The sequence below is a fragment of the Clytia hemisphaerica genome, unplaced genomic scaffold (genome assembly GCF_902728285.1).
Source record: "Clytia hemisphaerica strain Z4C2 unplaced genomic scaffold, Clytia hemisphaerica genome assembly, whole genome shotgun sequence".
Taxonomy (NCBI): domain Eukaryota; kingdom Metazoa; phylum Cnidaria; class Hydrozoa; order Leptothecata; family Clytiidae; genus Clytia; species Clytia hemisphaerica.
The window spans coordinates 305,637-449,815 of NW_027103726.1; the positions used below are offsets into that span (position 1 = coordinate 305,637).

At 35.6% G+C, this 144,179-nt stretch overlaps 8 protein-coding genes and 1 long non-coding RNA gene across 9 annotated transcripts in view; 5 read left to right on the forward strand and 4 right to left on the reverse strand.

Annotated features, from left to right (window-relative positions):
• LOC136804651 (TNF receptor-associated factor 4-like) overlaps positions 1–5,419 on the forward strand; it is an 8,195-nt gene extending 2,776 nt beyond the window's left edge. The window contains exons 2-6 of the mRNA XM_067061255.1: positions 879–1,020; positions 1,626–1,700; positions 2,837–2,911; positions 3,715–5,093; positions 5,266–5,419. Of these exons, the coding sequence (XP_066917356.1) occupies positions 879–1,020; positions 1,626–1,700; positions 2,837–2,911; positions 3,715–4,659 (1,237 nt within the window). The 3' untranslated portion in view covers positions 4,660–5,093; positions 5,266–5,419. The remainder of the gene's footprint in view (positions 1–878; positions 1,021–1,625; positions 1,701–2,836; positions 2,912–3,714; positions 5,094–5,265) is intronic.
• The window catches only part of LOC136804650 (uncharacterized), a 37,750-nt gene extending 23,186 nt beyond the window's left edge, over positions 1–14,564 (reverse strand). The window contains exons 1-17 of the mRNA XM_067061254.1: positions 14,408–14,564; positions 14,100–14,136; positions 12,885–12,982; positions 12,673–12,753; positions 12,340–12,379; positions 12,036–12,101; positions 11,802–11,846; positions 11,463–11,481; positions 10,987–11,140; positions 10,610–10,711; positions 10,287–10,363; positions 9,634–9,754; positions 8,380–8,421; positions 7,222–7,396; positions 6,500–6,564; positions 6,070–6,159; positions 5,401–5,501 (exon numbers count right to left, since the gene is read on the reverse strand). Of these exons, the coding sequence (XP_066917355.1) occupies positions 5,401–5,501; positions 6,070–6,159; positions 6,500–6,564; positions 7,222–7,396; positions 8,380–8,421; positions 9,634–9,754; positions 10,287–10,363; positions 10,610–10,711; positions 10,987–11,140; positions 11,463–11,481; positions 11,802–11,846; positions 12,036–12,101; positions 12,340–12,379; positions 12,673–12,753; positions 12,885–12,982; positions 14,100–14,136; positions 14,408–14,447 (1,353 nt within the window). The 5' untranslated portion in view covers positions 14,448–14,564. The remainder of the gene's footprint in view (positions 1–5,400; positions 5,502–6,069; positions 6,160–6,499; positions 6,565–7,221; positions 7,397–8,379; positions 8,422–9,633; positions 9,755–10,286; positions 10,364–10,609; positions 10,712–10,986; positions 11,141–11,462; positions 11,482–11,801; positions 11,847–12,035; positions 12,102–12,339; positions 12,380–12,672; positions 12,754–12,884; positions 12,983–14,099; positions 14,137–14,407) is intronic.
• Positions 14,565–19,350: 4,786 nt separating this feature from the next.
• On the forward strand, positions 19,351–23,513 carry LOC136804653 (uncharacterized). Its single transcript, XM_067061257.1, has 7 exons — positions 19,351–19,393; positions 19,696–19,799; positions 20,188–20,287; positions 20,733–20,909; positions 21,142–21,213; positions 21,478–21,546; positions 22,436–23,513. The coding sequence occupies exons 3-7, from the start codon at positions 20,189–20,191 to the stop codon at positions 23,378–23,380; spliced, it is 1,362 nt and encodes a 453-aa protein (XP_066917358.1). The 5' UTR covers positions 19,351–19,393; positions 19,696–19,799; position 20,188; the 3' UTR covers positions 23,381–23,513.
• Positions 23,514–29,040: 5,527 nt separating this feature from the next.
• Positions 29,041–30,858, forward strand: LOC136804658 (sodium/potassium/calcium exchanger 5-like). The gene has a single exon (XM_067061262.1). The coding sequence runs from the start codon at positions 29,159–29,161 to the stop codon at positions 30,707–30,709; it is 1,551 nt and encodes a 516-aa protein (XP_066917363.1). The 5' UTR covers positions 29,041–29,158; the 3' UTR covers positions 30,710–30,858.
• On the reverse strand, positions 30,857–66,164 carry LOC136804657 (polycystin-1-like protein 2). The gene is made up of 22 exons (XM_067061261.1): positions 63,073–66,164; positions 62,687–62,837; positions 61,727–61,849; positions 60,954–61,278; positions 58,904–60,013; positions 57,953–58,217; positions 57,217–57,415; positions 55,890–56,016; positions 55,137–55,262; positions 53,886–54,050; positions 52,843–53,077; positions 52,113–52,296; positions 51,359–51,619; positions 50,851–50,941; positions 50,444–50,565; positions 49,237–49,445; positions 40,299–40,381; positions 37,353–37,607; positions 36,118–36,937; positions 33,864–33,998; positions 32,868–33,170; positions 30,857–31,420 (listed from the first exon to the last, which is right to left on the reverse strand). Exons 1-22 carry the CDS (start codon positions 65,974–65,976, stop codon positions 31,142–31,144), a joined length of 8,472 nt encoding a protein of 2,823 aa, XP_066917362.1. The 5' UTR covers positions 65,977–66,164; the 3' UTR covers positions 30,857–31,141.
• Positions 66,165–67,755: 1,591 nt separating this feature from the next.
• Positions 67,756–71,074, forward strand: LOC136804751 (uncharacterized). The gene is made up of 3 exons (XR_010846301.1): positions 67,756–67,871; positions 68,678–68,858; positions 70,895–71,074. It is a non-coding gene; the product is annotated as an uncharacterized lncRNA (long non-coding RNA).
• Positions 71,075–75,330: 4,256 nt separating this feature from the next.
• On the forward strand, positions 75,331–99,603 carry LOC136804659 (myosin heavy chain, striated muscle-like). Its single transcript, XM_067061263.1, has 25 exons — positions 75,331–75,703; positions 76,142–76,285; positions 80,064–80,248; positions 80,741–80,825; positions 81,601–81,726; positions 82,308–82,371; positions 83,407–83,612; positions 84,198–84,336; positions 84,993–85,261; positions 86,596–86,766; positions 87,112–87,215; positions 87,768–87,970; positions 88,711–88,972; positions 89,760–90,017; positions 90,668–90,852; positions 91,470–91,750; positions 92,258–92,467; positions 92,786–92,931; positions 93,669–94,070; positions 94,480–94,804; positions 95,281–95,827; positions 96,457–96,658; positions 97,154–98,087; positions 98,672–98,821; positions 99,157–99,603. The coding sequence occupies exons 1-25, from the start codon at positions 75,497–75,499 to the stop codon at positions 99,214–99,216; spliced, it is 5,865 nt and encodes a 1,954-aa protein (XP_066917364.1). The 5' UTR covers positions 75,331–75,496; the 3' UTR covers positions 99,217–99,603.
• Positions 99,604–102,935: 3,332 nt separating this feature from the next.
• Positions 102,936–117,283, reverse strand: LOC136804661 (N-acetylated-alpha-linked acidic dipeptidase 2-like). Its single transcript, XM_067061264.1, has 19 exons — positions 116,976–117,283; positions 116,404–116,583; positions 115,679–115,892; positions 115,127–115,272; positions 114,801–114,943; positions 114,107–114,229; positions 113,494–113,671; positions 112,930–113,023; positions 111,902–111,982; positions 111,165–111,250; positions 110,388–110,507; positions 109,214–109,360; positions 108,078–108,145; positions 107,512–107,600; positions 106,857–106,947; positions 105,388–105,643; positions 105,047–105,128; positions 104,521–104,613; positions 102,936–103,583 (listed from the first exon to the last, which is right to left on the reverse strand). Exons 1-19 carry the CDS (start codon positions 117,229–117,231, stop codon positions 103,394–103,396), a joined length of 2,637 nt encoding a protein of 878 aa, XP_066917365.1. The 5' UTR covers positions 117,232–117,283; the 3' UTR covers positions 102,936–103,393.
• A 3,082-nt stretch (positions 117,284–120,365) lies between these two features.
• Positions 120,366–144,179, reverse strand: part of LOC136804735 (transmembrane channel-like protein 7) — a 33,149-nt gene continuing 9,335 nt past the window's right edge. The window contains exons 5-11 of the mRNA XM_067061339.1: positions 132,479–132,592; positions 131,762–131,837; positions 124,120–124,250; positions 123,435–123,464; positions 122,305–122,442; positions 121,480–121,558; positions 120,366–120,713 (exon numbers count right to left, since the gene is read on the reverse strand). Coding sequence (XP_066917440.1) covers positions 120,636–120,713; positions 121,480–121,558; positions 122,305–122,442; positions 123,435–123,464; positions 124,120–124,250; positions 131,762–131,837; positions 132,479–132,592 — 646 coding nt within the window. The 3' untranslated portion in view covers positions 120,366–120,635. The remainder of the gene's footprint in view (positions 120,714–121,479; positions 121,559–122,304; positions 122,443–123,434; positions 123,465–124,119; positions 124,251–131,761; positions 131,838–132,478; positions 132,593–144,179) is intronic.

Sequence of the window (144,179 nt, forward strand, 5' to 3'; positions counted from 1 at the left end):
ATGTGGGCGCTCTAAAACGTTGTCATTCATCAGCTTGTCTTAACGAAAAAAGTTCAAAATCTGTTAAAATTAGTGATTTCTTAGTAATAAATGGACCTTAAGGCTCAGATTGTTCTTAATTTGTTCTTAGGTTTTAGTTAATTTTCAGCCTCGTGTTCTTATACAGAATTGTTCTTTTAAAAAGAAAGTGTGTATTGTGTGATATGAAAATGTCTTTTAATATAAGAGCAAAATATAAGAGCCCCCGGGGGAATACTAGGGTTGCTAGCTGACGGGGGGGGGGGGGGTGCTACCCGACTTTCGACCTTCGGACCCTTACCGGGACTAAAAAGGAGAAAACAAAGGAAAATATTGGGAATTTTACGACCCTTAGCGGGACAAATTTGACCAATTTTGACCAAATTTCCATCTTTCCGGGGGTAAAAAGTTGAAGTTTTCCTTTTTCTTCTACCCTTAGTGGGACTGAAATTTGATGTTCTGATTTTTCCGACCCTTAGCGGGACTTTAGAAATCCAAAAAAGCTACCCTTAATGGCGGCACATACCTTACACTCCATTTGCCTAAGTACCTCCTAAGTAGACCTTTAGAGCATGCAATTTCTGAAAAATATACTGAAAATACTGAGAAAAAAAAAACATTTAAAATAAAGAACATTTTTGGGCCGAAATTCAGACGAAATTTTGACGTGCAACTTTTTCGTGTCAATGTCCCGTATATTTATAATTGCAGAAATTTCTTGACAGTCCCATGGCATGTATATTTGGCATTTCAAAAACGTCCATAACAATTAAATTGGCTCAAAAATTTATTTTTTCCCGTTTTTCTTTTCCTACGGAAAGTGTTAATAAAACTTATATACTTTTTCGATCGTCTTTTAGCCCAAAGAAATGTCCGCAAGATTGGCAAGACAACGAGTGGTTTAAAGACTTGGGAAAGGAACGAGAGATTCTTGATTTGAAGATTCGATGTCAAAATCATCGCGATGGATGCACCTGGCAAAATGAACTTCGAGATCAAGAGGTTTGATTCTTTCCGTAATGTGACATTCACAACTAGAATTTAGGTTAAAAAACTTTAAAGGAGGAAGAGGAAGCTTGATTTAAAACTACTTTTTGAAAACAAGATTAGGATTTCGAAATTGCAGAAATGGTCAGACCTTCTAAAATTTCTCCAAAAAAGCTTTTTTTCTCGCTTTTTACATCCTTACGGCCTAACGGCCTTACGGCACATTCTCTCTCAAATCAAGCCCTACTGTACACTTTGGAAAGCCTAAAAATAGGGCTGCAGTTTTAGGCACTAGCCCTCCCCCGTAGTTGTACGTTGTACACTGACAGGAAAAATAATTTATCTCCCGTACAATTGAATACGGTTCAGGCTACGCCATTCTTAATTTTTTAAATTTCAGGCTTAATGTTCTTATTAGGATGTTCTTAATATGCTTAGTTTCTTTACTTAACTTAAAATCTGTAAAAATTTATTAAAATCAATACTGTCTTAGTAATTTCTGAATTCTGAGGCTCAGATTTGTTCATTTTGGACTATTTTCAGTCTTATGTTCTTATACCAAAATTGTTCTTATAAAAAAAGCGAGCACTATGATTTTACAACATTTTGTTCTTTTATAGGAGCATTTGAAGACATGTGATTTCGAAACTATTCAATGTAATCTACGATGTGGAGAAGCTGTGTTACGCAAAAACGTAAGAAAGAGAGCCGTCTTTATAGGCAGAATTTTAATTCATCTTTTATGGAATTTCTAAGGTACACATGTAATATTCCTATAGACAGGCAGCTGACGACATCTAAAATCTGGACGACTTTGGGACAAACGTCGAGTTGATTTTTCTTGTTCCCATATATGTACTGATCCTAAAAATTTTACTCGGCGTCCAAAAATTTATTTAACGGACATGTCCGGTAGTAATTTGTCAAATGATGACGTCACCACCAAAAGTGAAAATTTGATTTCAGCATATAATAATGATATCTATACCATTCGACGCATTTTTCGATCTAGATTCTAAATCACATCAGTCTCAATAGGTAAAAATTTAGATTTCAAAAGTTATGACTTAAATTTGACATGTGATTTTGGTCAATCATGACCCTCTCACCCCCTAAAAATGTCAAATTTCAACGTCATCAAATCGAAAAATAATTCACACCATTCGAAAGCTCGTCAAAAACTATATAGAAGATAATTAAACGGGTATATTCGATTTCTCAGCCTAACTCGAGAAAATTGAGATCGTAATTCCTAATAAAATGAGGCATTTTTTCAAAAATGACGTCATAGAAGAGCTAGGGACCTCAATAACTTTTTATATTCAAATTTTTACTTATTAAGATTGATGTGATTTGAAATCTACATCAAAAAATGCTTTGAATGGTATGTAAAACTTTGAAATTTTGCAACATCAATTTTTCACTTTTGCTATTGACGTCATTAATTAATAAATTATTCTCGGACACGTCCGGTAAAGATTTTTAAACACGCCGAGTAAATTTTTCTGACTCTCTAAACTATAAAGATTTCTAAATAAGTACTCAATATTTGTCCCTCGAATTTTCACTGATTCAATTTTTTTGATGTCATCAGCTGCCTGTCTACTATGTCTTATCTGAATTTTTAACCTCGGGATGTTCTCAATTTCTTCTTAAATTTGATAAAGAACTTTCCTTTTGACACAAACAAAAATTATTTATTGATTCTACTGATTACCAGGTACATCTCTAACTTTTGTGCACTAATAAATGTCATTCACATTGGAACCAATAAACTGAAGAAGCGAACTTTAAATGGATGTAAATTTTGAACGTTATATTTAAATTTTAGCTTATAAATCACTTGGACAAAGACTGCCCATTTATCTCAACGTGCGAGTACAGCGATTTTGGGTGTCTTTTCAAGGTAATTTTCTAAAATCAAATACTCGAGTCAAGCCCTTAGAAGTGAAGACTTCCACAAACCCTTACACATAGTCCCGGGGGGGGGGTACTAGGGTTGGCGAATGAGGGGTATGTGCAGACGGGACCTCCGAAAACCGACCCTTGAAAAGACTGATTTTTGCTGAGAAGGTGACCTTAGAGAGACTTTTTGAATTTTTTTTTTCGATTTTTGAAAAAAGTCATACCCTTAGAGAGAGTTTATTACAATTTTTTCTCTGGAAATCAAAAAATTTCCTAAAAATCCTGAATTTTCCGACCCTTAGAGAGACTAATTTAAAACTTTCAGATTCTGACCCTTAGAGAGACATTGAAAGGTGAAAAAACCGACCCTTACCGTCCGCACATACCCATCATCCATTTTTACCTAAGTACCCCCCCCCCCCCGGGCACATAGTTCTAGAAGGGTAAATACCTCTAAGATAAGAGGTAAGAAGATTCTATTTCACCCCTATTTGAGGAACACTGCCCCCTTACGTAGCAAATGCCTCCCTTAAAAGACCCTCTTACAAAACAGGAAACCAAATGAACCCTTTAAAAGATTTTTGAAAATCTCATAACAAAACACCCCATGCTCCCCAGGCTAGTGGAGGTGATAAAAATTATGTTACAGAGTCTATTTGTCGAAAAATGGAGCCAATTTTTGTATTATTATAATTATGTGTTATCTTAAAGAAGAACAATTTTTTTCAAATGCGTTTTGGTTTCTGTAAAATCATCAAATCACGATGATGTATTAACTGTTTAAAATCGTTTCAAATTTTTCAGGGTACAAGAGACCAATTGTACAATCACATGTCACAAGCGATCAATCAACATTTCTCCCTCGAAGTGAAGCATGAAATTCGAAACTTCAAAAAAGAATTCAGTGACAAATTACAAGAAAAAGATCTCAGAATTCAAAAGATAACAAAGGAGTTTGATGCCCAACTGAAAGAAAAAGATGACGAAATCAAACAACTGAGAGAAGATGTCGATTGCGCTAAAAAGGATCTCCAACGTACTTCAAATGAAAACAAGGAGAATCACAAAGCTATCGAAGAAACCAAGAGGGATTTCAACCGAGTTATCGATGAAACCAAAATTGAGCAACAGAAAGCTCTAAACAAATCAATGGAAATTATGTCTATGATGTTTGATATTATGGATAAAAACACGCATGAATTTACAAACGGATCACTGAGGGAAAGGAGTGATCATGTTCATAATTTGAACAAAAAACTAGCAAAAGAAAACAAACTGACGTTGCAGATTTTAAGATTACCACAATGCCCTTATTATTCCTTCACCATCGAAAATTTCAAAACCCAATTCGAGGAGGCTAAAAAAACGAATAAAAGAATTTCCTCTCCAAACTTCCTCACGATAAATGGGTACTTAGGACGACTAAATATCTATTTAAATGGAGGTGGAAATGGTAAAGACAGTCACGTGACAGTGTTCTTTCGGAATCTAAAAGGACCATATGATAATTCTTTGAAATGGCCAATACCTTGGAAATCATTATCATTGACACTTTTTGTTAACAGCAAAGAAATCGGAAAGGAGTCAGACCAAAGTTCAGATGGTGGAGGTAAATGGAAAGATCATTTCATACGACCGATTGGTGATAAAGGTAAAGGTTTTGGATTTGATAAACCTTTTAATCATAAATTGATAGACAATCTTACTGATGAAGACGTAGTAGTTATTAAGTATGATATGGATTGTTAAGTTCAAGAGCATTGAATCCCGAAGAGCTACAAAGGAATCTAGATTTCGAAAAAAGTAACGTGCTAAAACAAAAAGAAATTATTAGATTCAATCAATCGTCCGATATGTAACGCAAATGTCAATCATAAACATGATCATATAAGATCCCAGTCGTTTTCGTTTTTAAACAATGTAGTAGTAGTGATGCGGTAATGCGGTTAGGGTAATAGGGTAATGCGGTTTGGAATGTTTTGGCTGAATAGCCAGATATGAGCGTGGTATGCGCAGAATTGATGACTATTTCGTGTACCATTTATATGTTCGCACTGACAATCTTTATAGTAAAATTTATGTAGTTTTCGTAAATTTACTCATTTGATTTTATTCATTTTTTTTTTGTTCTTGCAATACCTTATCGACCTTATCGGCCCTTTTTACCATTATTTTTAGTGTATGTAATCACACGATAACGAGTGCTATTCAAGAATTATTTGCACAATTGTTTTTTTTTGTTATTAATTAACGAGTGCAATTTTCGAATTATATGAGGTATCATGTGATTACAAGCTACTCGCACAATGGGTTTCACTACTTTTTCCCCGTTTGAAAAGTAAATTACACTGAAAGTTTTATATTTTTCTGTTCTCCTGATGTTTTTCTTTTATTGCTGTTTATAGATTTTATTTTCATCAAATTGAATTTGCTTTTGTAGGTACAAAAGCATGTAAAGATAGATTTTAAGCGAGAAAAAAATGTTTATACCTGATGCCAGACAGCCAAATCCTTTGCTTTATCTTTTTCGTCCGGTAAAACATCCATCACGAGCGCGAAATCGACCGCTGAGTAAGCACCAAAACCAATTCCTGTAACAAGATAAACGTATTTCTTATAAATATCAACAAGAGCTGTATATCTGTAGATTATTGGTCATCATTACCGAGTTTAAAGCTCTGGAATAGGCTAAGGAGGAAACTTTTGGATGGGAAATGAAGCCACTTATTCCCCATCCAAAATGCGTGGATTTCACACAGACGCCGGCGAAAAAAAATCTCGCCAAGTTTCGAAAAATGTACCACATGAAAACATAGAAAGCGCTAATCCCATTATACCATAAGCGGTGCCAATCTTAAAGGCTCTATATAGTCGGAATTGCAGGCCTCTAGAAAAACCGAAGAGTAAATATTCTCTATACCATTAGTGAATGCCAGCAGCCTAATCATCCACTATTTGCTTGCACGACATTTTTAAAGAAAAGAAAGAAAAACAACTATCCCCCTTCCACACCGCGCGAGAAAAAGTATTGAGAATTTCTTTTTTTGATTCTGCTTCGTCAGTATAGAGGCGCGTCTCTTTTCCATATCATTGAAAAATTGTCTTTAAAGAAACTTTTTCTTGTTTATCTAAGCATTTTACGGAGATAGACAAACTTACCAAATGTCAGAGAGACAGGGATGACAGCATAGAACGCATAAGTTCCTTGAAGACCAGATAGAATAAATGAACAAACTGCCATCAATATCGCTGAAAAAGATCGAATTCGGTTAAGCTGGAACATTTTGAAAAGTTAAATAATTTCATTAAGTTCACTTTTATACTGTACCTATCTGACACTCTTATTGTGATCAATTTGCCTAGAAGTTGAGCGAAAACGCTTCATTAATCACCATTGATTTGATTTACAGGCCCGGTAGGATATGCACATGCTTTAAAACATAATAAGGATGTTTGAAGCCTGTGGGCTTAGTAGCTGACAAAACTTTTGTCCGTTTTATACACACAATTTTCATTTCATTCTGGCCATATTTAAAGCAAACGACTAAGGATGAAAAATGAAACTGAAGAAAAATTGACTGGTATATACCTGAGCCCACAACCAGTGGTTTTCTTCTTCTCATTTTATCTGATAAAAATCCCCCAACAACAGAACTGAAAAAAAAAACAAGGAATAGAAATTCTTTTAAGTCTGACAAGTGTGATAATGTAGAGATCTGTACTCTCGATCGAAATTGAACCATTCCAGAGGCTAAACATGGTGGAATAGCGGCTAGACGAAAAAAAAAAGGTGAAAAAGAACTGAATTTCATTTTTTGGGCCCGCATATTATTGTAAATTTTGTAAATTTTGCTTACGCGCATGCGTTTGCCCAAAGAGTCGCACACAAAATAGAGCCTTCATTTCGTGCTGGTAGAAAGATCTCTAGCCAGTTTGTTATGCCACACTACAACAAATGATTCTCTCTAGTTTGATCTTTAAGGGACCAAATATTCTTTCTAAATTATAGAAATTTGGATTTCTCCTTCGGAGTATTTTTACACGACTTTCCAGAAAAGGTGGGGAATGGTTTGAATTACAGAAAGTTTCGAATAATAGAGGTTCGAATTAGAGAGAGTTGATTGTATTACGTTAATAAGAAACCCAATTCAAATCCTACATCTACCCATCTATAGGAAATCAAATAGTGCCTACACAAAGCAGTATTATGAAAATAGGCCGATTTACTTTTAACCTTCTCCAAAACTAATCATTATATTATGTATCAGTAGTAGCAAAAAACGAAGCATCAAAAAATTGGTTCAAACTTACAACACAGCTGCTGATAATAACAAAGGCAGTAAAATAATCGCAACAGCTTTTTCAGGGGCCCAACATCCGGGAAGTTTGACCATGTCACCTAACCAATACTCCAAGAAACCAACTACCGTGGCCACACCTTGTTGCATTAAAAAACGCGTAAAGAATACCCAACGGAAATCGTGTTCTGAAAATGAAAAATGTAAAATCTGATTTTATTGGTTTTAAAATACACAACCCCAGTTTTCGGCTCAGGCCTGGAGTTGCTAAGGATTTTCCGGATTTCAGTGCTTATGGGTTTTGAGCCGAAGATGCCTTGCAACATTTTATGTCTAAAATACCTCAAATAGACCTTTCCTGAAACCTATCACGTGATTAATTTCATGACGTCATCTCAAAATTTAAACTATTACTTTTTCTTTGTAATTGAGTGTAATTTGCGTGCAAGCATAATTAACGCAAAGGTTGACGGGATTGAATTTCGGTCAAACAGAAAAATCAATGTCTATTTTTAGATTCGCTACACGGTATGCGGTATTTTAAAAAGATTTTTTGTTGTAACAGGTAGTTCATACAAAAGTGAGTATCTTGTACAAATGATCGTAAGCTCGCAAAATAACAGGAATTTTGCAGAAAACGAAAGGGAAATATCTTTTGATCTAGTAGACCAAATGGAACAAAAATTTCAGGAATTATTCATTAGACCAAAACAAATTGAACTGTGATATTATATTAATCAAAATTTACATTTTATAGAAGTTAATGTTTAAGTGTGGGTTTCGGGAAAGGTCTATTAGGTCATCAAATACCACCAGTGAACATTTTAATGCCAAAAATGCCTCTTTTTAAGGTATTTTTGGTTGCTTTCCCGATTCATGCTCAGCTTCAGGGCTAGGTTGCTAAGGCCTAGTTGCTTAATTTTTTTGCCATTCTCAGGACTGGACACTTAGCAACTCGGCTGCTGCCAAAACTTCAAAAACTGTTTCCAGAGTGCTAAAAAAATGTGTAGATAAAGATAGGGAATAATTTTTGCATTCCTCCTAGGTAAAATTATTGTCCAAAGTTTTCGAAAACGTCTACATCTAGATAGATATCATAATTTCTAGTGGAACCCACTACACTATAAAATCGCATTAAGGTGCACTTTAGATTTGGTAAAACATCAAATACCTTTCAAGGGTTCCCAATATGATGTGAAGATATCTCTATAGCCTGAAAGAAGAAAGGGTTATCAAAAGGTTAAAATGCAATAATCTGAATTGCAGACCTCTATACTCGACCGATATACTTCCCAGAAACTCTTTTCGCTAGAGGATGAAAAGTAGCCTAAGAATACAATAACTATATTATTAATCAAATATTATTCACCGAAGGAAAAAAACAACAAATTTCTCAAACAGATTTGTACATATCATATACAAAAAACAAGCTAGATGCTGAATGGACCTACCTGATGATGAAAGTTAGATAGCAATGCGAGGAGAAAAATGAAAAAAATCAGTCAGAAAATATAGCGTTTAGCGAAAATGCATAACGCAATAAATTCATCATTGATTGTTGATGGGGGGAGGGAAGGGTTGTAGGAAAAAAATAAATAGAAAGTTCTGGTCGCAAAAATCAGTTTTATTGACAATTGAATCATGCTTGATGGTGTGAGCATTGTTATCAATAATGTTTTTGTGTGAAAAAAATCCAATGAAAATCTGCAAAATCTGCAAAAACGGCGATTTCCGGCATTTTCGAAAATTGGGCTCCGTCACATTTTAGGTATTGTCATTTTGCATCAGTGTGCAAAATTTCATAAAAAAAATATAAAGTACAGCTCGAGAGATTCAAGAAATACTTTCTTCTTTCGTCTTTCCGGCGAAAATAGTTTGTTCCGGCGATTTTTAAATAATTCCGGCTTCAAAAATCAATTTTAATAAAAATTGAAACATGCTTGATGGTGGGCATTGCTATTAATAATGTTTTTGAATGAAAAAACAACCAATTATAAGGAAAAAGTCCAATGAAAATCCAGAAAAACGGCGATTTCCGGCATATAGGAATCATCATTTTGCATCATTGTGTCAAAAACAGAAAAAAGTAATGAGTCAATCCCGAGAAAAGCTGGTAGCAGACGAACGAACGAACGAACGAACGGACGGGCGGACGAACATGGGTTAATTTAAAGGACCTCTACCCGAAGGTAGGTCCAATAAACCATGGACTAAGCTTTATCCGCTGATCGGGTTTTTGAAAGTGGTATCCACATCAGTAAGGTATCCGCAAAGAAGCCTTTACAGGGTTACACTTTGGCTAAAGTCCGTGCATTGACACCCACTAAGTTAGTGGTACTACGCTTAACACTTTTCAAAAAAACACCGATCAAAGATTTAGGTTAGCCGGGATTAAGTTCACTTCACAGAAGGAATAAAACCATACTTAGAGCTTTATTGGTTGGTTGATGGTGAGTGGCTTTCTCTGGACATGAGAGGACGGTCAACATAACACAAATAAAGAACATCAGCGACATTATGGTATAAGTCAACACAACACCCATTCTCTGAAATTCAATAAAAAGTACAATGGACTTCTATTATTCAAATTTTTCTATAATTCAAACTAATTCTCAGTCCCCGTCAAGGAGGATCCTTCATAAAATGCGTTCTATAATTCTTTGTAATTCTAATAAATTGAATTCCCCGTTCGAGTTCGAATTAGCGGTTGTCAACTGTAGACAAATTTTATGAACAAATATTTGGTCCTCCTCTTACATTTATCTTAGATTTTAGTAAAACTACAATCTTAGACAAAAAATAAGATCACAAAACACAAACTTCGTCTCATTCGATACCACTTTGAACAAAGAATTAGGATAAAAATATATGGAAACTCAACTGCAGAGTCTCTATGAGTCATATTAAGATAAACCTGTAAACGTGCCTCTTGAAGTTGGATTTCTTACAGCTTATTAGATTAAATTTATAAAATTATTTGAAGTCCTCTGCTTAAACTCCCCCCCCCGTAATTTCATCAGATTCAATGTTTCAGTCAGAGGAAATATCTTGAAATAAGATAAATTTTATAAAACTTACCGGGAAGAAGAAGCCAATGATAGCACCAGCAATGTTCCCTGATAACGTCATCGCACCCATCACTCCTGAACTGAAACCTGAAAGAAAAAAAGTCCAGGTTTGGTGAAGCATTCTGATATGCTCTACGCACCTGAATTTGTGCCAAATACAAAAACATGTAGAGACTACAACAGTAAATCGTCATATTTCAAGATCCTAAACTAAACTAAAACCTAAGATCTGTATACTTCAAGAAATTTACAACTTTTAGACGTCTTAAGATAGTACAGATCTTTAGTTAGGATTTTTCGACTGGCAAAAAAGAATGGATAAAGATACTACACCTCTTTGAGCAGGAGGGGTTTGGTCGGCAATCAAGCCATTATAAGGAACAGCCATCATTGCATAACATGCCATCACACACAAATAGAAACAGAAATAAGTCCCTGAAAATGGAATGGAATAGAAAGGCGTTGTGGCGTTATGGTGATACTAAAATAGACAAATCTCACAAAATTTGATGTTGATAAGAAGTTCATACAACCTTTGGGTTTCATCAAATTAAGGGTTGAAAAATAGATCATTAGAACAAAAATAGCACGATTAAAGTGGAATTCAATCAAATACAACACTTCATTTTTACACAGTCCAAGAGTTTATAGAACTTAGACAACATTATCAAACCACTCTTTTTAGATAAATAGCTTTCTTAATAACTCACCTATGCTTCCATTTTTAATGGTGGGTTCAGTCATCAGGGCAATCAACATTTTCGGATCATTTATGCCCGTCATATTCACGTCAAGTGTTCTCAGCGCTGTCAAATTGTTGACGTAATAACTTGCGCAACGACGTAACTCCAAATCAATGTTGCACTAAAATCAGAAAAGGAAGGAATATTGAATCACGTTATGAAATAAAGAGTAGCAAAACATACAACTCATTTTCAACTCTTTAATTTCTCAAAAAAACAGTGTTTTTTTATTTAACATTTCACATTGTCCTTTTTTAACAAACACTTTGCCTATTAAAATTTTAAACCCCTACCCCAGCTGGCACAAAAGGTTTTTCAACATTCATCTAACGTTAGAAGGACGTTGTGAACATTAGATAAACGTTGTTTGCCAGCTGGGACTTTTGGTATCTGAGAATGACTGCCAGTCATTTTAGATGCCAATGTAGAAAAGAAATACTTACAGTTTCATTGGCTTTTATCCTAGAAAAGAAAAGAAAAAATTGAAACAGAATTAAGTCTCAAAAGAATTACTTAGAGGTATAAAAACAACAACGAAATTTGCTTATCTTCAACGAAATAGCATTGATAGTCTAGCATTCTAGACGATTTAAATTTAAGAAAATGTAAAGGCAGAGTAAGAAATCTGAAGGACATTACTATTTATAGTTTGTTCCAAACTAAAATTATCGCGTAACTGTCACGTAAAATCTACTTTCCTGCATGTATAACAAACGTTATAAACGATTCCTGTCAATTTAAGAGACTGTGAAAAAACTGATCATTTAACTCATTTAAGTTACCTTATACTTTCTGGTGCACTGAAAGCCATCCCAAACAAACTGAGTCTGAATAAAATAAATAAAATATAATGATGTCATCTTTGTTTGCGGCTTTGCAGATTCATTATAAAAGAACCATTCCCATTCTGGAATCAATGCTTATTATCCAATCACATGCAGAAACTAAAAAATAAATCTATAGTGAAGAAATTCTAATTTAACGTTGAGGAAAATATAACAAGCACAACAGCTTACATCAATAGGATAGTGCCCGCCACCATCAAAGGTCTTCTTCTACCATACGGGGATTGTAAACGATCACTATAAAAGAAAACAATGAAATTCATATTGTTACTTAATGTCACGAATGGTGAAGCCTTTTTTTTATTACACCTCATTGATTTCAAGTTATTGTTTATCTTAACATTATCTTAACACCAAATGATATATTTTTTCTGCAGAAAATGTCTGTGACTTAGAACCTCTAAATAATAAAGTTGAGATTTCACATAATACATTTTCAAATTATTTTGACGTATTGTTTATGAAATATAAATACCTTTTAATTCCAATAAGGGGACTTATAATAAACGTCACAACTACAAAATAGATAAAGCAAGCTTTTTATAAAGAATCGAAACTCAATTATTCACTAATCACAAGAATGCAACAATGAAACAATGAAACAGAAAAAACCTATAAACTTTAATTGACAATAAGGAAATAATTTTAAGATGTTAAGAGGTCTAAAGATGTTCTCATATCAAAACCAGATTTTGTTATGCACAAACAATTTTTTTCTACTTGGAAGTAGTCTAAAAGAGTACTTTTTTACAAGACACCCTGTAGTCAATTCATTAGCTTATATTCTCAAAAAGAAAAATCAGTTTACTTGCTCCACTTGCCACCATGGCACCAAACATTTGTCCTTTCATTTCTGAGCCCACCAATGCATGTACTTGTGAGGGCACCACTAATAATAAATAAAAAAACGAATAAATGACAATTAATGCGTTGTGAAAATAAGACTCCAAAGTGAATAAAATCATAAAATATATCATAAATAACAATACACAATGTACTAAAACATTTTTCAGTGCATACCTTCGACTGACAGAATCAGATACATAACATTCATTCCAAACCATGACAAGTTAAGAAAGAACACTCTGGTCTTGGAAAGTTGTTCAGATTTACAATTTCTAAATGTAAACAGAATATTTTTTTAATGAAATTTATCAACGGACCTCCTTTATACTTATACAATTCAACATTCATTGAGACTAAAATCGTAGAGTTAAATAGACTTTTGCAAGTCAGGATGTCAGGATGAATAATTAAAAACTCAAGCATCAAAACAATGAAAGGAAATAAATTATCAATAAAATTGGACCAGCAATTTCATTTTATTTAAAAAAAAATAATTAGTGGACGCAAAAGTAATTATGCATTAATGTGTCATTGTTTTAATATTGGACTTTTTAATTATTCAACATGACATCCTGACTAGCAAAAAATCTATTAATTACTCAGTAACTACCAAGTTAGGAATAATTATGTAGAGTTAATAAGAAATTAACTTTAATAGTCACAGGATTTTCTCCATTGCAGTATATGGAAATTAAGGCACAGTTTTCATAACTGAAAAAATCTTATCTACAAAAAATATTTCACCTGTGTGCGAGTTAAAAAGATGTCACTAGTTTTGTACAAAAATTGCCTTGTGTTTGATTTAATCATGAATTCTACAATTACAGTTTAAGAAAAATGTAAAATCTACGTTTTTACAGCAATTGTGGTAAAAAAGGTATTCCTTCATCTAGTAGGATGTCAAGAAAAATTATTTATAAGCATTTAAAAGCGGAGACCATCTTACTACCAGAGCATTTGATTATAGAAGAACACGACAGTTTATCAAATATAGCGTAAATTAGTTTAATGTCCAGATCCCTCTTCTAATTTTGCCATCCTCTTTTAGGGTGACTTTCTTCTTTGCTTAGCAATGAGAACGTAAAAAATCTTTAATCTATCAGTGATCTTGACCTTCCTATCATTCCTAATCTCTAAAACTGGGTGTTGAAATTAAAAGAAGGATGTCGACATTAGACCAACTTACTGTAATTACTCCAGCATGGTTTTATAGTCATGTCATCTAATTGATTGTATTCTACAAGACAGCTGTTGCCCAGAAACAAAATAATTGATCCCATTTTTACTGCTTAAAGTAGATAATCTATGCTGTAGTAATTAATTATTCAACAAACCGTTGGGTTCTCCTAAAACCACTTTTGGCTTTTATTTATAAGTGAATCTACTAACTCTTGTTGGAACTCCTTAATAGATGGTCCAATCCTTCCTAAAAAGAAGACAAAGAACATTTTGTAATTTCTTTGTTAATATTCAATATCAAAGCACACAAAACAATGAGTATGTTCCCTCGATTTATCAAAAAAATTGAACACTATCGATCATTCACTTGAGAACTGATACAACCAAATCTCCCAGTAGAAGTTAGAAAACTTTGATGAGAGAGGGTGCTGGATAATGAAGGTCATTCACCTAGATACAGTACATAGAATGATGAAGCACAAATGAAAAACTTTATACAAAAAACCCAACAAACCTACCTTTGTCATTGCTTTCAAAAGCAGTCGTTCTCTTCTTCATTTTGGTTGATGTTTTTGAAGTGAAAAATCTTGAGTGATATTTATTCCAGTTTCTTATTGCTTATAATACGTTTCCAAAAACATATCAGGCATCATGCTGTAAAATATGTCAAAACGATAATAATAATAAAACCATCACATCAGGAAACCATCAGAAACATACTAATAGCAAATACCACCACAAAGTAAATTTTTTTTTTGAAATCGAAAGTGAAATCTCACATCATCAGGTCGGAGTTTGTCTCGCTTATCTTTTTCTTTTCTTATAGTTGTTGAAAATATAATCGAGATAAGCGAGATGAGCATAACAAATGACGTAATAGAGAATGGCGGGAAAAAAATTTTGAGCCTCGGGTTTCCAAGTTCAAGATGACATGTGAGCAGTGAAGTTGTGGTTAAGCATTAAGAAATAAAACAGGAAATGTTGAGTGGAAATTGGAGAAACCAGACCAAAATGAAGAATTTTTCACCCTTCTGATAAATCTGTATACAAGTCTAGTGTTCCCAGTCATGTTTAATTTTTTTAAATTGATTGAATTTTTCCTAATTGTTTTCTTTGTGGTTTGAAAAATAGTTTTAAATCAAAATTACATGCCCATTTAGACAGTTAGCTAGGGCGGCAATCACAAATATCTTCGTTTCGCGTCGCCCAACCGACTCTCAAAAATTGAGTAGAATTGAGTCGGTGAGTCGGTAAATTTGTCGGAGACTTTTTATTCTTCTGTCAATGACCTTTCCTTCGTTCAAAAATTTTATTATTGCCGATTTTTTGCGATTTCTAGCGCGCATTCACAGCATTTTGACTTTGTTTATCATTACATGCGCCATTTTGGGGTCGGAGGTCACAGTGTTCAAAGTTCATAATTTTAAACCACACACGGTTGTTTTGGCTGCTGGCTGGCGGCTGGCAGTTTCCTCCGTCTCCGAGAATGCACTCCAAAAATCAGCAAAAATGGATGGAAAAATGGAAACCTGAAAATTTTTACGACCGACCGACCGACTCACTTTTTAGGCCAAACGAGGACGCGAAATGAAGATATTTGTGATTGCCGCCTAGCTAAAAAATTGTTAAAGTGGTTCTGGCTTCTTACATTAATGAAACACAAACATACCTTAAGGGAAAAAATTTCAAAGGAGCTGACTTTTGTGAAACTGATTTGGCAGCCATCGAAAAATTGTTCTATTCGCGTCACCCGCCCGCATCATATTTTCCGCTGATTTTGCGGTGCGGAGATGCGGAAAAAAATCCGGGAAAAGTAATTTGTTCTTTTAAAGTATAGCTTTTTTCTCAATTGCTCTGACGGCCTTCCAAAAATTGTTTTGCTCGCGTGGCCACCCGCCCCTGAATTACTGGTGTGATGAAAAAAAACTAGGAATTTTTTCGACCGCCCGTCTGCCCGCATGCATTTTTAACACCCGTTGCAACGCGAACAAAGCATTTTTTCGCTGACCGCCTTTTCGCGGTGCAAGGCTACTGCGGTTAACGTTGGACAGCCACTTTCATTGCATTGGGCGGTTCATTCAGTTAGGGAAACCATCCTGGATCCTGCCATTCTATAAGCCAGCAAAAACTAAATGACACTTGTAAACTTAAGTTTCTTACCATTTCCCATCGAAAACAACCAAAAACATTGCTACTTCCCAAAGCCGGAGACCAAAACAAATCATCTTCCAAGATTATGGCGCCCTTTTGGATCTATTGTTAAGACCATCTAAAATGGTGGAAAGAGTTGCGGAAAGACAGTGGCGCCCGCTGCTTCAAGGGTGGTAACGTCAAAACCCCCAATATTATCTTCCAACAGAAGGCGAGTTAGTTGCCGCGCGAGTTACGTCACACACTCCACCTCAGCGCACAACGAAAGGTGTTTCAGTAATTATCAATAATTATAAGAATATCTTATGTGCTTAACTTCAGTAAACTTCGAGTGCTTCAATGAAGATGAAGAAGGTAAGAAGATAAAAAATGCGCTGGATAATTTTCATTGTAACAGTTTGGTCAATCATTGCTGAAAGTTTGAAAAAGTTTTTCCGACGCGAAAAAAAATTTCAGCCAATTAAAAGCACAGTGTGCTTATACTTACTTTGTTTGCTACATCGTCTAGGCTAAAAAAAGTGAGAAAAGACACAAACGCCTTATTTTAATGAGTGTTGTTATGATTTTTTTGATTGCGGCCGCGTACAGGAACTCGCCAAATGTTCCTAACTGTCATTCAAGTTATAGTCCGCTATTACCCCCCTGTGGACGACATGGATTTTCCGTAACAATTTACTTTTGAAAAACTTCATGATTTCCGTAACATTCAAGATTTTTTATGGGAAAATCTTGGATTTTCCAATGCTTGGCAAGAAAATGAGCAAATTTTATGGATTTTCCGATACATATGACTAAATAATGAGGAAAGATCCTGGATTTTCCGAAACTTTTTTCAAATTTCTCAGGATTTCCAAGTGAAAAAAAATCCAAAAAACCCTGTCGTCCACACAGGGGGTATATATATATGTTGACGGTGAAAAAGAATGCGGCTATTATATTTTGATTTTTCCCGACATGTTTTCGGACTCCGCCCGTTCTCAAGGGAGGTATATATATAATGTTTTTTTTCTGGAACTGCCCATTTTTGCTGAAATTCTTTCTCTAGGGGTTTTAGGATATTAAGTTAAAATTGCATTTCACAGATGGTCAGGCAAATCCTGTGCATTTGCTTGTACTGTAACAGATTTTCCTGACCCTGTGCAAAAAATGAGCTAGAACGCGTCAGGCAAATACGCCAATTCAACTTTAAAGTGAAAACGGGGTACAATGAAGATGACTGGGGCTTTCATTTTTCTTTATGAAATTCTTAATTCATTTAATTAAGGATTGTGTCCGTTAAAAATAATTCCACCCATTCAATCTTTTTTAATCAAGCAAAATGGGAAATACTTTTCCAAATCGCCGTGTCAATTCAAGACAGACTTAAGTCCATTTTTTCGAAAATTGACTTGAGACCATAACCCCCTATTTCAGCATGCACGCTTTCCAAAAACGGCCTTAATAAGTCCACAGAATTCTAATGGGAAAGAGGTGTACTACTTTGCAATTCAAAAAAAATAAGAATTTAGAATGTTCCATAATATATCAACCATAAACAGCCTTAAGTCCTAAATTTTAGTGCAAATTTTATTCTCTATGAAGCATTGACATGAAATGTGTAGCCTTAAGTCCAACACATCTCAACCTTTAAAGTCAATTATCTCAAAATGGAAAAAATGGACTTAAGGCTGTCTTGAATTGACATGGCGAAATATCAAATCAGGGAAATATTTTGTTTTGAAAATTAAATTGGGGAAGTTTTCTAGGAAAATCAGAAAAATGAATGGGGAAACTACCGTTAAGATGGTATCAGTAAAAGTTTCCTGATTAGGGAATTATTTCCTAAAAAGGAAATTCTATATGTGATTCTATGCAAATTGTAAGGTTGAAAATTTCCTATTTTGGAAATTTGACCTCTGAAATATTTCTTATATAGGAAATTTTGTAGTTTTTTGCAAAAACGAGCTGATTGGCTAATTTCCGACTGATTTCGTCTAGATATTCAGAATCCTTGCAAAATTTTGAAGAAATTAGCCTCGTGAGCAAAAACACTGTCTCGTATTGCTTGAGATATAGCCAAAAATCTCTAAAAATTACCTAAATAGGCAATTAAGAAAATGTCAACATCCCTCTCCTAATTCTGACACTTTTCTTTAGAGATAGGAATAATAGGAAGGTTGGAATCACTGATAGGCATAAGATATTTTCCTCTTTGATCGCTAAACAAAGAAATATTGTAAGCGATTTTGACCATCCTATTTTTCCCAACAATGTGATAATCCTTTGTCACTTTACAGGAGTTATCCTTACTTTAAACCTACCTTTACCAATAATATGGGGAGTTTTATGCGGAAGCAATACTCTCGACTATTGGGAACTGTCTACTGTGTGCTATTAAAGTCCATATTAGCTTTAAGTGTACACTAAAGTTTGTTTTCCTTGCCGTTTTCTAACCAATGCTTCAAATAACAAATTATATATATACAGTTGAAAAGATAATTCAGAGAATATAATTTCTAAAAATGGACTTTGGCTTCCAGCTCTACTTCAATTTCATTTTCTCCAAAACAAAATTTTTCTTCTTTAATGGTTTATTGATAATGACTTTTTAATTTTTAGATTATATAATTATCATGTCAAAAAGAAAATATAAAATAGCTCAGCTAAGCGATGAAGAAGAAGAAAAAAGTGAGAACCTTGGAGGTTTAAATTTATTCAGGAAACTGAAGGCTGCTGAGACAGAAAATAGTAAACCTGGTATATCTAAGAATATTTCAGAGGGTTCTGAAATTGCTACTACTGCTACTAAGATCCAAAATGCAACAACCCCAAAAGCTGAAGAACATAAGTCAAAGTAATTTTTTTCTTTATGCTATATTGTTATAATCTTAGTTATCTTGACTTTGTATTATGACCGATTATGATGAAGTTTAATAGTATTTTATTTTTTACACATTTTTGGTAGTTTAATGCATTTTTGAATATACTACAATTTCAGGGAGGAGACACTGTCTCTTACAAAACAAGGTGAAATGTCAAAGACAAACCCATCATGCAAGAATTTCCGAGAAACCTTTGCTGTCAATTCAAATAAAAAGGATGTCTTCGATCTGCCACCTATGCCGGAACCTAAAGAGTAAGTTTCATTCAATTCAGTTTCAAAATTACAAAGATTCCAATCAATGTTTTTTGGGGACTAGCAACAAATATCTTTTACAAGAAAGGCATATTTTGAGGTTCATTTTAAATGTAAATATACTGGTTGTGGTTATATTTAATTACAATTCTACCAGTCATATTAACCACGCACCCTTTTGCTTTACAGGAAAGTTGTGCCAAAGAATAAAAATAATATTATCGTCAACTCTCGACAGGTATGCATTTCTGTTGAAACTCAATTTTTTGTAAAGTTATAGGGTGGGTAGATCATGTCTTGAAAACTAATACCAGGCTTTTGAAAAAAAGTTTCCAAATAATTTAATTAGCAGCTCTCTTTACATGATAAAGTGTTATTCTGTTGATTTATTACTGCAAGTTTCTAAAGGCCAGTCTCCACTTGCGCGCGCTACAATCGCACTCTTTGGCTTCAATCCTTTTTGCTTGGAAAAAAGATTACGTCATAAAAGTGTAGCGCTTATTACTGCAAGTTTCTTATAGATTAAAATATATTTTTTAGCGTGGCAATCCAATCCTGAAACAAATCAGAAACATTCCATGGGAGTACGGTGATATCATACCTGACTATGAAATTGGAGAAAGGGCTTGTGCATTGTATTTGAGGTTAGTTGTACAAATACTTTTTTTTCTGAGTTGGTTTTCTTTAGCTTGATTGTGTGAATATGGTAATTGATTTTACATTGGAATAAATAGAATTACAGGGTGCTCGGGAGAAATATCAAGCAATAAAGAATTATTACAATCGCTGCACAGTGTTTTGTCCTAGTGCAATCTTTAGGCTAAGCAATGAATTATTAAAGATTCTATTTTGATATAAATTCTAGAAAAATTTGGACTTGCAAATGATTTCAGCATAATTTGAAACTGGTAACCAAAGATCTACTTTGATATACTCTAGAAAAATCTAGAAATTATTTCACCTATATCATTTTAAGAGGTTGTTGTTTTTTTTAATAGATTTGATATCTTTTTCTTTTTCTTTGTGATTTAGTATGCGATATCATAGCTTGAATCCAGATTACATTCATGAACGTTTAAAAAAACTTGGCAATATGTATGATTTGAGGGTGCTCCTTGTTCAAGTGGACGTGGTAAGACATTCTCTATTACTATCAGGACATAAAAGTCTTATGAACTTTCAGGCTTATTAACCAATTATTTAGTTTGATCTGTTGTGAGAGTACAACGTTTTTGTCAATTTCCTGATAATTATCTCAATCCTTTGAATTACCAAAGGGCTCTTTACATGTACCAATTTTAAGTGCCAAAACTTATTTTCAATAAATTCCAAGCAATAATTTGCATAATATTCTGGGAAATTTACAAATTCTTTGAAAATTGGTGTCATCACCAACAAGTTGTTTTATCGTCTGTTATCGTCTAAATTTTGCCTGTCATTTGTTTGAAAGTCCTTCAAAATAATTTATGTCAAATTTAAAAAAACATTTAAATTTTATTTGCTGACTTGGTGATGCATGCATGTTTGTTTTTAAAATATTCACGATTTTTCTGTAATATCTAATAATTTCTGTTCAGGTCAATTCTAAACCAGGTCTGAAAGAGCTTGGACGTATCGCTATGTATTCAAATTTGACTATGATATTAGCATGGACATTTGAAGAAGCTGGTCGTTACTTGGAAACTTACAAATCCTATGAATTTAAACCTCCTGATATTATACAACAACGGACCGAAACTGATCATTTGTCAAAGGTATGAAATCCTATCCTTGATTTTACCATACGACATAAACAAATTCTTTGTAAATTTTGGGTGAAACATTTTCATGATTTTTTAAAAATTTCATTCTGAAATTAATTTTCATTTCATCCTGTTGCCAATAACAGTGTGACTTTTCAAAAAAAATTTGCAATGTCATGAACAATTAGCATTTATTTTATTGGCTTTATTGGTTACTGACATCTTTTTGACATTTTTGTTTAAGGTGCAAGATTTCCTTACAACCGTAAAGTCGGTGAATAAAACTGACGTTTTGACTCTTTTATCAACATTTGGTGTAAGTATAATTCTTAACCGTCATGGTTTCTGCAGTTATTGAGATAAAAACATTTAATCCTTTTCATTGAAGACTTTTTTAGGGTTGTTGAAGTTATTTTAAGAAATTGATTTTACTTTTAGCCTGTTAATTTACTAATGCATCGTCCCAAATTCAGCATTTTGTGAATCAAAAAAGTTTCAAAAGTTTCAACATACTGATAATTTTGTGCAAATGACTTGTTATTCTCTCAAACGTAATTTATTCATCTTTTCATTTTTCTAGTCTGTACTTAATATAGTAAATGCTACAAAGCAAGAACTTGGTGACTGCCCTGGGTTCGGATCACAAAAGGTAATGATGTGTTTTCTTTTCCTGATTTATTTTTATTTTAATGAAAGAAAAAGAAAGGAAAAGACTAGGGTACCCTCCCCAACCAAAGGTCAATTCTTATACACACTTTTCTTTTCATAAAAATATCTTCTATAAGAATTTATCAGGGTGAAAATTAGCCGAAGCGTAAGAATACCCTAAGAATACCCTCTAGGGTGAGTTTCACAGATTCTCATAATGATAAAGTCATTTTGTATTTGGTTAACAGAGAAAAAAAATTGGATTTTTTGTTAGACAGGATTTGAAACTTTGAGGCAGAAATACAGTTTTAGCTCCCGATGTGCACTCAAAAGTCTCAAATTCTCCAGAAATTGATCATTTCTCGTGTTCGTATAAAAGTCAAGTCTAAATTAAGAATATGCTCCGAATATTTCACTCACAATTTTGGCAATTTCTTAAGAATTCTTGACACTCATCCAAAGTACACTATTCTTATAATGAAAAGCGTGACAAGCTGGAGTTTTTACAAGCTCTTATGTAATTTGGTTGGTCATTAAATTAATTTCATTACTTTTTCTAAAGAACGCGTCATCTCTATTACTTCAATTGACCAATTAGTGAAGTATCTTATAAAAACTCCAGCTCATCCCAAACCCACAGTATCAACTCTTAATGCAAACAAATTGATTTTTGGTGTTTGTGTAAGTCGTGTTTGCCTTTAATATTTTATGTTTTTTCACCACTTCACAACAGGCAAAATTCCTGTATGGTAGAAGTAGTAAGGTCTTTTTGATAGGGCAGATTTCTTATTTTGATACACTACAATTTAGCACACTTGGCAGAATTTCATAATAAGTTGAATTATTGTTTGAATTGATGTACATCTACTTCTTTCTCTTTTTTTTTCTAGGCAACACGGTTGTATCAGGCCTTCAATGAGCCATTCAAGAGTGCACATAGCAAACAAGATGAATCAACAGAATTAAGACAAACAAAACTAACAAGCTATTCATCAAAACTACCTAAAGACTGTAAATTGAGAAGGCCTTCAGATGTTTTAAGTAATAGCCAAATAGCCGTTGGGGAGGATAATGAAGCTGAAAAATATGATCCTTTAATAGAAAAGAAAACTACTGTTAAAGATATTTCAAAGAAAAAGGCTAAATCTTCACAATCAGATAAACCAAAGGAGAAGCAGGCAGAAAACCAACAAAGAACAGACGACACTTCAACAGAAGATTCGAAGACTGCAAAGAGTAAATCACCTTACAAAACAAGAGAATCACGACAAACCCTTATGAGCAAAAGCGAGGCTATTCATTCATTCATGAAAAACAAAGACAAACCACCTAGCACTTTCGAGACTCCCACACTTTCAGTCAATGTATCACCAGTAAAGTTAAATCAGCAACCTTCGAAAAACAAAACTGTAAATACGACAAAGAGAAGACTTCCAAGTGATGACAAAATATCAACAAACTCCCCAGACCCAGTGTACAAAACCAGCTTAAAGTCTGGTAAATCAGACAATTTTGCAAAGCCTCTACAATTAAACTCTACAAAAACTTCAACTAAAGCATCAAAACTTTCAATTACTAGCAGTAAGTCTGCAACAAACAGTACAACTAAGTTTCCAGAAAAGCTGGAAAAAACATTGGTCGATACTAGTCAACCGGTAACAAGCATTACCGAAAAATTGGGTATGCCTCTCGTCAATACTAGCATACAATCTTCAATATCAATAACCAATACCACTGGTAAAACAAATACGAATCAAACAACTTTAACTCAAGAAGAGTATGACGATCTCTTAGCTGATGAAAACGATAGTGATGATAGTCTAATGGATTATTAGATTGTGATATAGTTTTCTATATGTGTTTGGTTTTGTGGATTGTTAGCCTGGTTGTTGTTATAGAGGGGTAGCATGGTGGATTGTCACCCAGTGATATTATTTGAATATGTTTATTTCCTGTGTCCTCGTCATTAAAAAAACCGAGAACATGTTGGCACTTGAATTGTTCGAAAGCTGAAAAATGTTTGGCAACATTTTATAGTATAGTGGTAGCTAGGCATTATGAAGCAACACTTACAAAATGGAAAAAACTACCGGGAAATGACTAGTAAAGAAATGGGCATAATAAATTAAAACCAAAGAAATCTCTGGGAAATTATTTATATTTATATCTTTTTTACAACAATTTTCAGTATATTATCAATGTAAATGTTATAAAAATCTTTTACTAAAGCTGTTTTTGTTTTTGGATTAGTCAAAAGGCTCCCCTCTTGCTACAAATGGTTTGGAATTCCCATTAGAATTCTCCTAGAATAGTAATATACCTAGCAATGTTTGGCACCAAAGAAGCGCCACTTTTTCTCTCAGGATTGGTCCACCTACCTGTTCTCTTTCACTTTCAAAGCACTAAAAAAGGAAGGCATCAAATGGGATTTTCCAGAAAAATATTAAAGGCGGTATTGGACATTTCTGGGGTTAATAAAGATCAAAAGGCGTTGGATATCCATGGGGTCGTGTCGTTCGTCAAATACTTGTGGATATCCAGGGTGGGGGAGGGTGTCGCTCATTTTCACTCATTTCGAAAATTCAAAAATGAAGATATCCAATATAAAATATTTTCAAGTTGTAAATATTCTAGTTTGAGTCAAAATTCCTACCAAATAACACAATTCCGAAAATTGCCCATAAATTGATATCCCAACAGATTCTTTTCTGGGAAAGCTTAATAAATCTTAATCAAATCCATGACAGAGGATTTAATCCACTATCCTGGAACCTTATATACCTTACATGTAACACAGACCTATGATACAATAATACAACCATTTAACAAGTTCATCATAGTAGCATAGCGTCACGTCTGAATCTTAATTCTCCTTCCCATGTGACATGATAAATGATTGGAACGTATTTTTAAGTCGGCGCTTCGCCAAATATTAAAGTTTACTCTATATTTAATTTTGAAGACATAAAACATATCTCAAACTGTTAAGTGATGATAAGTTAATTGATATTTTGTTGTTCTTCTTTTTCAGAATGAAAATTGACTAATTACTATACTAAATAAACAGAATGTAGCTAAAAGCTATTCGAAGGGATCTTATTTTACAAGGGCTGAAGGATAATGAATCTTGGGTCAGAAATGAGTAAGTATTTTCATGCATTTTTACTGAATTTGTATTAGCCTTTTACTTTAACAAATCCGAGAGAAATATTATGTGCTCCACTGTCATGGATATTTTGTTGCTAGAATTCTCAATCAGTGTCATAGAGAGATGCCTCATCTTGCTGACCGTAGAAATGATTTCATTTTTTGAATTGGTGGCTGTTTTTTAAACAGCTATCATGGACTAAGAACATCACAGTCCTATGTCAACTGTATGTGATACATTATCACTTCTAGACATTATCATTTAACATAAAGATGAAAATTCTTGAAATGTAAAATTACTTAAAATATTCTTTTAATAAGATTGATTCATTTCACTTTTCAGACAAATTGATATTTGGAGCAGAAGATTGGATGCATTTGATTAGCCTACTATGGCGCTACCTTCAACACCTACTGGAACCCTGTTTTTGTATCAATTCATTCTAAGGTTCAATGCTGTTATACCACAGTGGTAAGCTTATTGGGGATTAAATCCATTGACCTTTATAAACCCTGCACCAAACTGTACCCGCCATATTTGATCGGAGTTTCTTTGAAAGTAGTACCCACAAAGAAGTCATTTGTAGTGTGACAATTCTGCTTAACGACAAACGGCGCTACATCACTTGTGTCCAAGCGAAGTAGATCTAGTGCTCTCGATGCGGAAACCTCTTTCAAAAAAACTCCGATTAAAATATTTTGCTTGATCGGGATTGAGAAACTTCCTCTCCAGTAGGGTTTATATAAAGCTCAGAGTGGTTCAAATATCATTTCCCTATTATTCACAAACATTTTGGCACTAACAACTCTTTCTAAAACATTTTATCAAAGCTGCAGACTCGCTATAGCGAATTGAAAATTGACTAAACATTTTGTTTGAGATCTAAAAAGGGAGATTTTGCATAGAATACACGTTTTTATAAGAACATCCAGAATTTTTGAAGCCTTCGGATGTTCTAAATTTTATGAGTTTTAAGCCTAGAATTGTTCTTAAAATGTTCTTATTTTCACCATTTTTGGAGCATTTTTGCCCATTTTTAATCAGAAACCGGCTGTTTTCGAGTCAGCAAAGCCTTACAAAGTTCTTAACTTGTTCTTAACTTGTTCGGCCATCGAAGCCTTATGTTCTTACACAGGAAAAAATACTTTAGGCGTACAAACTTTCGCGAGCAGAAACTTTCGCGAGGACGAAAATTCGCGAAATTCACGACATTTACTTTCGCGAATTTAACGGAAGAATATTTTTCGCGAGCATTAACTTTCGCGAATCAAGACGTAAAATTGAGAATTTTCACATGAAAAAATGGCTTAGAGGGACGAATACTTCTTGGATTGGCTTGAAACATTTGTCCTTTGACTCATTAGTCCTTTGACTCATTAGTTTTTTAGCAGGCTAAAAAGTGCCATAAAAGTTACATTTTATTCAAAGTTTGAAGTTTTACAGATTTTCTATTTTGTCAAGAATTTTTCGTGAGCATAAACTTTCGCGAATGGCCCTTCCTAGAATTTTTAAAGACATTTACTTTCGCGAAAAGGGCCAAAATTCGCGAAAATCGCGAAAGTTTTTGCTCGCGAAAGTTTGTACGCCTAAAGTAATCAAATACCAAGGTTCGGGAAATATATGAATACATATGTGGAAAATGCTATATTTACCTAACTGATCACTAACTAGGGATCGTGCTAACTGTCCCTAGGTTGGGATTCGGGATATCACTAACACATTATCCGGATGCAGATTAATGGTAAACATGATCTGGATGTTTGTTTTAACTAACTGGAAAAGAAAACTCAAGAAAATGCTATTCCCGAATTCTCAACTTCAGTTGAGCTAGAATCTGAGAATGTCTGTGTGTCTGTCTGTGTGTCTGTGTGTCACTACTCTGTACCAGAGTGTATTTCACGATTATCGTAGCGTAGTTAATCTACGGTAATGAATTTTGAAATTAGCCGTAGATATTGGGTTTGTGTACAGACAAGTGTGTCACCAAAACTTTGGGGCAGGCTGGAGACTTCAAAAATGGTCCGATTGGGCTGAAATTTTGCACACTTAATCCTTAGGCAAATCCCTGGGGGTGTTTTTTTCATTTTTTCAAAATTTTAATTTTCGGGGCCTGGGGACGAGTTTTTCGCCAAAACGAGGCTAAAACTTTGGGGCAGGCTGGAGACTTCAAAAATGGTCCGATTGGGCTGAAACTTTGCACACTTGATCCTTGGGCAAATCCCTGGGGGCGTTTTTTTCATTTTTTCAAAATTTCGATTTTTGGGGCCTGGGGACGAGTTTTTCGCCAAAACGAGGCTAAAACTTTTGGGCCGGTTGGAGACTTCAAAATTGCTCCGATTGGGTTGAAATTTTGCACACTTGATCCTTGGGCAAATCCCTGGGGGTGCTTTTTTTCATTTTTTCAAAATTTCGATTTTTGGGGCCTGGGGACGAGGCTAAAATCCAAAATGCTATAATTTTTCTTAAGCCATTAAGTTTACAATTGGGCCTACGAATGATTTCAAAGATACTGAAGTTGAGCCAGTGCGGTTAGCACGTTCGACAGTTTTCAAAATAAAGATCAGTTTGTGTTTCTGCTGAAAACATCATTCACGAATTAAATCCTGATTTATAGAAAGCTGTAGTCTAGCAAGCTAGACGACTAATTTATACATAGTAGAAATAAAGCAAAAAGTAATGAATGGAACAATTTTAGTCGTCTAGAAACCTTTGTGCACTAACTCCAAACAAAAGAAAAGTGTCAATATTGCAATTATAAATTTCTCCTGCTCAAAATAATTCTTGAGAAAAAAAAATCTGTGTGGATTTGTGTATTGAAAGTTTTTCATTTGAGTTGATTTCGTTTTGAGAGTTTGTTGTTGCTTGATAAATTGTTTTCTCGCTACGCAAGTTTCTGCGTAGCTAGCCCCTGTATCTATAAGACTGGAACACCGGATTCTTCCAGTCGTTTCTACAAACTAAATCCCGTATTATTATTATTATATTGGTATTATTAGTATTACACGCATTATAAACGACTCCAGTCTAAGAAAGCTGGTAAAATAATTAAATGTATTCGATCATTCTGTGAGCATTGGTTCGATAGCTCTCATTCGTTCTGACATGTACTTGCGCTACTTTGAGAATCCCGGCACTTTTGTCACAACAGTGGAGCTGCAATAGAGAGCCAACTTAAACCTCAAATCCGTCTCACCGATCCACTGAGCCCTTGCGACGCAAGTCCATTGCGAACGAATGAGGCCGCCCTGGCGGGACGCCTCACCTTTAGCGTTGTGTTACACACTGATCGAATACACCCTTATAATGGTTTGCTTTACATACGACTCGAACACTTTTGAGTGAAAAATCACTTGTGGTTTTTTCTCACGCATGCGTAATACAAGTTAGGGAAATCAATTTTCCCTAACCTGAAAATAATTTTCCCGAACTTAGGCTCTAATTTGTGACAGTTTAAAATTTTTGATTGAATTGTCTTATTTGAAGGTTTGAAAAATAAGTTCTGATTTAATTAATTGTTTAAAGGATACACTCAAATTAAAGAGTTCGGGAAATCGAATTTCCCAATCTGGGAAATTTTATTTCCCTAATTCGAGAAATCACATTTCCCGATCCAGAGAAAGAATAGAATAAAGCAAGCAAGTTCACAATTTGTGATATTTCCTTTCCCTAACTAAATTACCAAATTACTAAACTTGTAAATTTGTGTTTTCGGATAGGTTTCCATTTCCGATGTAATCTATTTTTCACGATGTGATTTCTAATTTTTCCTAGTTTCTTTATGAATTAGATTACCAAACTTGTGAATTTGTATTTTCGGATAGGTTTCTTTTTTCATTTAGAAAGAATTTTAGCGGTTGGTGTTATTTTGTTTCCCTACCTTGGTCACAACTTTTACCTATTTCAAAAATTTTAAGTTTATGATTTAGGTTTTGCCATAGAGGATTTTATTGATCCCGAATATGCCAAACAGATTTGGGAAATTATTTCCAGAATGGTAAAAACAAATACCCAATGCTCCAAAGAATCCCAAGTTAACATTCCCTAATCCTAAAAGAAATGGGTTGAAATTCCCAAATCTGTTTTTCAATTTTCACTAGTTTGGGATTTAAAGATTTTTTCCTGTGTAAGTTTATTCTTATAAAAAACGTGTACTGGATATCAAGGCATGGTTCAAATAAACAAATATTTTTCGATTCAGTTTTGATTTTTTTGAAAATGAAGAAATCAAATGTGTATTGAAGCGTGCACAAAAAATGCCATTTCATGCTCAAAGTGAGCTCTGCAAGAAATTCTTATGGAGGTAATCAAAATTCTACAAGACAAAACAAAAAATATTAAAATAAAGATTTTTATGAAGATTTAATAAGTATAAGCTGACAATTGGAAATTTGTCATTCTATTACTCTCTGATAGTCATATTTGGGAAAACATTCATTAAAGATGTCTCGTTAGATTGAAACACAAAATGAAGCAACGCCGATCACTCAGCACTTTCTTCAAAGTTTTTGTTTTGGTAATAACCGTCTTCGCCCTCCGTAAATCATGGATTGTGAACTCAGAGGATGGCTTAAAGACACTCAGAAGGCAAAGTCGACATTTAATGACCAATGCTAATGACGATCGTTGTACACATTCGAAAGGAGCCATTGAGGAATTTCCGAAAGATTTTTTAACTCAGGAACAAAGGGAGGAGGGTGGTATCATAATCCATATCCTCATCACGTGTTATATGTTTGGACTTCTGGCTGTTGTTTGCGACGATTATTTCGTGTTATCCTTATATCATATCTGCTCACGTCTCAAAATGTCCAAAGACGTAGCCGGGGCAACATTTATGGCCATCGGCTCCTCAGCGCCGACCCTTTTTATCGCTGTTGTCTCAATCTTCTTCACAGAGAATGCAGGAGACGTTGGCCTCGGCACCGTAGTTGGATCTACTATTTTTAACACGCTTTTTATCGTTGCTATATGTTCACTGGCTGCTTCGGCTCCCGTAAGAGTTTCCACGTGGCCGCTGATTCGAGATGCGTTTGTTTACACGCTTGGAACTTTTACACTCGTTTTCACTGTTCGTGATCGACAAGTGTTCTGGTGGGAAGCTCTCATCTTTGTATACATTTACATCCTGTATATCATCATCATGTATTTCAATAGACCACTATCCAGGCATTTTAACAAACTTTTAGACTCAATGTGTGGGCAATGCGAAACAATACAAGATGAGTTGGAAATGTCGTCTGCAGATTTTCTGGCATCCCCGAAACCTGAACCACGACAAAAAGCTAAAGAACAAGAACAGAAAAAGTTGGATCGCGAGAGAGCTCAAGAAGACCTTTCCGTTGATGATTCTTATACAGCGGAATTAGAACAATTTGAGAATAAGCAGCAATCACCGTTACGTATTCCAGATGGGTGTGCTAACAAGATAACCTGGATTCTCGGCTTCCCTGTTATCTTTCTCTTTTATTTCACCATTCCACCTTGCTGTAAAAAGAAGTGGTCAGAGTGGTATCTAGTGACTTTTTCCATGTCTGTGTTATGGATGGGGCTACTATCATATATCCTAGTATGGATGGTTTGCGTTATCGGTTTCACTTTCGATATCCCTGATTGTATTATGGGTATGACTTTCCTGGCCGCTGGGTCCAGTATCCCCGACGTTATGGCGTCAGTGATCGTGATACGGCAAGGATCGGCCGATATGGCTCTATCCAATGCGATCGGGAGTAATGTCTTTGATATGTTATGCCTTGGTGTCCCTTGGTTTATGAAGTCTGCCTTTATGGAGCCAGGGACGCCGGTCCAGATACAGAGCCAGTCGATTATGATTTCAGCCTTGCTTTTGATTGGATCAATTGTGTTTACTGTGATTGCAATACATTTAAACGATTGGAAATTAGACTTTAAATTGGGCATCATTTTTCTTTTGGTCTACATGGTTTTCATTGCTTTGGCAACTTTGTTGGAGTTCCTTGCTTGCCCTTGTGTTTTGGACGACTTTCTGCCAGCAACGTAAAGTATTACACAAGTTTTTGAAAGACCAAAATGGACTAAAATGCAACTAAAAAGTACTTTTTAAAATTAATTTATATTTCTTTTTTCGAAATGGTAATCTTTATACATTTTTAATTTACATTTTTTGTAGAAAATAATTTACATAAGTGCTTAAATCATTAAGTTTTATATTTGTCTGACAAAACCCTCTCCGTTTTCACATTACGTTTCATTGAAATGTTTTTGCACTTTCAAGGATTGGAACTTTTTATCCGAAACCGCTCAGTCGCCCTATCTCGAACTTTGTAATCTTTGTTATAATCAACATTGTAATCGTTTCCAAAAGTTATAGAAAGTTCGAAATTATTTGCGACACAGACTCGGACCAATGCAGTTTTCATTTCAGAGTTATTTGACTTGTCATCGATACACAAAAGTTCTTCCGAATGCATATTCAGAAAGTGTAAGTTCTCCTCTTAAGCGGTCGATTCTTAGTGTCACTACGAAACCGCTTCTCGAAGTGATTCAAAAATTCTAACTCCCATTGATCAGAAGCTAGTATGTGGTCCAGATCATCAATAGCTGTATGTAAATGCTCTTCCAGTGAGCGGTCAGAGAAAGGGAGAGGAGGTAACAGTCTAGCTGGTATGACATCGATTGTGGTGATGGTGGATAGAGAACGATTGCTTTTTGTGTCAATCTCTTCCACTTTGAAATGCACATGTTTGTTGATCTAGGGAATAAAAAACGTTAAAAAATTTTATTTAAATTTAATGATAGCGACTGTATTTACTTGATTGTAATACAAAGGGCAAAATTCATGTTAAATTTCATATATTATACGGCGAAGTTCTCAAAACTGAAACCTCTATAACTCGAATGTCTCCTTCACTCAAACAGGATTTCTGGTCCTTTCAGTTAACAATGCCTTTTAAACCCAATCTCCATAACTCTAAATTTCCACAAATTTATGTTCGCCGTCCGTGTTCGAGTTATAGAGACCCAACTGTGTTTCTTCAAGTTTTGTATATAGCTCTATTGGTCTTATAGAAAAAATAAACTTCAGTCGATGGCAAGGTTTCGACATCTATAAACGAATCTCACAGCTTCGAATTCATCTTTCTTTTAGTAGGTGGCCGTAGCATCTCTCGTGTCAATTTTTTGCCTATTTTGGGGTTTAGGAGTTTTGTCTACAACGTCGGTTTTTTGGCCATAAAAAAAACGCGGGGCCCCTCTCAAAAAAGTTTCAAAACCCTATCTACTTTCGAACCAATCACAGTGGTTGAGGCCCGCGAAAGATGCTACGGATCAGAAGGATTGACCCCCTACTATTTCTTTAATGGGATAAACTTTCGCGGGGGTTAAATTTCGTGGTTAGGCCTATCCGCGAAATTCAAAAACTCACCACCACCCACTCTCGCGGGTGGCACTATTATGTGGCAATACTTTCACGATTTTGTGACGTTTACTGTCAAATCATGCATGTTGGTTGTTGAAATACACATTATTTGCGCCTCTTTGATGCCAGTCAACATTCAAATAGTATTTATTTGACATATTTTGAGTTTTGTTTAGAAATATTTCGCCGATCAGGCCCTTCCAAATTTCCATTGGGACTTAATTTCGCGGATGACACCCAAAATCCGCGAAATCCGCGAAATTTAATCCCCGTGAAAGTTTATCCCATTAAAGTAGATAAAGGTCTGTAATCCAGGCTAGTTGACATTTCAACATGATTTCTATAACGTTACGTGAGTGTAAGTTTTGAGGTATTAGAAAATTGAATGTCTTGATTTTTCCACCAAACAGACTAGGTATATATTCTTCTTGATAATGCCCCCTAACCGATTCATTAAACATAGTCTCAAAAGGGAAGAATTTTTAAGAGGCTACGACAATGACTTAGAGCCTAGTGGCCTTGTACTTATATGAAGTAAAAACGGCCTTATTCAAGCCAATTCTTGAACAAGAGAGGACACAGTAGGCTTATTCAAACCTCTATTATTCGAATTTTTCCATGACTGGAACTAAATCCCATCCCAAGACTTTCTATAAATCGAATCTTTCTCTGTAATTCGAACGAACAAGATTCCTTGTTCGAATTAACCCGAGTCAACAGTATTCCTATTTGAGGCCAACTACTAATGTCAATGTTTTTAAAATTGGAAAAGTCTTCTCACCTTAGGGTGTGTTTTATTCTTAACTCGTTTTAAGATCACTTGAAACATTTTCCACAATAAATTCGAATCCTCGTTCTTTTTATCCTTCAGCCTCACATCACGCAAATAGACTGACAAGACGAGTGGTTTGAAAACAAGCAATGCAAGCACGCATGCGTAGGAGAGATGCAAAAATCGAAGTAGACTGGTAGCCGGTTTCTGTTCTCTTTCTCCGTCAATGATGGGTGTGGACCATGGGAAAAGTAGGAGTGTAACGTAAGTGTCTTTAAGCGTTGAATAATCTTTGTGTAACTCGTGGCACAGCTAAAGAAAAAGAAAAAACTTAGGGTTTTTGATAGGGGAAGGTTTGGTTTACACAGCAAGATCAACCATGCCCTCTGGCGAATGTCATGGTCATACATCTATCAATGATTGACTGCGTGGTCGGTTTCTGAGAGAACTGGTAACGAATTTATAAGGGTATTCATGATATGCACCATTGCAATGTCTTCTAAAATTACATCACGGACCCAATAGCTGATTGGGTGCAAGTGACGTAAAATCAATCAATACGTCACTTGCAACCAATCAGCTGTTGGGCCCGTGGAAGACATTGCAATGGTGCATATCATGAATAACGTCAAAGTTCGTTGTCTCTGAGATATTAAAGCAACGACTTCAGACTTTTTGTTCCTTCCTGGTAAATTCGAACCCAGTCTGTTCACGATATAAAGGTTAATAGGGTGTGTCTGAACCCGTTTAAGTTAACCATATAACCAGATAATCAGATTTCGGCTGCCTGAATTTATTGGTGGTTTTATGATTATAGAAGATCTACTGTTGCAAGTACTTGCAAATTTCTGGAAACACGTGTTTCATCGATATTTAATGTGAAACGAGCTCTGTTTTTGTCATTCGAAGTAGTGTCGTGTTGGTTCTATGGTAAATTTTAACCACCAGGGGGGAGGTATTAATAACAAGCCCCTCAACCTAAAAGCCATTGGGTTATCGACTTACCAGATATAAAGGATGGGCGAAAATCAGTGTGATGAACAAATGAACAATGACCAAACCAATCATTGGACATATTGTCTGGAACACCATTTCACGGACAATGCGATAAGCGGAACTCCATCGAAGGATTCGAATCCACTAAGAAAGATAGAAAAATAAAAATGTGTTGATGAATAGATTTTTGTTAAGGAACACTGTTTTAATTAATACACCTATCAACCCTTAACAGTGCGTTCAGCTTTTGTAGGTGTCTGGTAATGAATTAACAAGAAAATGACGTCACAATTCTTTGCCTATGAGAATGTTCAGGCAACTTTCCCTTAAGGCCGATCTCCAACCTTTTAACGTTCTTGTAAGTTTATTGGCCGGTTGAAAAATGAAGCAATTCCATTGGGCAAATTTGACGTAACGGAATTTCTTCATTTTTCAACCGACCAATGACCTTACAAGAACGTTAAAAAGTTTTCGCTCTTTTCGCGCGACAGTGGAGACCGGCCTTTACTTAGGAAACTCGAACCCAGTTTCCTCACGCTTTAAGGGTTTATAGGTGTTTTGCATTTAATTTAGAATACTTGTCTATGATTTACCAGATATATAAGATAATGTCCTAAAAGTAATTAGAAATTCAGCATTAAGCTCTCAGCGAGTAACTTTGTCCTGCGCGAGCTTATCTGATATTCCGATGGCGTATTGGCGGCCGCCCACGCTAAAGCTCTGAAGGAGCGGGCCAATATACCATCGGAGAGAAATAGTAGTCATCCATTGATGTGCCGACATAAGTTTAGCCCTCATTTTCGGGGCCGTGCTGAACGCTCAAAAATTGTTTTTTTGAGATCTGGCGCCTCAAAAAGACCGTCAAATCACTGTCGTTAGTTACCACGTCATGAGTATGTCGGCAAAAATTACAAACAACATGGCTGATGTAATTTTCAAAAAATGTGTGCTGCATGGTTGTTTTTGGTTTATTTTGATGGATTTTTTATAGTTTAACTGTACTTATCACTCCCTGAATATTAGTTTTAGTATCCAGTGTAATTTCTGTATGTGCACCAACCCAAAAAATGTGTTTCTACCACAGAAAAGTTGATAATCATAACTTTTGTTTTTGTTTGTTTTGATGGCTGATTTTTTCTGCACTTTCTCAAATTAAATACCATTCAAAGACCAAAGAAACTAAAGCAGGTATGTTCCTATGGGCTTAGGCTTTTAACAGTAACTTCCATGTTGTTATCTATCTTAGACCGTCCTCCAAATATAACTGTTGTCCACCGGCCGACAACCGACAAACCGACTTCAGTGGTCCAAAACTGAAGTTTTTTGGATAAAATCTTTATCAAACTTCACAAAAGTGTTCATTGAGGGTTAGTATTCATTTTCTATAGCTTTAGTTTTTCTTTTAGTGTTATTATAGATGATGATTATGACTTTTCTCTTCTTTCAGGCTTTTTTGTGTACAATGTTATTTCTATTTTGTTTTTGCTTCTGTGATCAGTTTAAAGAAGGAAAAATACTTATTTGAGTATTTCTACATGCCCTCCTTGTGAAAAGAATGGTAATATTTTGCATGATTCCTTCTCCAAAAAGTTTTGTATTTGAATTTATTTCGTGAAACCTTTTGAAGTTTTTTCTGACCCAAATTTTGTCGGCCATGACACCTTCCCTGTCCAAATTGCACTCGGGCCCATTTTTCTAAAAAATTACGCGGTCAGGCGAAATTCCGTAATATATTTCTTCCAGATGTTGAAAATTTTCCCGACCTTCAGAGCTTTAGCGTGTCGGAAGAAAATTTCTACATCGGGTGCCAGATAATGCGCGAGCGTATTTTCATAATTTTACAGGACGTTACTCATAACAAAGTAAAAGCGATCGTAGTGCAGTGGTAGAGCATCCGGCTACGGTGTGCAAGGTTGTGGGTTCAACCCCCAGCCGGGTCATACCAAAGATTATCAAAATGGTACTTGATGCCTCTATGCTTGATGCTCAGCAATTAAGAGAAGTGTCAAGGGTAAGTGGAGCAATCCAGGGAGAAAGAGTGGCGCCCTCCCTTACCTTCGGGTAGATAGATAGCTATCGAAAGAGAAGCCTTCGGGTCGCCTCCGACTGCGGTCGCAGACTTACTTATTCATAACCTGAATTTTCAGCACGTGCTGAGTAAAAGCGTCTTTCAAATAGAAAACCGTAGTATTTTCTCGAATAAATTCAGTGAAAGCAATGCTATAAATATTTTTTTATATGAATGAACTATGGTCAAACTTACCCTGATCATTATCAGAAACAAAAGTGTTGTTATTAAGTTGCGCGTGTGGTCATAGTCAGCAACAAGAGATTTCAAAAGTTCGAAACTCTTCGTTTGGGAAGCGTTGAATTCGTGTACAATCGACACGTAAGATAAATATTTAATGAAAGTCAGCAATGCAACCACAAGCCAGCACAAAGTATGGTAAAACCAAAATCGTCGTGTAAATTGGGCCGAAGGGATACTTCGTATTAAACGCCTTAAAGCTATGTATACACTGCAGAGTAAAATCACGAATAATGATAACAGTACAAAAAAGTCGTTGATGTTTATATCGGCATCTGTGTTAAAATAAACTATGTTCGATTCAATCTTTTTGTGACCACCATCCAAGACGTTTGCTTTGTTTTCGTAGTAAGCATACAACTGAATGTCGGTGTTAAAATAAAGCATTCTGTGAATTAAACCTCTGGTCTTTGCGCTAACCCAAGGAGATTTTTTCACTGTTTGGACATCAGTGGAAAGAATTGCTAAAGCACCAGTATCATTTAAAGTAGGGAAATCCCATTCATAATTTCCGCTTTTTGCAGATTTGGAAATGCTGCTTGAGAAGAAATATTCTTCAAATGATGATGTTTTGATTGAGTGTGATGGTTTGTAGCATTTTTCTATTTTAGCATATTTTTGGTACTCTTGGTCTAAACATTTGATTGGCACGAAACGGTTTTGTTGTACTGAAGGTGGAAGTACGTGCTGCCATGTTTGTTGTTCGTTGTCTTGTTGATATGGTGATGTTGCTAGGGTGGTTTCAAACCATGACCAATAACTGAATAAGTTAATGCTGAAAATATGAAATGAGATGTTCGTTGTAATTTATTTAGTTGGAAATCTATTTAAAGGGTGATTAAAAATTGCGAGAAAGCTCCCTAACAGCACGAGAAAGGACAACACATTTTTATGTCATTCTCTACCTTCACTTGAATCTTCCTTGTTTAATCAACTAAAATTTTACGATCCTTAAGAACCCTACAGATAGTTTTATTAAAATTCTTTGGATATACCGTATACATGGTTAACCTCGATTTCTCCTCTTACTTTCAATATACATGTTTTAAAATTCCATTTTCAAGGGGAATCGGATTTTCATCGAATAAAGGAGCGTATCGAATATCTTTTTAACGGTGACTCTCAATACTATCGAATACTGGAGTGACGAATTAAAGAGCGCCAACTATTGTAGTATAGTAAGGTCTTACTCGGTTCCAGACGACAAATATTCTCCACCGAAGCTTTGTAACTGTTGATGAAAACTTTCGTTGTATACGTTAAAAATGACATCATTATTGGTAGCAGCAATCAATGCAAGCCATGTCATTAAAATTTGTAAAACCAGGTCGTGCGTTCTTTTTCGTCGCTTGTGTTGTGCGCGTGAGGATTTTGCGATAACTGGAAGGATATCTGTGTTAGGTGGGTAGACGTTTGTAAGACTCTTTTGAGCTGGTGATGATGCGCTGTTATGACAGGAAAGATAGCATTATTATTCGAAATTGATCTTACATTTGACGTTTAGAAAAACTACACCTACTGTATTTATAATGCTGACAAAATTATACACCCACTTCTCACAGACCCGTTAAGACTTTTTCAGCCAGTTGGGATAAAAATAACGGATCAAAACTCGATGGGGATTGATATTCCCATATTTTTTATGACTGGGGATTTAAATTCCATTGTATCAAGCCAATAAATTTAGTTGGGATTGAAAAAGATAGCTAAATATTTTGCAGTGAGGATTTTCTTATCTGAATTTTCAGCGGGGACAAAACCCGTATATATTTCCACTGGGGACGATATTCTGGCCAATTTTTCCAGTAAGAAGGGGTTCTTGTGAGTCTGAGAGAAGGGGTGTAATTGACAAACTCAGATTTCTCTTGCTAAAACTCATTCACTATAAAGCTGTATTTATTAATTTCGCATAGCGAAAGTATTACGATAGTCTTTCTATGTATGTATGTATCGAGAAATTTTTTGGGGCGCAAATTATGGCGTGGGCGTTTGGCTGCGGGCGTACTACAGCCAATATTCTAAAGGTGGACTCACTCACAAAGATAAAAAAGTGATAAAAAACAGGGCTTTTCTAAATAAATAAAATACGCTAGTGCAAGAAGTGTAACCAAGCCTTTGTAAACATTCATCGTGAATACTTTTTAATGGCTGCTTGATTGCACAGTTGCACATACTTTTGAAACTTGGAAACTTGCTGCTGCTGTATAAATTTTTATCATGTTTTCTGGTCTTTTGTAGAGTGTTTACTACTAAATATTTTATGTTTGTGTAGTTAGTGAATGCACCAATAAATTGATCATGCTCAGTAAGTAGTACAAAAAGAGTTAATTTTCCACAACAACAACATCATTATACCCTCTCCTTTCTTCCCTTCTTCACCAAAACTACAAACAGCACAGGTATGATCTTTTTTTCCTTTTTTCAACAGATAGTTATGTGTTAATAGTGAAAACAGTTGTGACAAACAGTCAGTTTTAGCAAGTATTTCTTAGAGATCATGTCAATTGAAATTCAGCAATCATTTTTGTATTATCGAAACGACCCTGCCTAACTGCCGTACATTATTGTACGGTGGGTACAGTGGGTGTACAGCAGATTTAAAATTAACCTATTTCCACCGCCGTACAAAGGACATTTAGATCCAGCCCCACCGTACACCACAGCACAATGTACAGCGGTCGTCAGCGGTCCCTCGTTAATGATGACAGTTTTCTATCCGATGAGGTTTGATTGGTGTTCGAGGAGTTTGGTTAGTAAAAGTTCCAGCTTTTCCTCCCCGATGGGATGATAGATATTGGCTCTTTAAGCTTTAGCGTGGGCGTCTGCTAATAAGCCGTTGGAATGTAAAAAGAATGGACAACAAGGTAATAAATCAAACTAATCGAGCTTCAATCAAACTTCACCGATCTTGATACACCTTTTGCTAATTAGGAATTTCATTTTGAATCATTGTACCATTGTTTGTATAAGATTCCCATTTCCGCACTAAGATTCTTGCTACTTTTCTGAAATCTTTCCCCTATATTTTTCACGGGATGAACGGCAAGAGATTTGGGAGGGTTTGTTTAATGAGATGCAGTTTAAAGCAGTTATAAAGGAGTCAAAGTTTAATCTCAAGGAGTATCATTTCTTTTGGCTTGGCTAGTTGGCTAGTTTTTACCCTGCCATTTTCTAGTCCAGAAGCTGGAGCTCAACTACTCAACTGCTTTTTGCGTTTAATGGGCTCTTCCAGAAAATGTCCGTACATGGGGGTGGAGGATATAGTGTCCGGAGGGGGGGGGTAGTGAACAATCTCCCACAATCTACAAAATTTGCCTTGTCCTGGGGGGGGGGGTAAACTTGCTCTCGATGGGGTCAACTGATGCTTGTCCGGGGCGGGGGTTTAGACCTGCTGTCCGGGGGATCAAAAGTCACATGTGTCCAAGGGGGGGGGGGGGTAAAATTTCCAAAAAATGTTGTATCCTTCACCCCCCCCCCGATATTCAATTTTTTTTCTGGAAAAGTCCAATGATTTTGATGGTGGTGGGCCATCATTCATATCAGAAAGCGAAGATAGTATACAACAGATTTTTCTGACTAGCCATTTTTCTCAATTTTAGATAAGTTTATATAAACTTTGCGCAAGTGAAAGAAGTCTTTATCACAAGTTCCTTCAAAACACAAAATGAGGTTTCTGGCATCAAAGAATGAAAAGTTCATTTTTTCTTCTTCATTTTCAAAAAAATTTAAAATTATTTTTCTTAAGTATATTGCAGTTCTCTGAATTATTCTGAATTGAAAGATTTTGTTTACGCTTTATAGAATAGAATTCTTTAGTCGCATTTTTTAAGGTATCTTCTTTTTAATGGATTGAGATTTTTCATAAAAAAACAGGGTATCTATGACCTGTGTGTACAATACATTCTCTATATTTTGTGTAACTCTTCATTCAAAATGCATGATGCTGCAGGAGTCACGTTTCACGCTTCTTCGTCGTTGATGTTCAAGTATTATGCGAAATTTTCGACTTTAAGTCGTCTTGTTCTAGTTACGGTGAGCTGAAATATTTTAAAGGTCGTCTGAAGTAGGCTGAGTGATTTGCAAAGGCTATCAACCACCTTATGCCTGCTTTTAAATATGACATCTCCACTTCTTACCATATTTTGAAGTCTAGGTGATCGATTACATCCAAGTCCAAGGGTTTGATGAACAAAGCTGTCACTGCTGATACCAATATCATCTACAAGACAAGTTTAAATATTCGTAGTTGAAATATTCATGAACGGGAATTTCAATGTCATGACCAGGACAGAGTCTTGACAAAAATCAACACTGACGCGTTTTGATTCGGGCAGTCTCCTCATGTTTCAGAGGTTGGTGCCCGAACCAAAACGCGTCAAATGTCCTTACATTGACTCTCATAGACAAAGAGTCAATTTAAACTCGAACCCAGTCTCATTACGATTTAAAGGTTGATAGGTGTATTATCAGGTGCTAAAATTGGAAACTCTGCCCTGGTCATGATATTGCATAGTACAGGGGGGGGGTACAGCCGCAGGGTACTAACCCATAGCCGGGTGGTGGTGTCTAATTTGAAAATTCAAAAAAGTTAGTACCCGGTACTAATTTTGGGGTGGGGGTGGGTATATCTCCAATTTTAAGTTAGTACCCGGTACCAATTTTAGGGTGGGGTGGGTATCATTTAAATTTTTCTTCAAGTACTCAGGCCCTGAATATGGTACATTTGTTTATTTTTTTGCCTTCAACTTTCAGGATTTTAATGAGAAATAAACCAGCCAAGGCTGGAAGGTCAGCCAATAGAGCTTAGCTAGATAGCTTTAATAAGTGGGTTAACAGATGTAAGAAATGCACTGAAACAGAGTAGACTAAATATGTTGAATAATGTACAAAATGTGAAACATTTCATAACTTGATTTAAAATTATGTAAAACAAGTCTGAGAGCTCCTCCAACCCCCCCCCCCCCCACGAGAAGCTCAAAGTATACTTCTCTTTAGCATTGTCAGTATAGTACGTACGCAAAGATTTTCCAAAATATTTGACACTCACTCCCCCCTTGTACGCAGAGAACAATAGAAATGACTTTGTTTAAACAATAGGGGCCCCCACAATACACGTTTTTTTTTTTATAAGGAACACGTTTATAAGGAACTTGAGGCTGAAAATGGTTCAAAAATTAAGGAATTGTTAAGGAACTGCTCAGGCTGAGAATAAGTGGATTTGAAAATAATGTACCTTATTGGGACTAATTTGACCAAATTTTGATCTTTCAAGGGGCAAAAAGTTCAAAATTTCCTATGTAGTAAGGAACTCGATAAGGAACTTTGAGACTGAAATTCTCCGGCTAGTTCGAAACGCAGGTCACAGGTCACAGGTCAACAGGTCACAGGTCACAGGTCAACAAAGTGCAGACCGGAAAAAAGATAATAAGATCATAACATATACATAACATAACATCAATACATAACGCATTAAATTACAAAAAAGTAATACATGTTATTTAAATATTATAAAATGACAATTGAATAAAATAACAACCTAGTGACACTTACTTACAAAAATAATGACAAAATCATAAAATATGATGCCTAACAAGACAAAAGCACGAAAAATATTTATCATACAAAATGTGATGTGGATGGTGTGAATGGATAAAAAATGGCACCAAACAGAAGCTTGCAAGGTCCCTAAGAGAGTGGTTTTAGAAGGATGGAACTAATTAATTATTCAGTTATTATTTTAATGACTTAATGACAATTTTTGACAAAAATGTTGACAGAATCACAAAGTATCATGTCTTACAAGAGAAAAACACCAAAAATATTTAGCATACCGAATGTGATGATAACAATATGGCTGGATATAAAATTACACCAATCAGAAGCTCGTGAGTTCTCTGAGAAGGTAGTTTTAGAGCGATGCGTTTTATTATATGTAACCATCATATAACATTACAAACATTACAATATGTAATATACCTGTTACACGTATAATATGGTTTTAAATTTTCTGGTCTGTGTTATACACGGCGCAAACTGCGAAAGATCGATAAAAGCACATGGTTAAATTTTGATGTTTGAAATGGTTTTATATGGATGAAATTGCTTGAGAATTATGTTTTTGATAATTCTTTGTGTTTTCCAAACATTTTCCTCTGCAATGACATTGATTAGAGTCAACCTGTCATCACTGACCTGTGACCTGTGACCTGCGACCTGTGACCTGTGACCTGCGTTTCGAACTAGCCGGAAATTCTCTGTAAAAATAAGGAACTCCAGGCTCAGAGCAAAGTTAAGGTTCCTTATAAAAAAAAAAACGTGTAGATGTACGCTTTTGCTGAACCCCCTCTCCCCCCTGTACGTACTATATGGATGGCCCCTCCAGTCTGGGTAAATAAATTTTGTAGTTTAGTAACTGTTAAGTTACACAACATGCACACAACCATCTTGAAGACTTTGCTGGTCGCAAATGATAATCGAAAGCAAAACTTAAAATTCATAACTACGCGGAAGATTATTTTCCCCCTGTTTTGCTTTAACCTCGCTTTTGATTGGTCTATGAATTTGGGCGATTGATTTACCGCCTTGGCGGAATAAACACACAACCATAATAAATAAATTCAACAGGGCAGCGGTTTTTAAACTTCAAAACAATGTTAAATGAAGACCAGATGGATCTGTTTGTTATGACTGTGCAAGTTGTGACGAGAGTGTGCATGTTGTGTAACTTGACGGTATAATTCATTAAATTCTAGAAACCATTTTTTTAATAACTTTCTGCAGTCTGCTTTCTGCAAGTCTGATAAGAGATATGTATAAACCCCAAACTGTTATCGCCATTCATTCCATTCCATCATTCAGTCAAAACGTGCGCCAAGGTTAGAAAAGGTTAGAAAAACACAATCTGCGTCCGGAACTGCGTGAAAAATAGTTTGATCAAATTCAACAAGAACTGTATATATTAATATTAATATAATTGATCAAATTCCAAAGATCATTTGTCATAATTTTGCAAGTCCAATAATAGGAGATGTGATGTCATCATTTGGTTCTCGTCATCTGACCGACCCTGATTTACGGTCAGCATGTAGAGTTGGAGAGTCGGAAAGTTTTTCCGCTGCTTTGCTGGATTTCCACTGTCGAGCTCTGCACGCTCTGTGTTTAAAAGTTTTCAAATCGAAGTAGAGAGCCGCATGCTAATGGAGAGTAAACCCGGGGGGGGGGGTACTAGGATTGATGGGTGTCGGGTATGTGCGTGCCAGACCTCTGGACCCTTACCCTTAGAGAGACTGAATTTTGGTGAAAAGGTGACCCTTAGAGAGACTCAGTGTAGAAAAACCCAACCCTTAGAGAGACTTTTTCACAAAAAAATTCTATAATGGGCCAAAGAAATTCGATTTTTAAAAGAATTTCTCCAATTTTCGAAAAATTTCTCTAATTTTTGAAAAATTTTCTCACTTTTTTTAAAAATGTTCTCACTTTTTTGACTTTTCACTTTTCTTTGACCCGAGTTTGTGAAAAAACCGACCCTTAGAGAGACTGATTTTGACTTTTGTTGTTTTGGTAACCCTTAGAGAGACTTTGGGAGGGTGAAAAACCCTACCCTTAAGGCACGCACATACCCAGCACCCATTTTTGCCTAAGTACCCCCCCCCCGGGGAGTAAACCAAAAACACCAGTTTATCCCACTGTTTCTTAATTTTAAAATTGGGATCAGTCCACACGAATTCCCTTTCAACAAGATGTATAGCTGCTTCTTAACAGAAAAATATTTTCGACTGACCGGCTGAACGACTCCCACTTTTTAAAGTAGAAATGATGGGAACCAAACAGTTTTTTGCGATTCGCCTTTATCACAAACACGTCCAAGTCCAAAAAAGCACGATTGCATCCAGTCTTTATATCAAATTTATACAGTATCTGTACTTTTGTAAACTTTATCAAATCCCAATAACATTATAACACAATCAATTCCCCTAGAGGCAAACAAGAAAAATATGTTTTTATTGCAAAAACTATTAAAAAGCAGCAATAAAAAGTATATATCAGAAAATTCAACATAAACAAAAACTTGAGCAAACGGCTTTAAACCTTCAAAGGATGTAGAAAAAGAATCCCCTTGATGAAAATCATGTGTTTGATTTGCCGAGTTAAAAAAATAAATGACAGAAATTGAAGCTTGCAACAGGTTTACACTGGAAACACTTTGGTACAACACTGACTTATCACATCTGACTATCGCTTGGTCGCCATCTTGAAACTACATTATGATCTGTAAAAACAACACACGCTAAAAGTACCCAAAAAGTTAACCCGATCGGAAGAAAGTTTAGAAATCAAAGTGAGATCGGAAAATCGGATTTTTTTTTTGCCGTCTTATGGAAAATTTTACCTATTTGAATGCTCAGCTTCGGCTGACCAAAAATTTCCTTGTTAAGGCTTACAGTATCTGACAGTATTGAAAAGTTTCCTCCTTCCAATTGAAGGTACTTTCCCTGCTTATCAAGTATGTAGGGAAGTTTGGAGGTTGTTAGTTTCAATAGTTTTCAGAAAAAAAGAACTGTTATGTTTCTAATGGTTTCTATCAATAAAGAATTATTTTATTGAATATTTCCCCGCTATAAGGGGAAATATTAGTTAAAAAGGCATTTCTCCGATCCTTGGCTACTTACGCCCTTTTTGCGCCCTTAAAGGGGGCGGCAATCCGCCACCACATTGCGAAGTTTGTTTTTGTTTTCATTTGCCTTAGTTATTCAGACAAAATCGCACGGATTTACCTTGATGTTACGCGCATGTTTTTGAGTAATCAAGACACGAATAATTCAGATCAAAATACAAGATGGACGAAAATTCACTCTTGGCTTTTTAAAATTTATAACCCTTTTCTGACGAACAAAAAACATACAATTTTCATCTAATTGGCGATCAAAAATTACATGAAATGTGAGGCTAACACTTCAACTGTAATCATCAGTAATTTCAAGAGTTTTTCATCATTGATTACAAAGATATCCATGGATTACCTCTTCCGAATACCAAACCAACCAACTTAAAGATTTCAGAGACATTTGCTTGACATGAAGAAAACGCTACATCCCCATAACTTTGGACATTAAATGATTGGCAAAATGGTATTAACATTCTATTGAGATGTGAAACTGGTTCAAGTTGAAGAATTGATGAGAAAAATGGGCAGTACGAGAAATATTTTTGCTTTGAAATACAAACTCTTATATGGACAATGTCTCTGGAACAAGTTATATGAGATTTGTTTACCGAGTGGCCCCAAAACAAAGTCTTTAATTCTTGGTTCTTACATTCATGAGGTCAGAGGTTTTGTGGATTTTCTAAACTTTTGAAACTTGTGTGATTGTTTTGGTACGTGTTTTGTTTGTTTTCCTGACTAAAGACACTTTTGAATGTGTGATTGTTTTCTCTGACTAGAGATACTGTGAGCGTGTATTTAATAAACATATTGCATCTTGGCTTTTAATGCAGGAATTGTCAGTCGAACCCACTGGGTGAAAACATACGATCTGTAAGGACTGGGGATGACAACAAAGTTGCGTGATTGTGTTTATGAATAGGGCGCCAAATCAGTTTTTGACTTTCTGGCGCACAACAAGATTCTTGTTGTGAAATTTTCCGCGGGAGGACTATTTTCCTCAGATGTATAATTTTCAAGTGCCTTCAGAGGTTTACCGTGCACATAAGAAAATTATGAACAGCTGTTATCAGGTTACCTTCAGCTGAAACAAAATGATAGCTTTTTTCTGAGAAAGGAAGATAATTTTTTGTGCCTTCCACCACATAAGTTTGTTTTGATTTTTTTCCCGTCAAAAGTCACGTGATATTTTTATCTCGATCACTCCGCCTCAACTGGAAATTCCCCTATGCACCCTAAAAGTAATCGAGTTTTAGAAAAACAAAAACAAACCGTGTTATGTGGTGGCGGATTGCCCCTTTAATAACGCCCACACCTCTCCCGATCGATTTGTGCAGTGAGGCGGAACTCTTGTCTATAGTGTAAAACCTTTAGTCAGGATTAATCAATGTGCGATTTTTATTGAGGAAATTTAACTCACCATGTGGTGCATGTTCTGGACTGTTTTGGTTGTCAACTCGACGGAATTGGAAACTTTCTCTCTGGTTATTTTTCAGACAGTCAGACAGCTTTAAAAGTGACTTTTAGGGATCTTTTTCCTAAGGATTTTTGAAATTTTTGGATGCAATATATATATATTTTTTTTCTCCTAAAAGTGCCATACAATGTGCTGGTGATTAAGGAAGCATCGATCACCAACAGTGTGAGTAAACAACAGTGCTTGATCACTAAAGAGGTACACGGCAAAAATATAAACCTTGTCTGCTTGAGCAGATTGATTTACATTCTCGACAAAGAGGTCGATAAAACAAACCTTGTCTGCTTGTTGAGCAGATTGATTATTTACACTCTCGACAAAGAAGTCGATAGAAAAACTATTGTCCGATATTTCGTACACGGCAAAAATATAAACCTTGTCTTCTTGAGCAGATTGATTTACATTCTCGACAAATAAAAGAAGTCGATAGAAAAACTATTGTCCGATATTTCAGGTTGACATATATTCTTGACAAAGAGGTCGATAGAATAAAGCATCTCTTCTTAAAGAAGTCATTGCCAAAAAATGACAAAACGGTCACAATGCAATTGTTTGACCTTTGCCTTTATGATCCCAATAAAAACTGCTGATTTGGCATATCCCATTTGTGCTGGTTTCCTTGATTTTTAACAAACTTAGCTTTACTGTTCTTTTGTTATACATTTTTTAATATACATTATATACATATATATATATATATTAATATACATTTTGTGCTTAATCTGAGGTTTACATTCAGTGTAATTTTTAAAACACATGACTACAATAATATGCAACGTTCCTCACTTTGACATTTTCTTGTTATGAACCCTCGTTACGCTCTTTCTTTATAATAACCATGAAATTTGAGTTAAGCCTAAGCTTGTTCTTATTTTTCTATTGTCTAGAATAATAGACCTATTGTTTCAGTCTAAGCCTGATTGTTCTTATAAAAAAAGAGTGTATGCTGTTAACCCTTTCAGTACCGAGCCCTTTTTTCTATTTTTTTAGCCTACACTCTTTTATAAGCGTATCGTAATGCCCGAAGTTTTTATCATCTTATCCTGGAGATGAGCTTACTTTTTTAAATACAGTAGAGTCTCCATAACTCGAACCTCTATTACTCGAACGTCTCCTTAACTCGAACAAATTCGTTGGCAGCATGAAAATCTCCTAATAAACTCATATAAAAAAACCTCCATATATCGAATGTTCCCCTTTTTTGGCTCCATAACACCAATTTTGTTTTCCTTTCCTGAACTTGAAAAATATAAGCAATCTGATTGGCTAAGAGACAAACCATACTTTATTTTTGAAAATTTTGATTTTTGGGCCTGGGGTCGAGTTTTCATTTTTTTCAAAATCTTAAACTGCTACAATCAGACCTTTAAATGATAAATAATTCGAAAGTTACTGAAGTACGGCGCATTTTTAAGGCTTCACTTTTTCTTGCCTGAGAAAGGTTAGAGATTGAACTCTAGCCCTTCGGGCTTTAAACTCAATGAGTCCATCTGCAAGTGTAAGGGGGAAATATTTAGTCGCATTTAAGTGCGAATCTTGTTCAAATTCATATGGGTACTTTCCCTACTTTCTAAGAGGAGAATTTTATGACCACTAAGTTATACAAATATTGAAATAGCTAATGTAAAGAAAGCTATTGTTCAAAATCAGTATTGTTTTAATTAGTGAGAAGGATAGTTCGTCTTTGATATCTCAAGTTAGAACGAGGTATATGTTTGTCATTGCCTTCTGATGAAAAGAATTACAAGCTGTTGCATCCAAAGTGATACAATCTGTCTTTTAAACAATAAAGCTCTTATCCAAACTGATGATTCTTACAGCCTGGTTTTTGTTAGAGGAATTAGTTAATTTTAGTTTATTGCAGTTTATATTATACCCTATAGCTTATTTTTGTTTATTTTTATTTGTTTGTTTGTTTGTCTGTTTATGGCAATTAAGACGGAGGCAGGTCAACTAAGCAAAGCCAACCAGAGCCAACAATGCAACTTTTTTCTATTTCAACTTCTTTCATAAAATTGACACAGCTTTGAACAATTTGAATAAATCACCCTTCTATTGAAGAAAAACATAAGGAAATCCATCCAATCCAAGCTTTCATACTATTCTTCAATTTTTATCAACTTGATTTTTACTTCTTCTGATAGATATATACTTTTATTGCCGTTATTACAGCTATATAATATTTTACTTTTGCCAAGGAATTTCCTTGTTTTACCTTTTGTAATTAAAAGTTGTGTTTGATTTAAAGAACTCTTAAGCGGATCTGAGTTAAAAACAAAGTATATACAAGTCATAATAACAACAAAGAGCTGCTTTTGCTAGCTTTTGAAAGATTGGGACCATGCTTGGCAAGTTTTAAGGGTGGTGTCTCCTATTTTCCTTGGTAATTTTAAAGCCGGTACCCGGTACTAAAAAGGGGTGGGGGTCCCTTTTTCCTTAAAAAAAAAGTAAGTACCCGGTACTAAAAGGGGGGGTGGGGGTCCCTTTTTCCTTAAGAAAAAGTAAGTACCCGGTACTAAAAAGAGGGTGGTGGTACCTAAGACAATTTTTCTTAAAAATCAGGTTAGTACCCTATGGGTTAGTACCCTGCGGCTGTACCCCCCCCCCTGCATAGTAATATTGCTATCTTGCAATCGAATCAAAGTACTGATGCAATGTAAAGTTCTACCAAAGTTTTGTTGGTAAAAGGCTTCTAGTTAAGTTTTGAGAGATCTTTAAATTTCATTCAATGTGACCTTGAATACTTAAAATTGCTAGAGTGCTACAATCTGCTACAAACTGCTACAATCATTGGATTTCTAAACCTTTGTAAGAAAATTGAAACAGGCTACCCCAAATTTGGGGTAACTCTCGGACGGGGATTTTACATATGATTAGCATCCCCTATACCAAAACATATCGGATGGAACGGGATGTGTGTAGCCTAGTTACTCACCAATAAAGGATAAACAAAGAAGATATCTTCCACAAAACCAAACAGTAATGATTTCAACCATTTCAACGCCTTCTCCCGCCCAAACTGTTGGCCATAGGTCAAAACCACAATGATACAGAAAGTTGAGAGGGAAAAACAACACAGGTAGCCAATGTAAACACACCAGTGAGGAAGTGTCCAATAAACGATAGGGTCGTATTCCATTATATCTGAAAGTTGAGAAAGGAATGGGATCAGTGGTGTTACAAATTAATTAGCATATGGGAGTCAGTCTGATAATGTATATTCATTAGCGAGTTTGTGTATCGGAGGATATCGAGGGCGACGCAAAACAGTCGATAGTTTATGTAAGCCTCTATATCGCCTTTGCTTACCTAAACAAGCAACGGTCGAGCAAAGTGGACGGCAGTTTTGACATGTCAACTTTGCTTTATACCGTCTCCTTCGACTTATTACCGAGTTTATGTATATGTGTTTTTCAGCGACGGAGATGGTAAGGTTCTAATTTGGCTAGATCCCGACCAGCTGAGGACGACGGTAAAATTCCAAATCGCTTCAGTCACTCTACCGTCCTCAAAAATGCAAATACATAAACTCGCTATTAAACTCCGGTTAAAGAGTTTCTAAAAATGTTTTAAAATGTGTTTTTCATTTGTAATTTTGCGTAACACCGATCAATCGCGATAGTCGGGTTTGACTTCCCTATTTGGTTTGCGTTTGCACTTACTAGGATATACTCTTTTAGATTTTATGTTAGATACATTAAGGGAGGCTGACCACGATAAAGATGTTTGCATAATGGTTCGCTATTCAAAAATGACAATTACCGGAGTTTGATTACGGCTGTTTTATTTATTCTATAAACGCTATTGATTCTAACGTCACCTGGAGGTTTGGGTTTAATCTTGCTTGGCTTGGATGACATGAAAATTAGTTTAATTTATCTACTAAATTTGAACAATGTCCTCCGTTCACTCAGGTTTAATGGTTGATAAGCGAGCACCTCACAAAGAAACGGGATTTTTATATTCCGTTTCTTGGTGAGTTCCGCTTTGATGAATTTCGAAAAATAGAAGCCTTTCAAGTGAATTGACGCATATTCAAAAAAGTCGCAAAGTTGAATAGCCGTTATTTCGTTATTCCGTTTGTATTTCTTGGCTTGATGGATGATAGAATCAGGAAATAAAACAAAAAATCATATACATACCTGGTATCGCTAACTCCTTTGCGAGTTGTTCATTTCGTTGAATTTGTTGCGCATGTTTGTTGAAATGGAACACTGTGAAATCTTCCTGACCAATCGTACTGTAATGTGCGCTATGTACTCGCCTGAAATATACAGGAAGAATAGTTTATAAATCTGGTTTGGCAAGTAAAATGTTGAACGGGGCATTTGGTTCGCAGGAGTTTGAACTCTCGTCATTGACATCTGCCAAAAGAGATCAATTAGTTATTGATTGTACTTCTTGTTGACAGTGGTGTGTTGGATGGGGTGTTAGACTGGCATTTTGACTCGCGACATTGACATCGGGCAAAAAAATAATAAAGAGATTTAATCAAACCATTACTGTTCATAGACTACAATCAACTTCCCCACCCAACAATCCAACTTACTCTCTGATGTTCGTGAATCTTGCGTCTTCTAACAAATCGACTGAACTTCCACCTGCTGAATGGGTTCGACGAATCTTCGGTATTGTCTCACCTAGAAAAAAAGAATAAAAAACAATTCATTCCGTCCTGGCAAGAAATTCGGGCTTTGAGATCAATGATCTGGCATCTTCGGGGCTTTAGGATCAATGATCTAGAATTTTCGGGGCTTTGTGATCAATGATCTGGCATCTTCGGGGCTTTGGGATCAATGATCTAGAATTTTCGGGGCTTTGGGATCAATGATCTAGAATTTTCGGGGCTTTGTGATCAATGATCTGGCATCTTCGGGGCTTTGAGATCAATGATCTGGCATCTCCTGGGCTTTGGGATCAATGATCTAGCACTTTCGGGGCTTTGTGATCAACGATCTAGCATCTTCGGGGCTTTGGGATCAATGATTTAGAATTTTCGGGCTTTGGGATCAATGATCTAGCACCTTCGGGGCTTTAAATTCATTACTTGTTCTTACCTCTCAAAGTACAGCAACTGACTGAATGTTTTTCACTCTCATGTTTCGAATAACTCGATTTGGAAGGAGTCATTGGCAATTGTGTGCTTCCGAAATTCTCCACTTTCCATTTCTCAAAGAACTCGTATGTACTTTCCTCCATTCCTTCTTCATTTTGTCCGCTCAAACCGCCAAACGTGCGTGGAAGGAGAAGTGGTGTCTTTGAAGAGGTAGTCGTTGAAGAGAGAGAGAGGTTGCAAGTGTCTACTCCAACATCTTCAGCTGAACGAAAGAAATTATGAAATTATATCCATGGCAAATAGAAAATGACCTAAGATCTTTGGAGGAGCAGTGAGGACTCGATGGGAAGTTTTGAAAGATAAAGAAATGAAAACCGCGTTATGTTGTACTCTGTACCAGAGTGTATCTCACGTTTATCGCTTCGTAGTACACTTTGTGCGCATTGTCTGTTTGATAAAAAAATTCCCGTACGGAGACCTCTGCGATGAAGTTTGATTTATAAATAGTAACACTTCTCTCATCATCTACCCTCTCTCACCAACACTTCATCGCAGCGGTCGGTTTGAAAAATCTCAAATGTGAAAAGACAATGACAATAGACCCTCTAAGGCAATGAATTTTGAAATAAGCCGTAGATACTGGGTTTATGTAGAGACAGCGTCGATTGGAGCTTTATGATAAATTGCCCAAATGTAACTAACAACATCCGGAGATGAATTTGCAATTTCTAGGAAGGGATACCATAACTACTTACCATTAAGGCTGTCTTCCAACAAGTCGTGAATATCACGGCATTTCTTCTTTCGACGAATGAGAGATTGTGTTTCCAGGTTCTCGTCATCATCGCTGTTGTCACGATAAGTCGCATCCATGATATTGATGAAATCGGTGTGTACACGTCGTGGTTTCTTCCACACTTTTAAAAGCTTGTTTGGGATCTAAAATACATAAATTATCGATACATAAATTATACAAGTTTTTTGATTTGAACATTCAAAATGTTTGAAGACTTTAAAGTTTTAAGCCTTAAAATGTTCTTTAAATGTTCTCAGCATTCTCAAAATCATATAATTCATCATACAATCTCATCAATACAAAATATTCTTTGTCTACGAGTTATGATTGCAGACTAGGTTTCACCATAAATATCTACAATCAGCACCGAAATATATTGGCAATTTTGGGTATTTTAACGTTTTTCAGAATTTAAAGGTCGAAACGAGTATTGCAGTTTCAGTATTTCCACTTTGCTTCATTCGATTTTTCGATTTGGGAGGGGTTAAGTGGCTTCCAACATTTTTCAGCTTTTAGATCATGAGATCCTAATGTCTTAAGTCTAATGTTAAAACTCAGAGTTGAAACTCTACTTCCGAACTATACTTCAAAGCACTTAAAAGTCACTTGCGGTTTTAAAGTTTTGAGGGAATTCCCCTTTTTTGCCAAATATTTCGGCGCCGATTGTAGATACAAAGAAAGCTCCATACCTCTTTCTGTCGGCTTTTTCGGAACAGCAACCAAAATAAGAAATTTAGGGGGAAAACCATTAATACAGTTATCAACCCAATGATAATCTCTTGTAATGAAAACCCTTTTATTTGATACGAATAAGAAGAGGAATTAATGTAGGTCTGTTGACCATCATCGAACCACATGGCGTTGACCGCCATCCATGTGAAGAGAAATGTGAACAAGCACGAAAGTCGTTGCTTGCGGTTGAACCTGGATAAAATAGAAACATTTGATTTTCATCTCAGTAAAAAGCGATTATTATAGAAGCTTAAAATCCAAATTTCATTCATTACCATAAGACAGTGACTCCCGCAATCATATTTTCTCAACTTTTAATTATCCGGTGTGCAGAGGGTTGTATAGGCAGTATAATACAGTTGAATCTAGATAAGTAGTTTTCTGAGTAGATAAGTAGAGGTGCCAGTTCCTTTTTTCTTCGGTCTCTTGAACTTCTTTTCCTTTTGAGGAAATTCGGTTAAATAGTAGGCGACTAAGTAGTACCATAGTCATTATAAAAACCCCGGTCTGGAAATGTATTGTTTTAGCTTTTTGTTACAAACAAAACATGAATTGCGATTTGCATACTTTTTGATCACGTTACCAAATCTCCTCTTGGGATTGGTCTATTTTCTAATCACATGATCAAAAAAAGTTTGCAAAATATATCGATTTAGGTACGTACGCTCCATCTTTTAACAATAAAAAGAGACAAACGCTTTCCAGACCAGTGTTTTTATAATGACTATGGTAGTACCATTTTGACCGGTCCCTTGAGAGGACTGCCTGTTGGGATTCAACCGAAAAACTCATTCTTTGTCATGGAAAGTCATGTGACATCTTTTTTCAACCAATAAGATTTAATAATTTCGAGGGTAAAACAAACACTATGGTTTAACTCAATAAAAGATTAAGTTTACTGAAAACACATAATTAATCTTTAGTAAGTGTTCTGTTGTACCCCAGTTCTGACGTTATGCCGTGGCGAAGAATTTTTCATTTGATTTTAATGGAATCTTACCTGCTATACTTCGGTCTTTCGAACAAGGAAAACCACATGTGAAGGTCATTTAAACATCGACCAATCATATCATAGAAAATCACTGAGAATTTATTCAATTCGTGTTTATCAGCAACGTGGAATTTATGCACTGCGTTTCCGTTGTCATGTCTCGGTCCAATCCACCTGTTAAATAAAGATCAGTACAACGAAGTTTCTTTAACTCGAACCTCTATAACTCGAATGTCTTCTTAACTCCAACAAGTTTTCTCGTCCCTTCAGTTATATCCCTTACCCCATATCTCGAAATTTCCTTAACTCGAACAAATCTGTCTTCCCCCGTGAGTGTTCGAGTTATAGAGACTCCACAATAATAAAGATACATTTATCTATTATTAAAGTACAGGGGCTAATATTCAGTGTGCTAATTATCATATACATCTTTCATTAAAAACACTAGATAAGGCTCTTCTGTCTTTCTCAATTTACGGCAAACGAATGAAAAATAATCCGCCATCTATGTAGACCACAGTAGTAGACCACAGTTTGGTACCGGTAATTTGTTTAATCAAATCAGACAAAGGACATTCTTACTCGACATTTTCATTAAATTTGAAAGACCTTGTGAACTTAATTTACTATTTTAGGGGGGGGGGCTAACAGGGATTCTGAAGTTTTAGAAGTATAAGAGCTGTGAAAGGGACTGTGAAGGATGGCCCGTTTATTATGCAGCTCAGAGTAACTCACGAAACGAACGAACGACACGAAAAATTATCTAATTATAGAATATCCCATAAACATTGATCATTCTTTTAACTTTCCAGGATGTTTACAAAGTGTTCGCATATGAATTGAAGTAAAAGTTGCATGGGTCATGAAGCAGACATACTTTCAAGAAATTCAAATTAACCGGTAAGTGCTTTGTCTTTTATTTTTGTCACTAGCCGCTTGTTTATGTGTGTGTGTTTTCTTCGACTGAGACGGTTAGCTTTTGATTTGTCTAGATCCTCACTAACTGAGGTCAATAACGATAAATCAGCAAAATTGTAGATAATGTCGGGGTGGGTCAGCATTCCTCTACAATTAACAGATAGACACCTCCCTGTTCGAGAAACGCCTGTCCAATAGAATTGAATGAATTTGCCCCATCCATATTCATTTAATATTCAAGTTGAGGGGCTATTATTTCAAATAAAACCGAAATTTTGAAAATTCTTAAATATCGAACCTCAGAATTTTCTTACATTAAAAGCAAAAGATTAACACACTCACTCGTTGCAAAAGAAGAAGAATTTTTCACCATCCACCAGATTCTTGATAACCACACGTTCTAAAAACCATTCTGTTGCATTTCCACTGTAATCGTGCCATATCTCGATCTTGTGCAGTTTACCGATACTATGGTCGAAATTTGAATAATGTAAGAATCTCATACACACAATTTTTTACAAGCAACCAGGTTGCCAAGGCTCGATAACTTAAATTAGCCTTTTTGTTTACTATTTCGTAAAGTAAAAGCTTTTTAGATAATCTAATCTATCGCTTACCATTGATAGCCCTTAACCCAATAAGCATAAGTATCGTATATCAGGGGTTGTCAAAGAAAATATTTCAGAAAATGAACTAAAATGCTAAGCAACCGCAGCCCTAACCCAAAAATAGAAGTGCTTATAACAAAATGTGTAACTGTAAATTCATACTTGTGTGGTTTTTGAATACTTTTGAATTATAGGGTCTTAAGAAATGCTTATGTTGCTGCTTGACCATGAGTGAAAAATTCAGTTTTGTATAGTTTTTCAATAATTATTATGGGTGTATGAAAAGCGGTAGGGGTTTGGATAATGCCTAGGTATAGACTGCGAAGACAAAAATTTAAGTTGTTATTTCAGTCTCAGAGTTTGTTGTTCATGTAAGGGGTGGAATTCCCTAGTTAAAACAAAACGTTGTTTCAACGTACATCTAACATCCACAACGTCCAAGTAGAGTTATAGACGTTTGTTTATGTTGCTAACTAGGACGCCTTACCTTTGATCTAGCGATATTCTGAAGATATCCAGAGAATTTCGTTGAAAGCTTTGCGGTGTTTTTAAGACTCGTGTTTTGGTCACACAACTCGTGCCAAACATTTGAATTCCAACTCGAGAAGATGTTCCTATGAGAGGTCAGAAACCAAAAGTTATTTTTTGTTTAAAATATACTTTGCGCTATTTGTTCCCTAAGTTGATTAGGGTTTTGGATTTCCGAAGGACTATTAATCTAGTTCAAAAAGTATATATTCTTATCATTGAGTTTGAAGCCCCAAAGGAGTTAGATAGGAATCTTCAAACTTTCCCCGCTAGAAAAAGTGAAGCCTTAAGCAGAGGAATGTAAAGAGATGGAAAAACAGCTTTTCTGATTACTCAAAGTTTAACGATTACTTCTATTGAAAATTCTATTGTAAAAACGTTGATTAGGTCATTAAATGAAAGTCCAGAAAAGACGGCTCGCCATACAAATTGGACGGTTTCTACATGTTTTTACGATAAAAATGAAAATTTGTTTTTCCTTTTTCGCCGATTACTAGTTCAATTTTTAAGAATAAGGAGCAATATTTTTACCAACGTATAGCAAAAGAAATTCTTAACGCAATGATATTAAATTGATTCTTGTAAAACTGTCAGAAATCGAGTAAAATCAAGATAAAGTTATAATTTTCTCGAGCTCTAGCTCTCCTTATAATGGTGCGGTCATGATGCGGTTATATCAGTAGAATCGCTAGGAAATTTTGAGCAAGAAGAGATAGGCACCTTTTTGTATAAGAGAGGTGTACCCAAAATATAAGCCCTAAAAGTTTGCGCATAATTAGGCTTGAAACAAAAGAATTTTGTCACAACACGCTAATTATGCAGATTTTTTAAAGCGACAACAAAAGAAACCTATTAACTCGACATAAACTCCCTTAAGGGCAAGAGACCTGGTATATGACGAGCCGTTTTTCCATTGTTTTCAAGAAGCTGTTTTTCCATCTCTTTACATTCCTCTGCCTTAAGTTTGCCCGCATTTATAAATTTTGTTTTAAAAACACACAAGGATCACCTGATTAGGATGGGAAATAAGTGGCTTCATTTCCCATCCAAAAGTTTCAGATCTAGCCCCTTCAGGGCTTTGAAATCAATGTTTCTTAGAAAACGAGAATATTCCAATCACAGTTGTTTCAATCGAATTGAATCATAGTTTTCTAATTGTTGGCTTTATTATTCAGTCGAACTAAAGTTTTTAAACCTCTTTCAATGCTAAGTTGCTCTGTTAAGTTGTTTTTTTCAGTTGTCACCCACACTCAGATTTTGAATTAAACTATCTATCAAACGCTAACCTGAATATGGGTACATTCCAGTTTTGATTCGAATCTCATAATGGTAAAAACTTTCTTCGGAGCCAATGAACGTTATCACGTGATCTTTCTGCGATTCTTGATTGTCTTTACGGCGCGCCATAAACAACAAAATCAAATAAAGCGCCAAAGCTACCAGAATTGTTACCAATGCTATTGGGTTTTCTTCGAAATCGATTTCCTGAAATAATAAAGTATGTAAGAAGAAATGTTTTTCATTTCATAAAAAGTGTTCCACAAGCCAACCCATAAATTTGTTAGCAAAGATTAGAGTAAGGTCACGGTGCACCAATTAGAACGCCAATAGACTGAAGTCGTTTATAATTTGTGTAATACAGTAATAAGGGTATTATATTATGATAATACAATAACTTTTACGGGAAAATATCAATTAGACTACAACGCCTTTTTCACCAACGACGCCAATGAAATAACTGCCCAGATCTAAGCTACAGGCTTTTTTATAAGCATATATTTTTTTTGGAAATAGGCTCAGTTATGCTTAAGCTATACTTTGGAATTATGATCAAATTATGCTTTTGATATGCTATAAGAAAAGTGAACTTTCCAAAATACACGACCCCTTACTAATGACCAATAAGCAAAGCTCACTTATATGCTAATGATATACTTATTTTTTCACCAAATCATTGTCTTATTATACTTATAAACATTATGCTTATAAAAAGAAAACCTGTAATGACTAACATAATCTTACCCTGAGTACAGTGAAGTCTAGTTCATTTGGTACGACCCTTAAGCCTGCCCCGAATGACGTCAAATGATTACATAAACAAATGACGTCACCAGTTATGACGTCATTTGATGACATGTTTGCAACCCGACATCCGGTACCGTCCCATTTCAATGACGTCACGTTCCAGAAATGACATTTTGTGATGACGAAATTAAACTCCACTTCGATTTCCGATGCTGAGTCATGGTGCACACCGAAATAAAAATTCTCGTAGTTCGAAAAATCACTAAAAAAGATATTAAATATCTTTACTCAGGGAAATTTTATACCAAGTTGCATTGTCCTGATTAAGGTTGAAATTCTTTCTTTAGCCTTAAAAGTCTAACAAAACAGTCTCTTATTTCGAAGAAAATGATAGATATCTTTTGAAGTTCGAATTAGAGAGAGAGTAAACTGTATTCATGATATTCATAATGTAATGTTTTATACGGAATTACCTTAAATCCCGGGGGGGGGGGGGTACTTAGGCAAAAATAGGTGCTGGGTATGTGCGGACGGTAAGGGTCGGGTTTTTCACCTTTCAAAGTCTCTAAGGGTTACAAAAATCAGGAAATTTCAAAGTAGTCTCTCTAAGGGTGGGAAAAATTACGATTTTTAGAAAAAAATTTTGATTTTGAGAGAAAAAATTACAAAAAAGTCTCACTAAGGGTAGGAAATTTTTGAAAATCAGGGAAAATTTTTCGAAAAAGTCTCTCTAAGGGTCACTTTTTCACTAAAATTTGGTCTCTCTAAGGGTCGGTTTTCGGAGGTCCCGTCCGCACATACCCCTCATTCACCAACCCTAGTACCCCCCGGGCCTTAAATAGCTCGGGCGTTTTCTATTATTTTTATTGTTTCAATGGCAATCACTTGATCATTTGGGTGCTTGCGTATAAAACATCACGTCATGAATATCACGTATTCAAATCTTACCTTCCCGTAATGACCAACGTTCTGTTTGCTTGTTCGTTAAATTTCTGTTTAAAGACCACAGTCGTCATATTCTTTTTCTGTGGTTCTATCATCTCTGATCGGTGAATGTATAACAATCCATCATTTTGAACGCCTTGCGTGACATTGACGGATACAGTGAGAGCTGTGTTTAGGTCACCTGAGTAAATGTGGGCCAATGCTTTCCGAATGTTGATATAGGCAAGTTCGTTTTTTTTCAGCGTGAAAACGTTTCGAGGTTCGGCAGTTTCTGGCGTAGTAGGAATTGACAGTTTCACGCTCTCATTACGAGATAAGTCCTTGATCGCAACTTCGTTTAAGCTATCGTCTTTAAAAGTCAAAGAAGCTATTGATGAGTTACTATCCGTCCGCGCGTATGGGTTGTGCCGCGAGCATTCGCGTATCTCATTTGCCATTTGTTGTTTCGACATGATCTGATAATCGAACTTGCACTCTCCCACGAATACATTTTGTTCGAGATATCGCTCGTACGCAGTGTTGATTTTCTGAATATCGGCTGCGATGGAGTGTGATTTGAAAATCCGATCTTCGTCATTGACAAGGTTACGTAAAACTAGTTCGTAAACATTTTGAATGGTCTCGTAATTTGGATTTACGACATTTTCTGTGTTTTGTAGGTTCGTAAAATATGTATCGAAATCGAAGTTATCCTTAAGCAGATAGAACAGTCTTTGATGGGCTCTCTCTGGTAGCGCCGAATCAATTTTGGCTAGAATGTCAGAAAAACTGATCGATTCTTTCATAGAGTCTAACATTTTTTTTCTAGTTCCTATCTCTAAATCGGACATTTCGATTGCTTGGCGCAAGAGAAAAGATGCAGATACAATCATTCTGACGTCTTGTAAAATACTCGGTTTGATTTCAGAAGATTGGATTGTTAATTTGTTTACTAAACTTATACTAATGTTGTTTTTTGGGTCACCATAGGAAAGAAAGATGGCAGATCCAATGATCAGTGAGAGCGCTTTGACTTTTTCTTTCTTCTCGATGGCTGTATCCAATTTGTGGATGACATTTTGTTGGATGATTTGAGGAGGATTGGATGAAGGTTGTACTTTCACAATGACTTCACTGTAACACATAAAAAAATGTAAAAGAATGAGAAAAAGATCTGACAAAGAATTAACACCAAACTATGTCAGCAAGATACAAAATACCTTAAGAGAAGAAATTTTGGCAAGAAGAAATCATTGGCTAATTTTGGTGTAATTTGGCGGAATTCATTTCGGCGATTTAATAAAATTTCTAAATTTGGCGAGAATCAATTTTTTAGTCAAATTTGAGGTTGTTTGAAAGACTTGTTCAAGATTCAATAATGCCAATATTGTACAGTCAACCCTCTCTTATTCGAATCTCTATTATTCAAATCTTTCTATAATAGCACACCGTTATGCAGACGTCATAATTATTACTTAACACTTGACCGAAAATCAATCCCACAATCCTTTTCGTCTTAATTAAAAAGTCGTGAAAGTCATTACTTTTTCTTTGTAGTTGAGTGTAATTTGCATGCAGGCGTAGTTAACGCGAAGGGTGATGGGATTGAATTTCGGTCAAACAAAAAAATCAATGGCTATTTTTAGATTCACTGCTGTATGCTATTCGAACTAAAATATTGCTCCCCTCAGCTAGAAATTAGTATAAAATTCGAATCTTTCTTTAATTCGAAGAAAATTCTTTGTCCCTTGAAGGATCGTATTCCAGAAAGTCAACTGTACTAGCCAAAATTTAAAAGAGTCATTAAATGATAAGAGACAGTGGAAGCTCCAAAAGGAGCCCAATCTAAAATCTTAAATAAAACGAAGTTTTTCAATTATGTCAGTGGGTCCAATTTACCCTAAAGTGACTCTAAATGGGTCCATGGCACTCAGACCCTAACTGGTAGTGACCCAATAAGCGACAAATACGTCACTAAAGAACGTCACATTCCCGTCTAATAAAAAAAATGGATTTGGCCGTCCATAACCCCGACCGAAAATTGGCATATACACTGTATGATAAATATATTTACCTTTTTAAGGCTACAGTTACACCACCAAGTGTATCCATAACCCAAACTTCGAACAGTAGCTTCCAACCATTACTTTCAGTACCAGGTGGTAACAAAACTTCAAACATTGCGTCATAGCTTCGTGTGAACAGCTCACCATTTTCACTCAACACAAATAAGTAAGTGAACACGTTTTCAATGCTGTCTCGATCAGCCCAATCAAAACATTCGATGTTGAATTTTGTCTCCATTGCCCAACCTTCATTTGGTGTGATCGTTCGACATGTCCCATTCTCAGGGAGTCTGTTTGGACGAATAATGATCGAGGCAAATCCCTTATTGCTCCCTACAAAATGAGATAATGATTAAAGATTTGAAATGCTTTATCTAAAAAGTTTGACAACGTGGTTTTGTGGAAGAAAAATCCCAACAATAAGGATACAAATAGTGACTGTCTAATCAAAAAAAAGATCAAATTTGCCAACAAATCAATCAACTTTTACAAAATAGTGCTGTATTGTAAAAATCTCAAGGGGCTATCACTGTTTCTCGCTGACATTCTGCCGATTGGTAGTGTGAAGGTTTCGATCAAGAATTGCACCGCAACCCAGTTGGCACACAACGTTGTTTCAACGTTTATCTAACGTTCGCAACGTCTATATAACGTTAGATGAACGTTGAAACAACGTTGTGTGTCAGCTTCGAATGGCCTATGTTTGAATCCTAAACACTCTCAGGCAGGGTGTTAGGGAAAAATGGTGATAGACTCTCTACCTTTCTTTCGTATAATATACCTGTAGGTGCTTTCACTTCAACATTAACATTATAATCTTGGATACCATCTAACGTCTGTTCAGAGATCACAAGATATGAACGGTTTGTTGTCCCTAGCAACAAGTCTTTCCCATCTGCCAAACCTGAAAGAAAGAAGATTTGTAACTTATTCAACCTGGTAATTTGTTGGAGAAATCACGCTCTGGTTGTCCATGGCCGTATGCCTGAAGTTAATCTTGATTTACGCGGTCTTGATTTACGCGAAGAGTACGAAATAAAATAGAGTAGGATGAACTTTTAAGTTTCTTTTTAGAAATAGAACTCAAGCAGGAGGTTCCCACATTTTCCACGTTACAAATTGGCTCTCGCTGATTGGAACTTGAACGGAAAGTCCAATTCGATAGTGACTTTTGAATGCGAAAAGAAATCCCAGCAAAATATACTGCCAATATAAATAAACGGGAATGGGCTTTTCCAGAAAAAAATTTAATATGAGGGTGGAGGATACAACATTTAAAAAAAAATTACCCCCTGACATTGTGATTTTTGACCCCCTGGACATCAGGTCTGACCCCCCGGACAAGCATCAGTTGACTCCCTGGACATTGAAAATTACGCTCAAACCGAGCAAAATTACCCCCAAAAAGAGCAAGTTTACCCCCCGGACAGGGCAGACTTTTTAGATTTTTCACTACCCCCCGGACACTATATCCTACAAACCCCCCCCCCATGTACGGACATTTTCTGGAAGAGCCCAATCTTTAGAAACTCATGCCAAATGATTACCCCACTCCAATTACAGAGAGATTCGAATAACAAAAAGTATTTTATGAGGGTATCTTCTTTAACAGGGACCGAGAATTATTCGAATTATAGAAAGATTCGAATAATATTTATTCTGAGTTAATGAATGTCCACTGTACACGCGTGGAAAGTGAATATTACCCACAGCCAATCAGTTTCCACGAAGTTTTCTGTACCTGTAACTGTCCACTTAAAGTCTTCACATCGGTCACATGACTCTAAAGAAAATTTGTTTTCATTCATCGAGTTGTACCGGTCTGTTTGAAATGCGGAAATACTCGGACTGGTAATGATGACCGGAATGATCGAACCCGGAACGACTCGAATCTAAAATATAAAAAAATTACATTATTATTCAAACGATTTATCATGCAGCTCGAATAAGCATTTGTAAGCTATTCATGATATACACCTTTGCAATGTCTTCTTACATTACATCATGGTCCCAATAGCTGATTGGTTGTAAGTGACGTAAAATCAGTCAATACGTCACTTGCAACCAATCAGCTGTTGGGTCCGTATTGTAATGTTAGAAGACATTGATGAAGTGAATTTAACCAACCTTCTGCTCCGTGGAATAAACCTCAATATCTGACATTCTTCTTTTCACAAACATCCCCACATTGTATGTTATATTCTCAAGAAGACAACCAGGTATCGCTTTTATCTCACGATTCGCGTTTGCCCAGGTACCCACAGCTGAACTACCATCTTGATTCAGAAAGCACGTGACATTAAGATCCCAACGGTAGACAGTTGTTTGTAGTAGCGTCAGGTGGTCTGGGTCTAGTGTTTTTGAGTGTATTATGACGTTATCGACTGATCCAATTGTCCTTGAATCCCCTCCACTTATTATGGGAACGAGATCTGAATTTTTAACCTCTAACTGTATACTGACATTAAATACTGAGATCTCTCTAACTTTGATGTGATTTTTGATTACATAATGGCCGTTCGCTAGTGACCGCGCCGGCAGCTCAAGAGATGGATTTTCAAAATCAATTATCAGCTCAGGCAATAGATTTGGTGCGAAAATCCCATTCGAATCACAATTAGGGTCGATCTGATCCGTGCAATGAATTGACCAATCATGTCTCGTTATACACTGTGTTTCAATGATTGTGGACGTGTAAAAAGCACTTGATGATAATAAAGTTCTGTTCACACTTGGAGCAACACGTGGTTCAGTTGGATGGCAAACAACAAAAGTCACATTTTCCGTTTGTATTCCATGTAATACCCAGAATCCTTCAGCTTGTACTTGTATATTATAAACTCCTTCACTCAAAGTTGGCGGCACGTGAAAAGTTAAGTTCTGCCCACTACCAATCCCAGTCCAACTTCCTGACACTTCATCTCGAAAATACCACGTGTAAGTGGCACCTAATATGTGGTGCCCGATAGATAGAGATATGGTTGAGTTTATATTAGGATCAATGATGACATCAGGGTAAGCTTTCGGGTGAATTTGAAATGCAACTACGCGTGTTTCGTACGAAGCTGATAGAAATCCCGTTCTAAAGACATGCCCTGCAGCGTTAAGCAATACTTTGTAGTAACCTACTTCAAACGTCTCATCAATAGTGAAATTTGCTGTCTCACCTATAGTCTGTTGTTTTACGATTTCCGTTGAGTTTTCTATTAAATACCAATTGTATGTTGTATCTAAAGTCGGTTCCATGACGTGAAAGGTATGTGTTAAACTGCGAGTTAAATACTCATAGTGCGTTATATTCAAGTGTTCTACGTAATTGAGAGCTCTAAAATTGAAAACTTTATCAATGAAGTTTAAACGGTTTTGAATTCGTATTTCTAAGTTGAGGTCATTGATTGGTTGCGATGGAGCTTGTATGTCAATGCTACAGAAATGTTGAACCGAGTTTGTCACATTTGGGAGTTGGGGGAAGTTGTTTTTCAAAACCGAGCATTCTCCCTCAGATCCATACCATAAGATTTTGAATTGATATCTGGAGCCCACAACCAGTAAAGATTGTACTATTATATCAGTCTGTACTGAAGAAATTTCTTTATAAACATGAATGGTGAAATCACGGGCTGGTTCTACTTCAGGAGCCCAGTCTAATGTGGCCGTTATTCTGAATGAAAATGACCAGGGTTCTGGGTTTGATTCTGAACTATCGTCTAATGTGAAACTTCGACTTTGGTTATTCACTACTGAAGCTACAGAAGCGTTTTGAATTGCCGGAACATCCCATTCATATTCAGTACTAGGTGTGACGTCTTCGATTGAAAATGTTATTATTGTTCCCATAGGAACGGTTGTTTCCGTATCAAACAGATGACCGGAATGACTGTTCCGTAGTTTGTAGCTGTTTATATCAACTATGTGTATTAAGAAATATTTCCTTAAATAACTGATCTGGTTGAAGACGTCTACCACTAGAACATCTAAGCCTACTTCGTTATCAAATTGGTGATGAGCTGTCCAAGAGGTTACATCCTGATCCTCTCTACCAGTTCGTTGAACATCGATCCATCGATGTGTTTGATAATTCCCAACCACCTGAGATACATGTATCTCAGTTAAACTCCCTTTCTGTACGTAGCGCGGATAAATGTTGAAAGAAGTTATTGGAGACATCGCAACGCTGTGTGTTTGCGCGGTAACATCGTCTGGTTTCAGGATAACTTGTAATTGTTGATCAAACGCACCAAGTTGGACTCTACACACGAAAGTTTGTACTTTTACGATCCGAGTTCGACTTTTGCAACTAGAAATTTCCTCTCCATCAAACTTCCAAATGAAATCCCCTACTTCTGAAACATTGTGTATGTTAGCAGTAATCAACTGTTCTTGGTCTTTTATCGGAATATCGGGTTTTCCGAAATAGAAAATCGGGTTAACAACGTAAACATTCATACGCCAGGATGTTCGACATGGACTTTGCCATGTACCGTTTGTGACTAGAAATTCATGCCTCCCTTTCATCTCGTATTGGTGAGAGATCGAAAGTCCTGAATTAACTAATTCCCAGGGAATACCGTTCCCAAATTTGCGAGCATACCATTTATAAGAAGCACTGTTTTCCGGATCAACCACCTGTCCGGTGAATACCTCACCCGGCATGACGTAAGTGTATGATACTGTGGCGTTGATGTGATGTAGCGGTGTATTAACCACACGAATTTGTTTGTCCCAGTCCCCCTCAGGTGTTGTTATGGTGATCGTGTACACACCAACGGTATCGAACGTTTGTCTGATTTCGACTGCAGTATCAATGAACTGCATTGTTTTTTGCATTCCATTGTATGTGTATTCTACAGAACCAGGTTGATCGAGTGTTATTGTGAGCGTTAGGTTGCTTTGGATGAATAATGTGTATTCTGCCAAACACAGTGATTCCTCGGTCGGGTCATAACTGACTTGTAGTGTTGTAACACATGCGATTCGTAATAAAAACAGTATTGTAATACCATAGCAGGATAACCTATTGTTTTTCGTCATTTTGAAAATATTAGTGTAACAGTCCTCTTTATTCCCATGTTAAACATTTAAAATTACATTACACTTTGGTAAACAACCAGATTTCACGAGTCAGTTAGTTTAACCATTAGACAAAAACATCTCAAATCATTTTTTTGCTTTTCGTGACTCCTTTGAATTCTTACTCGTTTTTACACATGTTTCATTGTAGCCTATTTCTTCTTCTTCACTTTCTTATTAATTTTTTCTAATTTCATTGAATAAGTCTCATCGTGTTTCATTTGAATACCAACACTATATACCATTCACATTTCTGAATGAATTGTAAGCGTAGAAACCATCCATCTATCGTCAGTGCATGAATGAATAACATGGTTTCCATATCCATGCTATATCTTATAGTAATACTTTGAATGTGTTGATTCAGGTTTCAATGACTTTTGGGAATACTTATTTGAAAATTTGCGATTTTAGGCTAGGAATTGTAACCATGGTTTCGTTATAACCATCGACTAAACGTATCTTTTATAAGAACGTGTGGGTTCAGGCTGAGACTCGGCTTTTCTTAAATGTCCTTATGTGTTATGGTGCTTATGTATTCTTAACATATTTCCTTACCAAAAAATGAAAGCCATTCCTAATAGTTCTTGCTTTATCTAAATAGGATTAGGATAAAATCAATTTGAACCTAAAAGTGCCTTAAACATTATGATAAGTCGAATTCAGACTTGAATTATTTTTATAGTAAATATCTTATAGCTGCTACGGTGATGGGCTCTTCCAGAAAATGTCCGTACATACATGGGGGTTGGAGGATATATTGTCCGGGGGAAGCTAATAATCATCATAATTTGCCTTGTTCGGGGGGGGGGGGGGTAATTTGGGGGGGGGGGGGTAAATTTGCTCTGTCCGGGGGGTTAACTGATGCTGGGGGGGGGGGGGGGGGGGGGGGGGGGGGGGGGGGGGGGGGGGGGGGGGGGGGGGGGGGGGACTGGGGGGTAAAATCCGTTTGTCCGGGGGGCCAAAAGTCCCTTTGTCCGGAGGGTTAAATCACTGAAAATTGGTTATATCCTCCACCCCCCATATTCAATGGAAAAGTTAGAGGTATTGTTGGAGGCATGCAAGAAAAAAGCTGTTTGCGAATTGATTGTCGCTCAAAGACCTACCGACTACTATGAATGTCCATCTCAGTGGAGTGCCAGTTCCAAATTGCCGCAAAAACAATAGCGCAGTTTATGAAAATATTGAAAATATATTTTTAATTTCCATTGGTGGAATTTTTGTTTTTTTCGCGTATTTTTTGCGGAACTTTTTTGACACTTTTGAAAATTCTTTTATTTTTATTTGAGGGTTTTTAGTAAAAAATGCATTTCGTGGAACTAATTTTTGCGGTAGACTCCCAAAACGGCGAACATTAGTTCCCCTGTTTTAAGGACAAAAGTTGTCAATCAAACTCATTCCTTTTCATAGATCTCACAGTAAGCTCATCTTTCTGCCCCTTTTCAGATATGTTTATTGAGCGTTGAACAAGGTGTATTTCCTTACTGTATTAATCAATCTTCTCAGCAAAAAGTACCTTCTGGAAGGATATCGAATCTGGTGTTATTGTTTTCAAATTTTGTGGGATTTACTAATTTTCCTTCTTTTTAATTCACATTTAAAATCTGATATCTTTTTGTAAGTGCATATCCGAAGAAAATGGAAATCTGTTCATTCCCTATTTAAAAATGAGTTTTCGAACTATTTATCACTTTAATTGGAGAATAAGGGGATGAACCCTGTTAATCATAATATCAAAGCTATTAAAATGAGTTTATAACTCGATTGGAGGCGATTTGATTGTGGCCACTTGTCAAGATATCATCTCAAGAGCTGGGTCACGTGATCAAATTTTCAAAAAATGACTTCTCTTAAAGGTAAGAAAGTTTCATTTTTGAATCAACGTATATTTCCTTAAACCCGTCGAGCATCTTCCTATTTTCTTTATGTGTAACTGCTTGAATGGGACTTTTTTCTTTGATTTTTTTTTCGTGATTGCGTGATCAGGGATGAAAACGTGATCGTGATTTTAAGGATTTTTGAGCCGTGATGCGTGATTATCCAAATCTCTGGCTGATTTTGTGATCGTGATTGAAAACAAAAAACTGCGTGATATCGTGATCAGACTTACCGCTTGGGGGACCTCATCTATTTGGTTGGTAAAGTTGGTTAATGGAAATAAATGAAACTTAATCTGAAAACTGGTTGAAGTAAAGAGCCGTCTAAAAAGTGTAGCGTATATATATAAACCCATGTTTAATTTATAATACCGGCCCGTACGTTTCTGAATCTTGAAAAGTAGTACTGTACGTGGCTAAGTAGTGTCGCTTTTCTTCGGTCCCTTAAACTTATTTACCTCTAAGGGGCCTCCAGCGGTTTGGGTGAATGCGTGGGCTTTTTTACTTGCGTGAATACTTGAAAATAGAAAAAAAACTGAAACTACAGCTGTATAAACATCTTTCATGTAGTTTTTGACAACATCTAGAAGAAGACTTTCGACAACACAATAGCTTCCTGCGTAAAGTGTCAGAAAGTTTTACTGCGGTGGCAATTTTAATGAACTTTTGAGTGTACTTTTTCGGCAAATATTTCCATCAAACTAAGAGCTTTCAATAAAAATATACATATATTATTATCCGAGGTTCTGACCAAATTACTCCATACATGCTTTTCTTCTTTTTAGATTGTCTTCTGTTATTGGTGGTTGTGGTATCTCTCCTTCATCACCTCTCCTCTGCACAGACCATCAAAAAATATGGAAGTTTACGGAAATGTAATGGTGTATGCTTAAAACTGAATCGTGATTGTCTTCAAAAAGCACGGAAGACGAATTTTTATAAGCTAGTATGCGATGCTATTAACAGGTCAGTGAATTTCTCCATCACTTTAGTTTGATATTGTTAGATTTTCTGCAACAAATAATACGATATTAATGTTAATGTATATATTCTTTAAAGTCGAAAAATGTGTACAAATCTGTACTAGCTTTAAAGCTAATAGAGATTGGCCCATGAATATGCGTTGATGGGAATCAATGATTTCCTACTTAAAACATAATTTCTACCAAAAAATCTGAGTTTAGATCAACCATGATAAAGCGAAGGCTGATATACTTTAATGGGATAAATTTTCGCGGGGATTAAATTTCGCGGTTGAGCTCATCTGCGAAATTTTAAGCTTTTGCGGGGATTAATTTTCGCGGATGAGGGATTTCCTGATTTTTCGCGGGGATTTAATTTCGCGGATTGGGGTACAAATTAAAAATTTTGAAAAGGGTCAAAACATTGAAGTAAAATTTTTCCAGGAAAATTAAGAATTTTTTTTTCAAGTACGTTTTTTTTTATAAGCATTGCACTTATAAGCATATCTAGGCTCAGATATGGGGAAAAATTAAGCATATGGCAAGCATTACTTGAGCCTACGAAAAATGTTTTTTTCCTGATTTTGGCTTTTTTTGGCTGGAATTTTACCGATTTTCAGTATTTCCCTAAATTTATGCTTTAGATTTAAGCATCCCCTCAAGCATTTTTCAGCCTTATTAAGTTTTCGACCTAAGCATTTCTGAGCCTGTTTTCGGATTTTTGTATGCTTATAAAAAAAACATGTAATAAGAGGGTGTTTTGGAATAGGGCGTGGAGATAAAGAACACTGTTTGCAAATACTGCTGCTGCCAAAACAAAGCGTCCGAGTAAACCAGAAAACCCATCTGTTATCCCGAAGACATCTAATGCGCCTATTTTGTTAGATTAGGAAGTTTTTTAACTTGTTAAAAGAAGCAAAAGAGAGATAAATAAATGACTTAAAATTGTTGTTTCGTTATTTTCACTCTTTCTTATCATTGAAAAAAAAACCTTTTGTTTTCCGTTTTCCCTCCTTTTCTTACATATTCTTTTAAATGTTTAATTTCAAGCCAGTTGGATTACCCTCTTGCATTGAAAAGCTTTTAACAATAAGCGATCACTTTAGATAACAATTTTTCCAAACCTCTTACAAGTTTGTAAATTTGTGAAGAAAATTTTGAGGAAAACGATTTTTTGCTAACAAGCATATCGAGGATTTGACCTTTTTCGAGGGTTGCGTGCCCTCATGTAGAAAAAAAAAATAAAAAACGATAAAAATAGAAATTTCGCGGATCGCAAAAAAAATTCAAATTTTTCGCGGAAACTAATTTTCGCGGATGGGCCTTTTTCAAATTTCCAATGGGACTTATTTTCGCGGATGACACCCAAATCCGCGAAATCCGCGAAAATTAATCCCCGCGAAAATTTATCCCATTTGTTGCCAACTCTCTTATTTCTTGTTAAGCTCCGGGGGGCACTGACCTTGACGGCCGACGGGGACGTGTCGCTGGAGCTTTAAAAATGGACCCTGTCAGATATTTTTTAAATTTTGGACCCTGTCAGAACGAAAATTAAAATTTTTTCCCATTTCCACCCTGAAAAGTGGCCAAAATGACTAAAAATAGACAGAAATTGAAAGATTTTCTAATTTCCACCCCAAAGATTGTTAAAAATTATCAAAAGTCAACCCTGTCAGATACAAATCTTGAAAAATTGTAAATTTGGGATCATGTCAGTTATCTTCAGAGCCTAAAAAGGGACCCTGACCAGTGGCGCGTCCCTGTACCCAATTTTGCCTAAGTGACCCTCCCCGATGAGTTATTGGGAAAAATTACCCTCATCGACGTCAGGGAAATTGGGTTTTCCAAGTCCTTGTGTGGCGCGAGGGTACATTGAGCTTTTGAAAGTAAACGAGGAAGATACTAGGAAATAGTCGATCGACCATCCAAAAATGACTTCCTCCAGATGAGGGATGGGATAAACACTTTTTTATATAATATATCCTAATCTACTCCATTCAAATTAAAATCGACCAATCTTTGTTGCCCTCTTTGTTATAGATATTGCGTGATGAATGAAGGATGTCCAAAAGCTTCCAAGCTCCTGGGTGGCACGAGACTAAAAGCCCATCACAGTCGGCCAGTACTCACTTGTACACAACAGTGTGACGTCGATAGCAGATTTTGTGGCCAATTCAGTCGGAACGTCTTTCAATATGTCCGATGTAACATAAACAGATCGAAATGTGTTAAAAAGTGTTAAACTTAGAGATTGTTAGAAATTTGAAATAAAACCATTTCTGATAACCTTATCGACCCTTTTTTCACCGGCCTTTATTACGCCACAAGCCCAAAAATAACGGCCGGCGTAAAAAGGGCCGATAAGGTATATGTATCGGTTTGAAAATTCTGTAAAAATAGGTTTTTGTGAAATAATCAATCTGAAAGATCCTCGAAAAATGTTGTTTCTTTTTGCTTTCTTTAATCCTTTTGTCAGCATTCCGAGCCTTACAGAAATTAATTTATGATTTCAAAGAGGGACAAAACCGAAAATGCAGTATAGGATTTCACCTTACTACTTTAACAGACATCGCCACTAAAGTATGACCATCGTATTGGGCTTATCCAGAAATAAATTGAATATGGGGGGGGGTGTGGAGGATGTAACATTATTTGGAAATTTACCCTCCGGATATTGAGACTTTTGACCCCCTGGACAGCAGGTCTAACCCCCCGGACACTATATCCTCCACCCCCATATCCGAACATTTTCTAGAAGAGCCCATTACTTCAGATTCTTTGTTTTTTTAGGAGGGGCGTTTATTCGAAATAAGTACCTGTTCATTCAGTAATTCACTTATTTTCCGAGAGTGTTCTCAAATCGTTCTTCACTGAGACCTAAGAATTAGTATCTGCTCAGAAATTTCTGAATTACCGAGCTAAAGATTGTTCCAAATATTTATTCATAAGCTTTTGACCACATAAAAGTGTAAATTTTCCGTAAGCATAGCTCTCGTCCGAGTTACAAGGTACCCGCTCCAAAGGGATTCCGTTAAAGATAATCACATTATTTTTGGAAGAAATGACAGTATTTGAAAATTTCAGATTTCAATAGATTTATATTAAAAAATACCCATAAAAGGGAAAACACTACAAATTCTTTCTTTTCTATCAAGGCAAGGCGTTATAAGAACATTTGCCTTGATTAATTCCCACGATAATTTTATTATTTGCACTCAGAAGAACCCCTTGGTTGACATCTTCTCTAAAGTCAAAGTCCTTATTTCCTTTACCCGTACTCACTCCGGTATCAAACTTGTATTTGTCTTCGTGAATAAGCTTGACGATGTCTGCTATTAAATTTCTTGTTCTTGTTTCTAATTTTAAAACTAAATCAAAACTTTTTGGAATTGATGTCTGCAAAGAACAAAAGGAGTAAAGAATTTAATCATTCTCTTACAGTCGTTTTACAGTTTTTGATATCGGAATTTTTATGGCCACCCAAAAATCTGTTCCCTGAATCTCAACAAAGACCTTAACAAACACACCCAAAGATTGCCTAATCTAAAATCAATACATTTACTAATAACTTAGAGTTATTTTTGAGCCATTTATGTGATTTTTTAGTAAAATTTGAGCCGACAATTTTGGTACTGGAAAACGCCTACAAAACTAACAGACATTTTTTCGAGAAGTAAGGTTATCAATCATGAACTGTTACACTGAAAAAAATGACATATTTTTTCATAAACTATTTAATAAGCTTATCAATAAGAACTGAGATTTCTTTTTTAAGTTGTGTCTGTCCTGTCAATCGGTTTTGTTTTGACCAGACTAATACCCTTTTGGTTTACCAGACAATAAACTATGCTGAGCTTAAGAACTTGTTATTACAAATATTCAAATGAAAAAATGTAGGTATTTATTTTTGTATTTATGGTTTTTATTAGCACTATAAGGTTGACTTCATCCTGCCTTCATCAAATACTAGCCTGAATCAAATACTAGCTTGAATTCCTTTTTAAAAGCCCATGTACCACGTATTCCATTTAGCCCTTGATGCTGTTGATAGTCAATGATGATCAATCTTGAGGCTAACTCAAAATCCAACAAGTTACTCCAGCACAGGGCTTGGCTTAATAGATGGTTAAGTCGGCTTTAAAAATTTAAGACAAATGAACATTAATGGCCTGGGTAGGCTTAAGGGTGCTTACAAATTGGCTTAAAGCGCTTACATGCTGATTTAAAAGGTCTTACAAGTCTGTCTAGGACTTGCAAATTTTCTAAGAAGTTTTCTTCATGGGTAATCACATCCATTTGCACAGTAAGTTTCGAGTAAAATTTTGAAGTAAGGACTATGTTAGCCTATACGGCCTTTTCTACGCAGTAACGAAATGAAAAATCCCGGTTCTAGGTGACGTACTCGCTAGGACTGTGTAGATACGTTTACAATACAAGCCTGGATAGGGGTCATCCATAAAGTACGTATGCAAGACCTGCTCGAATATCTGATACCCCTTCCCCTTGTACGCAGAGAACCAAAGAAATGCCGTCATTTAAACAATAGACGTATAGGCTTTTTCTGGACCACCCTCTCCCCTCTTCACTGCGTACGTACTTTATGGATGGCTGTATAGACCTATTCTCCCCTCTTAAAAACATCTCTTATTATTCTAACCTTTAATTATTTTAGATCACGTCTGGGAGTTCTAGTAAAATGCTGCTGAAAGTATCTTCTCCTTTATATGAACTTTTCTGGTTCATTTGGCTATCTGAAAAAGACCCCATGACTTGCAATGAGGTGAGAATGTATTATTTGTGCACGTTTGTTTTTAGTTTTAAGCCTAAAAATGCTCTTAACATGTTCTTATTTTCGCAATTTTTGGAGTATTTTTGTCTATTTTCCTAAGAAATTCGGTGCTTTAGAGTCTGCAAAGTCTTTAAATGTTCTTAACTTGTTCTTAACATTTTTTCCATCGAAGCCTTATATTTTTATATAGTTTGTTCTTATAAAAAACGTGTACTAGAAAGAATCATTCCTTTGCAAGAACTTACACAGGGCGTGTAGAAAGGTTTAAAGACATTTATTTCAGTCCCATCCAATATTTTTGGCCAATTTCTGCATCGGACTTTTAACGTAGTAACGTTCTTTTTATAAGAACAAACACTATATAAGAACATAAGGTTTTGTTTACGAAAATATTAAAGTTAAGTTACTTTTAAGGCTAAGCAGACTCTAAAACACTATGTAATGGTGAAATTAAGAATCATTTTAAGAAAATCTCTATGCTTCAAACTGAAAAAAAGTTTAGAGCATCCGAAAGCTGTAAGAGTTTCGTTTTCGCCAAAATTTTCTTTTTATGAGCGTCCGTGTTCTTATAATTCTGCTTGAGATAATTATGCTCTTTCTTATACTTATCATGATAATTATATACAATCTTTTTACATAGTATCATTATTAAACGATCAACCCTATACTATACTATTCAATTACATAACATGAAATCGTATATGACTGAAACATTTTCAACAAAACATTTTAACAAACAAATAGAGAGTAAGGGGTCTAAATATTGAAAATTTTTCGTTGATTTGATAGCAGTCGGTGACACTTTGTCAAAGCTCTTTAAATGTACACTTTGACCCCTATTCAAACTTTTTTGAGTACTAGTTCAAGATATACACATTTTTTTATAAGAACAAACTATATAGGAACGTAAGAGTTCGATGACCAAAATCTTATATTCAAGTTAAGAACATTTTAAGGCTTTGCTGACTCTTAAATATCTAATTTCTTAGGATAATAGACCAAAATACTCACAAAATGGTGAAAATAAGAACATGTTAAGATTATGTTTAAACTTACAACTCAAAAAGTTAAAAATCAAAAGGCTTCAAAAATTTCAGATGTTCTCATAAAAATATGTATAAGGGCACCATCATCTAAAATAATATTCCAATCAACTTTTTATAAGAACACAGTTACATCTCCAACACGCCCACCATATATGGTAATCAATTTTAAAGTCATTGATTTTTGTATTTTTTTACTTTACTGCACTAAAAGGTATTCATTAGGACCTTTTTTTTGTCGTTCTTTGGTATTTCAATAAATGGATTTTCAAAAGTGCCAAGTCATCAAATCTTTCCAATGATATAAATCTGGGTATTAAAAACTACTTTGCTCGAAAGAAGATGTCGATACATTTTCTTATAATTAAAAGTTGTATTTCGAACATTTTTTGTCATGAAAATTATAATAATTATGATAACAAAAATCTTTCCATTATTCTTTTGTTAATTTTGAACCAAGGAAAAAAAAGTAAAGTGAATTTCTTTTTTAATAATAATCATCGATCAATTGTCAAGTTAAATTTCAGTCAAATCGTTTTATCTGTAATCTGATTGGTCAAAAGCACAATAAAGGGTGTAAACAATAGAAATCTATAATCTCTACTATGAAACATATAAGATGGAACGTTTTTGCAGGAAATAGTGCATTGGCTTTTAGAGTTTGGAATATCAGTCCAACGCTCACAGGTCACAGGCAAACGCAAGAGCAGTTCTTTTAACGAAGGCTCAAAAACATTTCAAAATTTTCATCGGTTAATATTTGTCATCCTATTTGTTGGTAGTTACTTTTGGTAACCAAATAACAACAAAATGGCGGCATTTGAAAATGCCATGGACAAGGATCCGATGTTGTACCTTCAGGTCGACAAATCTCAGGCTATGAAAGAACAGGCTAAAAGTTTCGATGCTAAGAAATGGGTCTGGGTACCAGTCAAGGAGGGAAACAAAGGATACGTTGCAGCTCAAGTGAAATCCGCATCTGGAGATAAAGTTACTGTCGAAACTCAAGCTGGAAAGGTATAACAAATTGACTTTAATTTTGTTCTTTTTCATTACTTTTTTATTCTACCATATTTTGCCAATCTGACAGCTTTTGAATCTTATCAAAAGTGTATCGAAAGTAAATTTTTACTATAAAATTTTTTCAAACTCAGTTAACAATTTAGATTGACCTGCCATATTTTGTTCGGTTTTGGTCGGCAGTATTTATTCATATGCGTCATATACCATGAGCTTTATATATACACCCTGGAGGCAGTCTCGCAATCACGGCCTACCAAAATCTTTGACATGGCCGTTTAACGTTAGGCGAAGTTTTAAACACTGCAATGGTTTTTTTACGGGTACCACTTACAAGAGAAGCTCTGATCAAAGATGGCGGATATATCTTAGTCTTGGGTTCATAGAAGTCATTGATTGTTTGTAATTTCAACTTTTTGTACTGTATTTTTGTAGAGTATGGAATTGTTGAAGGAAAAATGCGATCAAATGAACCCTCCAAAGTACGAGAAATGTCAAGACATGGCTAGCTTGACTTACCTGAACGAAGCGTCCGTCTTACATAATTTGGCCGCTCGTTATGAAATCGGTTTGATTTACGTAAGTCTTTACGTTGTTTTCATATACCCTGGGTCCGAGTCTAATGACCGTGTGATTCTGACTTAAAAATCACTTTTTTGAGGCCCCGAGAGCTTCTTTAAAGCTAAAATATTATTTAGCTTTTATTGGTAGGTCTCTAACAGTCTCATTCAATTACTAATAGTCACTATCAATTTAAAAACGATAAAAAGTGTCTTTCTCCGTGACCTTCCTTGTAATTTATGAATCCACAATTTCGGCAGCATCTAATGAATTTGTTGTTCTTAGGTGGGATAAATTTCTTTAACTTATTTATAACATAACTTGCCGTTTCGGGATGAAGTACCAATTGCCCCTTTTTATCCTCGCAAAACAGCTGACTCGACTATTTTCTTTATTTCAAACTTTCTTTGCATTAAAAATGTGCGATTTCGCAAAAAGAAAGCTCCATAAAACGAGGAAAAGCAAAAACTCAAATCAATCTCAGGGAAGCCCACAAGCAATTATCTCTAATACCGTTAAACTGCATCGAGAGCTCACAATTATCATCCTTAATTTGACCTCCCACAATTATGTGCTTCTATAAACAAAGAGCAATATTTTTTATCAGAAATGAAACAAAAACTATTTGAATTACTCCAAGCTTTTTTTCATTGATAATGTTACGGGGTCAGCCTCACTTGAAACCGAAACAAACTTTTGCACATTTATTTTGCGAGTAACCGCAACCGAAATTATATTCTGGTTCTTTCAGTCCAGCCTATCTAAAAGCAGTGACATACATGCTAAAATTTGAACATTATAGCTCAATAAAACAAAAGCGCATTATTGGTGCATTGACTAGATTTATTAGGGGTAAACCTTTTAGATGAAGTTATTACCACTTTAATCAAACATTATACTTGCAAAATATTTGTTTTGTTAAAAACATCATGTACCTGCTAATTAATCTAACAGTTTTCCCATAAAAACCCCACTGTAATCGATTAACCCAAAACCTTAGTTTTGTATGTGTTCATATAAAAGGGTTTCATACAAGCTACAACGTTCATCCATCTGTAGATAAATCTTAACAAACATAAAAGAGATTGATTTTCGATTGAAATACCAGATATACATATATACATATATAAGAACAAACTGTATAAGAACATAAGGCTTCGGTTTCCAAAATACCAAGAACAAATTAAGAACATCTTAAAGCTTTATGGACTCGGTAATGGTAAAAATGATAACAAAATGGAGAAAAAAAGAACATTTTAAGAACAATTTTAAGCTTTAAACCCAAAGTTAAGAACCCCTGAAGGCTTGAATGGTCTTATTAAAAAAGTTTGTACTTATAATACAAACCTGGTATTAGATTACCACAAGAAAAATGGGGATAATATAAATGTACAAATAAACCAATTTCTTTTTTGATTGTTATGATATGACCTTGTTACACATATACTATGTTTGATCTATCATAATCAAATAAAAATCATTGATATACTTTCCTATACTTAGATGTTTGGAACGCAAACTTTTTATTAGAATGACAATGTCAAAAATGACAATTTTTTCATCTTTTTCTATAAACACGAATTTCGTTTCACCACTTCTCGTTAATTTTCTCTAAACTTGTCAAATTTGTATTCTTTCAAAGAATTTCACTAATTTTGTTAACTTTTAAAAAAACTAGCATTTTCGAATTCAGTCGTCTTATATTGGACCATTCCATTAAATTTCCATACAGGGGGTTTTGGACGAACCTTTTAAGTCAAAAAACATTTCTTTTGAAATGTGTGGATACCCCCTGGAAAGTGGCAAAATTTGCAAAGAAACCGTTGGAAAAAATTCTTTTCATACTTTAAAGTGGCGGTGGACGAACTAAAACCTGTCTTCTACCCCCTGGAAATTTTAGAATAACTTTTTACCCCCTGGAAAATGAAAAAACACTCTGTTAGACCCCCTGGAAATGTTCCTCCACCCTCTGTATGGAGATAAAATGGAATGGCCCATTGTTCAGTACGTGAAATTTATGATAGATGATACTCATCAAAAAAGCTAATTCCAAGATAGCTCCTTCTTTACATTCTTTACTTTTGACCAAGCATGAAACTATGATATTAAATAACTTTTTGAAATATATTGTCCAATTTTAAAGGTTTTATTTTTACATAAGTGTTCCCGTTTCATATCAGGCACATATTTCATATCAGAACAGTGTCTCCCTATTGTTTATGCTGATATAAACAAAAAAATATTTTATTTTCCTCTTTCTGACCAATCTTGCTCCACATCCGTGTCGATTCAATGTGAAAAAGCTTGTAAATTAAATTGATGAGTAAGCAAACGATATCACTCTTATTTAAAAACAAAACTTTAAATTATTTTCTACGTAAATTTTTTTAATGTCCATTATTTTGCGTGGATTACCTTAAACTACATCAAGGGTTCTCCTTTGAAAAGAAACAACCGTCTTCGTTAGCGCCCCTTTAAGAGCCAGTAGAATTTTAGCTCGCCTGCCTTAAGTAATCTCTAAAACACCACGCTATTTTTTACTACAATGAATTCAGATAGGGTGTCAAGAAAAACGTTTCCATATGGGGACTCTCTTTCGGGAAATCTAAGGCCTAAATTGTTAATAGTTTTGTTCCTTAAACCATGAACGTAATAAAAATACAGATGGAGAGAAAACGTCTCGGTAATTACCTAAATGGTCGTTGAAAGCTTTTATAAATCTATTCAGAGCGGATTTTCTTTGATGTACCATCATTGGAAGCAAAAAACATCAATTTATAACTTTATAAGAACAGAAAGAGGCTGGTCCGTTTATTTTGAAAAACTTAATTTTGCGAGAAATCTTAGTTAAAATGCGATTCGAAATAGTTTCAACTGATTTAAGGATAAAAGAATATATTGATTTCATAAGGATATATTTTTGGGCTGGCATTTTGTGAACATTGAGAGTCGCATCACATTATCATTGAAAGTTTCTTATCTTAAACTCTTCACGTCTAAGTGAGCAGCGGTTTTCATACTCTGACAAAATGATCGATACAAGGTCCCTAATCGTAACACGTAATTATTTTTTAAATCTATCGATGGCTTTATGGGCAGCTTCCCCTAGAAGTTTGGAGTATTGTGCTTATTATGTTAAGTTTTTTTCAATTTTTCATGACAAGGCTATTATATTTCAATATACTTGTTAAAAATGTAATGCCTTTTCATTCATCTTAAATATTCCCGCGAGTATACCCAAAATTAATCATCTTATTCCCAAAGCAACCAAACAGCTGTTTGCTTCCGATGATAAATCAGAATAGAACAAAAGGCATTGACTCTCCATCTATCTTTATTACCTTCATGCTTAAACAAATAAACTATGGAACTTATTACGAGTCTATACATTTTTTACAAGAACAACCAAAATCTTTGGAGCCTTCGGATGTTCTTAACTTTTGAGTTGCAAGCCTAAAAATCTTCTTAACATGTTCCTATCTTCACTATTTTCCTGAGAAATTTTGTGTTTTCGATTCTGCGAAGCCTTAAATGTTCCTAACTTGTTCTTGATATTATGGTCATCGTAGTCTTATGTTCTTATATAGTTTGTTGTTATAAAAAACGTGTATTTAGGCGTACAAACTTTTGCGAGCAGAAACTTTCGCGATTTTCGCGAATTTTAGCCCTTTTTGCCAAAGTAAATGTCTTTGGAAATTCTTGAGTGGGTGATTCGTGAAAGTTTATGCTCGCGAAAGTCTCTACGTCTTAAGTATACTGAATTTTTATAAAATATGCTGTGTTTTCTTCTTTGTAGACGTACTCAGGTCTTTTCTGTGTGGCTATCAACCCTTACCGTCGTTTACCCATTTATACCGATACAGTGGTCAAGATGTACCGTGGAAAGAGGCCTTCTGAAATGCCTCCTCACGTTTTCGCTATTGTGGATACCGCTTACCAAGATATGTTGATCGAACACGAAAACCAATCTATGTTGATTACGTAAGTCTCCCATCCGGCACACCAGCTGGCAAACAACGTTATGTCAACGTTCATCTAACGTTGTGTATAGACGTTGTGAACATTAGGTAAACGTTGGAACAACGTTGTGTGCCAGCTGGGTAAAGTCCATTCACTTGAAGTTTGCACTCTACCATGTAGAAACCACTTTCAAGGGAATTACTATAATTCTGCTGACATGGTTTCCGCACAAAGCAAAAAAGAGTGAATCGAATCGACTTTGATATGACTAAGTCCTTTTGCAAGCGAGTCCTTAGTCTTCTGAGTTTTCTATGATGATCGTGCAAAAATATCTATATGTTAATTTCTTTGAAATCCCTGTCCAGTTTTCCAATTAAATCTCTTTTTTACTTTGAGCAATATTCTTTCCTTGTGTATCAACTTGGAAAATCCAGTTAAGCCACTTTCGTCATTGTATCTTTTGGAGTGCTGGGCTTTTAAATTTTTTAACTTTCATTGAATCCTTTACCACAGTGGTGAATCTGGTGCTGGAAAGACAGAGAACACCAAGAAAGTCATCCAGTACATCGCCAAAGTTGCTGGTGTTGAAAAGAAGAAGGTACGCCTTTTTTACAATCCATTAGTTTCTTTTCGTAAAGTGGTTTTTGTTTTGACTTCGTTTTTAAGCCAACCATGAAAAATGTAAAATCATAGTAATTAATGATAATTGTATAAAGATCATATCTAGAGCTAACCTTTAAATTTGAAACTCAAGACTTCAAGATTTGATACTTTAAGATTTCGTGGTCGATTGCGAATTTTTTTTACCCTTTGATTAGACCAACACTTATTGTTGGGTCATATTTTTGTTTTGTATGAATACACCTTTTCCACCGTAGCCGACAATTACCGCGCGAGCATTTTTTGTCCGTTTTACCACCCTAAAACCGTCCCAGTCTTTTTTTTTCACCTATAGACAATAGAAAAAGGTGTAAAAAAAGGTTTGGATCGAGTTTAGGAGGATAATGAAATAATAAAGTGGTACATGGCTGACTTCGCGACTACGGTCGAAAAGGTGTATAGACATAAAATTCGTTCACTGATTTCTCAACGAGTCTCTGCCTTTTATGTCATTAATTAATATCTTTCCTTGGGGAAGCCGTCGTTGAGATTTTATCCTCCACTCAGACAAATATACTTTCAATACTCAATCACATACCCATTAAGATTTATTATGTATCCTGCCGGCCTCTAGCTAATCAGTTGTTCTTTTTATTTTACCTCAATCTTCTACAAACCATCACACATCACATCACTTTCCACCTTCCACCTACGCCCAACTCTTCACAAAAACGCCCAACTCTTTACGCCTTCGCCCACGCCCACGTTCACAGGAAGATGCACCTGATACTGGAATCAGAGTCAAGGGAGGTCTCGATGAACAAGTCGTCCAAGCCAATCCCTTATTAGAAGCCTTCGGAAACGCCAAGACAACAAGAAACAACAACTCCTCTCGATTCGTAAGTTTTAAAAAGTTTTAAAACACAGTTAAGTATAATCTGAATTTACGCTAAAATTCAGACTTTGTCATCTGTATAGCTGACTCAAATTACGACAGCACCTTATTTTGATATTTCAAACCGTCAAAGCAAATCTGAAAAATAATCTGTTAATTATTAATCTATCATGAAGGAGTTGACCCTATGGGCACGAAACGTCTTATGGACATTCAATGGACGGCTTTAAGACTTTTGGACGTCCTAGAAACGTACATTAGACGTCCAAAAGACGTTTGTGCCCATTGGGGAGGCCCTCTTAGCCTCTTTGTCTTTCGTACCTATTTCTGTCAAACCATGATTATTTGGTTCGTTTCAATTGATCTTGATCACTGACCTTTATATATCCCTGGACCAAGCTATATCCGCCATCTTTGATCGAATTTTTTTTTGAAAGTTGGTACCCGTAAAGAAGCCATTGTACGATCATGATATTTTGCTTGGCCGGCATTGAGTAACTTAGTCCAGGGATATGTAAAGGTCGGTGATCTTCGCTAATTTTAGAGCCAGTAGTCTCGAAAACCCTCCTAAATGAATATTTTCAGGGTAAATTCATCCGTTGCCATTTCTCGCAAACTGGTAAACTGGCCGGTGCTGATATCGAATCTTGTAAGTATTTGTAGATTTATTTTCGAAAAGTATGAAAAAAATGTGATTTGCGTTTTCATTTCTTTGGTGTACCAGTTGGTACAATCTTTGATCTTCTAAGGTAGAAAGATTTTCCTCATTTAACAAAATCCTTCTACCTTCCCAGCTGGCACACAACGTTGTTTCAACGTCCATCTAACGTTATATGGACGTTGTGAACGTTAGATAAACGTTGAAACAACGTTGTGTGCCAGCTGGGTTAGAAGATCAAAGATTGTACCAAAGAAATGAAAACGAAAATCACATTTTTCTTTAAACATTTTCAAAAGATTCTCTTTGGATTGAAACTACTGTAGGATGTTTTGCAGTGTGATTTTCCAAATTCGCTTTCAATGTAGATTAGATTGTTATTGAATTTTTTAATTTGGAAGAGATTTTGGTTGCTTTTTCCATCAGAGGTGATTTCTTTGCCAAATCCTCCAGTTGAGGGAGCCCTGTGATCGGGTAATTCAGTGGGTAGAGCATTCAAGCAGTGGTGACATTACTTGACAATGCTAATAATTTTGACTCTCTAACTCGATCTTCAAAGGATCAAGATTTTTCTTCGCGGAATAACGGAAAGTATTTTTGACGACTTTCCGGCTGAGGGGATCCATGTTTTAGTTTGAATTACAGAAAGATTCTAACAATAGAGGTTCGAATTCATGATTCATGACGTAATGTTCTATACGGAAATACCCCGGTTTTAGCCAGTCGTGGCAAATTTAAACTAGACAAATAAAGTTGTATAAAATTTTACACTACTGGCAAAAACCGGGGTCTTTCCGTAGAAAACATTACGTCATGAATATTATGAATTAACAAGAGTTGACTGTAACAATTCATGCTATGCACCACTGCAACGTCTTCTGACATTACATCACGGAACCAATCGCTCATTGGTTGTAAGTGACGTAAAATCAGTCAATACGTCACTTTCAACCAATCAGCTATTGGGTGGAATGGAAGACATTGCAATGGTGCATATCATGAATTATTTTATTCTTAACTAATCAGACTTGTTGGAAAAGAATCGTGTCATTCATCAAGGAAACGCTGAACGTAACTATCACGTGTTCTACCAACTTCTGTATGCTACAACTGACGAAGAACTTCAGAAATTATGTTTGTTGACACGTGAAGCTCATAATTATTACTTCTTGAGTAAAGGTGTGGCCCATGTTGATCGTATTGATGATCACGCAGAATACCAAGACTTATGTGTAAGTTCACTTTGTTGACTTTGTTGACTTTAAAGGAGCGATGGCCAAGTGGTCTAGGGCGTCAGCGTCTCAAACCAGAGGTTCGCGGTTCGAATCCCCGCTCCTCCCAATGTTCTGTTCAGTTCATAGATAGCCGAGACAGCTGGCCGTGGACCCCGTAAAAACAATCGAAAGACTGTCTAAAAGCCCTAGATTACTGGGCTATCCATGTAAAATATCGACTCTATGACTCATACACGTTTTTTTTGATAAGAACATCAAAATTTTTTGAAGCATTCGCATGTTTCTATCTTTTCGAGTTTGAAGCCTAACTATGTTCTTAAAACGTTCTTAATTTTACAATTTTGTGTATTTTGTGTATTTTTATTCAATTTCCTCAGAAACTGGGTATTTTAAAGAGCCCTGAAAGCCTTTAAATGTTCTTAACTTGTTGAATCGCTTCAATAGAATAAATAGAATAAAAAGTTTACGGTTAATCTTCACTCGAATTTCCACATTCTCAATATTAATAAAGTGAATTGGCTCAGTTGACACAGTTTCTTCTAGTATGTTCTCATGATTTATATTTCAATTATTTTCCCATAGAATGCTATTGCTGTGTTGGGTTTTAGTGACGAGGAGAGATGGTCTATGTTCAAAGTTGTTGCTTCCATTATGAATATGGGAAACATGAAATTCAAACAAAAGCCCAGAGATGAGCAAGCTGAAGTGGTTGACCCAGCTGGTAAGTGACACGGTTTCTTCTATATCTCAAACATAGGCGAGGATATTGAGAGCGACGGTAAGTGAAGTCGACGAAAAACAAGTTAAAAGTTGATGTACAGCTCTCTATCGCCTCTGCTCACCTAAACAGACGACAGTATTTTTGTGTTTTTACCGTCGTCGAGCAAAGTGGACGGCGATTTTGGAGACATATCAACTTTGCTTTATACCGTCTCCTTCGATTTATCTCGAATACACCTTTTCGACCGTAGCTGTCAGTTGCCGCGCGGGTATTTTTTTGTCCACTTTATCCTACTAAAACCGTCCCAGTCCTTTTTTTGCACCTATAGACATTAGAAAAATGTGTCAAAAAAGAATTGGAGCGAGTTTAGGGGGGTATTTAAATAATTAAGTGGCACGCGCCTGACCGTGCGACTACGGTCGAAAAGGTGTATACATAAACTCTCTATAATTCGACGAAAATAGTTACCAGCCTCCTAATAGTGGCGGATACTCGTCAATTACGATTCATTGTGCAGTTAAGAGCTTCCTGTTTGTTCAAAAAATAATTTCGGTTGTATATTCACCACTATAACGATATATCATTGTTAGGGCACTCCATTTTTTTGAATTTTAACAATCGTTTTTATTCTGATTCCACTATTTCCTATCCATCAGACGGTGAACGTGTCAGCTACCTGTTGGGTATTGCGGTCGGTGAATTCCACAAGTCTCTGGTCAAACCCAAAGTCAAAGTCGGTACCGAATTCGTAAATAAAGGACAAAATGTAAACCAGGTCTTATACACTGTCGCTGGTTTATCTAAAGCTCTCTTCGAACGTATGTTTTGGTGGATTGTCCAACGTGTAAACAAGGCCTTAGACACCAAAGAACGACGATCTTATTTCATTGGTGTACTGGATATTGCTGGCTTCGAAATCTTCGACGTGAGTGAAATTTCATGGTGTAATCAAACCCTTTTGTCTGTAACTTCTGTCAATGCTGATTCTGCTAATACTGTATATCAGTTGCTGTTGACTTAATCAAGCGGGACAAGCTGGAGTTTTTACAAGCTCTTATCTGATTTGGTTGGTCGTTAAGATGTAATAAAAGAATCTTATTACTTTTTCTAAAGAACGCGTCATCTCTATCACTTTAAATGACCAATTAGTGAAGTATCTTGTAAAAACTCCAAGGCATCTCAATCAAGCAGCCTAATTGAAAATGCTTTAAAAATAGACTCTAAATTCCCCTGACCAAATTCTCCTAATTAGAGCTATTTCTTTGAATTTTCTAATTCTGTGGAGTTCATGACTTGATTAAAGTAAAGAAGCCTAACCAAAGGTCGTCTGGCCGACTTACTATAGTACCAAACTTGTACCTTGTCCTCTTTCAGTATAACTCCTTGGAACAATTGATTCAGTTACTTACTTCGTAATTTCTTTCTTGGAGTTCTTCTCTCTTTATTTCCTTGTATTAGAGCTTAATTTCTTTCAGGTTTTTTTTTCGGTGGAGTTCTCCTAATTAAAGCATACATAGAAACCTAACCAAAGGTTGCCCGGCCATCTTAATGATAGTACCACTCTCAAAAACTTTCCCTCTTTCAGTATAACTCGTCTGCCCAATTTCCTATAGTACCAAACTTGAATCTTGCTCTCTTTCAGTATAACTCCTTGGAACAATTAATTCAGTTACTTACTTCGTAATTTCTTTCTTGGAGTTCTTCTCTCTTTATTTCCTTGTATTAGAGCTATTTCTTTCAGGCTTTTTCTCGGTGGAGTTCTCCTAATTAAAGTATAGATAGAAACCTAACCAAAGGTTGCTCGGCCATCTTAATGATAGTACCACTCTCAAAACTTGCATCTTTCAGTATAGCTAGTCGGGGGGCGTACGGGGTTTGTAATTTCCGAAATACCGAATAATTTTGCCAAAATTTCCGAAATTCCGTAAAAAAATACTTGCTATTCCGATACCGATTTTTTTTGGGTATTTTTCCTTGTTTTGACTAATTTTTCATCAAATGTGATTTTTTATGTATTAATTCCGAAAAAGGGTGATAAAAACTTTATAACACTGAAATTTCGAAGCAAAAATTCATGGATTTCCGATACTGAAACAATTTATGAATTCCGAAATACCGAAGGAGTTTTGCCCGATTCCCGAAATTCCGAAGTAAAAAGGGTCGATTTCCGCAATTCTGAAATACCGTACGCCCCCCAGATAATCTGGCCAACTTTCTATAGTAACACTCTCAAAATCGTCCCTTCTTTTCTGTTTTCAGTACAACTCCTTCGAACAATTATGTATCAACTTGACCAATGAGAAATTGCAACAATTTTTCAACCATCACATGTTCGTTCTTGAACAAGAAGAATACAAGAAAGAAGGTATCAACTGGGAGTTTATTGATTTTGGTATGGATTTGGAACAAACCATCGACTTGATCGAAAAGGTAACTGACTCAAATACATTTGTAGTGTTTTCCAGTCTTCTAAAACACGTTTTTCTATAAGAACATCCAAATTATTTGAAGCTTTTTGATGATCTTAACATTTAGAGTTGGGGACTAAGAATATTTTCTACAGATGATCTTAACTTAAGCTACGATTTTTCACTTAAAAACTTTTCAGCGTATACCAAACAAACATTTTCGGGTTAAATAAACGTTTCAAGTTGTAGCTTGATAATTTCCAAGAGCTCTTCCGTATGGATTAAAATAAAAAATTTAATTCTTTAGCATTTAAACGCATTGAATAAAATCGAAAAACCTAACTTATATTTTATCCTCATTGTTTAGCCTATGGGAGTTTTCGCCATGCTTGAAGAGGAATGTATCGTCCCCAAGGCTACCGATCAAACCTACTTGCAAAAGTTGCACAAACAACACGCCGGTAACAACAGGTGAAACAAATTTATTGTTTTTCTTGACTTCCATCTATGAGTCCACGTTATATTCTTGGGGAGCAATGGTCAAATAGTCAAGGCGTCAGCGTCTTAAATCAAGGGTTCGTGGTTCGAATCCCAATTCTTGCAAATGCTCCGTTCAGTTCTTAGATAGCCGAGCCGGCTGGCCATAGATCTTGTAAAGACAATCTAAAAGTTCTAGATTACTGGGCTATCTACGTAAAATATCGACTAACATTCCTTCTTTTAATATTTGAGTTTATTTATTAACTTAGATTCGGATTCGTCTTTCAGTGACCGCATAAAATATGATCATTGATTATTTTGTCACGCGAGCTAGTATCTAAATGCCCTGTTGTTTTATCCCCATTAACTTGAACCGAAAGTAAAAGCCTCCCCTTCCCATTGGAGCTCTATTTTTATCAAGGTAAAAGCTAGTCTGAATCGCAGACGTCTACGAAACCACCAATTTGTTAGTGGACTTAAACCGAAATTGTCTGCTTTCACTTGTTCCTTCCCTCTTAAATATCACCTGTATTTTCATTACAGCTCTTACACCAAACCAACACCCAAACAATCCAAAGCTGGTGGTGGTGATTTCATTCTCCATCATTATGCTGGATCTGTTGGATACTCAGTTGCCGGATGGTTGGAGAAGAACAAGGATCCGATCAATGAACATTCTGCTCAACTTTTCTCTAAAGCTACTGATCCATTGGTTTCTCATCTCTTCCAAGATTACAATCCTGATGGTGAGTCGAAAAGACTGTCATTCTAGTTGACGCTCAACGTTTTTTCGACGTTCATCTAACGTCCACAACGTCCATATAACGTTAGATGAACGTTGAAACAACGTTGTGTGCCAGCTGTCATTCTAGTTAACACTCTCTTATTCTTCGACGCTCTACTCTTCGTAAAGTTACATTATTCGATAATAATATTTAAAGAAACACTAATAAACGACGCTCTATTTGATACGCTCCCTATTTCGATTGGGTTATTCCAGAAATAGTCTGTACCCCTTATGTTGAGGAGGTGTGACGTCCAGGGTAGTCTGGAAAATAAAAAATCCAGGGTGGTCTGGTTTTTTGAATGATAAAATCCAGGGTGGTCAGTATAGCCAGGTCAAAAATTCAGGGTGTTCCAAAGAAATGGGAGAAAAAATCCAAGGGGGTCCTGAAAAATTGGAAGAAAATCCAAGGGGTCACTTTTTTGAAAAAAGAACTCCTCAACATAGGGGGTACAAAATTTTTCTGGAATAGCCCATTTTTTAGAGAGCGTCGACTGTAGCTATAAGCAGATTTTCCAATAAATACAATAATAACGCTCATACATTTTACTCCCCCCCTAAATCCATGGGATATGGATTTTTGAAAAAAGAGAAATCATTCTCTGCAAGCTGCAACTGAAAACGTTTTTAAAAAAAATATGACGACTGGAAAATCTATTGTATTTTAATTCTAACTTTCTCAATCCCTTTATATTATTTTAGTCACTGGTGGTCGCCGAAAGGGAAGTGCTTTCCAAACCGTCTCCTACCGTCACAAAGAGCAATTGAAGAACTTGCTCGGTACTCTCATGTCAACATCCCCTCATTTTGTCCGTTGTATCATTCCTAATGAAAACAAAGCTCCTGGTGAAGTCGATGGACAACTCATCTTGCATCAATTGAGATGTAATGGTGTGTTGGAAGGAATCCGTATCTGCCGTAAAGGTTTCCCATCACGTATGTTGTTCGCCGATTTCAGGCAACGGTAAGTTAGTTCCTGGTACTATGATTTTTGTAAATTTCTCCTGCTATTCATGATATTGAAATATCTTCCACTGACCTAACAACTGGTTGGTTGTAAGTGACGTATTGACTGATTTTACGTCACTTAGCACCAATCAGCTGTTGTGTCCGAGACATTGCAATGGTGCATACTCTTAGGTTCCAAATAAACGGGCCCCCCCCCCGCTTGTTAATTTTTCGAAACCTTATTAGGACCCCCCCCCCCCGTTTATTAATCTCTAAGAATATTTTCAGCTGTCAAAGAGAAAGCCCCTTATTTTGCTCTAAATAGCCTGATTTTAGCCTATTTTTAACCTACTTTTGGGTTTCAGAAGTACAATTTCCAACCCCCCCGGCAATTAGGCCCCCCGTTTATTAAAATCTAGAAAATTTTCCAACCCCCCCCGTTTATTCGAACCCCACCCCCCCCCCGTTTATTTGGAACCTAAGAGTACCATGAATACCTTTTTATGCTGGTCATTGAGTCCGATACGCGTGTCAACTGTCTGTAAAATTCTTGACAGTCTCCTACCAATCCATCATACTTTGGATATTTGGATTTTCATGAGTTGATCTATGAATTTCTTTTGTATCAAGTTGTAAGTCTTCATGGATCCAATATCTCTTATCGAACCATCTCTAGTAGATGGTTCCCTCCGAAATCTCCCTTAGGATAGACGGAAGTCTACTCTATAGTTCGATTCCTTTTGCGTTTCTACTTTCTCTGAGTTTTACAATGCTCTCATCCAAACGATCTTCTCACGTTTCAGTTACCAAATCTTGGCTGCTTCCGCTATCCCATCCGGATTCGTCGACGGGAAAGTCGCTGCCGAGAAATTGATTGAAGCCCTACAACTGGATCAATCAGAATACCGTGTTGGCCACACTAAAGTCTTCTTCCGTGCCGGTATCGTGGGAGAACTTGAAGATATGCGTGACGAACGATTGTCAAAGATCATCTCTCAATTCCAAGCTTTCTGCAAAGGACATCTTATGCGTATAGAGTACAAGAAGATGTGCGACCAGAGGTATGTGTTCGTTGTAGAGTAAATTATAAGTCACAGTTTTCCAGGGTTAGAATGACGTATTGATCCCAATGCTACCCGAGCATTTTTTAGTCAAATGATGTCAAGACTCATGTGTTATGGATTCATTATCTTGAACCCTCTACCGTAACTCGTTCTAATGTCGACATCCCTCCTCTAATTCTGACACCCTTTTTATCAGCTGAAATTTATAGAAAGGTTGAAACTGTTTTTCTTTGCGTAGTGGTCAGAGAGGAATAATCCTTTTTCAATCAGTGATCAGTGATTCAAGCTTTCATAATATTCCTTTCTCTAAAAAGAAGGGTGTCGGAATTAGACAAGGGATGTCGATATTAGACCAACTTACGGTAGCTATGTACGGGGCTTTTTGAAGCTATGTATCCTGAAGATACAGAAACGTTTTCTTCAGATTGATGTTTTTTACCAACTAGGTAAAAATGGGTCTTTAGTCTAATAGAACATCAAGATCCATTTTTACTACTGCAGAATTTCTTAAGTCATTAATTTCCGATACCCCTACCTTCTATGGAATGGTGCGAATATTCTTGTTTTTGCGAAACTTAGCTTATTTGTCTCTAAAACTACCGTTTAATTTAATTTGATTTTAAATTTCTCAAATTTACTTTCTACAGAATTGGTTTAGCAGTCATCCAACGAAACGTGCGAAAATTCTTGTTCTTGAGAAACTGGACATGGTGGAAATTGTACATTAAAGTACAACCTTTACTTTCCATCGCTCGTGCTGAAGATGAGATGAAAGAAAAGGAGGAAGAATTGGAGAAGGCTAAAGAACAAGCCAAGGCTGACGAAGAAAAACGTAAGTTCTGAGTCATCGATACTAAATGACAGATCCCGAGTTGGTGTATCCAGTAAAATATAAAGGAATGTCTTATCACATTACATTGCTATCACAATCACTCAATAAGTAGTTTTCCCTTTTTTTCCTCTCATTGTCATTTTTAACTGCTCTTTATCTTTTCACTGTTCTCTTATCTTTTTGATTCACTGATCTACACAACCCTACCAATTTCCCCTTCCAGGGAAGTAACGTGACCGGGTAGCTCATTTGGTAGAGCATTCGCCTTACAATCTAAGGGTTGTGGGCTCGATCCCCGGTCACCGCCAACTCAGCGAATGAGTAGTTTAGATTGGGTAATCTGATCTAGGCGATAAGGTACTGGGAGCTGAGAAGTGTGGCGCTCCATCTCAGCATTTGACCTCCCAGGTCTAATTCAAATAGAAAAGAGAATAGACCTCACTTTCTGCACCGCCAACAGCCACTGGAAAATACTTCCTTTACTTGGGACAAGCTGGAGTTTTTACAAGCTCTTATTTGATTTGGTTGGTCGTTGAGATGTAATAAAAGAATCTTATTACTTTTTCTAAAGAACGCTTCATCTCTATCACTTCAAGCTCATCCCCTTTACTTACTAGGGAAGAAAATGGAGACGCAACTCACTGAAACGATTGCCGATAAAGAGAAGATGTATGCAGAACTCCAAGCTGAGACTGATCGACTGATCGCTGCTGAGGACAAACTCATGCAAACACAGAACATAAAAGACAAGTTGGAATCGAGCCTCAATGAAGCTCTGGAAAAGTTGGAATCTGAAGAGCACAGTTCTGAAGTTCTGGAAGGAAAAGTTGCAGAAGCCGAATCGAAGATTGATGATTTGAACAACAAGTGTGAAGATATGCAGACCAATATTCAACGCGTATGTTTTTATATATACTCACCCTTAATACATGAAACACCCCCTTCTCGCACAGATCCACTGAGACCCCTTCCTACTGGAAAAACTGGCTAAAATATTGTCACCGGTGGAAAATTAACCGCCCATTTTTGTCCCCCACTGAAAATAATCAAATAAACCAATCCTCGCTGCAAAATATGCTATTTTTCATCCCCGATGAATTTTCTGACTTGAAAACAAAAGAATTGAATACCAAGCCATGAAAAATATGGGAATATCAACCCCCATCGAGTTTCAGTCCGTTGTTTTATCCGCACTGGCTGAAAAATGGTAACAGTTCGAGTTCTGGAGCGTTCGAGTAGTTAAGAGTGCCTTTTTTGGAGTTTGTTAAGTGAAAAGCCAAACTGAAAGTTGTTGAAAGAAACCCGAGTTAACCTAACGTTTGTGTTTGTGTTCTATTGTGAAATCTTTATATTGAATCATTTTCAACAATGAAAATTAACCACTGTTTCTTTTTCTCTCCACCAGTTGGAACAAGAGAAAACATCACGTGACAAACAAATCGACGCTTTGAATGAAGACATTTCACGCCAAGAAGAAGGAATCGCCAAACTCAACAAAGAGAAGAAGAACCTGAACGAATCTCTTGAAGAGAGAACTGAGCAACTCCAAGCTGCTGAAGACAAATGCTCAAGTTTGAACAAAGCTAAAAACAAAGTTGAAGGACAACTTAAAGACGTAAGTAATTTAATCTCATATCTGTTTTACTTCTATCGAATATGTTATAGTATAACAACACTATAGACAGCCATTGTTGAAAAGATCTCAGACTACTTGTATGGACTTGTGACAATCCAAGACGATGAATGTCGGAGCGTTTTACCTTATAACATTTCCTCTTTAAATTTTTTTTCGAGTGATATTTGATACTGCTCTTATCTCCTTAAAACTGGCTTTATTGTCAATCTGAAACTTTTGAAAATTTTATCCGATAAAACACGTTTTTCATGATCCTTCTTTGGACTACATTTTGGCTTTCTCCTCCTCAATATCTAGACTGAGCACAGCTTGAAGAAGGAGAAGGACGCCAAGGCTAAGGTTGAGAAGGAGAAACGTAAAGTGGAAGCTGAACTGAAAGATACACGTGACAAGTTAGCGGAGACTGAAGGATCTTTGAAAGAAGCGAAAGACACTGTTGTCAAGTAAGTTGTGACGGCACCTAGCAACAAGCAACATGCTCAATAATATTTCCACCCATTCTTTGCTTGTTGTTCCTTTATGTAAATTACTCTTCAGGTTTGAATCTTTAATCTTGAAGGAAAGAAGGCCCGTGATAATTCAACGCCCACAAAATTTTAGATATCAAAAAGAGTAGCCTTTTGAATTTTAGCACCATTAAGTATATCTCATATGAACTCAATATAAATCGGTATTGCATTTTACTCAGTGGTTGTTCTGCGGCCTCACGAGATTGTTATCTATTTTACTTTTAATCAAAATCGTTTTGGTGAAGGATAATCTTACTTTGAGAAATATCTGGCTCGTTTACGATTAATTTTATCGCGCTTGCTATTCTACTATATCGGACCAAATTATCAGACAGTCATAGTGCCTACAGGTTAGGTTAGCTACAATCAGAGCCAGAATATTTTGGCAGTAAAGTCAAAAAAACCTTCAAAATGATTGATTTCCTGTGTCCTTCATCCCCCTCCCCCCAAACTTCAATGTTGAAGTCCACCGAAGCGACCGATCCAACCATTGAAGTTTGGGGGGAGGGGTAAAGCATAAATTATGAAAAAATCATGCTTTACTGCCAAATATTTTTGTTGGGATTGTAGCTTTAAAAATCTTTCTACAAAACATGTGATAAATATTGACAACTGCTTAGATATTTTTAGATTTAGGTTTCTAAATGAGTAAATAAATCACTTTTTCCCAGGCGTGACAAAGCGATCAAGGAACTCGAAGAGGTTAAAGAAGGCAATGAAAAACAGATCAAACAACTCCAAAAACGAATCCAGGAATTATTGGCGAGAATTGAGGAGCTCGAGGATGAACTTGAAACGGAAAGAAAACTCCGACAAAAAGTTGAATTGGCACGTAAAGATCTCGAATCTCAAATCGAGGAGATGAACGAACAATTGGAGAACGCCAGCGGAGCCACCAACACCCAAGTTGAGGTTAACAAGAAACGAGAACAAGAGAATCAACGCTTGAGAAAGGAAATGGACGAACAAGCGGCTGCCGCTGACGCCGCCCTGGCCGCCACCAAACAAAAGTTCAACGCCGCTTTCGCTGAAGCTCAAGAAGAACTCGACAACGTCAAGAAAGCCAAATCTAAGTAAGCATTTTGATTCGTTGTGGACGTTCGATGGATGTCAATCTGACATATCATTGCAAGTGTATCAATAGTACTCAAATGTAACGGAGCATTACCAAGAAGCAAACTTCATTTCTGTAGCTCTACTCTAAATTTTATGTCCCTAAACAATCATCAGCTAGTAAATGTGAAAAAATTAAGTTGAATTAAGTTAAAATGTAAGTTAATGTGACATATGCAGATCTCGTGAATACTGCAGACTTAATTGGAATGAAATATGAATTTAGGAAATGGAAATCAAAGATCCAATAAGCCTAAAATCTTGAAATTTGAAACTGACGAAAACGATGGTACGTGATTGTGTGGTTCTTACTTCTTGAAACGCATTGTAACCCGAAATTTTCTCATTCAATCACTTTTTTCTCCACAGGGCTGACAAGGAACGCGCCAACTTAGCTGCCGAACTCGATGACGTCCACGGACAACTTGAAACCGCCAAGAAACAAAAACAAGGTGCCGACAAAAACAACCGAGCTCTTGATGAACAGCTCAAGGACTTACACAGCAAGATTAACGAACTTGAAACTAACTTATCCGACTCCGAAGCTAAATGCTCGAAAGCTGCCGCTGAGAATGCATCATTGAACATACAACTCGAAGAAACGGAACACAAGTTAGGATTGTCCACTAAGAACTTGAAAACCATGGAAACCAATTTCAACGATGCAAAGAACAGCGCCGATTCCGAATCCAAGGTAACCCCTAGCAACGAAAAAAATTTAAAGACCTGATTCAAAATGACATTTCAAACAAAATATAAAACCTATACAAATGACTCTCGCTAATTCGAACTCTAAAGGGGAATCTTATTTGTTCAAATTACAGAAAGATTCGAATTATAAAAAGTATATTAAGAGGGTTTCTCCTTACCCTTCTATAATAATGCTAGGAATAAGTTCGAATTATAAAAAGATTCGAATAATAGAATATCGAATAAGCAAGAGTCTACTGTAGAAAAGGCTCACATCTATAAAATCATTTTAAGCAATGAAGTTGCCCTTTCTTTACTTTACTTTACCTCTCTATAAACACTATCTAATCTCTTTCGTTCACATGCCCCATAGAAGCCACAGCTTATTGAAAAGGCTCATCTATGAAACATTAAGCAAAGAATTTGCATGGTTTTACTTGACACTCTCAATGAACACTCTTTCCTCTCTTTTCTTCACAGGGCAAACATGACAACCACCAAAAACTGCAAAACGCTTTAGGAGAGATCGAATCTTTGAACGAACAACTGGAGGAGGAACAAGCCGCGCGCTCAGAACTCCAAGCCAAATTGTCCCGCGCGAACGCTGACGCGGCCCAATGGAAGAACAAGTATGACATGGAAGGTGCAAGCCGTGTTGAGGAGCTCGAGGATGCTAAACGTAAGCTGGCTAATCGAGTCCAAGAGATGGAAGAAGCTTTGGCTGCTGCTGAATCCAAAGCGTCATCTATGGAGAAAGTCAAGAACCGCATGAACGAGGAAGTTGAAGACCTGTTGTTAGACTTGGAGAAGGCACAAGCACAAGCATCCAACCTTGAGAAAAAACAAAAGAAATTTGACCAACAAATCAACGAATGGAAAATCAAGTGTGATGAGGTTCAAGCGGATTTGGACAAGTCACAACGCGACGCACGTGGTTATTCAACTGAATTGCTCAAAGTACGCACTGCTCATGAAGATACTGAAGAGAAATATGAAGCACTCAAGAAAGAAAACCGCGCATTGACTGGTAGGTGTCCCTTTCGTTTTCGGCCTTTTTTTTAAAGTTGTTATTTCTCTTTACTTGAGCTCGCTACGCTGATCTGATATTTGTTTGTCAGTAATTTATCATCCAAGCTACTTAGCTATTTACTCACCCTTCCTTCTTTTCTCAAGTTATCTTCAAACATTTTCATATCATAATTATCGAAACAATTCTTTTTAACCAATGGCTTTTCAATGAACAATGTTTTTGAGCTATCTACCTCTTCGTCCGAGACGTGTATTCGATAATGTACAGTAGATGTTTAACTCGAAACTCTAGAACCAGAATTTCACCTTAACTCTAACAACTTGTACGATCCCTTCAGTTAACAATGCCTTATAAACTTTACTCCACAACTCAAAATCTTCTTAAGTTGAACAAAATTTTGTTCCCCGTGCGTGTTTGAGTTATGGAGAATCCATTTTAGTAGGTTGTTGGAATTAATAACGTCTCTACTTTCAAATTCATGATATGCACCATTGCAATGTCTTCCACGGACGCAACAGCTGATTGGTTGAAAGTAACGTATTCAGTGATTTAACGTCACTTACAACCAATCGGCTATTGGGTCCGTGATGTAGTGCATATCATGAATACCACTTATTCCACCATAGCTGAACTCACCAGTATCACAGACCAGCTTTCTGATGGAGGCAAAAGCTCAGCTGAAGTGGAGAAAATTCGACGTAAGTTGGGAATGGAGAATGAAGAACTTCAAATCGCATTGGAAGAAGCCGAAACCGCTCTCGAACAAGAAGAAGGCAAATATCTCAAAGTCCAATTGGAGCTCACTCAAATCAAGCAAACGTCAGACAGGTAACCAGAACACTTCTTTTTAAGACTCGTTTAAGATTTTGTTTACGGTCTTTATATCAAGATACTTTAGATTTAGAATTGGAAAGGATCTTCTCTTGAGAGTAAACCAAATGGGTTTTTGTAACAGTATGGCTCTCTCTTTTCATTGATTCATACGCTTGAGTATCCATTTTAGTGAAATATGACATTACTTACCCATTCTGTTTTTCTGTGCCCTTCATTTTAACCATATCTTGAAAAAGAGGTTATAATAACTTTTGAAATGTTCAAAACATTCCATTTTTTGGGACATCAGAACACTACAATAAATACATTACAATAAATATGGAGTGGAGTAATTCAGGGAGAAAGAGTGGCACCCTCACTACATTCGGGTAGATAGTTATCGAAAGAGGAGCCTTTAGTTCGCCTCCGACTGCAGTTGCATACTTAGTTACTTACCTACTAAAATAAGATGCTAAAAACCTTTAATAACGTTTCCTTAACCTCTGACAGACGTTCAGCAGAAAAGGACGAAGAAATCGAAACGATGCGTAAGAACCACCAACGACAAATGGATTCTCTTCAAAACACCATCGATGCTGAGCAACGTGCCAAGGGAGAACTTCTGAAGAATAAGAAGAAGTATGACTCAGATGTCGCTGATTTGGAATCTCAATTAGATGGTGCCTTACGAACGAATGGAGACTATCAGAAAGCTATCAAGAAATTACAAGCCCAACTTAAGGAGATGCAAGCCCTCATTGATGATGAGTCACGCGGTCGCGATGATATGCGTGATTCTGCATCACGATCTGAAAGACGTGCTAACGATTTGGCTGTACAACTCGATGAAGCTCGTGTCGCCTTGGAGCAAGCTGACCGCGCACGCAAATTGGCCGATAACGAGAAGAACGAATTCGCTGACCGCGCGGCCGAATTACAATCCATGTACAACAACATTGCAAACGCCAAACGAAAGGCTGAAGGTGATTACCACGCCCTTCAAGAAGAGATTGAAGAACTTGAAAACGAAGCTAAAGCTGGTGAAGAAAAAGCCGCCCGTGCAATGGCGGAAGTCGCCCGATTGATGGCTGAATTGAACTCCGCCCAAGATGCCGCCTCCACTGCTGATAAATCACGCGCCATGTTATCCAAACAATGCGTTGATTTACAATCAAGACTCGAAGAAGCCGAAGCAGCTGGAGGAAAAGGTTTGAAAAACCAAATCCGAAAATTGGAAGCCCGCATCATGGAAATAGAGAATGACTTGGATACCGAAGTCCGTAAATCAACTGACGTCATCAAAGCCGCCCGCAAGAGCGAGAAGAAAGTCAAAGAATTACAATTTGCTGTTGATGACGAGAAGAAGACTGCTGAACGTGCTCAAGATACTGCTGAAAAATTGAACCAGAAATTAAAGAAGTTGAGAATGCAAGTCGAGGAAGCCGTAAGTTGAGCCCGGTGAAATCTGGCTTATTCTTTATTGAGATATTTGGGATACTAGCTCACTGATGATTTTACTATCGGGGAAACTTAGTGGTTTTACCGCGTCACTTGTTATTGGAGTTAAGCTAAAAAATGAACTCTTTCAGAATAAAATAAAAAAAATACTGATGAGCTGTTCTAATGTTTCAGTGAACCAAGTTAGTTTGAAGTTTTACTTTGTACCTATCAAAACTTAAACTACATTTACGAGGCTATGATAAGTGTCCTGACTTATACTAGGATTGTCTATAGCTAAACCAAGCTTGATTTATTTTAGGGATAAAGTCATTTATTCATGACATGCACCATTGCAATGTCCTCTAACATTACATCACGGACCAAACAGCTGATTGTTTGCAAGTGACGTATTGACTGATTTTACGTCACTTACAGCCAATCAAGTGTTGGGTCTAAGGTGTGATGTCGAAGTCAATGCAATGATGCATATCATGAATAAATGACTTTATCCACCTCCTCTTTTAAAATTCAAACTATATAAACTGCTTCAAAAAACGCAATGTAATAAATACTCGTTCTTATCCACAGGAACAAAGTTCTTCCCAATGGCAATCCAAATACAAAAAGGCAGCTGTTGACCTCGAAGAGGCTGAAGAACGATCAGAAGCGGCCGAACAAGCCTTGCAAAAAGCACGCCAAAGAGCTCGCGCTAGTGCTTCTGGTGCCCCAACACGTGGCGTAAGTTTTCTCAATTCTTCGATCATTTTCAATATTCATAAGTCATAATTTTGAGGTTTTAAGAAGCAATTTTTGGTATTTCGTTAAGCAAGAAAAAAAGGTTGCCAGAATCATTCTTTTGGTTGATTCTGATTGGTTCACTGTTGAATTCTTGACATAAAAACCTCCTTGGAATCTTTTAAAATACACTTAAATTAGCCTTTTTCATAGGATACATGGATTCCATTACTGCAGTGACGTAGAAAAAAAGTCATGTACCAAAGATGAATCCATGAACTCTCTTCTGTGAACTCTAAAAATATTTTTCATTTACCCTTTCTCTATTTCATTCTCAGGCCTCTGGAGCTCCATCTCGTGCGCGATCTCGCCTCCGTACCCCACAACATGATGATTAAATGCCAACACAGGCTAAACATTACATCATCAAATCATGACGTCACGCTAGCGTCATCAACATAGTAGCGTACCACTATTGAATATAGAACGTGTCAGGGCGCAGCAACAACGCCCATAGGATGGCTGATATATTTGGCTTATGATCATTTGGCTTGGTAAAGGATCTAAAACCAAGTTAATCTGGTTCAATTAATTAGATTTTTTCATACTTAGGTTATATTACTTAAGAAATCTAGAAGTATCGCAAAAACACATTAGGATATTGATAATGTTTATAGAATTTTGTATATTATTTTTGTACTTCACCCCCGTCTAATTATTTTTTGTTATTTTGCTGTTTATTTTATTACTTTACTTTGCCTATTTAGTTATTTTGCTATCATATTGTTTCGAACTTTAATTAAAGAAAAATTTGCATGTCATCAAAAAAAGTTTTTCGGTTGCTTTTTATCATTTTTGCTTGGATCTTACAAGTTTTGTTTGAAATCAAATTTTGAAGAGAGCTCAGGTCTTTACTGTTATTTTTATTTCATCATTTTGTTTACCTATTGTAGCTTCTCTTATAGTTTCTCTTTTAAAAATTGTCTATTTCTTCCATCTCTCCCTCGAAGATAAAAACACCCCTATTGTAAAATCAAGTAGCTAAAGTATTATTACCGGTCTCTGTGAAACTGGTAACCTAGCAGCATAAATTGCTCTAGAAATATTTTCATTCGTTCGCTTTGAAAAATGGACCATTTCATCTTATATATCGAAACAGGGGGTAGACGAACATTTCCAGGGGGTCTAAAAGAGTGGTTTTTCATTTTTCTAGGGGGTAGAAAAATATTTTAAAATTTCCGGGGGAAAAGACTGATTTTGTGAATGAAAAAAATCAACTTTGATATCATTCTAGTTCTTAACATGTTGCGAAACCTGTAATGGTTTTAATTTAGGTCACTTTGCATCAGAAAGTGTAGATTTAACATGTTTTTTTTTTTGGATTGACATTTTCGTTATGTATGGATCTTATTGAGAAAATTTTAACCGCATCGGCTCGTGTTTCTTAACTTTAAACAGCTCTAGTAACATTGAGCACTTTTTTATGAAGACTCATTTCACCAATTTATAGTTTGATTATGATTCCCTTGCTCTCTTCGTGGCTAAGTTCCTCTGGGCTAATATCTGCTATCGACAGCTACTTGCTAGTTTTAAATTAGTGAAAAATTAGAAAATCATTTCGATGACAATGATGCCAACTACGCAAATGACTTTTTCGATAAAGCTTTCCTGGGGGGGTTTCATGGTTGGCGGAGGAGTAGACTAGAGTCTACTTCTGGCTGAACTTTGCTTTTTGATGATTTTTGATGACGCTGAGTCCAGTGAAGTAGACTAGGAGCATTTGGCGAGGTCGCCATTTTGAAAAAGAATGTTTAAAATCCAAATAACAAAAAAACTACTTGGAGTTGAAAGATATAATCAAAAATGAGAAACAAACATCAATAACAGATTTGCAATCCCTTATTCTCAAATATAAACATTGCTTCGTACTGTTTTTATCTTCCAAAAGCAACTAAAATCTGGCGGACTGCTTTACAGTCCGCCTAAGCAAAATCATATTACCATATACTACCGGGCCACTTAATCGCGCCATCCAGTCTATCAAAAAGCTTTAAGTGGACCACGGGCTAGCGGAGGAGCGGAATTGGCCCTTTTTTCGGACGGAGTGGCGGAATTTGGCGAAAATTTAGACGGAATTACGGAAATTGGGTTCTCTGACGGAGACGGAAAATTAAACAATTTTAGTGCGGAGAAACGGAATTTAGCAAAAAAAATTGCGGAAATTCGGAATTGGTAGAAAATATTCAAAATTTACGGAATTTTCGACAAAAATGTTGAATTTCAAAGGAATTTTCGGTGACGGAATTTTGGTTCAATTTAAGACGGTTTGACGGAAATTGGAGAAAAAATTGACGGAATTGCGGAATCGGGTACCCCCTGAAACCCCCCCCCCCCCCTTTCCTATGCAGCATGAACTTGTATTGTGTCCAGTTGAAATGTAAAGACGGTTGAATATAGAAAAACCATAGTTTGTTCTGAAATGAACCGATCAGAAAGCTTAAGAAAAATCAATTATGACTTACAAAGGAATTGTGATGGAATCAAAAACAATCGTGCTATTATCATTGTATTCCTTAATCGATTCTCCCCTAGATGTAAACCCACCAATTGTTTACTTCAACGGTGACCATCAACGTCATTTGATAGGTGGACATTGATCTCTGCAAAGTTTGTCTGCTCAGGTGAGTTAAAGGGGCATAACAGTACTTTCGAAACTTGTAAACAAAAACTGTATACAGCGGATATAAAATCAAAACAAATGTCACATGTCGAAATTAAAAATCAAACCAAATATGGCTATAATTTTGATTGTTCAATTATTTTACAAGTTTGTTTTGGACACGTGATTTTAATTGTTCTCTTTAATGACACGTGGTTCGCGCAATGTTTACATTTCACTACTTTAATGTTCCTTTAAGGAAAGTCCAAAACCCAACTCCCGATTTTCCCACTGCTTCCCATTGTTCCTTTTAACTCTAGCATATAGCTCAGAAGAAGCGTATTAACAAGATGGTTACGGAAAGTGCATCAAAAATTTAGGATAAGCCGATTTCAAGATATCGGCCAAAAACTAATTATGACGTTATGAAATTCTTCGAATCAAAGGACGTCATAGGTGTAGATTAACGATTCTGAAATATTTTTTGAAAAATTTCTAAAATTTTGAATGACGTCATCTTACACGTTTTTTTTTAATAAGAAACCTTAACTTTGCTCTGAGCCTGGAGTTCCTTATTTTTACAGAGAATTTCAGTCTCAAAGTTCCTTATCGAGTTCCTTACTACATAGGAAATTTTGAACTTTTTGCCCCTTGAAAGATCAAAATTTGGTCAAATTAGTCCCAATAAGGTACATTATTTTCAAATCCACTTATTCTCAGCCTGAGCAGTTCCTTAACAATTCCTTATTTTTTGAACCATTTTCAGCCTCGAGTTCCTTATAAACGTGTTCCTTATAAAAAAAAACGTGTATTGTCGGTAATAATTGAAAGACGTCAAAAAATGCTGACGGCATCAAAAAATTCATTTTTTTTCATGAAATATTTCAGAATTAACAATCAACGCCTTCAGTCGAAATTTAGTGTTGATTGCAAATCCTACAATACCGTTCAAAAAAGAACTGTCCCGTGATCGCGTTACTCCGTATGCCCCTCCCAACATTCTTTAGAGATGAGCGTGTACGCCTATCCGGGCGAAACCGACCGACCGAGCCATATTTATCTGACGGTCTTCCCGTAGAACAATAATTTAAAATTTTCTTGTCTAAATCCCTCACTATGCGAGTGACGTCGCTTGGAGGCTTAGCCAGCTAAAAGCGGTCTATTTTCGTTAGAGTCTTCGTAAATTTTCCGACGTAACATAATCTCTCCTGCCCCTCCTTTGCACAGAACGGGTAAAGGCGATGAACGAGAAGAAGAAAAATACTTTCTTTTAAATGTTTCCCCTTAGATAGTATTTTGTTTGCAATGGCTATTTTCCTCCTCCTCCACCCTTTCTTTCTTTTTGTTGAGGGTTCTTCTTTCGGTCAATTTCGTGAACTTTTAAACGGGATAAACTTCAAGGCAGGAACGCAAAAGTTTGGTCGGCTTTCAAAAATAAATATTGATAATTATAAGTGATTTCACATTATTTCATACATTTATTTATCTTAATTAAAAAAAATCTTTTCTTTTATTCCTTCCTCCTCCGGCAAATGAAAATCATTTTATCATTCTGAGCTTTCAACTGTTCAGATACTTTAATCGGGAAAAAAACGCGAATTTTTCAGGATTTATTTTTCTATTGCCGTTTTAAAAGATTTCCTGTGGTTTTAATTTCACGAATAAGTCCAAAAATCTGTAAGTGCAAAAATGGTATATGACAGTGCATTCTGCGTCGACAGTCTAATTTTGCGAAATTGATTCACGCAAAATTTAATCCGATTAAAGTCACATGTACGATGATATTCCTCTGCTCGGTGAAAATATATATGTCAATTCTAAGGTCGTTTAAAATCAAGTAATTGACAATAAATCAATTAATTCTATTCTTTTTTCTTCAGTGGACAGGGCCCAGCTAGCTAAAAAAACAGTTTCAATCATGATTTTTCTTTGGTTAAGAAAGGATGTTCCAACGCCTGTATAGCCATCATGGCATGATACGTATAAATAGAGTATTTGGTTTTAAAGTCTCTAACAGCTGTTTCTATTCCTTTCTTAGTTCCTTTCTTCTTGGCACGTACAACGGCGAACGTAGCCCGACGTAATCCGGACGTATGGTAAACGTGTCTGGAATGAAACGAAAATGGAAATTAGTAACCAAGAATGAATATGACATCCAAACTATATAAGAACATAGGGCTTCGATGGTAAAAATATTGAGAACAATATTTTAAGGCTTTGCAGACTTTAAAACACCGGATTTCTTAGGAGAATGGACAAAAATACTCACAAAATGGGGAGAATAAGAAAATGTTAAGAACATATTTTAAGCTTAAAACTCGTTAAAAAAGTTAATCCAGAGGCTTCAAAAATTTTACAATTATAATTAAACGTATTCTACCTATGAATTTTTAACAGACCTAGACTGACCTAGAGATAGCTAGAGAGCTATAAGAAAATCTCTAGTATAATAGTGTTTGAAATGAAGCCACTTATATACTCTAAAACGCACGATTTCAAACGAACGCTGGATTCAAGGTAAAATTTATTGCCAGGTTTCGAAAAATATACCATTTAAGAACAAAGAGACAATTAGACTTATCTGTTGTCCTTGTTGCAGATTTCTCTTATTCTTCTTGCTTGGGAAGTTCCTCTCTAGTCCTAACCGGGCTTTTAAGTGGTTCAGATCTACAACAACCAGACCATTATTTAGCCTATACTAGACGTCACTCGCGTTTTTTTTTACACAATTAAAAATCCCGGTTTTTAGTGAGGTGCTCGCTAACCATTATTAGTCTTTTTCCCTCGCTTTTTCCTAGGATTCGTGCATTTGTTACATGCTTTCTGTGCAGATTTCCCTTCGAGAAAGACGTTGAAAAAATTGATTTTCTCTCATACCCCTCAATTCGCAAAAAACGTGTTCAACAACAAAAATGTTATTTTAATGCACAGTGACGTAGAAAAGTATCATGTACTAAAAACACGAATTCTATGAAATATAGGCTAATACCAATCAAAAAAGCCAGTGCCCGACCGACAAAAATCCAGTACCCTACCAACTTACCTAGTTTTATCATCATCAATAAGGTCTTCATTCGCCACGAAACTTCGTTCAAATAATAACATTTGATCATTGATCTGTCGTACTGCTAATTCACTAAAAACGACGAGCAATAACATGGGAAATTATCAAATTTTACGGTAACTTTTTACAATGTTTCATCTTTTGCCTTTACTCTTCTGTAAAAGTGTTGTTACCCCGGGGAGGGACACTCAAGGTAAAACTGAACCTACCGTAAGTGCCGATGTACGCGCGGCCCTTAAGGGTATGTTTTCAAGAGAAATAAAATGCACTGTAAGGGTCGAAATAAGCGAAGATGAGTGAAAGTGAGCAAAACGAAGTTTTTGGGTAAAAATCTGAAAATCTTTTGGAAAGTTTTCAAGAAAATTCATCGTGGGGAGCAATTTTCTAACTAAATTTGCTCAAGTTTGACGAATTATTCTCTTCACTGTAAGGGTCAGATTTCAAAGGCCTAATTTTGGGACCCCATCGGGGTTGCTACTCTAGTAAATTTCTTTTAAAGACTTACTCTTCTTTATCGAGAAGTTGGACGTTTCGGTGAAATTGTCTTGTCACTTTCTGTAATTTGGCTACCAAGTCCGTCAATAAAGCTGGAAAAGCAAAATGACAAGTTTACAATTAGTTATGACGTTTTAGTACTAAATATCAGAAAAAATTTTCGCTAATGAAGCATCGTTGTGTGCCAAATACACCCAAGGAAAATTCAAGGAAAAGTAGATCTACAATAGCGGTCTCGTCTTTCAAAAAACTCCAATCAAAAATTTTTCCCCGGCTTGGTTAAAAATCCTGATTCAGGGTGTGTCAGTATTTAAAGGTTGATAGATAGATTGCTTAACATCAAGAACTTACAGATATCACATTCTCCTCCAACGTCATGTTTATCGATCACGTGTCTTAATCTTTTAACACGTGCCCACATAGAATCCGAATAACGAATCAGATTGAAGGGTAACAATGTTGAATCAGCCAATAGGAGAATAATACGTGTCAAAACTTGCGTAATAGCAGCATGATAACGGAAGTCTGGATCGACGAATTTTCTCATCCAATTGATATTGTCATGCATGGTGTGATATACAGGAATATTGTAAACGCCAAGTGCATCCTGTGGAATAAAAGAGAGATAAAAGTACTGACGAAATTTGTAAACAAACCGCATGCAGCGGTATACAAAATCAAAACAAATGTCACATAAAAAATGTCAAAATAAAACCAAATAGGGTTGATTTTGATTGTTTCAATTGTTTTACAAGTTTGTCTTGGACACGTGATTTTAATTATTCTCTTTAATGACACGTGGTTCGCGCAATTTATATTTTACTTCTATGTCCCTTCAAGGATTAAAGACGTTAAATTAAAACTTGTACTTTAGGCGTACATTTTTTTACACCAAGGTATTCTCTGGCGTCCATAAGTAACGTAAATAAAGCCTGAAATACACGGGGACGAAACTGTGCAAATCTCGTGCAAATATTTCCTTGAGGTAAGAACTTTGCTCGCTAATAAGTTGTTCTTCAAGCCATTGTTGCTATAAGCACGTTAACTCATTTCGAAGATTGGGTTACATCAGATATGTCTTTTTATTGCAATTTTACGAAATATCGATCGTTGTTATGGCGTCAATTTAATGTAAAATATCCTCCTGCTTTTTTTCTAAAATTATATCTTCCGTCAAATATTTTTTCAAAAAAGTCACTTTCGTCAAATTCTTTTATAAAAGCTAATTTTTCATCATATTTTTGTGAATATTTTTAGTTTTCCGTCAAAAAGTTGGTAAACATTTCGTCAAATATTTTATCAACTTCCGTCGTATATTCTTTTCAAAAAAAAAATGAATCCTTTCGTCAAATACCAATCCTTCGTCAAATATTTCTTTCTTCTAAAATTACGCAAATCCTTCGTCAAATATTTTTTTTTCTAAAATTACGCGAATCCTTCGTCAAATATTTTTGTTTCTAAAATTACGCGAATCCTTCGTCAAATATTTTTTTTTCTAAAATCAATCGTCAATTTCTTTTTTCTAAAATTACGCGAATCCTTCGTCAAATATATTCTTTTTAAATTAAGCGAATCCTTTGTCAATTTTTTTTTCTAAAATTAAGCAAATCCTTCGTCAATTTTTTTTTAATTAAGTTATCTAAACTGGGCTTAAAATAATAAGATCAAAATTCTCTATTCAATCAATAGATATTCAATTCCCAAGATGATTGAATATTCATCAAATTTCGCATAAATCATGCGGAATTCGCTTTATATAAAAATATTTCCACTTTTTGAGACACGCTGTATTTGAATTTTTAATGGCATTGAATACGTACCTCGTCAAACATGTATCTAAAGTCCAGTGAAGGGATACCAAGATCGCCATAAAACGGCATGTAATCACTACCCTCGCGAAAAATCGTTACTCTAAAATAAACAATCAAGAAATAAATGAAGATTTGCTCCCATGCGATTTTTCTTGCCAATCTTTGTGTCAAGGGCTGTTTGAGGAGAATGAGTCCAAGTTTACCATGGTGGATTGACGTCAAATGCTCAAAGTTGTTTAATACACACTTTTTTATGAGAACAAGCTATATAAGAACATAAGGCTCTAATGGCCAAAATATTAAGAGCAAGTTAAGAACAATTTGAGGCTTTATGGACTCTAAAATGCCCAATTTCTTAGGTGATTGAACAAAAATACTCAGGCCAAAAACTCAAAATGTTTAGAACATCCGACGGCTTCAGAAATTTTAGATGTTCTTATAAAAAACGTGTATCAGTCTAAAGCTCTTATAGGTGCAAACAATTGACATCATTCGCGTCCCTTGTAAACTAGTCACGAATCATCTTGTTGCGTAAGGTTGATTGAAGTAAGAAATATCAAAAATTAGGAAACGTAACTCGAGTTAGAACACGAGATTTGTATCAAAAAGTGTGATAAAAATTAAAAAAGAAAGAAACAAACAGAAGAGTTTTAATTTTTCATACTTGGGTTCTTTTCGTTGGTCATTTTCCTTCTTACGATGTTTTCGTAACCATGAATCATACAAATTCTCTGATGAGTCAGGATCTTTGAACTAAAGAGAAATCGTAAACATACATGTACATATTCTTGAGATTTTGGTGAATTATGCAGAATTTGGAGACGGAAAATCCTTTTCATACACTTCAATACCGAGTTTATGTATCGGAGGATATCGAGGGCGACGGTAAGTGAAATGATGCAAAACAAAGTCGTGTAAGTTCTATATCGGCTCTATATCGCCTTTGCTCACCTAAACAGACGACGGTATTTTGGTGTTTTTACCGTCGTCGAGTGACGGTGATTTTGGAGACATGTCAACTTTTCTTTTTACCGTCCCCCTCGATTTATCTCGAATACATAAACTCGCTAATGAGACGGTGACGGAAACCCGTCAGATACGGAAGAACTGTGAACACTGAAAATGTTGTGTTCCCAGCTGGCACACAACGTTGTTTCAACGCTCATCTAACGTTATATGGACGTTATGAACATTAGATAAACATTGAAACAACGTTGGGTGCCAGCTTACCCTTTGAGCAGTATCGAAGAAGACATCTGCCAATTCCGGTGTTGAACGTAAAGCAATTGTATGATTTCCTGAAAAACGAAATTAGATAATTCCAATAAAAAATGTTTTCCAAAGATGAGCTTAAATATGGTGGAATGTGAGAAGAATCAAAAATGTTTTCCAAAGATGAGCTTAAATATGGTGGAATGTGAGAAGAATCAAAAATGTCTTCCAAAGAAGAGCTTAAATGTGGTGGAATGTGAGAAGAATCAAAATATGTTTTCCAAAGAAGAGCTTAAATGTGGTGGAATGTGAGAAGAATCAAAAATGTCTTCCAAAGAAGAGCTTAAATGTGGTGGAATGTGAGAAGAATCAAAATATGTTTTCCAAAGAAGAGCTTAAATATGGTGGAATGTGAGAAGAATCAAAAATGTTTTCCAAAGAAGAGCTTAAATGTGGTGGAACGTGAGAAGAATCAAAATATGTTTTCCAAAGAAGAGCTTAAATGTGGTGGAATGTGAGAAGAATCAAAAATGTCTTCCAAAGAAGAGCTTAAATGTGGTGGAGAATAATCAAAATATGAAATGGAAATGAGGCGCACTTAGCCGCACTTTAAAGCATTTAAAAATCACTTGTGCTTTTGAAATTTTGAGGGAATTCCCATTTTTCGTGCTAAATATCACAGTTAGACCACAATGCAGTTTCATCTATCAGTGAACATTCATTAACCTTATCAATGGCGGATCTAAGATCTAATTCATGACGAAGATTGTTTCTTTTAGCGGTAATCCTTATGATTCTCTGACGATCCTATCATCTACACAAGATCACTAAAATTTGATAAATCTGAAAACGGGTGTTAGCCAGGGGCGGAGTAAGCAGTGGCGGAGGTGTTTACAATTTTTTCCAAACTCTACCGCCGCTTTTTTCCCGTAAACTGCTGTGACGGCTGTAAAATCCGCACTTGTATATTTTCCCGAGTAAACTATCCCTCAAACGGAAAAAGGTTCTCAGATCCGCCACTGCTTATGGATTCTAGAGGAATGATGGTACCCAGCCGGCACACAACCTCAAAACAACGTCCATTTGACATTCATAACGTCCAAATAACGTTATTTGAACGTTAAAACAACGTTGTGTGCCAGCTGGATACCAACCTTGAACGGCAGTATCAACATTAACATAAGCGACAGCTTGTTGAGAAAGCACTTTAGCATATTGTTCAGTCCATTCTGTGGACCCAAGTAATCCGAATTCTTCCGCATCCCAACTGCAAATCATGATCGTCCGACGAGGCTTCCAACCTGTGAAAGATATCAATGATTCAAATTCATATTAAACACCCCCTTCTCACAGACCTACTGGGACCCCTTCCCACCGGAAAAACTGGCAATTTATACTCCAATTTTTGTTCCCACTGGAAATTATCAGATAACCAAATCCTGACTGCAAAATATTGAACTATTTTTTCCATCACCACTGAGTTTTATGGCTCAAAAACAATGGAATTCAAATCCCCAGCCATAAAAAACATGGGAATATCAATCCCCATCAAGTTTTGGTCCGGTATTTTTACCCACACTGGCTGAAAAAATCCTACCAGGTCTGTGAGAAAGGGGTGTTATTAAGGGTTTAGGTTTTATTTATTCGTCTTAAGATTTTTGATATAAGACAGAAATAGGATTTACACAGCAAATTAGTAAATATTCTTGAAAAATTGGTGAATTATGCAGAAGGCTTTTTTCTCGCCATTTATCAGTTTTTTTTGGAACGTTTGACCAATGAATAATATTCAAGATCGGGACACATATTTGAAATCAGCTAGGTTCAAAGCATCGACGAGGCTTTGTAAAAGACACCAATCAAGGGATAATCAGATGGTTTGAGACCTTTCGCCTGTAAATTTGTCCTAAGCTAAACTTTCAAAGTAGAATGAAATTATTCGATAAAAAAAGCAGTTTTAGTGATTTTAGGGTCTCATTATTAGCTAACCTATCCTGCATGGCATCCACATTTATTTCTGATTGGTTCAAATTTATTGACACTAATAAAGTTATCAGTTGTAAGTTGTAAAGCAAGTAACATGGGAATAAAATCACGTGAGCTTTTTCGAGTAATCACGTGTTTTGATTGCACTGATATAATTTTGCAACCCGCGTATTTTCAATTTCAGTGGTCAATAAATTCGAACCAACCAGAAATGAAGGTCATGTAACAAACGCATAAAGATTTTGAGTAAAAGCGTAAAAGCGTGATTTGACTTCAGTTATAAATTTTGCAACATGTGTATTGTATAATTTTCAATTTCACTTGATGAACACGAATTCATACCTTCCTTCTTGAGTTCACCAAGAACCCTTGCCATTTCAACCAACACAGCCGTCCCTGATGAAGGATCAGCCGCCCCATAACCCCATGCATCTCTATGGTTACCAACCAACACAAGACGATCTATAAAGAATGGTCCGAAAAAAAATGACGTTAATGTTTTGAATCTAAAAAACATCCTCTCGGAGTTGCTTATCCTCTTAATGAAGAAAAAATGAATTATAAATTGACCAACATCAATTAGAGCCCCCAGGGGGGAAGCGTACTTAGGCAAAAATGGGTGCTTGGTATGCGCGTGCCTTTAGGGTAGTTTTTTTCACATTTCAAAGTCTCTCTAAGGGTTGGAAAAATTAGAACATTTCAAATCAGTCTTTCTAAGGGTCGGAAAATTCACGATTTCTAGGAAATTGTTTTGATTTTGAGAGAACAAATTGAGTCTCTCTAAGGGTCAAGGTCTAGAGGTCCGCCACGCACATACCCAGCATCCCTCAATCCTAGTACCCCCGCCCAGGAAGTAGAGCGCCTGCATTAGGGTACCACTGTTCTAAAAACAGCGATCAAAGATGGCGTCTATAGCTTAGTCTAGGGTTTATAAAAGTCAGTGGTCACGCTGTATTGTAGAACTTTATTACCCCACAAAATCAGGCGAATATTTTTATAAAGTCGTTTCTATAAAGGTCGATTTTGTCTCTCTTAAAAGATCACTTCTTTGTTAATTTTCTGTCCTTGAAGATCAGTTGACAGATAAATCCACTAGAAATAAAAATCTTCTTTTCATACCAGGTTCGTAGGTTCCTTCAATGATTCCAATGACGTTTTGAATCTCTCGCATTTCTTTGGTTACGTTGATTAATAGCTTGGCTTTACTGAAAACAAAGAAAGCAAATTAAGGTCATAATTAGCCTAGAAATCTCAGCCAGATTGATTCAGTCACTTGGTAAAATCTGATGGTACATCATAAAAATCATTAAAGCGCCGATAACGTTATATGGCCGTCTGCCGTATCTTGGCCTTATAAAAACTGGCTTGGTTAACCAGGCTAGGTCAAAATGAAACCTCTCATTTAAACGCTTTCCATCATATTAGAGCAATCTTTATTAAAACATGATACCGCAACTAAACCAAAATTCACCCAAGATTTGAGTCCTTCAAATGCTGAGGGACGGGATGGCGAGCGTAATCGTTGGGTTAGTGAAATCGGTTCTTTTTCGAACCGAGTGGCAGAGTTGAAAAAATTTGGACGGTTAGGCTAATAGACAATGTTGTCCTTTCTCTCTGCGAGTACATTTTAAAGGTAGGAAAGCAAACCAAACTTATTTCTGAGGTGAATAATGATCCCCCTTAGCGGTGAGTCTGATCACGATGTCACGCAATTTTTTGTCTTCAATCACAATCACGAAAATCAGCAAAAAATCACAATCACGAAAAAATTCCCTTTCCCGCCATCACGAAAACCGCTTGGGGGCCGCAATAATGAAATTAGAAATTAAAATTATAAGCTATGATGCTCTACGTACTTTCCACTTTTGGAGTTGACATGGTAGGAGATGTTTAATCCACCAGACCATCCCTCTGGAACTGGTCGTCCATCTAGTTGTCTATGGGAAGAAAAACAATAATGTTTTTATAGTTTATACGCAATATTCTATGTAATACAGCTTTTCGACCGTAGCCGCCGATTGCCGCGCGGGCATTTTTTGTTAGTTTTACCACCCTTAAACCGTCTCAGTCTTTTTTCACACCTTTATTCAAGACAATAAAAAAAGTGTAAAAAAAAAGGATTGGATTGAGTTTAGGGTGGTAAATTAAATAATAATGTGGCACGCGCCTGACCGAGCGACTACGGTCGAAAAGGTGTATTGACCTCAGATCTGCTGAAATTTGGAAGTTTATTCTTATAGCTGTTTTACTAGCAAGTAAACATAAGCTAGTTACACTCCTAACAGTTTTGGTGATTACACTCTTATACACAGTTGGTAAAATAAGCTTATTAGGGTTCAATTCACTCATCTTTCCAGAGCTTTAAACTTGTTGATAAAAATAATCATGATTTTCAAAGCGAAAGGGGTTAAAATTATAACGTCAAAACGAGTATTTGGTCATTATAGTATTGCACTATTGTAAGATTTTCGAACAATTGTTAAGCCTACCGGGCGTCATTGGTCAATAAATATGATTCATAAAAACGAGTGAAAACCCTAAAAATTGCATTTTTTTTAATTTTCGGACATTTTATTCTGGTCTGCAAAATACACATACTCCCAAATTCCGACAAAGAAAGGCACTCATAAAATTCGGACTCCTCTATTAATGTACTTTAAAAAAATGTTTAACAATTGTTTTGACTAAAAAAATTCAATCGAGCTCAAGAAATGAACAAAAAAACGACCTAAATTTCACCTACTAAGTCTCAAATGGTTTTACTTCAAACGGGAATGAAGGAAATTGAATGGGACGAGTCCCATGATAGGGACAAGTGATATCATGGTTGAGCACAAACCCTAAAAGGTTAAAAACAAGAAGAACCCAGATGATATTCACTTACTTGAAGATTTTTTCAGCATGACCAAAGCCAATTGGTTGTACTGGAATCTTTGGGTAAAATGTCACTTCTGAGATGGGTCGACGATAAAATCCAGCTGAAAAAAGAAAACAGTTAAAGTCTCTTGAATTCGAGCCTCTAGCTCGAATGTCTCCTTAATTCGACCAAGTTTCTCCTCCCTTCAGTTTTAACAATGCCTTATATATCTTACTCCATTACTCGAAATCTCCTTAACTCGAACATTTGAGTTCCACGTGCGTGATCTAGTTATTGAGACTCCACTATAACAAGTAATAATTAGGAAGGACAAAAATTGGGTAAACATTTTATCACTCAGTTAACACAAAACATTGAATCTGCTTTCGTTTGATGTTCATAACGTAACGTAAATATAACATGCAAGGACTACTCGTGGTTTGAGAAAAATTTGAGTTTTTTTTGAAATTTTGAAATAATCTCTCCACTTAATTAACCAACGGTCATGTCTGTCTGTCTGTCTGTCTGTCTGGGTAGCTTTTATGAGAGGAAATTGAATAATTGAGTCGTAGAAAATTACAAAAAACTTACGAATAGCAGGGTAGCCCCTGGTTAAGGCATCGCCTCTACGTTGGGCTAGTGTTCCCCTCATGACACCATCAGGAGGGAGGTACCAAGTATCTGGGTACCAGGTCCCTGTTGGACTGTAAACTAGAGGATCTGAAAACAGGATGACACCCTTGGCTCCGCACTCTTCTGCCGCTTTGATCTAAACGAGAAAAAAATCTATAAATTTTAATCTAAACGCTCTCTAACATTTCAAAAGGTTTCGTTATACAGTATGACTAAAAAAAGTTGACAAATCTCTAAAAATCCTCAAAACTCATTAACTAAACTGGGCTTAGAATAATTAAAATGGGCATAGCATTTGCTAGGACACCTGGTATGACTATGGACGAAATATCACAATTCAGAAATCATAAGAATGAGCAGCAACATCACAGGGGCTTGTGACAAAATAGATTTTCTTGACAAAATCAAAAAATAAGAAATAGCAAAAACTAACGTTGTTTTGACAGGCAAGACATCCTTCAATGCTTACACAATGCAAAAATCGACCAATCAAGTATCGAAGGCGTATTTTAGAAGTACTTGCCGATAGATAATTCACGACACCAAAAATGAGACTAATACTAAGACAAACCTTTTTATTTCTTGCCAACTTTCCGTAACGGATGAAAAGAATTTTATCTTTACAATCCAACCCCATTTCTTTAAGTTTTCGAAAATCTTCATCATCGCCATAATTAGCGTACACAAGTTCTCCCTGAATTGAACATTATAAGGAATATATAAGACAGAGCTCGTTGAACAACGTTTGTAGGAAATTGTTTTCATGTCCGATATTTAACTAACTACACACTTTTGTTTATATAAATAGTGCTTTTCCATTTCATCTTGAATATTCTTTAATCTTTAGGGAAAATCATCCTAGAATGTTCCTACGGTGTTTTTACATTCATGGACAAAAGCTTTGTATAGATTTTTCAAAAATCCATGAAAAAGGCTCTGAAAAAACATTTTTACCAGAAGCTCCACTTAACATTGAAGAAAACTTTTGTAAAGTCTTCAGGCCTTTTTTTAGTCTGAGATTGAAAGTTCAATGAGGTTTCCTCTTCAACTTTTTCGAGAAGTCATCTAATTAGACCATATTTGAGAATAAGGCTCGTTCAATAATAAACTTTTCAGAGCTCTATGATGCATCCACCACATGTGTGGCCGAGGTCAACTGTGTTAAAAATAGAAAAATATCTGGGGTTCGGCTATCCTAACCAAAATTAGGAAAAATAGTATCTATCGTAAGAAAAATAAACCTTCAAGAAATGAACAAATCAAACCTCTTCTGTAGAAGGCATCGAGTAAGCCAGATATGGTGGATAAACTGAATTATTAGTGGACTTTTCAAACGAGTCCAATTTCTCCTCCAATATTTCCAACTCTCTGTCTTTTTCACCGTCTTTACCTTCGAAAACAATTTTCCCTGAAAAATAAAGAATGAAAAGGGCATAAATGATTAATCGCCACTGCAGGGAGCCTAAAGCTGTGTATACCTTTGCGACCATAGCCTCCAATTGCCGCGCGGGCATTTTTTTGTCCGCTTTATCCCACTTGTTTTCCGATACCTGGCGGGCAATATTGCGGGATAAAATCTTATTTATTTTACCTGCTTTTGTTGGGTAGGAGCACAGCACATTGTACTTTGCCACTTGAACATTATCAAGTTTAGCCAGTTTGAATTGATCAGACATCCATGCAGCGAATTCAGCACTTTCTTTTGTTCCACCGAGATGGGATTTCGAACTCAAATATCTAAAATACAAGGGCTTGATTGAGAATGATGGATTTTGGAATTGCAGGTATAAAATAGTAATTTTGCCAAATTAGATCAGTCTTCAGCTTATGAAAATACCCGACAGGGTCCTAAAATTCTCCTTTCCGACACTTAGTAAGTTGAGAGGCTGAGACTATACTCTTCCTATGAACAAAAGACGTGTGTACCAGCCTTAACGGAAAACAACAGAGGAAAGACAGTAGTAGGTCGAGTATTAATGAAGATACAGGATCCTAGTTTCAAATTTTGGATGGATGGTTATCAAACAATGGAGCGTATCAAATAGTAAAACGTCGAATTAGAGCGTCAACTGTAAATCCAATAATAATTAAAGACAATTTTCAAACAAATCGAATCAAAATCAAATATTTGTTTAAAACTTACACTAAATTTCTTTCAATATTTGGTGCCCATATCTTACTGACAGCTTTAGAATGAAAGTTCAACAACTCATCTTCACTAAGTACATTTTGTTTATCGCTGACTTTCGTTTTCCCTTCTTCAGTGACAGCCTCTGCTTTTCCATCTTCTTTTGCTTTCTTTTTTTCATCTTCTTTTCGATCTTTATTCTTTGCTCGTGCTTTCTCGTCATCAAGACCTGAAAAAAAAATTGTTTCATGTTTTTATAGAGTACAGTCAAAAGCTTTATGTAATTCGAACTAAAGCGACGGTCCCTTTAATATTTTGAGTTTTCAGCCTAAAATTGTTCTTGACCTGTTCCCCTTTCACCATTTTTGTGCGATTCCCCAAGAAATTGGGGATTTAGAATGAGTTGGTTTTAATATTTTGGCCATGAAAGCTTTATGTTCTCATATAGTCCGTTCTTAGAAAAACGTATACCTTAGTGAAGCACGAAACAAATTTTCGCGGAATTTAGTTTCGCGGTTTTTTTGACAAATCCACGAAATCAAATTCCTCAAAACATGAATATTCTCAGGATTTAAAAAAACTCACATCTGAAATCTTTTTAGGTCAAAATAGGCTATATTGTAAACAAAAAGTTCTCTCAACCACGAAATTAAATTCCGCGAAACTTCAGAATTTCGAGCTGTGAGCTGCGAAATTAAATTCTGCGAAAGTTTCTTCCCACAAGGTTTCAAAAAGGATACCTTCGATATCTTCGGTAGCAGAGGAGACTTGATCATCACCAGAGCTGTCTTCATTTTCATCAACCAGTAATGGTCCACCATTTTCATCTTCATCTTCATCTTGAGGTTGTGGTGAACGAGTGTCGCCATTTTCTTCACTCTCATCACTGTTATCGTCGTTGTAATAATGTACATCTTCACCTGTTCGTAATTTAAGGGGAGGAAAATTTGAAATTCATTTTTAAAAGCCAGTAGCTGAAACAAAAGTTTTTCGTGTCTGGCAGAGTTATTTCAGAATTTCGAGCCAATATGGAAAGTTTTCCCTGCGTTTTGTGCTTCCCGGACATGGAAATCTGTCCTAGACAAAAGAAAATTGAAAACTGTAAAGGGATTCGGCAGAGACGACAACGACTTTTACAATTACTTTATTTTTCCTTCAGAGACATCATCAAGGAAGAAATATGAAAAGTTAAATGAAAAGAATTAGCGAAAATTATGATATAAAACCATCAATACAGAGTACAGTGTTCAAATATCAAGTTAGAAATGTCTACAATAAAGAGCAAAACCTTTAAAAGAAAAATGGCTCTTACCCTCCTTTAGAAATGCCTTATCTTCCGAAGTCCATTCAAAAGGCGAAGGGAAAGAAACCGCCCCTTTACTCTCATCCACCTCGAAGTCTTCTTGACCTGCTGATCGTCTCACTAAATGTCTACCAACATCTTTAGAAGGTAATCTGATTTGTAGAACACCGAGTTGAAATAAAGTCACCAGACACCCTGATGTTAGAAAGATGGTCAACAAGAATGATATTTTCCACCAGTTATAACCACTGTAAGGTTTCATCATTGCAATGTCACCACAACCAACATTGACGACGATCTACGTAATATTATTGAAAAATGATAAACAAATTGGATTAAATCAAAATCAGCAATATTAACCAGGGGCTGAGTCGTTTGTTATTGATACACGTTTTCTTATAAGACCATCAAAATTTTTTTGAAGCCTTTGATGTGTTCTTAACTTTTCGAGTTTTAAGCTTCTCTGCATGTTCTTATTGTCACCATTTTTGAGCATTCTTAGCCATTAACCTGAGAAATCGGAATCGAAAAATGTTCTTAACTTGTTTTTAATATTTTGGCCATCGAAGCCTTATGTTCTTATATAGTTTGTTCTTATAAAAAAACGTGTACACCTTCAATTATAGCCCGTCCATTTTCATACGGGCGACCGATATCGACTTCAGGTACAAAAACCTTTAGTTTTCACTATCCTAGCGAAAAAATGAAGTCGTTGTTAAGAATCAATATCCAAATGAAACTGGTCGAGCTATACAGAGAAAGTACACGTAAACTAATATAGTTAAGTCACTGTACACTTTTTTTTATAAGAACAAACAATATAAGAACATAAGGCTTCGATGGCCAAAATGTTAAGAACAAGTTTGGGCTCAAAAACACCCATTTTCTTAGGAAAAGGGGTAAAAATGGTCACAAAATGATGAAAATGAGAACATTTTAAGAACATTTCTAGACTTGAAACCCAAAAAGTTAAGAACATTCCAAGGCTTCAGAAATTTTGGATGTTCTTATAAAAAAAAGTTACCAATTAAAAATTCCAACCCGAACACAGCCAAAAATAATATCCATCAAAATTTAGATGGTAATGTAAAACCTATGAAATATTTCTTAGAATAAAATTCAATTTCCCATTGAAGAACTGTGTGACACTCTAAAAAATTCGAATTCTGAAGATTTTTTACTCACTTTCGTCTGTGAACATCTTTGTTTGTAAGATCAAAACAAAAGGTTTCTTCTTGCCCATTTTCAGCATAAACAGTCAAACTGATAATGTGATAAAACATATGATAAACTACTTTAAAAAAAATCACGAACAATCTGAATACACTGAATGAAGAAACTTACACGTTTTTTTATAAGAACAAACTATATAAGAACATAAGGCTTCGATGGCCAAATTGTTAAGAACAAGGCAAGAACTTTGGGAACTCTAAAACACCAGATTTTTTAGAAAAACGGACAAAATACCCGCAAAATGACGAAAATAAGAATATGTTAAGAACATTATTAGGCTTAAATCTAACAAAAATAAGAACATCCGAAGGCTTCAAAAATTTTGCATGTTCTTATTTAAAAAACGTGTATTAAAACAACATCTTAGGAAAATTCACCGAGAAAAAAAATCTGAAAATTCGACTGGTTCTTATTAAGCATTTCGCAGACCTTGAAAATCAAACCTATTTTTTTGGCTCGACATTTCACGAAAGATCTATTATAACGGGCTCTTCAAGAAAAAATTTGTTTATTTGGGTGGAGGATTTTCACCTCCTGGAACAAGTGTTTTACCCCTGAATTAACATCAAATCAACCCCCTGGACACTAAAAACTACCAATTTACCTCATAGACATGTTTTTCATAATAATTTCAATACCCCTGGACAAAATATCCTCCACTCCTACCCCATGAACGAGTTTTTTTCTGGAAGAAACCGATAAAGAAATCTAAAATTATGAAGATAGAGAAACTGACCCTTGTGACTAGTCTTCGAATATTTTTTGAAACAAAATTTAATTTGTATAAACATTTTGACTTTTTAAGGAAGTGGACTAAGTACAAGAAAAAGGAACAAAAAAAGTCCTACAATATTCAATATTGGATTAACAAAAGATTAATGGATTGATTATAAAAAAATTTGGACAATAAAACTTTTTTTTCATATAAACAATATTGTATCAAACGATAATAAGATGACCCTAGCTTGCACACAACATTTTTTGAACGTTCATCTAACGTAATATGGATGTCATGGACTTTAGATGAATGTTGAAACAACGTTGTGTGTAGACTTGGGAATGTAATATACAACACTAAATAATATAGTTCAAAGTGACCGTACACAGTATTTAGTACAAGCAGTATGGGTGGGACAAAGAAACTACCTTGGTGGAGACAAAAGTTCGAGGCTGCTTTTAGGTTCCAACTAGTCTAGCATGCTAGACGACTTAACTCAGTAAGAAATAGGAAGTAGAAAACTTGACAGGAGCATCAATATATTTTAACCATATCCCGACATAAAAATTTCCCGCTTTCATCAAAAACGTTATAAACGACTGGATTCCCAGTCTAGGTTCCAACATATTTAATCTAACCTTAACGAACCGATGTAATTTTTATGTCATAGGTAAGTGACCCAAAAAGTAACATTCTTTAAATTCAACAAATCGTATCTAAAACCGTGGTAAAGCTCGAGTCCTTTTATCCGGAAATTGTCAGTAACATGGTACTCTTTGAGTAGAATATTCAGTTTTAGATAGCATATTTCAAATAGCCTGAGAAACTTACAAATAATAAAAACGTTTCACATCATCTTTTTAACCAATCAAATGTGTACAATCACTTCGAAACAAACTATGGAACACACTAAATGAATATTTATACCAACAACATTTAAACCAACCCAATTTAAGGTAAACTTCTCAATCGTTTCAATGTCAAATACTATTATCGTGATAAGGAGATATGAAACGTTTAAACTTAATTCGAGATTTCCAAGCTAAAGGGCATCAGATTTTGTCACAAAGTCGTTTTTCCAGGAGGGAGGGAGGGGGTAGCAAAAAATCATCTAAATCTACACAAATTCCTTCTCCGGGGGGTATAAATACCGTTGTCTGGGGGTTAATCACCAATAAATATTTCCTCATTTAATTGTTTTTAAGGAAGAGTCTATTTAGTGGTGCTTTGGGTGTAAGGTTACAGGCAACCAGTGAATATCCAAATTCACTGCATGGAATTTTTTGAGTGAAATGATAATTAGTATTTTACGATTCATTCGACATTGGAAGTAACCATATAATTTTGGTTTTAAAAGTTGTCATTAAAAAAAACTTAGGTTTTACGTTTAGAAGGTTAGTATAAAAATAATTTAAACAAAAATACTATTTATATTATATACCCACGGCCAAAATAAAAATGAGAATATGGTTAAAGATTTTCAGCATATCAAAAACTTTCCTTGCTATAGAGAGGCCCCTTACTTCCATTATTAAAGAAAGCTATTTGATTCATATTATCTAAAGTTAGCTTAAAAAAAGATTAGCTCTGAAAACCGTACAATTTGAGTAACTCAGCCAAGAAGCAAAACTCAAAAATCGTGACTTTTCAGAAATACGATTGAAGATTATAAATCGAGTCGTTTCAAGTATCGACAACATAATAATCGATATAAAGATTTACTGAGAAAGATTAGACTTTTTGGCTTCTGATGCGCGTATCAATCTATCCATCAGAAATCGTTTGTCTCTTCCCTCCTGTAAAGAAAAAAAAGGTGAACAAGTTAACATTAACCCTGCCAATTTGAAATCGATGAAAATACAAATCGATAAATAATAATAAAATCGGTCATACAATTAACCAGGAATGACATGATTTTTCGTGAAATTTGGGATTAATACCCCTCGTATCATTACTAATACGAATTGTCTAAGTGTTGCAAAGCGTTCCAGATCTCATACAAGTTGCAAGCAATATAGAGGTGTCGGACAGGGGGTGACACTCGCTTAAAACACCACCCACGATAACCTCAGCAGCACAAGGAAAGAGGAGGTAGGCGGAAACTAAGCTAGAATCGCGGGGAGGCGATATGATGTAGAGCCCTAGAGTCACGTATTTGCATAAAAAAATCTATTGAGTCTAGACGTAAAACTCAACATTTTCTAATGCAAATCTTTATTTATTTGAATCTGTCTTTAGTTCGAAAATGAGGGTCCCTCAGCCAAAAAGTCACAAAAGACTCTACAGTTGAATCTCGCTAATCCAACTTCGAACGGGGAATCTTATTTGTTTGAATAACAGAGAGATTATAGAAAGTATTTTAAGAGGGTTTCTCCCTGACGGGAACTGAGAATAAGATCGAAAGATCCGAATAAAAGAAGTTCGAATTAGAGAGAGTTGATTGTACTTAAGTGGATCATTCTCTCTCTAATTCGAAGAAAAATTCAAGAATCAAGAAGTTTCAAGAAACGGAGCCAAATCAGAAAAAAGTAAGAAAATAGGTAAAGTGTGGTCGTTACTAACCATTATGAGTTGATCTTTAAGCATATGGATCATCTTTTCATGAGCTTTTGTCATCGCATAGTAGTAATATAACAATAAGCTGAAATAAAAAAGAACAAGTCAGCTTAGCTAAATCATGATGATGTATAAATGTGCTTAAGAAAGAAAGTCAACAATCTTAGCTAGCTCAAGCCTGTACCAAACTGAACGTCCACGGACAATTTTCGCAGTTCTTTTACGCAAAGAAAGATTTTGTTACAGGCTATGCTCGCAACATTTAGTACTGATTGTATAAATCATCTAAACGGGAGAAACGTTGCATTCCTCGCAAAGTTAAACCTTGTAAAACATGCCGCAGGACCTTTCTCCTTCTACTATTGCACTCATGTATCAATGATGTTGACCCGGGCGAATGGAAAATTTATTTGCCAAGTGAATCACAACACTGAGTAGAAATTGAAGGACACGAAAGTCAAGGCTGATACTTGGATCGGATTAATCTTCGCGAGGTTCAATTTCGCGAGCAAATAAAGTCGCAGATATACCGTTGTTTTTTTTTAGTTTACCATCTCCGCATTAAGATTCTTGTCAGCTCTCCGGAGTCTTTCCACTATTCTTCCCGGGATAACCGGCATGAGATCAGATGAGATTAGAAAGGATTTATTTCTAATGGTACGGAAAATCTTGTGTTTACTCACAAAACTGCCTAATCTGCCAAAACTAATTTTTCAACTACCCGGAAGTGCTGGTCTTTTTCTATGAGACTCATTTTTACGAAAATGGCAAAAATTAATTGAAGTAATCACTACACTATTTCCTAAAAAAGACCAAAAAATATAAACTTACAATATGATAATGAACATGGGGAAAATGAAAGCAGTAGTTTTAATGAAATCAATGATCCCACCAATCCAAGATGGCCATGAATCAATGGTCCTACCAACAACATCCATCATCTCATAATCGGCAACACAACCAACATTTCTGAGAAGAACAAGAAACAGTTTGAAGTTTATTGAAGTTCACTCTTCGGTTATACTAGCCTGTACTAAACTCGGAAAAAGACTGCAGAGCACGGTTTTTTACAGTTAGCACCATTCCGTATTCAAAAGTATTGTTTTTGTTTCCTCTGCGATGGAGTAATGTTCTATTTTTAGTACACGTTTTCTTATAAGAACATGAAAAGATTTTAAAGCCTTCGGATGTTCATAATTTTTGAACATTAAGCCTGAATATGTGCTTAGCTTGTTCTAAATATTTTGGCCATGGAAGCTTTATGTTCTTATATAGTTTATTCTTCAGTGGTTAAAGCAAGGTATGAGATGGAAAATGGATTTAACCAAGCAAAATAGCACATATTCTTAAAATTTGGTGAATTCACTGATTTTGAGACGGAAAAACCTTCTTATAAACTTTACTGAGACGGAAATCCGCCTGGCACGGAAGAACTTTTAACACTTCTTGTAAAAAAAAAACGGGTATGCAAACTCCTACTCATGTTCTTATAAAAAACGTGTATACGTGTCCTCCTTATGGAACGTGATTTCGAAAATTTAAGTTTTAATCCCACTACACAAGAAGTAAAATCTCGAAGATGATGTCACTCATTGATTTTGTTATTTATTATACAAGAGATAAGTTGATTACACGTTTCTTTTATAAGAATATCCAAAATTTTTGAAGCCTTCAGATGTTTTTAACTTTTCGGGTTTAAAGCCTAAAAATGTTCTTAACATGTTCTTATTTTCAGCATTTGTTGAGTATTTTTGTTCATTTTCTTGAGAAAACAGAGCCCACGAAGCCTTAAAATGTTCTTAACTTGTTCTTAAGATCTTGGCCACCGAAGCCTTATGTTCTTATATAGTTTGTTCTTATAAAAAAAAACGTGTATTGAACTTAAAAGTAGTTTGCCTAATAATTATTGTCATAAACCCTTATAATTGTCGTTGAAACAGAAAGACAAGAGTTGTTCTTACTTGAATGGACCACAACATGAAGTTTTTATCCTGAAAAAGAGAACATAAAAACATAATGTGCTATTCCAGAAAAAGTCTGTACTCCCTATGTTGAGGAGTTGCGAGAGTTTCTTGTTGACGATGACTTTCATTATTATCGAATAATACACCCCTGTGTCACAGACCCGCTGGGGCCCCAGCTTCACTGGAAAATTTGACACAAATTTCGTCCCCGGTGGGAAAAATACCCTAGAATTTCAGCCACGCTGAGAAATTGACTTTGATTTCATTCCTATTCAAAATTCATTGCTTATAAATTGCACTCCAAAATCATCCCCACTGGGTTATTTAACCTTGGAACAATAGAGTTTTTATCCCCATTGAGATTTTAATCAATATTTTTATCCCCGCTGTAGGAAAAAGTTTCACCGGGCCTGTGAGACAGGGGTGTAATAATGGAACGTATCGAATAAGAAAAAGTCGAACTAAAAGAGTGTCAACTGTATTACTGAGTGACCCAGATAATCGAATTGGAAATAATTGCAACTGATAGCAGTATTTCGATCTGATTTTATCATCTGTAAACGATTCTAAGGAGAAAACGACTGAAACCTTATCTGGTGGAAAACATTAGATAAACAACCATTTGGACGTCTTTATAACATCCAAATAACGGTATATTGATGGTAGCTAGAATTGAACATACCTTGTGAGTCCCCACCCGACAGCGAATGAACATAAGAGGAAAGTTAACAGTAGAAGAAGAGTGAAGAAATAATTGGATCTCGCTCCTTGATAAGGCTGTGATGATGGTTTGCAGTTCAACATCAAACTGATCTGAAAATGATGTGAAAAATATGAAACGGATATGATACTATACGAAATATAGCTGTTTTTAAATCAACAAAATTTCATCTTTTGCTTTAAATATTTTGGCTTGATGAATTTCCTCGGACTTGCTTTTATTCTTTATGAAACGGATGATTACACAAATTTTTACAAAGCAAATCCAATTTTTCGTGTCAGGGCTGGGGTTGCTTAGCATTCTAGCTCATTTTCTGAAACATTTTCTTTGATCACCCCTGATATCATATCACACTGCATGAAATATATGTCTTTCCAGATTCTTGTCCTTGAAAACTTAATGTTTTCGAACGTACGATTGCGGAAATATCGATTTTTCCTTACAATTTTAAGAAAAGTTTCTTTTTCTTTAAGTTCTTGAAAAAAGATAATCTTTAAATATTTCTTGCTTCGAAAAAGTGGGTAATTTCTTTTGTCGTTTTTCATTAAAAAGGAAATATTTCATGTTTCCAGATTGACTATCTTTTCTTCGTTTGTATTTCAAGAAAATATAAAGTTTTCGTCTTGAAATTTAAACGAAAATATTTTTCATGAAAATATCAAATTTTCATGCCGAATTTATCGAAAATACAATCATCAAATACAATAAAAAAAGGTAATAATTTCGTTTTTAAAGAACATTATAATCTCTACGTCGGGATAAAAGTAAGGAGCAGATTTTCTTGCAGCTGATTTGGCAAAAGTAAAATAAATATTACAATTTTATGGGAGCAAGATGTTCTTTAGGATTGATCTCTTGATTGACAAGATTATGTTTTAATTAAAAAATATTATATTGTCCAATGACCCCTGTGCCTGTTAGCGTGATGACAGGAAAAAGAAGAGGTGTCCTCTGTTGACCAAACTAGGTGCCGCTTTTCTTTTTCGCACCTTAGAATTAGTAGTTTTAAGGCGAAAGGAGAAAGAAATGTCCTACATCTTTTACTTTGTTTCGTCTCCAGTCATCTCCGCTATTGCACTGTATAAACTTTCATCCCAATAGTGGGAGAAGCTCCACCGGGGCTGTAACACTGTGACAGGGGTGTAATTAGCTCTCTTTGTACTCTATGATATACAGATTTTTCAAATTCTAGATTTTTCTTTTAAATCTTTAATTTTGACAATAAAGTCAGATCAACAACTGTTGAAAGTGCAAACCACACTTCGCGCAACCACACTTCGCGCAACCTCAGCATTATTTGCATCATTTGTAGGCCAATTTTGTAAAATTTGTATCACTACTTTTAAAGAAACTCTCAATACATCCCTGTCTCACAGCCCCTGTGGAACTTTTTCCCACATGGAACCATAACCCACTGGAAAATTTAGCAAAAACTTCATCCTCTGATGAAAAATACCTTATCATTTCAGCCCCACTGGGAAATTGACTTTGAATTCATCCCCATATAAAAATTATATTTAAGAAATTGCGTTCAAAAGCATCCCACTATATTTTTGAACTCAAAAAGTATATAAATTCTATCCTCATTGGAATTTTGAAAGAATTGTTTATCCAACTGCGGCGGGTCTTGACACAGGGGTGTCTCAATGGAGTTGAGTAAATACAATTGATTTTAATGCATTGTATGCAAAAATTTTTTTTTGATTTTATACGCATTAACATAAAATTGTTAACTCATTAATTCATTATTAACATAAAAGTTTTAGGTGAGGCTATAGCGGGCTATAGCTGAAAATTTGCCTGAATTTATTCTTGGAAATTTTTAATCTTTACAAAAATACCGGTAAAATCTATTCATCGATACGTTTACTCGTGTTAGTTTAAAAGTTTAAAACATTTTCTACACATTTTGTCAATCTACTAAAAAAGCTTTACAAATCCTCCCCTTCTTGGCTTTGAAGCATTGTGCTTTAGCATCTTCACCAGATTTTCTATAACTAGACTAATTGGAGATGTTTAGAAACGATTTTTGTTTTAAGGGCTGGAAACTGGATATGCTCAAATTAACTTTCTTCAAATTCATTATACATGACTTTAAAGCTTTCATTTCATTCCATTTTGAGATTATTTTTAAAATTTTGTGTTTTTGTAAAACTTGCAAAACTTTTCAAAATCTTTCAAAGATATTTTATTTAAGTCTTAATCTCGATTTACTTCATTATAGTTGACAAAAGTAATGCGAGGCAATTTTTACTCCTTATATATTTGAATCAAATGCAAGGGTGTTTTGTAGAAGGAAAGAAGAACAATTTATTTGAGGCATTCTTTCATAAAATTAAAATAGTATAATCCTTCGACAGCTACCTTTGTTTCGTTTGAGTTTTTTGAATGTATGGCGATTCACTGTTTTGGGCCTCGCAGCGTTTGTGACGCTTTGCTTACGGCTAGTAGGTTGCATTTAAGCCTGTATTTTACATTATAGATAGCATAAAATTTTTAGATGTATTAGATATTTTGCAAATCAGCCAAAAATAATTTTTATGGTCAGTGAGTTTGACGAGTTTTACATACAGAACAAATCAGGAATGTATATAAAAAGAAACCACTTCGATTTTGATATTTCATGGATATACATTTTTTTATAAGAACATCCAAAATTTTTGCCTTCGGAAATAAGCCTAAAAAGTGTGCTTAACATGTTCTTATCCCCCCCAGTTTTATGAGTATTTATGGCCATTTTCCAAAGAAATCGGGTGTTTTTGAGTTCCCAAAGCCTTGAAATATTCTTAACTTGTTCTTAACATTTTGGTCTTTTAAGCCTTATGTTCTTATATAGTTTGTTCTTATAAAAAAACGTGTAGTATTAAGTTTTTGCGTTAACTAATTCTCGTAAACTTTGGGCAGTGGTGTGTACGAAGAGCTCCTAAAAACAGTTCAATTAATTAAACTTGTTAAAATTTAACTCGAATGCTTTAACTTTATGGAAGAAAAGAACGATTCGTAGTTTCTCTTTTTTGGCGATGTTTGAAAGGCTGAAAAATTTGTTCGGCGGTTTCATCAAAAAATTACAATTAACTGTTTGAACTGAACAACACCAATTCCCTTTGGGACCCTGTGTTAACATATTTATAATTGTGGAGAAATTACGATATTTTCAATTGCAGTCCAATTAAGTCTCTTATAGAAAAATGTTGATAAAGAGATTTTAATTTGCAGAAATTAAAAGAGGGAAAGAAATTTGATTTGTCACGAAATCTTGTAATATGCTTTCACACGAACTTTACAGTGAAACAAGTAAAGACTTGGCGATGAATATGCGTCAATAATGCTAAAGAGGCCATGCAATGATCATGTAAGTACTCACTCGTTCAAGTTATTTTTGAAATAACCTGTCTAAAACGCGTAATTTCTTTTTTGCTATTATCAGTGCGACACAAACAGCCATATAAACAAAACTCAACATTCTCACAAAAGTTGTCTTTTTGATTTCCCAAACATTCGTCTCAAGCGTTCCCTTCCACAATAATTTATGTAATTGCAATTGCGGTCAGTCCACAGTCGGCTTCAACATATACACGTGTTTTTATTTACGTGACCGAAGTGCCTACTAAAACAATCCGGGGGTAAATAGTGAAGCAACACAGCAGATTATTCGTAAGTATCTTTTGGCATTGACAATCAAATACAATATATTATACTATATTTCCTTAATTCAAAAATCAAAAATTCATTTTTCATTCTCGAAAAATAAAAATAAAAGAATAATGAATTTGTAATATTACATACTAAGACGCCCCCGTCTTTTACTCTCATTTAATTTCCAATCTCGGCACGTGCAAAACGCCCGCCCGCCCAATATCCACCCAATCAGCTTAAATTCACTTTAATTGTCCTTTGACATTCAAAAAATTGTATTTAAAAATTCTGAATTTATAATAATTACAAAAAACAAAAAGTTTGATACTTCATTAGTGAAATATTCAATAAATTCCTGGTTTCAATTTTCGGTGGGCGTTCTTCTAGGGCTTCGTTTTTATCGCGCAATTTTTGCGTCACGCAAACTTTCTCGGCCGCTCGTAATAATTATACATTGCCAAATTTGGTTCTCCATTGTCGAGTCAGGGTCGATGGTGACGTCACCTAAGCATAAAAAAGAAAGGATTTCGTCAGTTTTATGCATATATTAATTTGCGAGATATTCTATTCGCCGCGCGAGCGCACTGTTCGTAGACTAGTCGGAGTACTTTCTTTTACTCGCGGGATTGATGGTAACTTTTCATCTTCGTTATTTTTAAAATGAAGCACAACCGAAAAAAAACGAAACTTCAGAAAGTTGCGTATTTCCAGTGAGTAGACGACTCTGACAATTAACAAAATTGATGATGATGATTTTTTTTCGGTCAGGCCAATGTCTCGTATTGGGGGTTCTAGTCTTGAGCCCAAAGCCTACGCAGGATTGCCGCGTTTGGGTAAACGAGACAAAACTCTAAAAAAGCTGGTGTTTTGACGCGCTTCCGTGCTCTCGAAATATCGCGGTTTGAGACGCACTGATTATGTTTTTTTGTAATCTTCAAGTCATTTTGGATTTTTAAATCGAAGTAACGAAAGTGCCAAATGAATTTCAAATTTTGAAATTTGAAAAGAAGTAAAAATTTTCAAATTTCAAAATTTGAAAAATGAAAAATACAAAAAAATTTTGATTTTCAAATTTTCAAATTAAAAAAATTGTTTATACCCCAATCGACGTAATAAAAGTGCCAAAAGAGGTTTTTAAATTTTAAGTATGAATAAATTGGGCTATTCCATTTTTAAACTGTACAGGGGTATTGACGAAATTTACAAGGGGGGCCTAAGCCTTGATTTTCCAAGGGGTTTTTGTTCCTTTTTCAGCTTTTCCAAGGGGGTTATTCAAGGTTTATAGGGGGTTCTCCCCTCATAAACTGACATCAGTTGTTTTCCAGCCCTTTTTCACAAAATTTAGTTTTCCAGAGGGTTTGTATCCCAATTTCCAGGGGATAATTTGCTATTCAATATTTCCAGGGGGGCTAGTGAAAAAAGTTCGTCAATACCCCTGTATAATTTTTTTTAGAATAGCCCATTAGAAGGTTAGCAATCTGTGTTGACGTCAACAGGAGGTACACTAAAAGTGCAATAATCACCTAAAGCCCTGCAATTCGAGTGATTCTATCTTTGAGAGAATTGATTGGTTGATTAACGTCACGTGACCCGTCAATAGACTTTTTGTTCCTAGTATACAGAAGTGTGATTTGCACACACTGTAACATCATAATTTGACCTTAAGAACGTTTAGGTAATCAACTTTACCATATAAGGCAAAGAAACCACGTTATCGGTTTAGAACGATGTTTACTTTCGACTAATATAGCCTAATATCTGAGACAATAGGCAAAAAACAGGTGGATATTTTGTCCCTTCAATTTCACGAATATGTTTTTTCAAAGATAATTCTATTAGTTTGCTTCTTAAATTTCAGATAAATGAAAAAAGTGTGACAAATATAATTTTTAAAAGTTAAACCTTTAATTGGCACTTTTATTACAACGAGCTTTGTCCAATTTTAAGCAATACTAAAAATTTTCTATTTTTCATTTTTCAAATTTTGAAATTTGAAAATTTTTACTTCATTTTAAATTTCAAAATTTGAAAATCATTTGGCACTTTCGTTACTTCGATTTTTTTACTAGTTATTTTCAATTTAAAGTTCAATTCAATTTTCAATAAAAATAAATAGACAATTAATCTGTTTGATAATCCTGGTTTAAAAAGTAGAGTATAATTTTTATCATTTTCTCTCTACAGAAAGTCGAAAAACGTATCGCGAGCTCGGCGGTGGGAGCCGAAACATCAATTCTGTGCAATGTCAAAGACGTGTGGAGAAAACTTATCACAAAATGAACATCGTCTCATCAGAAGACCAAGAAATAAATGGTATTAAGAAAAAGAAGTAAAGATGATTGTTCGACAACACAACCAAAGAAACATCTTCAATACTTCAATGAACGAAGAATCGGAGATCCCTCGGGAAAAGAGGCACGATATACAACTGAAGGAGTAATTGTTTTACTTCTTTTATTAATTAGTTCATCATTTTTTATACGAATACAATTTCTTGAACCGTAACCTAAATCTTATTTCTTAAATTCGAAAAATGCTTTACAATGTCAAATTTTGTCAGAAATATCCCCCAACCCTATAAGCTCCTTCTATACCACATCAATTATTGCCATTGTTTTAAAAATTATATATAATAATTATCTTACATTATCTTATTAATTTATGTCATTTTATGTAAATAAGGCATACTTTAGATTTTTAGCACAAGAATTATGAGTACATAGATATTAATATGATTTTTTTAATATTGACTTTAATTTTAAAGAAGAAAATCATCCAAGAATATTTAATAATTCAATATCTTATCGAATTTAATCTCGCGACTAATTGTCGCTACAGTAACCAGAAATTTAATGTTTCCATATTAGAAGTTTTTTACCTTTTCAATGTTATGAAATGAGGCGGATCAAGTATTTTTTTAAGCTAGAATATATATTCCCAATAACGAAACGTTGGTTATTTCTGGTCTAGACATCTGCATCTTTTCGAAAATGCGTAAATAATAAATTGTTAATCTTTCCTTTCATTAAAAGAATTTCGTTATTTTTTTTACAAAAAAGGTTCGTCTTTTCTCAATTTTGTATTTAACATTTCCATGGACAAGAAAACAAGTAAAAGTGAATCTTCACTACGTGGAGAAAGTCTAATATTTTTACTTCAGAGAAAAGTAGTACTTTTCGTGGCTACAAATGTGATCATTTTGTACATCGAAAAGTTAATTATGTCGATATTTAGAAAATTTAAGCTTTTCGAGAAATAGTGAAGATTCACTGTTACTTGTTTTCGCACAGAAGAAAATTCAATGATTTCAAAACAAGAAAATTGAGAGAAAAGTTAACTTTTCGTCATATATCTTGCGTTAGAGAAGACAACTTTTCATGCAAGAAGCTTTTACTTTACGAGATAGTGAAAAAAATGTGGTTAAAATGTACACCGCATTTCGGATGGCTGTTTGAATCTAGAACTCTCTTTATTTTCGCGTTTTATATTCTGCTGGTAGATCTCTGGCATTTGTATGAAAACTAAAGCCGCGCAACCTAAGTAGGAAATAAATGGATTTGAGTCCTAAATGGGACTTTCTAATCTCGCTTTCGGGTTTTACCTTATTGAGAACCACTTTTCTTCAAATATAAAGCTCTGAATTGAAAAGAACCACTGACCTTTTTATACCCTGGATCAAGTTTCTCAATCCCGGCCAAGCAAAACCTTTGATCGGAGTTTTTTGAAAAGTGGTACCCTAATGACGGCATTACTCAATAGCGGCGTAAATGCATCGAAAGCGCTAGATCTACTTTCCCTCGAAAACTTTTGATGATGTAGCCCTGTTAGACGTTAATTTTTAACACTGCAATGGCTTATTTACGGGTACCAATTCAAAAAAAACTTCGATCAAAGATGGCGGATATAGCTTGGTCAAGGGATATATAAAGGTCAGTGAATATCAACCCACTAACAAACAACAGTATACCTTTTTAACATAGAATAATATGAAGAGTTTTATGATACCAACCACAGGGATAAGCGGTGCAAAGAAGGTTCCAATCCTGTAGAAAGTAGAATGAGTTGTTGTAGTTTGAGTTGAAGTTAAAAAGGATTAGTAAGTCAGTCTGTGACCACAGTCGGAGACGACCCGAAGGCTTCTCTTTCGATAGTTATCTACCCGAAGCTAGGAGAGGGCGCCACTCTTTCTCCCTGGATTGCTCCACTTGCCCTTGATCCTTCTCCTAATTGCTAAGCATCAAGCAGAGAGGCATCAAGTACCATTTTGAGAATCTTTGGTATGACTCGACCCACAACTTGAGAACCGTAGCCGGATGCTCTGCCACTGCATAACGGTCGCTTGGCTCTTAAAGGGGCGCTAACGAAGAACCCACTACACTACGGTCGGTAAGGATTAAAAGACTCGCTAACCTCTAGAAATCATAAAGGTAGAGGTTATGGAAGAGATCTTTAGGAAAAAGAAATTTCGTATTTACCGGATCTTTCGGTATATGGTCCGCGGAAGTGAAGAAAAAAAAAAGTTTTTTTGGACTCAGACAAGCTCATTTATGGACTGTTGATTTCGATACAACAATTTTAAGTTTTTTTCTAGCTCAAATTTCTTAAATTTACCACTACTGTCAAAGACATGGGCGTTTCCGTAAAAAATATATTACGTCATAAATATGTAGGGAAAATAGATTACCATATTAGTGATTGACCGTAAACAAGTTCCAACACATTTTTTGGGATCTGGAATTCCTGCATACCAATTTTCTCTCCCAAATTACATCCGCATCCCAAGTAACGATAGATATATCTACAAAAAAGAATGATCATATACTTAGGTTACTACTTATACAATAGGTGAATTTAGAGTCGAGGAAATATTTTCCCCCTAAGTGTTCGATTTATGGAAACTCCACTGCATTTTGTTATATGATACGCTTTTCGTGCACTTTATGTCCCTTTAACGACTTCAAATACAATTTTTTTATAAAAAATGCCAAAAAGAACAATTTAAGGATAATGCGGAGCCTCGATTAGCTCCGTTTTAAGAAAATTGAAAGTGAAATTAGTAAAATCAGGATATTAAACCTAGAATCGGTGACAAAATACTTGGCACAAAAGGGAAATCCACCGGGAAGCTTTGAAACCAATCGATTTGCAAGTGCTTTAAAGTAGGTTCGAAGGGTAGAGTTTTAACGCTTTTGATCCAAAAGTTCAAAAATGGTCCAGTAGGGCTTGAAATATAGCCTAGAAACCAATAAATCCCTCCCAGAAATCAAGATGAAGGCCCGAAATTGACATTCTCGCTCGAACTTTTCGAAAAATGGTAAATTAGCCAAAAGTGCCAATATGTTTATGGCACTGATTGTGGAACACCTCCGTTTTAACTGGACTGGATAAGAACATTTTAAGACAAAAGAAACGAGAACAGCCGAGTCTCAACAAAAATTTTCTCATTCTTATATAAGTGCTTATAAAAAAATAGTTTACAATGTTCTTGTATGACAATAATTTGGAGACTGTCTCTATTACTAATAAATCCATAAGAAACACCAATAAATACAGTTGACTCTCGCTAATTCGAGCTTGAAGTTTAATTTGTTCGAAGTTCGAAATATAGTATTTTACAAGGGTTTACACTTAACGGGAACTTGTAACAATTGGTTCGAATTAATGAAAATTTGAATAAGCGAGAAATAGTCTAGTTCAATTCACATAATATACGATTTACTTGCTGAATAACCAATTCAAAAAACAGGGGGTTAAAATAATCGTTTTCTTGTATCATGATATAGTTCATAGACGATCCTTTTCGAAGTTGAGGAGTGTCTTCAAGGGTAGTAAGGGTTTCATGTATATGGATTGTGTTCTCTTTGTTAAATTTCATTGGTAATGAAGGTGGACCATTATAATTTTGACTTTTAGTAATTGGTAAGTGGATAACAATGATGTCATCCTTTTTTTTTTCTTCTTCTTTCATTTCTTTAATGAATTTTTCTGTTAACTGAGAACTTTTGTGGGTGGAGAATATAAAAGAATAATCGTATGGTACATAGATACGGTTAAATGTTGCGTTCAAAGATAATTTTTCAAAAACATCATTCCAAGTTTTGATGCTAGGCACACGATCACCAATAAATGTTTCCCAAAAGTACAAATTAATCCGTTTTGACGTTCGACATGTGACATTAGCATTACGCGAGTACCTTTTTTGCCAGTCGTACTGTGGATTGAACATAAGATCCATTAGTATTCGATGCAAGTGTGGGTCGAATGAAGGTGACCATCCCATATCATCTACTACAAGGTTTTCTTTTGGTATCCAAAATGTTATTGGTAGCTGAGTCCAAAGTGTTTCATAGACCGCGTTATTTAATCTCCATACCACAACGTCGATTTGTTTTTTCTCGTACATGTTTTGAGCTTGCTGGATCATTTTAAAATAATTATAAAACGACCTCATCGGGGATAGATTAAACACGAAAAAAAGAGTTTGCATATTATTATCGTTGTGATGACGTATATTTAACAAAAGCTCCAGCAAATCATTTCCGTCTGTTTGCGTGACTGTTCGCGTGACTGTTTGGAATTGGGTGTCGATAAATTGAGTGTAGTTCTCTTCACTTAGCCGAATTAAACGATTTTGTAATGGTGAGAATGCCCAAACTATAAAACAGGGTTCATACAACATTGACTTGACCAAATATCTCAACTGCACAGTAGAATCTTGCAAAGGATTTAATGCGGAGTTTGTTACGGGGTCATCTAATATATTTGGAATAATACTGACATTCCTGACTTCAAAGCATGTTGTAATTGTATGTCGAAAAGCCATCGATACTGGCAAACAAACAATAAAGCAAAGAAAACATATCGATAGACCAGCCATTGGTATCGACCTATACATTATCATTTGAATATTTTTTAAAGTTTTGAAAGAAAGCTCTTACAGCCACAGCGTACTCACTTGAGACTAGTAAAAAGATAATATCAACGAAGTTAAAAGTTAATTAGGTTTTTATAGATTACAAAGATTAAAAATTCTATTCTTTCAGCTATCTCTAAAGCCAAAGTTAATTACATCCACGATTCAACTAATTGATTTCTACTTACGCTCTTTTTCCATTAGAAAATTTGGTAAGAACAATGAGGCCCCCTTGAAATCTCAAAATTAACAAATGCTCTGACCTTGAAAATCTGATCAGTGGTAGATGCTCGAAGAGTTATAAAGCTTCATGAGAGGGAAAACGAGGACATGCTAAGGTATCATGACCAATAAAGTAGATACATTTGCCTCAAGAAAACTCATAGAAAAAACCCTAGCTTCCAGATCGTAATCAAAACGTTTCTCATTAAAAATCAAAAATAGAACTGATAGTCAGCAAAAGGAATTTCCCCGCAAAAAAACGTAGAGTAAACATTCTGGACTTTGATAAATATTTCCCCTTTGGAAAGTACCTGAAACAATAAAAAGTACTTTCCCCGCAAAAAAAAACGTAGAGAAACGGTTTGAACTTTGATCAATAATAACCCTTTCGAAAGTACCCGGAACAATAAAAAGTACTTTCCTCGCAGAAAAAAACGTAGAGAAAACATTTTTGAACTTTAACTGATAAATCACTCTCTGAAAAACACCTGCAACAAGTAAAAGTACTTCATTGTCAAGAAATCGTCTACAAATCACAATATGGGTCAGTTGAAAACGTTAGGTACCCACAATTTGGCACCCAAATTTTTGCTATAGGTAGTATAGCCAAATCTCTTAAATAGACGATTACGGACAAAATGGAGAAAAGCTCTTTTTTGTCAATAAATACCTTGAAAAGGAGAAACAACTAATGTTTTATAATGAATTGCTCAAAGACTTTTTGGGAGCCTTAGGCAAGTAGTCTACACAGTCGACAGCTCCAGTCTTTTAGGCTTTACTCTTGGTATATAGGCACTGATATGGGTGGCAACTAGTGACCCCAAACGGGAATTCGCTTTTTAAATAAAATTAAACATAATATCCGATGTAGCGATGTATCCGGAGAAATTCCATATTCAAAACAAGAGCAGTGCGCATATCCCGAAGAGTAGGAGTTTTACGCTCGAAACGAAGGAAGATAATAACGAAAAATTGTGAAAAACTGTAAAATAAAGATGTAAATTAAACATTTTTAGCTTTTTTAACCTTGAAAGACAACAACAGTTTTGATTGAATTTAAGTAAGAAGCAGTGCTCACTTAACTCACTTAACAAGTTTTCTCATCCCTTCAGTTAACAATGCTTAACAAACCTTACTCCATATTTCGAAATTTTCTTAACTCATCTCTCTGCTCAGACAAATTTGATTCCCCTTTGTTCGATTTATGGAAACTCCACTAAATTTTGTTATATGATACGCTTTTCGTGCACTTTATGTCCCTTCAACGACTTCAAATGCACTTTTTTTATAAGAGTGAATTTGCTAAAAAAATGCCAAAAAATAAGAAAAATTTAAGGATAATGCGGAGCCTCGATTAGCTTTTTAAGAAAATTGAGAGTGAAATTAATAAAATCAGAATATTAAACCTAGAATCGGTGACAAAATACTTGGCACAAAAGGGAAATCCACCGGGAAGTTTTGAAACAAATCGATTTGCAAGTGCTCTAAAGTAGGTTCGAAGGGTAGAGTTTTAACTCTTAGTTTTAACGCTTTGGATCTGAGCATCCAAAAGTTCAAAAATGGTTCAGTAGGGCTTGAAATATAGCCTAGAAACCAATAAATCCCTCCCAGAAATCAAGATGAAGGCCCGAAAGCGACATTCTCGCTCGAACTTTAATTTTCGAAAAATGGTAAATTAGCCAAAAGTGCCAATATGTTTATGGCATTGATCGTAGAACACGTCCGTATTAACTGGACTGGATAAGAACAATTTAAGACAAAAGAAATGAGAACAGCCGAGTCTCAACTAAAATTTACTAGTTCTTATAAAAAAATAGTTTACAATGTTCTTGTATGACAATAATTTGGAGACTGTCTCTATTACTAATAAATCCATAATAATCACCAATAAATACAGTTGACTCTCGTTAATTCGAAGTTCAATTTGTTCGAAGTTCGAAATATAGTATTTTACAAGGGTTTACGCTTAACGGGAACTTATAACAATTGGTTCGAATTAAAAAATTGAAAATTCGAATAAGCGAGAAATAGTCTAGTTCATTTCACATAATATACGATTTACTTGCTGAATAACCAATTCAAAAAACAGGGGATTAAAATAATCGTCTTCTTGTATCATGATATAGTCCATAGACGATCCTTTTCGAAGTCGAGGAGTGTTTTCAAGGGTATTAAGGGTTTTATATATATGGATTGTGTTCTCTTTGTTAAATTCCATTGGTGATGAAGGTGGACCATTATAATTTTGACTTTTAGTAATCGGTAAGTTGATAACAATGATGTCATCCTTTAGTTCTTCTTCGTACATTTCGTTAAAGAATTTGTCTGTTGGCTGATAACCTTTGTGGGTGGAGATTATAAAACGATAATTGGATAGTCCTACTCCATCATTGACATAGATACGGTTAAATGTTGCATTCAAAGATAAATTTTCAAAAATATCATTCCAAATTTTGTTGCTAGGCACACGATTAGCATTTTCCATCCAAAAGTACAAATTAATCCGTTTTGACGTTCGACATGTGACATTAGCATTACGTGTGTACCTTTTTTGCCAGTCGTACTGAGGATTTAACATAAGATCCATTAGTATTCGATGCAAGTGCGGATCGAACGGAGGTGATCCACTGATATCTTCTGCTATAAGGTTTTGTTTTGGTAGCCAATTCCAAAATGTTTCATAGAGCGCGTTTCCTAAACTCCATACCACAACGTCGATTTGTTTTTTCTCGTACATGTTTTGAACTTGCTGGATCATTTTAAAATAATTATAATACGACCTGATTGGAGATAAAACATTAAACACGAAAAAAAGAGTTTGCATATTATTATTATTGTGATGACGTATATTTAACAAAAGCTCCAGCAAATCATTTTCGTCTGTTTGCGTAACTGCTTGGAATTGGGTCTCGATAAATTGAGTGTAGTTCTCTTCGCTTAGTCGAATCAAACGATTTTGTACTGGTGAGAAAGCCCAAACTATAAAACAAGGTTCATACAGCATTGACTTGACCAAATATCTCAACTGCACAGTAGAATCTTGCAATGTGGAGCCTGGGGCATCTACATATGGAATAATACTGACATTCCTGACTTCAAAGCATGTTGTAATCGTATGTCGAAAAGCCATCGATACTGGCATACAAACGATAAAGCAAAGAAAACATATTGATACACCAGCCATTGGTATCGACCTATACATTATCATTTGAATACTTTTTAAAGTTTCGAAAGAAAGCTCTTGTACAGCCACAGCGTACTCACTTGAGACTATTAAAGAGACAATATATATCAACGAAGTTAAAAGTTGATTAGGTTTTTATAGATTACAAAGATTAAAAATTCTATTCTTTCAGCTATCTCTAAAGCCAAAGTTAATTGCATCCACAATTCAACTATTTGATTTCTACTTACGCTCTTTTTCCATTAGAAAATTTGGTAAGAACAATGAGGCCCCTTGAAATCTCAAAATTAACAAATGCTCTGACCTTGAAAATCTGATTAGTTGTAGATGCTCGAAGAGTTAAAGCTTCACGATCAGAGGGAAAACCAGGACATGCTAAGGTATCATGATATGGACCAATAAAGTAGATACATTTGGCTCAAGAAACTCATAGAAAAAACACTAGCTTCCAGATCGTAATCAAAACGTTTCTCATTAAAAATCAAAAATAGAACTGAGTCAGTAAAAGGAATTTCCCCGCAAAAAAACGTAGAGTAAACGTTTTGGACTTTGATCAATAATTACCCTTTGGAAAGTCCCTGGAAAGTACATGAAACAAACAATAACAAGGTACATGCTGAATGGACCTACCTGAAGATTGATGTAATAAGAGAATTGAAAAAATGAGAACAATAGTATGAAAATGCAGAATAATACGAGAACAAATCGAGAAATTCATGGAATCCGGCGATTCTCGGCTGTTCTGGCGATTATTAGAAAGTTCCTGTACCAAAATCAGTTTCATTGAAAATTGAACCGAAACATGCTTGATGGTGGGCATTGCTATTAATAATGTTTTTGAATGAAAAAACAACCAATTATAAGGAAAAAGTCTAATGAAAATCCAGAAAAACGGCGATTTCCGGCATATTTCCGGCATATTCGGCCGGAAAAAATTTTTTCTCAAAAATCGGACTCGGCCATGTTTTGGGCATTGTTAATACGCATCTATGAGCAAAAAATCAGAAGAAACTAATGATAAAATCTCGAGAAAGTGCCAAAAATCCAGTTTTTCCGGGATATTTCCGGCATTTTCGGCCGGGAAATTTTTTTTTCCGAAAATCGGGCACTGTCACATTTTGGGCATTGCCATTTTGCATCATTGTGCAAAAAATCTGAAAAAACTAATGAGCCAATCCCGAGAAAAGCTGACAACAGACGAACGAACGGAGGAACGGAGGAACGGACGAACGAACGTACATGGGTTAATTTAAAGGACTTCCACCGGGGTACCCGGAGGTAGGTCCAAAAAGTACTTTCCCCGCAAAAAAAACGTAGAGTAAACGTTTTGGACTTTGATCAATAATTACGACTTTGGAAAGTACCTGAAACAATAAAAAGTACACACTTTTTTTTATAAGAATGGTGTTTTTTCATTTCATCATGGATATTCTTAACTTTTTGGCGAAAATCATCCAAAAATATTCTTACGATATTCTTAGGTTAAGATCGAAATTGGCAATCTACAGGTTAAAATGCATTAAAAATGGCATTCTTAGGTTCAATTGCTAAATTTCATGATGGTGATATTCTTACCATATTCTTAATTTTTTGGCCATTTTCATCATGGACATTCTTATAAAGTGTATTCTTATAAAAAAAGCGTGTACTTTCCCCGCAGAAAAAACGTAGAGAAAACATTTTTGAACTTTAACTGATAAATCACTCTCTGAAAAACACCTGCAACAAGTAAAAGTACTTCATTGTCAAGAAATCGTCTACAAATCACAATATGGGTCAGTTGAAAACGTTAGGTACCCACAATTTGGCATCCAAATTTGGCTATAGTAGTATATCTCTTAAATAGACGATTAAATGGAGAAAAGCTCTTTTTTGTCAATAAATACCTTGAAAAGGAGAAACAACTAATGTTTTATAATGAATTGCTCAAAGACTTTTTGGGAGCTTTAGGCAAGTAGTCTACACAATCGACAGCTCCAGTCTTTTAGGCTTTACTCTTGGTCTATAGGCACTGTTATGGGTGGCAACTAGTGAGCCCAACCGGGAATTCGCTTTTTAAATAGGATTAAACATAATATCCGATGTAGCGATGTATCCGGAGAAATTCCATATTCAAAACAATGGCAGTGCGCATATCCCGAAGAGTAGGAGTTTTACGCTCGAAACGAAGGAAGATATAACGTACCCTATATCGCGAAAAACTGTGAAAAACTGTAAAATAAAGATGTATAAACTAAACATTTTTAGCCTTTTTAACCTTGAAAGATAACAACAGTTTTGATTGAATTGAAGTAAGAAGCAGTGCTCACTTAACTCGCTTAACAAGTTTTCTCGTCCCTTCAGTTAACAATGCTTAACAAACCTTACTCCATATTTCGAAATTTTCTCAACTCATCTCTCTGCTCAGACAAATTTGATTCCCCCCTAAGTGTTCGATTTATGGAAACTCCACTACATTTTGTTATATGATACGCTTTTCGTGTACTTTATGCCCCTTCAACGACTTCAAATGCACTTTTTTTATAAAAAATGCCAAAAAATAAGAACAATTTAAGGATAATGCGGAGCCTCGATTAGCTGCGTTTTAAGAAAATTGAAAGTGAAATTAATAAAATCAGGATATTAAACCTAGAATCGGTGACAAAATACTTGGCACAAAAGGGAAATCCACCGGGAAGTTTTGAAACCAATCGATTTGCAAGTGCTCTAAAGTAGGTTCGAAGGGTAGAGTTTTAACTCTTAGTTTTAACGCTTTGGATCTGAGCATCCAAAAGTTCAAAAATGGTCCAGTAGGGCTTGAAATATAGCCTAGAAACCAATAAATCCCTCCCAGATCGAAATAACCGATGAAATCAAGTTGAAAGCCCGAAATTGACATTCTCGCTCGAACTTCAATTTTCGAAAAATGGTAAATTAGCAAAAAGTGCCAATATGTTTATGGCACTGATTGTAGAACACCTCCGTTTTAACTGGACTGGATAAGAACAATTTAAGACAAAAGAAATGAGAACAGCCGAGTCTCAACTAAAATTTACTCGTTCTTATAAAAAAATAGTTTACAATGTTCTTGTATGACAATAATTAGTTTCTGTTACTAATAAACCCATAAGAATCACCAATAAACACGGTTGACTCTCGCTAATTCGAGCTTGAAAGGGAAGTTCAATTTGTTCGAAGTTCGAAATATAGTATTTTACAAGGGTTTACACTTAACGGGAACTTATAACAATTGGTTCGAATTAATGAAAATTCGAATTAGCGAGAAATAGTCTAGTTCATTTCACATAATATACGGTTTACTTGTTGAATAACCAATTCAAAAAACAGGGGGTTAAAATAATCGTCCTCTTGTATCATGATATAGTTCATAGACGATCCTTTTCGAAGTTGAGGAGTGTCTTCAAGGGTAGTAAGGGTTTCATATATATGGATTGTGTTTTCTTTGTTAAATTTCATTGGTGATGAGGGTGGAACATTATAACTTTGACTCATAGTAATTGGTAAGTGGATAACAATGATGTCATCCTTTTGTTCTTCTTCTTTCATTTCTTTAATGAATTTGTATGTTAACTGAGAACTTTTGTGGGTGGGGAATATATAATAATAATCGTATGGTCCAAAGACATAGATACGGTTAAATGTTGCATTCAAAGATAAATTTTCAAAAATATCATTCCAAATTTTGTTGCTAGGCACACGATCATTATTATGTATATACCAAAAGTAAAAATTAATCCGTTTTGACGTTCGACATGTGACATTAGTATTTCGTGTGTACCTTTTTTGCCAGTCGTATTGTGGATTGGACATAAGATCCATTAGTATTCGATGCAAGTGTGGGTCGAACGGAGGTGACCCAGTGATAACATCTACTACAAGGTTTTGTTTTGGTAGCCAATTCCAAAATATTTTATAGAAACGGTTTTTTAAACTCCATACCACAACGTCGATTTGTTTTTGCTCGTACATGTTTTGAGCTTGCTGGATCATTTTAATATGATCAAAATAGCTGTATATATTGAACACGAAAAAAAGAGTTTGCATATTATTATCGTTGTGATGACGTATATTTAACAAAAGCTCCAGCAAATCATTTTCGTCTGTTTGCGTAACTGCTTGGAATTGGGTCTCGATAAATTGAGTGTAGTTCTCTTCGCTTAGTCGAATCAAACGATTTTGTACCGGTGAGAAAGCCCAAACTATAAAACAGGGTTCATACAGCATTGACTTGACCAAATATCTCAACTGCACAGTAGAATCTTGCAATGCGGAGCCTGGGGCATCTACATATGGAATAATACTGACATTCCTGACTTCAAAGCATGTTGCAATCGTTTGTCGAAAAGCCATCGATACTGGCATACAAACGATAAAGCAAAGAAAACATATTGATGCACCAGCCATTAGCCTCCGTCTCAGAACGCGGTCAGAAAATTTTGCGGATAATTTCACAGCGAAAATGCATCCAGTGAAATGTGAGTAATGTATCATGATTCAAGTCGACTGACATAATTATACACATAATACATGTTACAAGTTCTGCCTACGGATTCTCAAGCTCGGCTATAATAAAACTATTACATGTTAGTAGCAGACCCGACTGACCAATGTTATGTAGCAGGTTGAAACATGAGTTTCTGCTGGAAGATGCCTTTGTTTTCAAGTTAATCTTTAAATAGAACAAACTGTGTGGTTTCTTTACTTCCAACCTACCAATAGTTTTGGAACACTCCATAATAAAGAAGATGGCTCTTCAGTGGATTGGCTTTCTGATACCCCATATAAACCATGTGCATGAAGTGAAGAGACATGATTTGTTGGTTTTTGTTTGATTTGTTTTACTCATATATCTCATGGCATGGGATAGCAAATGACTTTTCATGTATTGCTTGGCTCTACATATGATACCTCTAACGTTGAACACCTCCAGATTGTTGAAAAAAGCATTTTACGAGATAAGTTTCAATTATAATTTCATGGAAATTTTTTAATCGACAGATTTGGCTTTGCGTCAGTTTTGTTTGGTTGATGTTTTGGTATCATGATCATTAAAGCAATGAAATGCCACACAGTCACTCTACACATGATGCATCCAGCCATGATTGGTATCAGATGTTGGAAAAAAACATTTTACGAGAATTGTTGATAGAAATTATATATTGACTTATTTTTACAATTTTGGCGGTGTGGGTTTAGTTGGTTGATAATGTTTTACACTGTGGGATGGTTTTCAAAAAACTGTTATATTGATTGTTGTTTGATTACCAACAAAAAAGAGACCTTTTTTGATAAATACTTTATTTTTTTCATGAATCGAAAAAACCGTGTGGATAGTATGTCTTGTAGTAACCAATGCAGTGTCTGTTTTCAATTTTGAAAGCTCTATACAACTGAATGAAGCTGCTAGCTCTGTTTTTAAAACTTTGAGCCATGTTTTTTTCTTTGTTGCTATTAAAGATAGATTTTTAAATTGTCGTAATGTAAATTTATGGTAAAGTTTTAGTTTTTGAGTTTAGTTCATCAGTAGTACATACAGTAGTATTTTTTCAGTAATCCTTTCTTGTAAATATAGTAACATTTAACCAGACTCATTATTGCCCTCATCATATTCGAATTTGTATTTTTTTAGGACTGATAAGTACATATCATATTGTTAAACACCAAAAAAGCAAACAACATGCCAGTTCTTTTTGCTGTATGTATACTTTATTGTGTGCTTTGAGTTCTATTTTAATCAACCCTCTCAACTGCTGAAAACTATCATTTAGGAGTATAGAATGGGCTTCCATAGTACCATTTTCTCTAGGTATTTTGTGCAAATTTTCAACAAAGTAGACTTCTTGACTGTCCTTGTCCCTTATGTTAAAGTTGTTCTGATGGAGGACATTGCTATTTTTGGTAGCCTTCACATATCAATAAGGAGCTTTGGTGTAAATGTTTTTTCTGATGAAATCATACTAATCTGAAACTATTAGGCCTTTATGAACTTTCTAGAACAATAATCTTGAGAAACACTGGAAAAATAGAGGTTAGCATTCCCTGCCATAATTTCACAGATTTCCTCTG

Bases quoted from the DNA above. Each gene is read 5' to 3' on its own strand.
- LOC136804657 (XM_067061261.1), bottom strand. From the start codon at position 65,976: ATGACGAAAAACAATAGGTTATCCTGCTATGGTATTACAATACTGTTT. The intron at 52,297-52,842 runs GTATGGAGCTTT...TATGTATTTTAG, and splicing joins GAAAAAGCCGACAGAAAGAG to ATCCCAAACAAGCTTTTAAA. The intron at 37,608-40,298 runs GTAAGAAGTGGA...CTGTCATAACAG, and splicing joins CACCTAGACTTCAAAATATG to CGCATCATCACCAGCTCAAA.
- LOC136804658 (XM_067061262.1), top strand. From the start codon at position 29,159: ATGAAGCAACGCCGATCACTCAGCACTTTCTTCAAAGTTTTTGTTTTG.
- LOC136804659 (XM_067061263.1), top strand. From the start codon at position 75,497: ATGGCGGCATTTGAAAATGCCATGGACAAGGATCCGATGTTGTACCTT. The intron at 83,613-84,197 runs GTAAGTTCACTT...ATTTTCCCATAG, and splicing joins CAGAATACCAAGACTTATGT to AATGCTATTGCTGTGTTGGG. The intron at 91,751-92,257 runs GTATGTTTTTAT...TCTCTCCACCAG, and splicing joins TGCAGACCAATATTCAACGC to TTGGAACAAGAGAAAACATC.
- LOC136804653 (XM_067061257.1), top strand. From the start codon at position 20,189: ATGCGATATCATAGCTTGAATCCAGATTACATTCATGAACGTTTAAAA. The intron at 20,288-20,732 runs GTAAGACATTCT...ATTTCTGTTCAG, and splicing joins TCCTTGTTCAAGTGGACGTG to GTCAATTCTAAACCAGGTCT. The intron at 21,547-22,435 runs GTAATGATGTGT...TTTTTTTTCTAG, and splicing joins CTGGGTTCGGATCACAAAAG to GCAACACGGTTGTATCAGGC.
- LOC136804661 (XM_067061264.1), bottom strand. From the start codon at position 117,231: ATGATGAAACCTTACAGTGGTTATAACTGGTGGAAAATATCATTCTTG. The intron at 114,944-115,126 runs GTAAAATAAATA...TTTATTTTTCAG, and splicing joins CTCCTACCCAACAAAAGCAG to GGAAAATTGTTTTCGAAGGT. The intron at 111,983-112,929 runs GTAAGTGAATAT...TTCTTCCCATAG, and splicing joins CATGCTGAAAAAATCTTCAA to ACAACTAGATGGACGACCAG.